General features: G+C 41.7%; 1 long non-coding RNA gene across 1 annotated transcript; it reads right to left on the reverse strand.

The window, feature by feature from the left end:
• Positions 1-26,818: 26,818 nt before the first annotated feature.
• LOC141998696 (uncharacterized) lies at positions 26,819-89,076 on the reverse strand. The gene is made up of 4 exons (XR_012641897.1): positions 88,516-89,076; positions 83,675-83,755; positions 74,348-74,397; positions 26,819-26,882 (listed from the first exon to the last, which is right to left on the reverse strand). It is a non-coding gene; the product is annotated as an uncharacterized LOC141998696 (long non-coding RNA).
• Positions 89,077-144,179: the final 55,103 nt, after the last annotated feature.

A 144,179-nucleotide genomic window follows, 5' to 3' on the forward strand; every position in this document is an offset into this window, starting at 1 on the left:
CTAGTCAACTCTTAACCCAAGGACTGGAATGCTGCTAGCTGTTAAGGTCCCTTGTTTGCTGACAAGGTATCCCTAGCTTCTGTTTGCGAGAAGCAGGGAATGGGCAACAGGGGATGGATCACTTGATGATTACCTGATCTATTCATTTCCTCTGAAGCACCTGGCATTGGTCACTGTCAGAAGACAGGATATTGGTCTAGATCAGTGGTTCTCAAAGCCGGTCCGCCGCTTGTTCAGGGAAAGCCCCTGGCGGGCCACACCAGTTTGTTTACCTGCTGTGTCCGCAGATTTGGCCGATTGCGGCTCCCACTGGCTGCGGTTCATCGCTCCAGGCCAATGGGGGCTGCAGGAAGTTGTTCCCCCTTTATTTAGTTTAACTTTAGAAAGTGTGGTTAATCCTTTCCTACTGGACTGGGGAAAAATGTTAAACTTTATTATGGGTTGAATTAAAACTGCTCAAGCTGATGTGTGAATTCACCCTTCTTTTAAAATAGTTAAAAGAAACCCCGAGGGAGTTACACTTAAACAAGACATAATAGCATCTTCCCAGAAACTAGCATCATGTGGACAGGGAGTTCCACTGAGGAGTACTGTCACCAGTTGTGGTGTGTTCTCTTGCACAGAAACCAGGGACAGACAAGAACTGAGATAGAGGCAGAAAGCCAGAAAACCGAGCAAGAAAGCATAGGCTTAATGAGACCCTGGAATATGCTAGAGAGAGAGTTTTGGGATCTGTTGGCTAAAGAAGCTTGGGGCTATAAGCTAAGAAACTTCTCCTTTTGTTCTTGGACCTTCCTGCTTTCAGGCAGCAGGAAAACGTACATTCCTTGTAAATAAACAAGATTGCATCAAAGAAAATACCAGACTGCATCAATTTCTACTTCCAGTTGGAATATCCTTGGGGCCCAAAATTTGATTAGCATTCAGGTCAAAAAGGAGCAACAATATTTTAAGCAAAACAAATGAAAAGTTATTAATTCCGCAGAAGAAAAATCAGATTTGATAAGTCTTCCAATAATACATATACACACAGACACACTATTTAGATAGTGCTGATTAATCACATGTGAGAACGTTTTCACATGTTACAGTATTGGAAAACAGAGCAAATGAAGAAAAATGGAACTGCAGATCAATATAAATGGTATGTGGTTAAATAGATTAGAAATGTAGTTAAAATATAGTTATAGAATAATGATGAAGAACAAAATAGTGCTTATTAAATGGAAAAGTGCTACAGGATATAGATAAGGATTTGGAAATTAAAATCATATTTCATAAACAAAGCAGAGCTTGGTCTTGTCAACACATGAATAGGATAGGAGAACTCAAGAAAACCACCACCACAACAGAAAAACTGACCCTACCTGCTGCAGGAAGAAGTTTGATTCAGTGATGCTCTGAGTTAGTACTGAAACAATGCTGCATCAAAGTTAGGGACAGTACTGCTGCAATGTCATCTTTCAAGGAGGGTATTGAAAATACTTGGTTTTTTCTCTCTCTCAGAATTTAGGTGGGTTAACTCTATTATGATGGCCAATTTAAAAATGGGTAATTACATTCAAGTCTACTTACAGTTGGTCTGAAATTGGCTATGGATAGGGCTATGATTATGTCACGGAGGTCACACAAGTCACGGAATCTGTGACTTCCAGAGACCTCCATGACATTTTCTGCCCCGGAGCTGGACTGCTGTCACAAGGCAGCCCTGCAGCTCTCAGCCGCTGCTGGTGGAGGCCCCCAACAGCTCCTAGCTGCTGGGCAGAAGGGGGACCCAGGAGCTCCCTGGAGTTCCCCCAGAGCTCCCACTCCCTACAGGTGGCAGGAGCCTCCCCGCAGCTGCTCAGCTACCGCGGCCGGTGGGGGAGGGTAAGGGGACACCCTCCCCATAGCAGCCCAGCCGTGGTGGGTGATGGGTACCAACCCCCCAAGTAGTCTAGCTGAGGGGGTCAGCCAGAGCCCCCCGCAGCTGCCCAGCCACCAGGGCAGGGATTGGACCCCGCAGCAGCCCAGCCGCTATAGGTGCTGGACCCTCCCCATTTTGTCAGGGATATTTTTAGTAAAAATCATAAACAGATCTCAGACTTCCGTGAAGGTTTGTTTATTGTCCATGACCTGTCTGTGATTTTTACTAAAAATACCTGTGACAAAAATCTAAGTCTTAGTTATGGGATTCACTCTCTATCTTGAAATAACACCGCAAAACTGAGTCTAAAAGTTATCACCTTCCACCCCAAAAGCAGCTTCACTGAGGTGAGGATACCCTCACATAAAATGATATATGCTTTTATTTCTGTATATTTATAATAGTTGTAGTGGGTGGTAGATTGGGACTCAGACAGCAAGCCTAGAGGGGGAGACTAACAGGGGCAGGGCAAGGCAGGTGGAGATTGGAATGAGAAGCCTGAGGCGAGGAGAGTAGGTAGGCAAGGAGAATGGAGATGGGACAAGGAGCCAGGGGTTGGGAGGAGACAGGACTAGGACGAGTTAGAGGGGATGGAGCAGAAGGTGTCAAGCTTAAGGGAAATGGGCAGAAGAATCTGTGCCTACCAGAGCGCACTCCCCTCTAGAGTCTGTGCAATGGAGCCCATGATTCCCGAGTGTCACCATTCCTTTGCTGTCAGTAACTATCTGTGAAATCCACTGGCAAAGTGTCTGTCTCATCTCCCTCTAGTGCTGGTCCACACAGAGAATGACCACTAACTACTGCAATCAGTTAGCTCAAGTGGCAGAGGTCCATGTCGTGGATGTAAATGTTGCAATCCTGCTGATGAACCAAACATCTGGGTGTCCATGTTACATGATGGAATTACTGATTTTTCAGTTTTAAAAACCTAGGAAATTACACATACAGACACAGTCTAAAAGAACATTCTTAAGGTTGAAACGTGAACTTCTCAAAAGTTAGGAAATGCAGTATTGGGGTTGCCTGTACAGCCTTACTTCAGCCCCCTATGAGTATGCATTATGAAACGGACTCACTGTGGGACCTTGCAGTCAAGTCATTTCCCCTTACTTCTCTGCCCTGGGGCAGGGGGGAGACAGGGAGCAGGTCCCTGCCACAAAGTTATAAGTGGGGGTGGTACACTGAAGTTTTGCCTAGGGTGGCAGATTGGCTTGAGCAGCCTCTGCTGGAGAAGGAAGACATAAGCACTCACATCCACCCTCTTCTTTTGGTTTCTGGCCCTGGTACCTAAACCACTTGGACTGCCTGCCCCATAATCTATACTGCCTTCTCTTTCCTTCCCAGGGCTTCTTCCTGTGTGCTCAGCCTAGCCTTTTCCGCGTTGGCTCTGGCTTTTAATTGACTATTATCTCCTAGCAAATTACAGGCTGCCTTTATATCCCCTAGTCACATGTTCCCCTTTGTCATGTGAACTCTGCACTCATTCCCTTCACCTGGGAAGGCAGCAAAACATGGCATAAGGGCAGATGTCCCCCAACCTCTAAAAGGACCAGCTCACCCTATGGCAGTCTGAAATTGGAAACATTAGGTCTAACATTCATTGTTTGCTATCAAAGATGCTCAGGACACAATGGAAAAGTAAATTCTTTTTACTGTATTTGTTATTCCAAAGGAAAGTGAATGATGGAAAATAAGTCCAGATTTCTCTCAACAGCAGCGGAAAAACGCCTAGGTTTTAAAGGCAGCAGGGAGCACTATGACAGTCTCATCTGACATCCTGCATAGTGCATAACACAGGCTATAGGGTTTCACTAAGTGGTTCCTCCATCAAGTCTATAAATTCTGAGTGAGCAGGAACACACATTTTGGAAAGACATCCACATGCATTATAGCCAGCTGGCTAACAGGAAACCCTTCCTCTCTGGTGTTGTGGAGTTCAGAGAAACAGGAGAAAAAGTTGCTGGGGGGGGTGGTTAATTTCAGTCACAGCCCAAGTGGACCAGAGAGGCCAGGCATACAAGAGATAGGGCACAGGACTGGCAATCAGAACACCTGCATTTTTCTATTCCTAGTTTTGCCATTGAGCCATGTTGTGACCATGAACAAGTCACTTCACCTCTCTTTGCCTTTGTCTCCCCATCTGTAAAATGGAGATAATAGGCCCAACCCTGAAGATCTCCATTTTACAGGGGAAAATGAGACACAGATTTTGTTACTGCCTACCCTGCAGATTTGTAGTGAGTTTCTAAGCAGGTGCCTCCATGCCCTCTCCACCCCACACAGGGTTCATACCCCCCAGGGCAGATACAGCTTCTTAAAATGTGTTTCATGTATTTTGACCCTATGCAATAGCATGCCTGGAAGCCTTTTCCTTTTCCATTTTGGAAGAAGGTATGTGGTGCCTGGGGACTGAAAAAAAGCTCTCCACAACTAACATTTTTTCAACATTTTAACCAGTTTGGAAGCTAATATGAAATCCCTGCTGATGATGATTGCAGATGACCCACAGATTGGTGGAGTGGTAAATAACAATGAGGACAAACCAGTCATGCCCCGTGATTTGGATCACTTGGGCTCATTCAAACATGCATTTTAATAAAGCCACATAAAGTCATACATCTAGAAAGAAAGAATGCAGGCCATGTCTTCAGGGTGTAGGAGTGGGAGGTGAGACTGCATTGGTGAGACTGATACTGAAATACTGTTACAGTTCTGGTGTCCCCATATTGAACAAATTAGAGAGGGTGCAGAAAAAACACATAAAAATAAATTGGGAACTGAAGAAAATTCTATGCAGTGAGAAATTTAAAAAACACAATCTGTTCACCTTGTGATCTTTTTATAAGTTTATTTGATTATGGTATATAAGTGGAGAGAAAATATTAGGGCTCTTTTTAATCTAGAGGGAAAAGGCATAACAAAAGCCAATGGCTGGAAGCTGAAACCAGACAGATTCAAATTAGAAATAAGGCACAGATTTTAACAGTGAGGATGATTAACCACTGGAACAATCTACAAAGGGAAGTGGTGGATTTTCCACATCTTGATGTCTTCAGATCAAGACTGGATGCCTTTCTGGAGGATATGCTTTAAGCAAACACAAATTACAGGGTTCAGAATAGGGGCAACGGGGTGAAATTACATGACCTATGATATAGAGGCAGTCAGACTAGATGATTTAATAGTGCTTCTGGCCTTACATTCTATGAATCTCAGAAAAACTCAGTGTGGCATGGAGAACAGACTCTGCTATTTTACTTTGTAGCCTGTTTGATCCCAAGAATCAACAGTGGCCAAGGGGTGGGGTGGGGTGGGGGGTGATACAGGGGAGCAATTTAAAATCCAAAAGGGCTGGCTGGGGCCAGCCATGAGCCCTGTAGGGGAGGGGTGGATCTGGCAGTCCCTTCACAGGGCCATTTGGCAGGATGTCAGCCTATTGGGAAAAGATGGTGGGGAGGCAAAGAGACTCTTACATCAGATATATAAGGCAGGGGTAACCTTGTAGACAGCTGTGGCTTTGCAGCAACAAATCTCCCTCTTGTGGCTCTCCTTGGAGCATTTGTGTTCACGCACCTGAGACTGAGCAAGGGGCCTCTTTGGAATGTTCTCCTTTCCTACTGCTGATTTTGGTTGATAACTGGTGTCCCTTGTGTACAAGCTAAGAGGCTTATTCAGGTTTGGAACCTGTTCAGTCTGATCCATCTATTGCCTGCTGAGCTCTAGACATAGGAAACACTCGGTTAAGATGACAGAAAAATTGTCTAGGACTCCGCCCCTTGGAATTATTGGGGCCATTTGGAATTTGTCCTTTTGTGATTCCCTTTCTCTCCCTCCCCTTCTTCATTTTTCTTTTCCCTCCTTCCCTGCCTTCATTAGGCAGCACTGCTCTTCAGCTCTCATTGTGGGAGGCCCTCACAAGGAGGTGCAGCTGGATCTACTGCTCTGACAGTGATCCCCTCCAGTGATAAGTGCCTCCTTTGAGCCATCAGATGGGAATGCTTGGCCTCTAGCCACTGAGGTTATCAACACTGATTGACCAGGCATGGCCTTATTATTGAGTTAACAAGAAGGATATCTGGGTCCTTTTAATTCTCTTTTAAGAAGAAGCAAATCATCCATAACAGATCATGTGATTAATCTGGCTCCATTAACTGTGTGTGAGCAGTTTAGGATTTGCTTGAATGTATTAATTCTTCCAAAATACTTACTGGTTAATTTCTATGACAAGTTCTTGGTCTACAGCTTATTTCAGAGCACTTCATTGCAAGCATTCAGTGTATGGAATATTAGCTGTGTTGGTTAGTTTAAAAGTCAGGACTCCTACAGCTAGTCTCTTTGACTCAATTTCTCCAAGAGTCTATGGATAGTCAACAGAAGATAAGGATGTTTGTGTTCTATTCCCAGCTCTGCCACTAACTGGCTGTGTGACCTTCAACAAGTCACTGCACCTTTCTCAGCCTTAGTTTCTCTATCTTTAAAATGGGGACAACAATCCACCACTACCTATCTCCCAGGGGAGCTGTCAGGCTCCATTCCAGGATGTCTGTGCAACCAATGGAACATGCCCTACTTATAAGAAGTGCAAAAGGCTATAGTAAAATGAACTCTCCTCAGACTAGAAAAGGTGGTCCGGTGGGAAGACACAAGATTTTTCACAACTGGTGAAGGGAATCAGAGCAGGAAGCTGAGACTCAGGACTCCTGAGTTCTATCCCTGCCTCTAAGGGAGAATTGTTTATTCATTGGATCAGGAGTCAGGATTATTGTCTTCTCTTCCTAGCTGTGCCATTGCCTTGCTGTGTGACCATGGGTAGGTCACTTCCCTTCTTGGAGCTTCCGTTTTCCCATCTGTCCAATGACAATAGACACTTTCTACTTCCTAGCAAGAATGAGACTTCATCAAATAATCAGCATTGGTCAGATAAGGGATGTTAAAGCCCAAGGAGCTCAGAAGCACAATGGAGGATTGCTGTGTGGGGCCAGAATCCATACTGATTTCCTTCTGACCATCATCCAAAGCCAATAATACATCTTTGGGTTTGGAATCCAGGGTTGGAAATTCCCAGCAAACCCGTATCCTGGTAGATCATTATCCTTCTCACACCCACGGCAGGAGTGATCTCTGTTTCCTGCTCCCTTGGTTAGCTGGTGCTGCTGAGATAGGGGTTGGATGGGCACAGATGGGAACAGGCCAAGTTGTTAAAACAATGGCAGAGAGAGACCCTTCACTCCAAGAAAGACTATGTTAAGCCTCCATGGGGAATTCTTGCTTTCCTCTCACATTCCATGTTTTGATGCCTACATGCTACCAAGGAGCCCAGCTGCCATCCATAGCAACTTTGCTGTTCCATACCCTGCTGCCTACCAGGCCCTCTGCAGAGAACCACCACAGGCATGGATTGAAGAGCCATCTGTCAGAGTGCCATGAACTCTTGCTCTCAGCAGAGGGATTTGAATAGGAGTGAGAGGAATGTATGTTTTGTGGTCTCACCGAGGCTCCCTGTAGAACTTTCTACCCATCCTGTGACAGGTGTAACCTCAGGTCCCATGACACAAACCCACGGCTCTCCCTCCCTTTTCAGGATCTGCAGAAAGCCATGGAAGAGAACCTGGAAATCATGTAGTAGAGCCTACTTACAGAAACCCCCACCACAGACAAACTCCAGCGCATCTTGGAGCATGTTGGGGGCGGGCTTCAAAGAAGGGACTGGAAGATCCACATGTCTATTGTATCCTCCTAGCTGGACCCTTCTGGACTACTTGTCCAGGGCAGTTGGTAGAATGCAATGTTGAGGCCTTTCTCCTTCAGGGGACAGAGGGAAGGTGCTGGCATTCTAAGCCAATACTCTGTGTGGTTCTGTTGACCCCCGGTACAGGTTGGAGGCCAACAGCTTCAAGCCCCAGAAGTTAGCCCTCAGAAGAGACACTGATTCCCTCCTACAGACTCCCTGAAATACAGGAGGCTTTTGGGGGAATCAGCCCTTCTCTCCTGTGGACACTGAGATGCTCCCTTGGCCATGCAGCCAGAGAGAATTAGGGCTCCAGCTCTAGCTCCTCTCCTCAACTGTCTCCTGCAGAGAGACTGGGAAAAGGGAACCTCCTGGTCCAGAAGAAATTGGGGGCTGAAGGTAGCATGCTGGGGATTTCCCTGTCCTCTTGTTTCTACTAGAGCTCATCTGACTTTCCACACGATGGCAATGTCATGGCATAGCTGGGTCTCTACATCACTGACCCCACAGAGGACATCAGCTATCAGGCCAGGGAAGGGATCTACCAGTTCCTGATGAACCAGAGGGGTAAGAAACCCAGGTAGGCATTGGGACCCCTGTAGAAACAAACCCTCTCCTCTGACACTTGACCCCAGCTAGGCAATGAGACTTTGGTGAAAACAAGCTTCTTCTTCTGAGATTGACCCCCCCCCCCAGATGGATGAAAAGTCCTTCTCCTCCAAATTAGGAACAGATGAGTGTGAAAGTGCTAATTACATTGACTTTTTTACTTCAGAACCCAGCTCTGTCCTCCCACTACGGGGGTGGAGGAGGATGCACAAATCTGCCAGCTGATGAGGGAAGGAGAAGAGCTCCTGGGAAACATGGAGGAGGCAGTAGTGTGGGCCACAGATAAAGTATTTGATGCTTGTAGGTGTTTGGTACCTCAGCCCAGAGCTGGCAGTTGTCTATGTAGGCATAGAGTCTGTGCCCAGTGGGAGTGAACGATACTCCATACTAGAGCCCATCATTAACAGGAAACTAATTCCAGAGAAGGAGCTCCCTAGGACCCACCTTCACGCCGCTCCTTCCCCTGAGACCCCACCCCCACACCGATTCCTCTGAGGCTCCACCCCCTCTGCCACCTCTTGCCCCCAAGCCTCCCCCCTCACTCCTCTTCATCCCTCTCCCTGTCGCTCACTCTTGTGGCCAGTAAAAAAGTGATGGGGCCATGGTCCCTCTTGGTCCCCCATCCCAGAGCCCAGAGGGCTCACATGATTCCTGCGCTAGATGGAAGGGCCCACCCCCCCACCTCTCAGATACTCTACTGTCTGGCGGGAGACCTGTTATTCTGTTGGGGCATGGATGTAGTGAGTACCCCACACACTGCGCAGTCACCAATGGGGATGGAAGGAAACAGGCACTAAAACCAGAAAGACAAATGTGTCTCTTTCCCAAGCCTGAACATCTTCAACACCAAAGAGCTCTGGTGCTGAGATGGGCAGCAGGGTCCTTGGATAGAGCAATGCAGACAGAGTGGTGAAGGTAAGGCCGCTCAGCTAGTGCATTACACCTGCTCAGGGTGTGCATCTCCCTTACAGTGGCTGTATCTTGAATACAAGCTAAGAGCCTGCTAATTATTTCCAGCTCAGAGTTCCCCCTTCAGTCCAATGGGAGAGGCTGGCACTGAAGGTCCTGGGTTGGAGCTTCACTAGTGGTCATAGTTTCTTTGTGTTAAATGAATTCATTGCTACATGGCATGAAGCGAATCCACCAGGTTAGTGAGTTAATAAAGGATTGTATATGTAGGGATCCAGCTCTAGTCACTTTTCTTCACTGACACCTGAGACTCTGGGATGGAAGCCACTGGTCAGCGAATCTGGTAGGACTTGCCCAGCAATTGCCTGATCATTTCCTTGTGCCTCTAGAAGCACAGAAAATATATGGGGTATTCCCAGTTCGGTCATGAGTCAGGAAGAAGACCCCCTTCCCCCCGCCTCCCCCCCCGCACCATCCTGGGCTGCATTACTGCACCACTCAAAAGGCTGTGAGACTGTCAGTGGGGTGGGGAATGGGACCTGAGTCACATTGGCATTGTTACTGTAGTTTAGTTGCACTGTGGAAAAAATCCATCTGCTATAGACTCCAGACCAGGTTACTAGAGAAATCACGAAAGGGAGAGGACTAGAACCATGCTTTGTCAGCTCCGAAAGTCTCATGCCACTAGCAATTAGACTCCATTAGACATACTGACTGCATGGGTGTGCTGGGGCTAGAGTACCCACCCGCCAATGAGCTGTTCGCAGTGAGCAGGAGGCACTCAGCGGAGGGGGACAGAGCAGAGGTGGGAAGAGGTGGAGTAAAGGCAGGGTGTGCTCCGGGGAGGGAAAAGGCAAAGCAAGGGTGGAGCCTCCAGGGAGGAGGGGTGGGTGGGGAGTGAAAAGAGACAGAGTGGGCGGGGCCTCAAGAGTTGGGGGTTTGGACCTCAGAGTGGATGGGGATGGAGCCTGTGCCAGGAGAGGTTGCTGAAGGGTCCCATATTGGCTCAGGGTGCTACACTGCAGAGCATACACACACACACACATACGTTTCCCAGCACGCCATGGGCAATGCAGTGAGTCCTGACTGAGAAAGAGCCATTACGTGCTTTTGACACCTCAGTGCCTTTGACCTAATAAAAAGGTGGCTTCCCTGTGCAAGGGGACTCAAAAGGCCCTCAAGGGGACTTAGTGGCCTTGGTGACAGTAGGCTTCTTGCTCTCTTGGGACACTAGAAGGCGATACTGTTCCAGGCCCAGCATTTGGCACTTGGCTCTGGGCAATCTGCCAAAGGCTCATGTTCTGTTGGGTTTAGGTCTTTGGAAGGCTCTCCTTGCAAAGGCAGAAAAGAGGTGCTGCTGTGGGTCAGCTACGCAAGGCTGCTCTTAAATTATTTCATTATGGGGAAAGCTGACCAGCTGACGCTGGACAAAATAAGCAGCTACACTAATCTCAGTAGATTGGAGTTGAGCCCCAGAGGCTGTCATCTCTAGGCCATGGAAAGTACCTACACCCCCCATTACCCTTCAATGACCTGGAGCAATACGCCTGGAGGTGAATGCAAGTCAGAGAAGGTGTCATTGTGAAGGGCAGTGAATTGCGCTACTTGAACAGATTGGAAGCAGCGTGTTTCCTGAGCAGTGCAAAACAGTTCAGTCTCGAGCAAGGCTATTTAATTATAAGCATTTCAGCACCAGTACAAACTACCATTGCTCATGCTAAGGCCAGGGAACTTGCCTAGTCATCTCTGTGGGCATTTTTTACCCCCGCCCCCAGGGTCTCTGCCCAGCTCCCCACCAGCTATAGTTGCCCCATCACTATTAGAAGCCAAAGAATGACTGGGCTCTAAAGTCTGACCAAGCAGTGCTGAGACGCATGGACCATGGGAGGCTTGCCCTCCTATTGCCCAGGCTGTACTAAAAAGGGCTGCTGATCTGCCCTATTTAGCAGGGCTGCCATGCCACAGCATCACCAGTGGTGGGTCAAGCAGGAAAGGTCCCAACCCCTTTCATCTCACGTCACTGTTGCCAAAAACAGCCCCAGCTAGAGCGCCCTCCCTGGGTCGGGGCAGGATGGGGGGCGGGGTGGATGAGAACTGCTTCCCCAAATGGGGTTTGAAGGCACAATAGCTGTGAGAAAAGTAAGGAGAATGGGAGCACACCCTATAATGGGGCCAGGGGCTCATGAGAGAGGAAATAGAGTCATCCTTGAAACCTGGGATGGGGCTGGGTGAAAAGTGTGCTGGTTCCAGGTGCCTCTCATTACTGGGGACAACAGAAGCTCTTATGCTTGTTCCCTTGGAGCCAGAGAACAGCAAGGTGATGTGCAAGCTCTTCACCCTCCACTACTTCAACCAGGTACCTGAGGCACTGCAGTGACTCTGCCTTAAATAAAGCTTTTAAAGGGTTACCTCCCCAAAGTCCAGGAGCACACTCCCCCTGCTACAGGTCCTGCTGTGTTTTGCTGTAAAGGTGAGGGGAGGCTGCTGGCACTGACAGAAGCCCTCTGCCTTCTGTGTGGGGTGGGGGCTTGCCCTCTGCCCAGAAATCCCCTCCAGCTGGGGCATGAGCCTCCTCCATCCTCTCCTTGGTTTGATCTTCTCTCCCCTTCCCCCTGCTCCTTGGTGGGGCTCTCTAGTGCTAAAGGGCCTGTATGTCAAGAACATAACCTGTCTCTCCCACTGGAGCATGTAAAGCGCTGCACTGAAGCGGGTAGAAATGACTAAGTAGAAATGAAGTAGAAATGACTATCTATGACACTTTCTGACCAGGGCTCCTGTCGGCAGCACCCCTCCACCAGCATCCTAAAGCACCAGCTCCAGAAGAAGGTAGGGTTCCCTCCTAACCCGTCTGTGGTCACACTCTTCCTCCTTGAAAAGGTAGACATTCTGGGCACAACAAGGCTGTTCTAATAGGTAGCCTAATAAACACACACAGAGGGAGAACTCTGGCCAGGTGTGGGGGCAAAGCCAAGGGTCATATTCCACAGCACATAGTGTGCAGCTGAACTTCACCAAGACCCTTGAGTCTTTTCTGCTGCTAGGCTGCTTCCAGGGAGGCAGGGCAGGCCCTTCCACAAACAGTTTTTCAGTCTGACAGACAAAAACAATTACTGTCTTTCCCCAGAAACCAGAGCAAAGGCCCCAACTCGCTCCTCAAACCTTCCCGTGGGCCAAAGATGGCATCCAAGGTTGAGGAGCCAGAGCAAGAACCCTTGCTCCATCATCCATGCACCTTTCTCACCCCCTGCTTTCCCTGAGGGGCCAGGGCCAGCGCCAGGCCAGATACCAGCACTGCCAAGTAACCAGAGGGCAGGTTAGGAAACAACAGTCTGTTGGAGCTGTAGGTCCAGTCCAGCCAAACAGGTTTGTTTTATTACAGCTGAGAACTTCCTTCAGAACATGGTTTATTGTTCAAAATGGCTACAGTCTGTTACAGCGTGTTAGAACGAGCCTACCGTGAAACCCTCCTCCATGCTTGCTTGTCTGTCAGACACTCCCATAGACATGTGGCACCCTGTCTCAACTTTGCAGGTGGGGAAGTTGCAACTCCCGTCCCGTTCCCCAACCTGTGGCTCAGTCCATCTATATAAAATGTGAGCCCCTCACAAGACTGGAAAGAAATTCCCCTCTCAGCATCTTGGGCAGGGACGGATCCACCCCATTTGACAGCTAGGGAGTAAGAAATGGAGAAGTCCCTGCCCCAGGTTCCATGGGGGAGAGTTGGGCGCTGAACATGGTCCCTCTCCACAGCGTCTAGCTTCACCTCCTGCCCTTTATTCTCTCTTCCACACCCCTCCTATCTTGGCCCTTCTTCTATGGGTTCTCTGCTCATGAAATGGACAGGAGCTTTCTTCCCCACTGTTTCTTCCAGCTTCTGGCATCTGTCTAAGCTTCTCCTGTGCATATGATCAGCAGCCGGACCTCCTCTGGAGAAAGTGGGGACAGGTGATCTTCTCCTGTCAAGCCAAGCAGTGTTGTGTCTCATCCCAGCCCTCCCCCCGTCCCCCCCAATTGGAGGTAAAAAACAGTCATTCAACCACCTTATCATCTGAGGCTTTATAGATGGAGATTGAGTCCCTGGCACATAGGCTGGCTGGCAGCTTCCCCCATGCCTGGATACCAGCTCTGGGACTGAGATCATCTAACTGAAGCATGTTGTCCTTGTTTTATTTCCAGAAAGAGAAACCCCTGAGAGATCCTAGGCCCTGGGCTCCTGACAGCATTTCATGAAGGATGCTCCAGCCCCTTGAGAGGTGGAAACAGCCCAGTCTTCTTACCCTTATCTGCTGTTCTGCTCTGCTTCCCACAGCAGGACAAGGAACCACAGGATCATGACTGGAGTTTGTACAGCCTCCCACACAACACCAGTCTGCCTCTAAATGATCAAGCTCCTGAATTTCAGAGCTGCCACAGCAGTCAAAACTTCACTTCAAGGCACTCAACATCTCTGGAAACTAGTAATGAGAAAGGACCGAAACACGATAAGTGCAGGGAATAGCTAAGCAGCCCTATTCTTTTGTGAATTGTGGAAAAACCATGGAAGAGCTGGGGGCATGGGAGAGGCGGCTGGGGGTTAGGATGGCACAGTGGGGAAGGGGAGGCTGAACTGGGAGAGAATTTGAAAGGGGGTCCAGATGGGTGCAGGGCAGGATTTTGCTGGTAGCGTGGTGGGTGCTGTGTAGCATACTCTGAGGAAAGTGTCTGTGGGACAGAGGGTCCTGAATCTCATACGCTTCTTGTGGGTCTCAGCTGCTGACTGAACAGCTGCCCGTGGACATCGTGCCCAGTTGTGTCTTCTCCAGCTCCATGGTTGCTGTGTGCAATGCCAGGTGCCAAAAATCTCCCAACTGACTCTCCTAACCTTGATAGTGCTCAGACCCAGACCTAGGAGTCACTAATCCTGCCTCTCCCTGCTTACCTCCCAAATGTGGTTGTTTCCCTTGGTGGAGGAGGGGGGCAGGAACATTCGCTCTCTGCAGACTGGGCTGGCGGTTTTTACTCTGGTAATGTTACAAATGGCTTAAGGAAAGGGGGGTCATCCAGAATGAGCAGCAGATCCAGTGGGGAGAGCAGGGGAACATGCGCTATGACAGCTTGTCATAAATATAAAGGGAAGGCTAACCACCTTTTAATCCCTCCTGACCAGAGGAAAAAAAACCTTTCACCTGTAAAGGGTTAAGAAGCTAGGATAACCTTGCTGGCACCTGACCAAAATAACCAATGAGGAGACAAGATACTTTCGAAGATGGAGGGGGGAAGAAACAAAGGTTCTCTTGGTCTGTGTGTTGTTTTTGCCAGGACCAGAGCAGGAATGCAGGTCGGAACTCCTGTAAAGGGCTAATAAGCCTTCTAGTTAGATATGCGTTAGATTCTGTTTTGTTTAAATGGCTGATAAAATAAGTTGTGCTGAATGGAATGTATATTCCTGTTTTTGTGTCTTTTTCTAACTTAAGGTTTTGCCTAGAGGGATTCTCTATGTTTTGAATCTGATTACCCTGTAAGGTATTTACCATCCTGATTTTACAGAAGTGATTCTTTTACTTTTTCTTCAATTAAAATTCTTCTTTTAAGAACCTGGTTGCTTTTTCCTTGTTCTTAAGATCCAAGGGTTTGGGTCTGTGTTCACCTATGCAAATTGGTGAGGATTTTTATCAAGCCTTCCCCAGGAAAGGGGGTGGAGGGTTTGGGAGGATTTGGGGGGGAAAGATGTTTCCAAGCAGGCTCTTTCCCTGTTATATATTTGTTAGACGCTTGGTGGTGGCAGCAATAAAGTCCAAGGGCAAAAGGTAAAATAGTTTGTACCTTGGGGAAGTTTTAACCTAAGCTGGTAAAAATAAGCTTAGGGGGTTTTTCATGCAGGTCCCCACATCTGTACCCTAGAGTTCAGAGTGGGGAAGGAACCTTGACACAGCTGTTACTAACTGGCTCTGTGAACTTAGCCAGGGCACTTTCCCACCTCACGTTCAGATACCCCAGCTCAAAAGTGAGGATAAAAGGTGTTTCATTTTTTGACTCTTTGCTCTTGCTTCCTAGGCACCTAAACTCCTAGGCCCCTCAAGGGTGTGTGTCTATTTCCTAAAATTTCATGCCCCATCTCTTGCTGGCAAACTGAAGCCTGCCCTAGATCCAGAGCTGTAATCTTGCCTCCAGACTGCCCTGTTCACCGTGGGCACAAGGAAGGACACCACTGTGACACACTGTACCTTAAAGCAGCACCTTGTACCCCCATATTCATCATTCATATAGAGTAGTGATATTTCACACACACAATGCCATGTAAGATGCCAGATGAAAGGTCATGGTCTGCTGCAACTCATCAGATGGGCATTAAACAAACATTGACTACCAGGGGAATTATAAACAAGAGATCTACAATTCAAAGGCAACAATTGCACAAGCACCACACAATAGGGATTGCTCAACAATGTGACTTTCCATGGACATGAATTGATAGTATAAAATAAGGGACAATGGTATCCTGAGAGCACTTCTCTCCTCCCCGCAAATATGTTGAAAACAACAAGAATGCTGGGAAGACAAAGACTTTGAACTGAGGAGTCTGATCCCAGGTTGAGAAGGAAATTCAGCCTGTGCCTTAAGAACTATAACCTACCTCAATGTCCAGTGAGAAAAGCATTTTTTTAGTCTTGCTTAGTCTAAAAGTTTAAGATTTAGAAAGCGTGTTTACTTTTCTTAAGGTAACTATCTCTAACCTTTATGCCTGTCATTTAAAATCTATCTTTCTGCAGTTAGTAACCTTACTTAATGTTTTATCCTTATGAGTGAGTTTATCGAAAGTGCTTGGGAAATCTGCTCAAGGACTGGTGCATGTCCACTTTCTTTTGACAAAGTAGCAAACTAATTAATAAGCTTGCACTGTTCAACAGAAGGTCTTGAGCAGTGTACGATGGTATATTTCTGGGGTGCATGGCGGAGGGCTTGAGAGATTTGTTGGTATTTCTCCATGTAAAGTTCATGAGTGGCTTGCAGAGTATTCATGCATCTTAGGTGGGTGTGCTTCTGCCTGTTGGTGGCTGAGTGATAGCAGAGCCTGGAGTGGTTTGCTGCTTGTCACTGGCAAAGCATTGTGAGAAACAGCCCAAGCTGGAGTGTTAAGGGGGCACAGCAGTCCCACAGTTCCAGGATGTACCCCAGGGATGCCGTCACAATCACCCACACCCAGGTAGATCATCATCCTTCTCTGCATCCCAAGGAACAGGAGTGGCCTCTGGTACCTGCTCCCTTTCTTGCGTTGTTCCTAACATTGTTAGCTTTTCTGACTGCTGCTGCACATTGAGCCGATGTTATCAGAGAACTGTCCACAGTAACTTCAAGACCTTTTTCTTGAGTGGTAACAACTAATTTAGACCCCATTATTTTGGATGTATAGTTGGGATTATGCTTTCCAATGTGCATTACTTTGCATATATCAACATTGAATTTCATCTGCCATTTTGTTGCCCAGTCACCCAGTTTTGTGACTTTTTGTAATTCTCTGTAACTCTTCACAGTTTGCTTTGGATGAACACCTGTCAAGAATGGTCTAGATAATACTTAGTCCTGCCATGAGTGCAGGGGACTATACTAGATGACCTCTCAAGGTACCTTCCAGTCCGATAATTCTCTGATTCTCTGACTTAACTCTGAGTAATTTTGTACCATCTGCAAACTTTGCCACCTCACTGTTTACTCCTTTTTCTAGATCATTTATGAACCTGTTGAACAACACTGATCCCAGTACAGCTCCCTGGGGGACACTGCTATTTACCTTTCTCCATTCTGAAAGCTAACCATTTAGTCCTACCTGTTGTTTTCTGTCTTTTAATCAGTTACTGATCCATGAGAGGACCTTCCCTCTTCCCCCATGACTGCTTACTGGTGAGGCATGATTTCTCTTCACAAAAGCTGTGTTGACTCTTCCCCAACATATGTTCATCTGTGTGTCTGGAAAATCTGTTTTTACTATAGCTTTCACCAATTTGCCTGGTACTGAAGTTAGCGTTCCTGGCCTGTAATTTTCAGAATCACCTTTTATTTTTAAAAAAATCTGCATTCCATCCTCTAGTCATCTCATACAGAAGCTAATTTAAGTGATAGGTTACATACCACAGTTAGTAGTTCTCCAATTTCACATTTGAGTTCCTTCATTTTGAGCTTGCTCTTCAAACCATGCCCTTAGCATTTTCCTGCAATGAATTCTTCTGGACAGGACTCCCTATAGAACCCCCTTACCCATCCCATGGCAGGTGTAGCACTGGGTTCCATGACATTTTCTCCATGTCTCTCCCTCCTCTAGCAGACTCTGCCCATGGCCTTGGCAGTATAAATGGACATAATCCTGATGAGTCTAATGATATTGATCCTCAACACAGATATGCTCCAGGAAGCGTTTTGTAGAGGTGACTATGATGGGGAGGGGTGGGTGAGTTGCATAGTAGAAAGTGGAATGTCCATGTTTCCATTGTGTCTTCTTCAGTGTTTTGTCCCATTTGAGGTTCTTACTTCTTTAATTGGGTCCTTATTTTAATAACATGCTCATTCAGTGAACTCAGCCTGGAAGAAATATATGACACATAGTGAAAATGCATAGACAGCTGTGCATTTACAATAAAACTGACAGTGGTTCTCAAACCTTCATATTAAGAACCACAGAGATCCTTCTATTGCCAGTCTGACAATCCCATCTCATTAGTCCCATGTGAAATTCTCCTAAGCAAAGTAGGGAAATATGGTGTAGATAGGGTGTAGAAATATGGTGTATACGGTGGGTTCATAACTGGTTGAAAGACCATACCCAAAGAGGTCGACATTATACCTCTTCAGTGTTTTGGCAATGAATGCTGTTCTTTGTTCCAGTCTTCGGTCATTGTCAAGAAGAGTTCTGACATTCCATAACCCAAACTTCAGGCTGTAAATTTTTGTTTTATTTCAACTGCTCAGTTGGACGACCAGCCAGGAGCAATAGCCTGATAGATATGGAAAGGTCAGACTCTGTTTAGGTTTCCCTGGATTGGGGAGAGCAGCACTATGCATAAAGGGCCTGCTCTGTCACCCCAGGAGGATTCAAGCTCCATATCTGCCCTGGCCTATGGAGAAAGATCATCACCCTAAGGCCTCCTGTGTGCAAGGTTGTGACTAAGGACTGCCAGCAGCATGCTCTGCCTGTCCCTGTCACCACTTCCCCATCGCCACAGGATTCTGGGTTAAATGTTAAAGGAGAGGCTGAACAATCTGCACTCTGAATGGATTTCAGGGAGAGAAGTTTGTGCACAGCCTTTCACACACCCTCGCCCAAGCAGCTTTTGCCACACTGGTGCAACAGAGGCTACAAGCACAGCAGCTGACATGGGTGCAGGATTTGTATTTGGAGTTCTCCTTCTCCTAGATGCACTGCAGACCTGAGCTAAAGAGCTTCAGCTGCCCCCTTTGCCTCCCTCCTTCCAGAATTTTTCTTCATCACAGTGAAAGGCTCCAGCAACCGGGAGCTGCCAAAGCCCTTCCCCTCTGCCAGAGTCTTTCACTGCGGTGTAACTACATACCACAGTGGGAGCACACCCTGTTTTTCATTGCAGTGTGTAGCTACATGTGCAATACACGTTGCTGCCAATAGTCTGTAGCATAGACATACCCTCTGTCAAACTTCAATTGTTTGGGTTCAAATTTTCCATCTTGGGGTCTTTGTTTCAGGCTGAATGTTTCTGGAAAATTACAACTAAATGGGTCTACAATTTCCAAGAAGCCAAGGTGAAAAATTCTGTGATTTTTCTTTGAAAAGCTCTAGCATGCCCCTTTGTGGAACAGGGGCTTGAAATTTGCCTGGGACTGGCCTTTGTGTCAGGGTTGTACCTTTCGCCATCATCATGCACAGTACCCAAATTTAGCTCAGTGATAAGCCTTTCAATAATGGCAGTTCACTCCTGCTCTGAAAATAAAGTTGATGACGGTAATTAGGTTGATATATGTCAACTTCTGTAAAACATTTGGGTTTGGGATTGAATGACATTTTAATTAAAAAAACTAGATTACAAAGTCAACATGGCAAACATTACTGCTTAATTGATGCGTCTCAAATAGCAAAGGAACAAGAAGAGAGCCCTATGTGACCTCACTAGACACACACCTGCTTGATGATGATTCCGTTTACAATTACATTTTCATCAATGACCTGGAAGAAAACAAAATATTTACTGATAAAGTTTCCAGAGGATATCAAGATTGAAGGAGTGGTAAAGAACAAAAAGGACAAGTTACTGAGTGATCTGGACTCCTTGGTAAGCTGGATGCAAGCAAAGAGTATACATTTTAATACAGCCAAAGCTAGGGAGACAGTGTGGTCTAGTAGACAGAGCACTAGACTGGGACTCAGGAGACTTGGATTCTATTCCAGATTCTGCCACTAGCCTGATGGGTTACTTAACCCCTGTGTCTCTCTGACCTCCTTTACAAAGTGTTTTGAGCTCTGCTGAAGAAAATCATATATCAGAGCTAGGTGGTGTTACTTACAGGATGGGGGCTCTATCCTAGAAAGCATTGACACTGAAAAGGATTTAGGGGTCATTGTGGAAAAACAATTCACCATGAGCTCCATGTGTAATAATGTGGCCAAAAGACTTAATGGGACCTTTGGATGTGTTAACAGAGAAATAGCGAGTAGGAGAAGGGAGGTTTTATTACTAGTCCAACAGCTATAGGAATATTGTGTCCAGTTCTGGTGTCCACAATTCAAGAAGGTTGCTGATAAGGTAGAGAAGGTTCAGAGAAGAGCCAGGAGATTGATTAAAGGATTAGAGGACGTGCCTTTGAGCTCCATGAGTCTGTTTAGCTTAACAAAGATGTTTAAGGGGTGATTTGATCAGTCTATCAACACCTACACGGGGAACAGAAATTTGCTAATAGAGGGCTCTTCACTCTAGATATAACAAGATCCAGTGGGTGGAAGTTGAAGTTAAGCAAATTCAGACTGGAAATAAGACATCCATACATTTTTAACAGTGATGGTAATTAAGCACTGGAACAATTTACAAAGGGTTGTGGTGGATTTTCCATCACTGCAAATTTGTAAATCAGCACAATGTTTTTCTACAAGTATGCTCTAGTTCAAACAGGAAATAATTCACGGAAATCCTATGGCCCGTGTCATACAGAAAGTCAGACTAGATGATCTCAGCGATCCCCACTGGATTTACAATATATGAATCAGCAGAGATTTCTTAGATTTTAGCATCTAAATTCCCTGAAGATTCCATCCATACTAGGTATACTATAGCCTGGCAGAGCAGAAATTACCCTGCAATTGTAACCCCATCATTCAGGAATGGTCAAGTGGTGGTCTGGTCCCAAGAAACAACTCAGAGCATCACCAGAGATAGATATGCTTACTTCCAGCAGTCCTCAAAGGCAATTCTGACTATTTATCACATGGAAAGCACATCCACATTTGTGACACATAGATACTCAAAGACATGCATGTAGTAATGTGTGTGTGTGTGCGCGTGTATATACACACAAAGAGTTTTAAGGCCAGGCTTGACAAAGCCCTGGCTGGGACGATTTAGTTGGTGTTGATCCTGCTTTGAGCAGAGGATTGGACTAGATGATCTCCTGAGGTCTCTTCCAACCCTAATCTTCTATGATTCTAAAGTAAAATGCAGCTTGTTTACTTTCTCTTCCTATTAGTTGTAAAGTCACCATTACAGAAATTATTAGCAGCAGACTTTTTTTGCCCCGTAGGATGGAATATGGTAGGTGGCCCACAATCACTCTTTAATGTTCAGTCCATTCTCTTTATGAGCTTGTATTCACAACATAATCCAGTTGTGAGGTGTAATAAAAAGAGATGTTAACCATACTTCTCATTTCTTTCACAGCATGTAAAATAACTATAACTTAATTAAGGTGACATCTTAGGCCATGAACTATACATATCTTTTTATATCTGACAATTCTACTATGAAATGTCCTCCTGACTATAACCATTTATCGGGTTTTAATATTGATCTCCCAAGCTGTAAATACATTTTTTTAAAACAAAACTGCTTGTATATAAATATAGTGCTTCCTTAAAGAGTGCCTGTGTGCTTCAAATAAATTGACTAGTGCTTGTGTTGTATAAACTGAGGCTGAACTGAGCCCAAGATGGGGCAAAGTGCAGATATTTTATTATTCCTGCAATATAACAGCAATATTATAATATGATAGCATATTTATTTCATATGCTTACATTTAAAGCTGCTACACTATGGCTGCCACAGGTAACTATGCTCTACTATGCATATATTATAAGGAGAGCTAACTGAAAAAAAAATCCACGGGAAATTTTCACTTAATTTTTTGTGGGAAATTTTTGTGCTTAAGTTTAAGCGTATGCTTAAGTGCATCCTATTCAGAAAAGCACGTGAGCGCATGCTTAAAAGTTAAGAATGTCCTTAAATTCTATTGACTTCAAAAAGGATAAGGACCAGCTCCAAATCCATTTAAAAATCAACGGCCTTCCTTCCTTTTATTTAATAGACTTTGGATCAAGCCTTATGTTCTTTGGTGATCAGGGACTAGCTGAGAACATCAAACCACTCTCCTTTATGACCTGACCCACAGATTAGCTCAGATATCCAGATATGAAATGCTAATTTATGAAAAATGCTGTCTCTATCCATAGCTGTACAGGACTAAGCAGAACTGGTGTGGTTGCACTGAACAATGAGGACAAGGTTTGCGTAGTCAGTTTCCCTACATGTTGCAGAGCCCAGCTCTAATGGGGCTTCCTGTACATCCATACACAACAGGGTTTAGGGGCTTGCAGTATTGCCAGGAGGTGGAATTAAAGTTGAGACTAGTGAAGCCATTGCTATGTTGATACACCAGCTTTTCTTCTCCACAAAATAGAGATTTAAGAACAATGTAAGATACTCTAGTGAGGGCAGCAGTAATGGCTGCAAAGCAGCATGCTTGCCTCTCTAGGTATGTCTACACTGCCATCAGAAGCGTGATTGCAGCTCATGCAGACATACCCCAGCTAACTTTAATCTAGCTAACCGGAGTACTGATAGTAGTCAAGCTAACTGCACAAGTAAAAGTCTGCCATGGAGCACGAGTACATATTTGGGTGGCAAACCCCACACTTCTTTGCTATTGGCACCCAAGCTAGTTAGCTTAAAGCAAGCTCACCTGTGCCTACGCATGCTGAAGTCACACTCCAATTGCAGTGTAGACACACCCTGCGTGGGGTAAGGGCTGTAATGGTTTCCCTATTGGTCATACTTTTGTTACTCACCCATTATGTCTAGTACTGAGGATGTGGGGGTATGCTTGTCCCCTCCATTGCTCATAGAGTCCCCTACACCAACTCCATCTGAGATTCAGCCTTGAATACATTAGTAAAGGGTGCTCACTCACCTTTGTTTTGTCACAAATCCCAATATCAGTCTCTTTGTCTCTCTATTAAGTCAATGTCACAGCAACAGCAAAACCAAGAAAATGAGGTGATACGCAAATGAAAGGCAATCAGATTGTAATGAAACTCTTCAGGCTAAATTTATTAGTACCTCATACATCAGTCAGTGGAAGTGCATAAAAGATGTGTAGCAAATTAATCCTGCATTTTTATAAAGCCTAACATTTACAGTACCTATAATATCCTTATGCATAAACTTTAATGTGAATTGCCAATGTTTGCAATTATCTGGAAAATAGCACACTCATGATTATTAAAGCAAATGCATAAACCCAGGATGACAGAAGACATAATTTTATTGCTATGAAGAGATAATGTAATGTGTGAAATCAGGATAACATGCTCAGAGGATGGTTTTCAAATCATTCCTACTAACACTGATAACCTGTTCTAGGGAACATCAACAGGAGAGTGTTTGACTTGTGAGCAATAACCCTTTCGGTATAGATTCCCTTTCCATGTGAAAAGTAACTATAGAATGTCTACCTACTGTCTTCTGCAGGGAGTTATAGAAAATGTTGACAACACAAAGGTTTTTTTATATATAAAGAGAGAAAAGGGAGAACTTATTCAAGTTCAATACAAAACTGGAGTCCATAGACAAAAGTTTCCGAACTTAGGTGCTTAAGTTAAGTCTTTAAATACATATTAAGGCACCTAAGCAGGTAGCATCAATTTTCAGCATACTCAGGACCTGCAACTCTCTCTGAAGTAAATGAAAGTCGGAAGTGTTCAGTACTCTTTAGGTGCCAAAATATAGATTTAGGGCCTTGATTTTTAGAAATGCTGAGCATTCTCAACTCTAACTGAAGTCAATGAACTCTGTGGGCAGTCAGTACCTCATTCACTACCTAACTTGGAACATCCAGTATGTAGATAATAGAATCATACACGTTAGATATGAAAGAGACCTCTCTGATCAACAGTTATCTCCTACCCAGGAAAGGATAAGGTTCAGGTGAAGGAGCCAGATTTGGAACCTTTGTTCATGTTGAGTAACATGTTACCCTACAAGTAATGCCACTGACATCAATAGGAGCTTTTGTGACCAAGATACTATTCAATATGATACAAAGATATCAGAATTTGGCCCATAGTAAATAATCATAAATACTATTTAGGAAGCAAATGGATTAGGTTGTGCAATTCTTACTCAAGCCAGTGAGCCATGACTCTTACAAGAAGTCCCACTAACATCAGTGACACTTGAACAAATGCTGAAGTAAGGATTATAAAATCTTACCCTATGTGATGTTAAATATATATATATATTTCATTAAAGCTAATGTTAAAATTATATAATACACAGGTTAAAGAAAGAGTTTCTGTACATCTGGGTATTATGCTTAAATTACCCCAAAAGTACAAAATTTGGTTTAAAAAAGTCATAAAAATACATATTGTTTGCAATATCACAAATTAAGGCTAATAAATTTAACAATACAGTTTAAATATTACCATCCAAATATTTGGACACAACAGTCATAAAAAGTTATACTAAAAGTAGCTTGTGAAAAGCAAATATAGGTTATCCCTCAGGAAATACAAGCCATCAGAGAAGATTTCAGTTACTTTCCCAACTTCACTTCTCAATGACACTCTAGCTCATTTCTCCTGGTATTGCTGATGTCTGGTGATATGTACTAAATAGATGTCCCTTGACCACCTGGTGGTGTCTGACACCATGAGTCGCCACATCAGTCGTGCATAGCAGTGACCAATTCCGCATTTCCACAACACTTGCTTGTTACTGAGATCCCACGTGCCCAGGGCTTCAACAATCAGCATGTTTGTTTGAACTTCATAACCCCTAGCTCTCAAGGCATCAGCCAGAGGGGAGTATTTCTCCATCTTTAGAGCTCGGACGTCACAGAATGTCAGGGTCCTATTCTTGAGAGAAACTGTGACATCCACCATGAGAATCCTCTTCTGCTCCTCATTAGCGATGAGGATGGCTGGTGGCAGTTGACTGTCCATTCCAGGGATAGACGAGTTGACGGCAACCTTCCCCATGGGTGGTAGGATGGCTTTGACTGGCAATCTTGGATGGCATTGTAGCGCAGCTGCCAGGCTCTGGATTGGGGCTTGCAGCTACACATGACAGGGGGCAATGCAATTGATCCAGGCCCTGTGGATGAATATTCAGTTGGCAAATTGGTTTAAACTGCCCCCACAGAGAAAGTGGTTCCTGCTGTCCCACTTTCACATTGCCTCGAAGGCCTTGCATGGGTCCATCTTCTCTCTCAGGCTTTCCATGTACTACCAGTGGATGGCATCCTTCAGGGTCCTCTCCCACATGGTTCTAGCTCTAGGAGTGATGATTGTGTGCTCCGTGTTCTTGACCTGTGGCACCAGGACTTCCTCACACCACATCCAATGACAGCCAATACCCTTCTCCAGCAGTCAGGTAGCACTGTGGACATGAGTCCAAAGCAAATCAAAGTCTCCCCTGTCTCTTCCAAATTTGCCCTCCAGTACATGGCAACATCTTTCCTGGAAGGGGTCATGGTGATTTGCTGCCTGATAACATCATGCACAGCACTCTCTGTGATGTTCCTCACCGTAGTGTCCAAGAACATCAGAAGGCAAAATGCGTAAGTGATTGCTGCAATATCACACAGATCACCTATTCAAGACACTTTGTGCCGCCCTGCTTGTGCGGAATGTACACCAGTTCATTATTGGCCCTCTGGGGAAGAAACAGCCACTTCTTCACCAACTGCCTTATGGTGTCCGCTTATTCAGAGGTAACTTCACCACGGCGGATCCCCTCAGGACAAATGAAATACAGGAAAGTGTTCAAGGAATCAATCTTCTGCCATGGGGTCAGCAGCAAGGATCCCATGGGGCCAGCAGCAATGGCCGCATCCCATTGGATCTCAGCAATGGTATCCTTGGGCGTCTGCTGGAGATGAAAACCTGATGGTGTGCCAAGATGTTGGTACGCTTGTCCATCTTCAAGAAAGATCATGGGTTCCTGCTGGATCTGAAATGGTGTCACCTGGACAGAGTCCCTTCTACAGCCATCAGTATGCAGGGATACACACTTCCTAGCACTGAAGTGGAGTCCCTTTCAGTTGGCAGCCTGGTTGGTGACATTGACCATTTGTTGTAGACTCTCAGGGTTATCTGTGATCAGGACCAATTTGTCTGCATAGGCCAACATGTTCACTCTGTTGTAGGATTGCCAAGCATTTGGTTTTCGACTGGAATGCCCAGTAAATGGTTTAAAATGGCTCCAGTCACCACTGTCAATGGGCCGTCAAAAGTCTGGTCAGTGGCGCAGCAGGGGACTGGGGCTTAGGCAGGCTCCCTGCCTGCCCTAGCTCCACACAGCTCCTGGAAGGAGCTGCCAGGTCCTTGCGCCCCCTAGGCATATGGGTAGCCAGGGAGGCTCTGCATGCTGCCCCCATCTCTAGTGCAGACTCTGCAACTCCCATTGGCTGTGACCTGTTACCAATGGGAGCTGCGACGGCAGCATGCCAAGCCTCCCTGGACACCCATGCACCTACAGGCTGCAGGGACCTGGCAGACTCTTCCTGGGAGCCGCAGTAAGCTCTGACAGGAACCCGCACTCCAACCCCCTGCTCAGCCCGGAGTCCCCTCCTGCATCCCAAACTCCTCATCCCTGGCCCCATCCTGGAGCCCTCACCCCCCCCCCCCGCCCATATCCTAACCATGTTATATTTATAAGAAGCACACAGGATCTTTATAGGGAAGAAAGCAGCACACCACAATTATTGAGAATACAACAGTTAGCATATGCTTTTCAATCACACACACACACACACCATGCACACGGTTCTGCCAGTTGATGATTATAGTTACCAGTCCAGAGTCTGAATCAATCTAGTGGCCAGCCAGATTGGTCACAGAGGGGAGCATGGCTCTGTCGGTCACGATCTGATGCTCCTGGAGTGTGGCAAGATGAACCCAAAGTCCCATGGCCAACCACCCTGTTCTTATAGACTTTTTTCTCTGTTGAAGTCTATGGATTTTGCTGTGTCAGTTTGTGACCGGTTACTGCTTAAGTGCTGTATCTTTTGTCCTTAACATTCCAAAAACACCTCTGAGAGGGTCATCCTGTCCTGCTTTTGATTTAATCAATTGTCTTTAGGGGTGCCAGCTTCTACCTCAGAGTCGTCAATCGCCCTTCCTCAATCATGGATGCGCGTTGATGGTTCTTTGGCATCAACAAATCTCGATAAGTGTCTTCGCTCCTCTTTTCTTGACCATCTGGTTAACAATGGCCTTCACACAAACAGTCTTTTTACAGAGACCTTTGAGAATACAAACAGAGTCAGTTTATTTTGAATCTCCTTAACACAGACACAATTCAAGATCCTGTCTTTTACTTACTAAACCTTAAAACAAAGAAATGTATATTTAACTAGCGTGCCTAATTTGTAATACATATAGGAAACCACAGTACACATTATAACTTATCCTAAAACAAAAGGGTGACCATAATCAGCCATAAGGATTGTTCTGGTCTGTCCCTGCCTTAATATCAGTGCAGACACTGGGAGTCTGTCAGATGCATTTCTACCAGTGTCCCAGAAGGTCATTCCTTTCTGCTATTCAAATGGGGTGGCTGGTAAAATGAAATCAAGACATACATTAATACCTCTATTCTTATAGTACAATTATAAAATCCTGTTCCTACAACCGCTTGCCCCAGCCCGAAGTCCCCCTCCTGCACCGCAAACCCCTCATCCCCAGTCCCATCCCAGAGCCCACACTCCCAGCCAGAGTCCGCACCCCCTCCCACACTCCAAACCCCTTGGCCCCAGCCTGGAGGCCTCTCCTGCACCCCAGAGCCTGCATACGCACCGGTGTCTTCAACCCCCCCCCCCCCCCCCCCCCGAACCGCAACCCTCTGCCTCAGCCTGGAGCCTTCTCCCACACCCGGAACCCCTCATTTCTGGCCCCACCTGGAGTCCGCACGCCCAGTCCAGAGCCCATCCCACCCCCCCTGCACTTCAACCCCTGCCCCAGCCAGTGAAAGTGAGTGAGGGTCGGGGAGAGTGAGCAAAACAGGGAGAAGGGACGGAGCCTCAGGGAACGGCAGGGAAGGGAGCGGGGCAGGAGTGTTCGGTTTCCTGCCATTAGAAAGTTGGTAACCCTACCTGTTGCCATACATGTCGAAACCACTCAGGCTGCTACACTCAGTCTTAACCACATATTTTGAGCCTTACTGAAAATAAGAAATTTCAATGGTCAAAACTAATTTGATTAGGCCAGGCAAGAGAATCTGGGATGAAATATTGCACTTTTAGAATATGTTCTTGGGCAGTTATTGTCTTTATTTGGTTCCCTTGCTGCATCATATGTAACCTCTCTGGAAATGGTGCTCCTGAAATACCACACTGAGTGTCTACACTGCTGGCCGGATCAACAGGCAGCGATCGATCCAGCGGGGGTAGATTTATCGTGGTTAGTATAGAAGCAATAAATCGACCACCAATCACTCTAGCATCAACTCTGGTACTCCAACTCAATAAGAAGCGCAAAGGGAATCGATGGGAGAGCGTCTCCCGTCGACACACTGCACTGTAGACACCCTGGTAAGTAGATCTAAGTATGTCGACTTCAGCTATGTTATTCACATAGCTGAAGTTACATAACTTAGATCGATTTCCCCCCACACACACACCTCCTACCGTGTAGGCCAGCCCTAAGAGGGTCTCACCCTGGATTACAGCAACAATGGTGGCAAAGGGTTAAATCTCTGTTTCCTAGATTACCTAGGGTCCAGGGTGGAGATAGAACTGGTGAGCAACACTACCAGAATTAGTCAGAAGCCAGAACTCAGAGACAAAGGGTTTGGTTTTACTTTCAGTTTTGGTTGTGTTGCAGCGTAGCAGGCAAAGAAATATCATAACCAGAGGGGACCTTTCTACCCTCCACATTCCTACCCAAGGGAAGACTGAGTCCTTTGGGGATTCCTGGGACTTTGAACAGCTTATCTCAGTAGAGGCAAGAAACCCAAGAGGCAGAGAGAGTCACAGTCAGGCTACCAAGAGCCAGCCTAACTGCACGCTGGAATCTAGAAATGAGAGCTGCAAGAACCATCTTACCATTCTTCCTGTGGATGTTTTGTAAGAACATCCCTGTAAATTTATTTTGATTTTTCGTTTTAAGTCAGCCACTGATGACAGTGTAGCACCATCCATCAAAGACTGAGCCTAAACTCACTATGTGCTTAGGCAGGTGCTGGGCAGGAACATAGTGTGATTATACTGACTGTACAGTTGGGAGGGGTAGAGTTAATGCACTGTTGTTTCATCTTTATTATCCTGATTCTTTTTTCCCTTGTTCCCTATCCTGAATTCCCCATATCCAATAAAGCCCCAGTTATTATTGTATTATTCCAGGAATTGGGATAGCTATTTTATTTTTGTGCTCTGACACTCCACTGTAACGGATTGTGTGTTAAATATTTTCCCAAGGAACAAGCCTTCTGTGTTCTCTGGTCTAGTAGGGGTTTCCCTTGGATGGAGGCATCAGGTGCCCTTTTAGGTGAACCCAGGACCCTGAAGAGAAAAAGGAGAAGGCTGCAGCCTGGCCTCAGGGCTAGGTTACAATATTTTCTTTTACTACCAGAAACCTATCTTATTTTAAACCAGTTTAAAATTGTTTATGCAACTTATACTTCCTCAAGTGGTGTGATCTTGTCAGATCTCTTAACTTGATCCAAGCTAGGTGGGTGCAAGGATGGGAGACCTCACTGCTGCCAGATGTGCCATCATTTGATTAAGACATAAAACTGAAATCTGGATTCGGGCTGTGCAAGAAGTTCACCTACAAATCTAAGCCAACTGGAAGTCAAGGCCATTTCAGGATTTAATGTAATCTATGAACAGCAGTCCAGGTCTACAAATAGTCACGGACTCTGATGCTCTGACACCGTGCTGGGACACCGATACCCCTCGTTATCCTCCAGAGGTTTCCCATTTTTATACACTGGAATTGCAGAGAGTAACATTTGGCCCACCAGCTATTTTAAACTATGATAACTGAAAAAAGGGGCTACATCATGGTAATTATTTATAACCCTGAGTAGGGGCAGTGTGGAGACCAGCAGGAGCTCTGGGACCAACTCAGTGTAGGCGAATGCAACTCAGTGTAGGAGAATGCAAAAGTTGCCTGAACTCACGGGTTGGTGTGAGGGGGGTAGGACAGTGGCTCCACTGCTTCCCCACCCCTTCAGGAACCTCAATTCACCTTGCACGTCCATCCACAGGGCATATGTGCAAAGACTCCTTCACCTATCTTCTCCCTTTGCATACCCATACAAGTCCAAGAAGAGCTTGTACCACTTTAAGAGCGATAGATCTATTTATAGATTTTAACACAAGGGACATCATTCCAGTGTTTTGGATGGCTGTTGCCTAGTAATGTGCTGCAGTGCCCAGAAATAATTTTGGTAGTACCAAACTTCCCTTGAACTGAATCATGAGTATTACACTTGTGTGTTCTGTTATTTTACATTTTCAATTAGAATGTTACTTGTAAAGTAACTGACCAGACCACGTCATCTTCACAATGTAAATTCTTATAAAAGTATCCACAACGTAAAACTGAAAGGAGGATTTTTGGACTTTAAAAATATTTTACAACATCCTTCATGTGCCTACACAAATATTCTACCCATTCTACTACAGATTATTTAATGTCTGCCACGCCATGAGTCAACAACCAGTTTGGCTGTATGTAAGCAGTGTCAGGGTGAGCTCCACCCTGACATCTGGTGGTGAGGTGTGGCAAGTTGTGGAAAAGAACTTCAGGGGCCGATCTCATTTGCATAGGCACACCCACCCCGCCTAGAATGAGGCCATAGCTGCCCAAATGGTCACTTTGGCTGCTGTGGGATCCCCAGTGTCTCTGTTATTGGGGCAGGAAGAATAAATTGTTATTACCCTGATTATGGGAACTGTGCTTGGAACTGTACTTGGCCTTTTGTTATGATGGAGGGACTCACCATCAACTAAGTGGCACTCGCTAGGCAAGGGTTCCAAAACTCTGTGAATGGAGAGAGGCTGGGGACAAGTATTAATACTTAGTGGCATGGGCCCCTTGGAAGGGCCTGACATGCTAATTGCACTTCCTCCTCTCTCCGCTGTGGAATATCAGAGCTAATTTTGATTTCATTAGGAGTCTAGTTACAGGCTGCTGAGCTCACTTTGGGCTAACAGTGCACCAGCACTGAGGCTCCCCTACTACAAGCTGAATTCACCAAAGAGCTGAAATCACTGAGCGTTGTGTTAAGTAGTGGGGGAGCCTGAAGATATATTGTGGAGCAGTTTGTGGGACGGCTGGAGTGCCTTGTGGACAGGCTGGTGGAGCAGTTCGTAGGACGGCGGGAGCTGTTGGTGGGACGCGGAGCAGTTCGTGGGACGACGGGAGCTGCTTGTGGGAGCGGAGCGGAGCGGAGCGAAGGCCTATGGAGCTGTGGGGCAGTCAGCTTCAGATCATGTAAGGTGCCTCTTACCCCCGTCCCGTCTCCACCCAGGTTGGGAGGTAAAGCTCCGCAGATAAACTTTTGAACTCTGGGGCTGCCCTGACCAGGGACAGAGACTTTTGGGTCACTGGACTTTTGGGACTTTGGGTGATTTGGGGTTGCTGGACTCAAGAACCAAAGGGAAAGGGGCATGTCCCAATTTGCTTGGGGTGGGGTTTTTTTGCTCATGGGTTGTGTTATGAATCCTGTTGGTGGTGTTTCCCCAACATAATGCCACATCATTTCTCTCTGTTATTAAAAGGCTTTTTGCTACACTCAGACTATGTGCTTGCGAGAGGGGAAGTATTGCCTCTTGGAGGCACCCAGCGGGGGTGGTATATATTTGTCCCAGGTCACTGGGTGGGGGCTCAAGCCAGTTTGCATTGTGTTATTGGAATGGATCCCCTAGATATTGAACCCAGCCCTTGTTGCTGCCAACTCTGACAGGCAGAAGGGTTACATGTATATACTGTAGTTATATTATCACATGTATCAATATTTGATAAATATGAACTCCAGTTTAATTTATGAGAGGATAGAAGAGTGCAAGACCTTGGTATAAATGATACATGAATGACCAAGGTCAAAAACCATAATAGACTTTTGTGTTTAGAGCTTAAATAATAACTCATAATCAGTACAGATAGGGGAGAAAATGGAGGTCAAATGCTGGTAGAAGGATTGAAACAATAAGTGAAGGTGTTGATTCAAACTGACAAAGAGTAAATATTATTTCAGTGAATGGTACATATTCCAGACTTTTAATTTTTTGTCAGATACAGTAAAAATCTCTCTCTCACACACACAGTTTGAGAGTGCATCCACTCACCATTGCAATGAGGCTTTCATCATCTTTAGCCTGAATTCTCTTCTACCCAAACAAAATAAAAGCTTAGTTATTTTCGAAATAATTAAAAATAGCTTCTGTCTACTGTGTGAACTTTGATTAATAAGTCTTTTGTTGAAAGGCATTTTTAGTAAGAGGGAACTCAAGGGAATCTTCTCCTGTGAACTTTGTTTAATGTTGTAAAATGGTATATATTTCAGAATTCAATTATGCACATGAAAGAAGAGAAGAGTCTCTTGCCAAAGAAAATGGCACTGAGTGCACTTGCTGGAATTCTTTATCATTTGTTTACTTAAAATACATGCTGAGGGTATTGAATGTGCAGCACATAAAAAGGTTTTCTAAGTGAGGAACTTGTGTTCATACCCATATGGATATTTGATGTGTGCGATCCATTGCACAGGGCAAGATCTCAGGAAATGGGGAGACCCTCAAACAAAGCAGCCATGCAACATACATGCACAAGAAAGGAAAACAAGGTGTTCATTCAGGGGAAAGAAAAAGTATCCTAAATCATGTAACACTGACAAAGTCCACTCTGGAGTCAGCAAGATTGCAAGAAAAAATCCAAAAATTAGATATTCTGTCCTGTAGCAATAGACATCAATTAACTCCAGAATAGCTGATCAGCAACATTAATAAGCTTCACCAAAAAGTGAAAGCTGGGCATGTGACTGAGCGAAGGAGGCTGAAGAACCCCCATGAGGCTGCGAGAGCCCTCCTGTTTGACAGGCTCTCCCCCTCACGTGTGACACTGCTGATCATTCCTGGTGACTGATATAGTTTCTTAGGGCCAGACTTTCAAAGATATTCTGGCAACTAATGATGCAAATGTGAAATTTTCAAAGATACCAATACACATTTGAAAATCCCACGTGACACTTGTTTGCATCTTTAGTTGCTAAATACATTTGAAAACCTGACCCTTAATTCTTCTATGCAAGGGTATCACAAGTCAGTACCAATTACCCCTTATTCTGTGTTTAATTGCTCTTTGATTTAAAAAAAAGGTATATTTGAAAACCTTCCCTCTACCCAAAGCAGAAACTAAAGTTTCTAAAGTATTGAGCCCAATTCTCTGTAGCCTTACACCTGTGCAAGAGTAAGCAAAGTGTGTGTGAAATGATACCAACTCAGCATGGCAGCATTTTATACACCCTTTGAACTGGTAAAAGACCCCCATCCTGCAACTAGTTTCATGTGGGTAGAAATCTGTATTTGCCTCAATCACCTCAAGGTTTATGGGGCATTTGCAGCTTTAGTAATCCTTTTGTGTGGCGCCAGTTGCAGGATTAATGCCTGAATATCTACAGAAGGCAAAAGGCAATGAAGAATCACGCCCATATTCTGCAGTATGTCCACCACACTGACCGTTTTAGTGCTGTAGTCTGTTCCCTCTTGCTTCCATTTTTTCCCCTTTCTCTGTCCCACCTTGGTCTCCTCTCTCCTGTTGTTTCTGTTCATACTGCTGTTCCCAACCCCTGGTCCTATCTTCCTGCCAACTTAGTTATCAGGTTATATTTCTTTAAGACATCTTTGCAGTCAGGAAGGCTTGAAATTAAAATTTAAACTAAATTCTGTAATACAATACAAATATATTTTTTAAAATCAATCAATTTCTTGGACACACAGGGTGGTAAAAATGCCTGAGGTTTGTTAATAATACAGATTCCACTGTTCCTATCACAAGTGGAGCTGCATCAGTGATTAATTATGGGTTAAAAGTTTGTTGGTGTAGATTCATCCACACAGACTATGCAAAATGAGAAACTAGAGACAAACACTTTGAAAAATGACTCCTATCCAAGTATGCAAATGAGAGCACTGGTCATGCAGATGAGAGAAAAGACTAATGTACAGTGATATCTTGGGGAGGGAATATACAGGGAAACCATTTTTTTTTTGTACCTACAGTCTAGAGGACAGAATGAGACCCCCGTCAACAAGTGACTATCTCAATACTTTGGTCATTTTCCCACAGGCTTATCAAGAATGATTTTTTAAATGCTGAACAGTATTTCGTGTTACCACATGTTAACCTGAAGACTGTTCATTTTTTCATTCTGTGGTCCACATTTCGTGTGCGTGTGTGTGTGTGTGTGTGAGAGCGAGAGCCTCTAATACCTCATTTCTCAGTCCTTAATATGTTTCTCCTGCAGATTGCCAGGAATGTCTCTGCAGACCATGAACCAAAGTTTGAATATGAACAACTTTTCACGTTATACCAATAAAAAGTACCTGTCCGAGATTCTAGCCACCCTGAACACAAATAAAAGTGTGATTCACCACTGGGTAGGGAGTCAGCTGCACAAAGCCTGTGAACCACATACATCTTATGTAAACCCTCAAAATAGACCTTAATTTCCGAAACTTAGTGAATAGCTCTTGTGCTAGCCCTCTGCATAGAGGTGAATTTCACCCATAACAAATTAAAAACAGCAGATTTTCTCTGTCCCAAAACATAAAGGGTGCAATCCACAAAGGTACTTAGGTGCCTCAGTACAATTTTTAGGCCTCACTGAGATCCACAAATTTCCTCCTCAGCTGGTGCCTAACCCTCTAGGCACCGTAACTTGCTCGGTGCCTACATTTTTGAAGTAAGAGTTTCCAAGGTGCTTAAGTTTGTGCCTCTGGGCACGTGCACTGCAGCCTACCTTTGGGCGTCCACACACCTATAGCCTGCCTACACCCCCGAGCAATTCAAAAACCAGGGGAAGATAGGCATTCACCCCCCTAAGTCATGTGTGGGGGCCTGATCTGGTGAATACCCTAACCACTAGACTACAGAGTCATTCTACCACTCACTGGCCCACCTTAATTATTCAAGTAAAGCGGAACACCTTCACTAGGAAAAATGGAGGGAACATCACATCAGAATATCTCATAGCTCAGTCACTAGGATACTCCCCTAAGAGGTGGCAGATTCCTGTTCAAATCCCTTTGCCCTCTGTGGAGGAGGGGGTAACTTGAACTAGGGTCTCTCACATACACTAGGCTAAAGATTATAAAGGAGTTAGTCCACCTCCCTGTTTTGTTTCAGGCCTTCACACAACGTAGCCACCTCCCTGCAGCCTGGACTTAGCGTGCTGGCTTTCTGGATCGCATTCTCTCTCTCCATACATCCAATAGGAGCCTAGGCACTTTCCCCAGGTTTTGTGAATCAGAATGATACTCCTATGAATTTTTGTGGGCCTAAACGTTAGGCTTTGCAAAGCCTAAGTCCCTTTGTGGCTCTGAGCCAAAATAAACGGAGAGGAAAAAACATAATTCCACATCTAACCTCCAACTTTTGCCCTTATCAAGGCCTCTTTCCCTCAAATCTTGGTTAAACAGCTGAGCCTTGGAGCATGCCCGGTCACCAGATTCCAGTACTAAATCAATCCTACTTAACTTCAGTGACTTCAAAAGTTTCCACTGCCCATCAGTGTGCTATATTCTAACCAGTCATAGATTCTCTCTGAAGAAAATAGAAGAATTAACTGACTGTGTATTATTTATTTATTTAGACTTCTTTTTTAAAAAAAATCACAAAGCACTCACCCCATGTTCTGGGCACTTTGGCATAATTTAAAGTTTGCAACAACATATATTAAAATTGGCATAATGGAATCTCCATTCTATTATAATAATAATGTCCATTGCAAACAACAACAAACCACAACAAGAGACATTTCAACTCTTAATCCACACCCTCCTCAAAAGACACACGGAAAAAATGAGACATGCATCTGGAAAGTTAATACTCCTGCCTTTGGGGTAAAAAGAGGGGATGTGAGTTCCAAAGCCTAGCAGCCTTCAGAGTGTGTCCTGTCAGCAGTCCCCCTTATTTAACACCAGCAGACTTTCTTCACTGATCTCAACCATGGCAGTAGGACATGGAGAGAGAGGTGATCGCTCGGGTAACCAGGTGCCAAATCACTTGGAAAGGTTAGAAACAAAACCCTGAATTCTATCTGGAAATTCGCAGGCAGCTTGTGAATTTCAAGGATTACTAGTATTATATATCCACCATGAGGCTGCGAGAGCCCTCCTGCTTGACAGGCTCTCCCCCTCACGTGTGACACTGCCACAACGTGACCATCACTGCTGCTGAAACTGAAGTTCTCTTGGTTTCAAAAATAGGTGAGGAGCTCTGGAATTGGGAACTGTTGACTTCTAGGACACATGGCACAGCCCATCTATTTTCAGAGACTAAGGAAGGAGCCAAGGAGGACAATGACGGCTGGTGAAGAAATTCGCAGCAGAGGTTGTTTTCCTAGAGAGAGAGATCAGATTAGTTATTTTTTCTAATATGAGGGAAATTAGGTTACTGGATTTATTTTTATGGATCATACTGTACTATGTTTCTTAAAGTTTCCCAAACACACATGACTGGAGCTCATTTATTTGAAGTTTTCATGTGCTTTTTGAATAAATCACATTAGTTCATTAATTTCAAGCTGCACCAACTTCAGCTCCCAGCTGTCTCAAGATGTAGAACTATGAAGAACATATTAAAATAGTTGCCTATCCTCGAGGAGGCAAACGCACAGATGAGTGTACCAAGGTCACATTCAACTTGCCAGGTGAGTAGATTAGAGTGCTCTCGGACGTATCTGCCACCTAGCCACAAACAGCAGCCTGCGGTTCAAAAAGATCCCTGTGTTGGAACCTGTATTATAAATGGTGGATATGATCCCTCAAGTCAAGGAATGTTGTTCTGCAGACTACATACATAGTAAAACAAAGTTCACTGGATGCAGCTCCAACCTGGGCACAACATCCTCTGAAATGACACTCCCCCAGGTGACTAAGGATTTTGGGCCTTACTAATCAGGGAATGTTGTGACGCTCACTTAGGCCTTGTCTATACTACTGGGGTAAGTCAACCTAAGTTATGCCACTCCAGCATTGTGAATAATGTAATTGGAGGCAATGTAGCTTAGGTCGAATTACTGCGGTGTCTACACTGTGCTGCATCGACCGCAGATGCTCTCTGGTCAACTTACCTTAATCTTCTCGGGGAGCTGGAGTACCGGAGTTGAATGGAGAGCACTCTGCTGTCAATTGGGCAGGTCATCACTAGACCTGCTAAATCGACACCTGCGTTGATTGCAGCAGCGTCGATCACCCCAATAGTGAAGAGCAGCCATTAGTGAATGGCTTTTTTTTTGGACCAGGAAACCAGAATCTCAGAGAGGGTTTTGCTTGTTTTCAATTAGATGAAAGGGTTAAATTATTTAATTATCCGTCTTTGGTGAATTTCTGTGCAAATATTTTCATCAGGCTAACCAGGCCTACACTACAATATGTTTTCCACAACTCTACAACTGCCTTAAAATGTACTGACTTGGGGCCTGATCCAAAGCCACAGAGGTCAGTCGGGGGGGGGGGGGGTCTTTTCATTTACTTAAGTTGGTTTTGGATCAGGCATTTACAGACCCTTATTCACACATGCAAAATGTTAGATTTGGATGCTAAGTTTTTCAATAGAAGTTTAGTTGGTGGACAGTAATTTTATATCTCATCACAAGTTGTATGCCTGTAATTTTATGCTAAAAATCTAGTTACACTGGAAAATCATTCAAGCTTCAATTCCATGGTTTATCAAGGTTTCAAAAGTCACCTGTTAAAACTGAAGGTGCAAACTCTTACTCATACAAGGAATCCCTGGTAATTACTTGTATAACAATTTGTATGATTTTTCCACAAAATAATAAGCACTGATCTTTATGGGATCAAGCCAATGCCCACTGAAGTCAAGGGCAGTCCGCTCATGGATACCAGATCAAGTTCTGAAAGTCCAGTCTTTCAGCTGCTGCTCCTTTTTGCAATCGATGCAGAAGATGTCGATTTAGCAGGTCACTACTGCCTGGGCTGCTTCAGGGGTTCCACTACCTGATCCAGCTGTAGTGATTTCCAGGTCGGGGCTTGAGCTGGCATTAGTTTTGTCTTTTTAGAAAGAACTCCTAGAAAATTGAAGCTGAACACACTGCAATTAAAAACTGGTGGCTGGCCCCTGTCAGCTGACTCAGGCTCGAGCTGTGGGACTATAAAATTGTGGTGTAGACATACAGGCTCTGGGACCCCATGGGCTCTGGGACATGATAGTTTTACAGCCCCTCAGCCTGAGCCCAGCGAGTGCAAGTCAGCTGACATTGGCCACTGACATAGTGCCATCCCTGTTGGATCATATTAAAGAAGTTCTGTATTAAAATCACAAATGAGTTTGATTCCCCATAGTTTAAATTCCAGGGTATTACTAATTAAGAGGTCTCTTGGGTTTTGGTACTGTTTCTCTCCCTCTATGTGTGAAACTTGCAAGCTGCTAATTGTGTTAGTACATTCTAAGACAGAATCTGTTCTCAAAGCAATTCACAGAGACTCAAAGCAATACTCTAACAACAGAAACAGCACCCAGAGACTCCCCGCCCTTTTGTTGTATTAACAATTGTGATTAAAATAGAGATAGAGGATGTATGTGGACGGATGCTTGGTGTGGATAAGAACTGAATGATCAGGGAGGTGCCAGCCTAAGAATCCAGTGTCCATCGGCTGAAGAAGGCGTCAAGTGGAAATAACCAGAGGACCCCGGAGGGCAGACTGGAATCCACCCAACAGCCTCAAGAATGGGAGAACCAAAGAACAAGATAACATCTAGCAGCACGGAGCCGTCAGGAATGTGCTATCTGCTGATTGATTCAGCAACAGCATGATGAAGCAATTCCCATAGACTGGCATAGGAAGAAATTCCTATAAAAATAGACTCTAAAAAAGTGAGAACTTTGGGGTCTGATTCTGCAAACCAACTTCCAGGAGCATCAGATGAGCATCTGACAAGGCCCTGCTCCCTCCTCATGTCCAGGCCACCTGGCCAGTGGCTTGGCATGAGCAACTCTAAGGCTGGTAACTATGATGACAACCTTGCAGAACCTCTGTGTGTGTGTGTGTGTGTGTGTGTGTGTGTGTGAATGTGTGAATAAATATGAGATTGAATGGAATGTTATAGCTATAACTAACTGCTTACTATGATAACAACCTTGCAGAACCTGTGTGTGTGTGTGTGTGTGTGTTTGTATGAATGAATGAGTGAATAAAGATGAGATTGAATGGAATGTTACAGCTGTAACTAACTGCTTACTATGATTCTTTCTGTATTCACAATAAATGTGGTATTTTGCCTTTTTCCCTTTAATAAGATCCTGCTGGTTTTTAATTTATTGGTACAACATTTTGGTGGAGAATTGCGAAAGGGGGAATATTGGTAAAAAACCTCAGTTATTGTAAATATTGGTGTGCACACCGCCAGCTCTAGTGAGCTAGGCATTTCTATTAGGTTAACCAGACCTGCTGGCCTCCGAGAAGGTAGCAGGGGACCTGCTGGCCTCCGAGAAGGTAGCAGGAAAAACAGATTAAACCAGACCTGCTGGCCTCCGAGAAGGTAGCAGGGGACCTGCTGGCCTCCGAGAAGGTAGCAGGAAAAACAGATTAAACCAGACCTGCTGGCCTCCGAGAAGGTAGCAGGGGACCTGCTGGCCTCCGAGAAGGTAGCAGGGAAGAACAGATTAAACTAGACCTGCTGGCCTCCGAGAAGGTAGCAGGGAAAACAGATTAAACCAGACCTGCTGGCCTCCGAGAAGGTAGCAGGGGACCTGCTGGCCTCCGAGAAGGTAGCAGGGAAGAACAGGTTAACCGGACCGGCTGGCCTCCGAGAAGGTAGCAGGGAGAAATAGGTTAACCAGACCTGCTGGCCTCCGGGAAGGTAGCAGGGGACCTGCTGGCCTCCGGGAAGGTAGCAGGGGAAAAACGCATAGATTAAGCTATGATTTCAGAATCTAGGCTGTGTCACTTGCTAAGTAATACCAGCAGTGACAAAGAGATTGAAATATCCATGTTAAGATGTTTAAAAGAAAACAGGGTAAGCCAGTACCAGAGGGAGGAATGGAGTCAGAAGGAACTCCAACCTCACCTTTTGTTAAAGAAATTACACCTTTTAAACAAAACCTTCAAAAATTTGGGCACAGTCCTTGGACTAAACAAGCCCTAGCTGATCTCTGCACTATTTCGGACCTAGAGGATAGATTGGCTCAGTATATCCTCATATACAAACCTTCTAGTGCTGCCAAAAGAGATGCAGCAGCAATTTGGTTGTTGTGGGAGGCATGTAAGGATTCTTCCCTCCGCTTGTCTTCATGTAAAGAGGAAAAGGCACAAACGGAAAAGGGAGCAGACAATTGGAAGGTGCTGGCTACAAATACCCAAAGCCAGCTGAAAATAGTGAAAGAGGCACTCCAGGAATACAAAAAGAGTGAAAAAGATAATTCTGCAGAGGCTGGAGGGAGGCAGGTAAAGGGGGAGAAGGTCCTATGTATGGCACCCCCAGGCATAATTACAAAGAGAAAGAGTAAAAAAAAAAAAGTTAACTCTGCAGAGGCTGGAGGGAATTAAGCAGCTAAACTTTGTGAAAATGTTAAAAAGGAAAAAAAAAAAAGTGTTAGAGAAAGAGCATTCTTGGTTTCTTTGCAGCCATTCTGAGGGAAAAATGGGCCCTTTTCCAGAGGAATGTCTGTAAATTAGCCAGGCAAAAGAAACTGATTAAAATCATTTGACTGGACAATTTAGTCAAATTTGCTAAAAGAACATAAGGGGGTTCTATTGGAACTTAACTGCCTCAAATGTATAAAGGGAATGTAAGATGTAAAAAAAACAGAGCAACGTGGAAGGGATGTTAAAGAAAAGAAAATGTGTATGTATCTATCTGTGTGTGTGTAAATATGTAAAGTTCTAAGGACCAGTTGGTTTTGTTTTTGTTTTAAATAATGCCACTAAAAATCCATTTGACTCTTTAATTCAAAGTTGCAAAACTGACAGACCTTTTTGCTAGACACAGGTAATTAGTGCTGTTTGGCTTTGGGATTTGGCATTCAACCCTTAAAAGGTAACTCAATGCTTTACAAAATTTAAAATGTTTTTAAGTTGTGGCTGCAGCAGGGCAGTCAAAATCTGGAGAATAGAAAAAAAAATTGAATTATTTTTGTTTGGTTGGTTGGTTTTTGTTTGTTTGTTTGATTTTGTAACAAAATAGCAGATGAGAGCTGTAGTAAAAAAAAAAAAAATAAATACGAAATTTAAAAAAGACAGTGGCCCTCTGAAGCAACAGCAGGGGTGAGGTGCACAAAACAAAAAGAAGCAATGTTAGAAACACTGAGTCTTAAAATGGCTCTGAGTAATCAGACTGTCACTTTGATAAAGGTACATGAAAACTCTGTAAGCAAAAAAAAGAAATAGTTACACCTTATGTAAAAATTGATATGGATAATGTTATAGAAGTTAAACTATGGAAGGAATGTGCATTTGCCCCAGAACATGTGCAGGGTATATTGTAGAAGGGGCAAAAGAAATGCAAACATACCATGCTACTTAATTAAAATGCTATTAGGGCTCCAAAGGGAGCCACAATAGGTTGGGTTTTCTTTTTCAGATTGCTGTGTGTTTTGGAAGCAGAAGTTAAAAGTAATCAAAACTCTGGTGAAAGTTGATGGTGTCCCTTTTAGTGAGCTGCTGATGGCTTTAAATCCAAAAGCAGGAAGCTTCTGTGAAAATGCAAATTACCTAAATGATAAAGGAAGGAAAGAATTAGCAGCACAAAGGAGCTGCAGATAAAGGACATACCTGGTCAGCAAACAAATTGTCTAAATAAAAGGCATGGGATAACAAGATAATTTTAATAAATTTAATGATAATAAGTATCCCTGTAACAATGTATAGTGTGTATGATTTTTGGAAAAACCCTTTAACGTCGTATGGTAATGATGCTTCTCAGTTATTACCTGTAAATAAAACTTAAAGCTTAACACAGCAGGAAAAACATTATTAACTTGGTCTGCAGTATAAGAAGGAAAACTCAGGGATTTAATGACTAAACAGTGGGATAATTTCCCCATAACCCTTAAAAGATAAAAGCCATTGAAACCTGGCCCACCTATAGAACAAAAACAGGAAAATGTGGGGGCAATTCCTCTGTTTTGCCTGCAATCAGCAAGGGTATTTGTAAAAGAAATATTTTAAGCAATAATCTGCCACCCCAAAAGGGGTAGAAACATGTTCTTTTTGTCTTTCAGAAAAATCAGGAAAAGCTGATGCCAGCTGAAAAGTAACCCAATACCATGAATCTACTGTCACAATAGAAATTGTGTTTTGTGTTCTATGTTTTGTCTTGTGTTTTGTCTTGTTGCTAGCACTGTTGTGTGTTAAAAAAAAAAAAAAAAAAGATACTGAAGACCTGCAGGAACTTAAAAATAAATTAAGCTCTCTGTCCCAGCTACAGGACAGCCTGATACAAAAACAAGTACATGCCAACGTAGACTTGGTCCAAATTGGTCTGGGTAACCTAAAAGGCCGATGGAATCTTTAGTAATGGCTTAATATACCACATGGCTTATGCATAAAAAAAAAAAAAATTAGAAATAGGAAACTACACAGCCATAGCTATGGATGGGATGCACTGAAATGCAGAAACTTGCACTAGCTACTTTAGAACACAAAATGTTCTGGGTCATATTGGGAAATATTAAGGTTTGATGCATTTGTTAAAAAAGAAAGAGATCATTGTTTGACACTTATCAATATGAATGGATTCAATATGTTTCCAGTATTGTAAAACCAGACTTGTTAATGGGAGAAATTGTTGTCAAAATTGCACACCAACAGTCCCTGGAGGCAAAGGTATTGAAGGTTAGCCCACTCCCCATATTACACATGGGATCCTTCTGGCTACCCTGGACCTCGAGCCAGTGGGCTGGGGAGGGAGGGAAGCTATTGGACACTAGAGGTTGTACCGAATGGACTCCTCAAAAGTGGGTGTGCCTCACCTTGCCTGTTGCCCCAGAACCTTGTAGTAAAGATACATCACTAGGATCGTGTATGTGGCATGAATTGGAATCACAAACTCAAATTGCCTCACAGTACCTTCTCTTGAATAGGCTACATAGAAAGTGACACTGACGATTATAAATCTTAGTGTCAAAAGGGGGATTATGTTGGATCATATTAAAGAAGTTCTGTATTAAAATCACAAATGAGTTTGATTCCCCATAGTTTAAATTCCAGGGTATTACTAATTAAGAGGTCTCTTGGGTTTTGGTACTGTTTCTCTCCCTCTATGTGTGAAACTTGCAAGCTGCTAATTGTGTTAGTACATTCTAAGACAGAATCTGTTCTCAAAGCAATTCACAGAGACTCAAAGCAATACTCTAACAACAGAAACAGCACCCAGAGACTCCCCGCCCTTTTGTTGTATTAACAATTGTGATTAAAATAGAGATAGAGGATGTATGTGGACGGATGCTTGGTGTGGATAAGAACTGAATGATCAGGGAGGTGCCAGCCTAAGAATCCAGTGTCCATCGGCTGAAGAAGGCGTCAAGTGGAAATAACCAGAGGACCCCGGAGGGCAGACTGGAATCCACCCAACAGCCTCAAGAATGGGAGAACCAAAGAACAAGATAACATCTAGCAGCACGGAGCCGTCAGGAATGTGCTATCTGCTGATTGATTCAGCAACAGCATGATGAAGCAATTCCCATAGACTGGCATAGGAAGAAATTCCTATAAAAATAGACTCTAAAAAAGTGAGAACTTTGGGGTCTGATTCTGCAAACCAACTTCCAGGAGCATCAGATGAGCATCTGACAAGGCCCTGCTCCCTCCTCATGTCCAGGCCACCTGGCCAGTGGCTTGGCATGAGCAACTCTAAGGCTGGTAACTATGATGACAACCTTGCAGAACCTCTGTGTGTGTGTGTGTGTGTGTGTGTGTGTGTGTGAATGTGTGAATAAATATGAGATTGAATGGAATGTTATAGCTATAACTAACTGCTTACTATGATAACAACCTTGCAGAACCTGTGTGTGTGTGTGTGTGTGTGTTTGTATGAATGAATGAGTGAATAAAGATGAGATTGAATGGAATGTTACAGCTGTAACTAACTGCTTACTATGATTCTTTCTGTATTCACAATAAATGTGGTATTTTGCCTTTTTCCCTTTAATAAGATCCTGCTGGTTTTTAATTTATTGGTACAACATCCCCACTGGTGCTTTTGCTGGTGAAACCTATGTCGGTTAGGGGTATGTTTCTTCAAACCCCTGACCGACAAAAGTTTTACCAACAAAAGTGCTAGTTGTAGATATAACCTTAGTTGGAGGTTAGTCTCAATCTCAGTCCTCCTTTGGCCATTGAGAGTTCCTGATGTATTCTTGGCCACTCCCCTCCCCCCCAGCTGGCCACTCACAGCTCACTGTCCTCAGGCAGAGAAGTCCAAGGATTTTAGGTGGTCAGTGCTACCAGGGCTCCTGGTTCCATTATCTGATTCAGCTGTATTTGCTGGGTAGGGAGATCCAAATTAGAGTCCCTTAGGTAGCCTGCTGATCTCTCTCTGTGGCTTAAGCCTAAGATGCCTGGCTCTGCTGCTGCTTTGCACCATCTGTCCCCTTGAAGCTGCCATCCACCCACATGCACTGTCCCTTGTTCAGCAGGCTCAACTCAGCTCTTACAGAAGGATCAATAGTACGTAGGACCCTTGGCCAAGTTCTTACCACCACAGTGACATTCCCAGTAAAAAACAGTCTAGTTCCTTTAGTTCCAGAGAGGCTCCTTAACCCAACTGTGTCTGCCAGCAATCTTGGTCAGGGTGACCTGGGGCATAGGTGATGTGAACATCTTTTCCTTGTATTTCCTAAGAAAGTCAGTTGCATTTTATTGTCCCCAAACGCCAAATTTAACTATATCTTAACCAAAATGCCTCAAGCCAGCACCTAAAACTGAAATGCATTCAGTCAGCTCCCCTTGCCCTCCTACAGATGCTGTCAGAGTGCTCCCTCACCAGTTCTTAAGCCACTCTGGGCCACTCTTCTCCCATTTCACCAACAGGTGGACAATAGAGAACTCTTTATTCTCTAAGGCTTCAGGACACAGGGCTTACACATCTGTAATGAAGTTAAAACTCCTTATCCTGTCCAGCTTATGGGCAGTGTAAATGTAGATTTGCTAAGAAAACATTTATTTTCTGTTAATTCCATTTTCTCTATGGGTTTTTTTTAATTAAAATCTTGTTTTGCTAAGATTAATGTGTATGGGTAATTTCATGCAGATGTTTCCAAAGAGAAGTGGACCCTGTAACATTTAAGGCCAGGTGCTGAAGGATAAAGAGTTGTTGACACACACTCCCTCACTTCAGTCTCAGTCAAAGGGCACAGGTGTCTGCTCCCAGTCCGGATTGTTGCCAGCAAGCTGCAGCAAGCAAACACAAGAGGAGAAACTACAGGACCAAGTAGGAGATAAGAGTTGGTGGGGTGTTGACGACACATACAATTACAAAGTTTTCCCTGAGATTTACTGTAGCTGGGAGACATTACTGGAAGTTGGGCAGCTAAACCCTATACAATGAAACAATGGATGGAAAACATCCTCCCCTGCCCCCCAAAACCAGAACTGATTACAGTCTTTCAGCTATATCTTATTGCTCCACATTTGTTCACATTGCAGAATATTGACATCGTAGTTCCCCTTGAATCACATGTTGTAGTGTGAAGCATCGTATAGGGTCAAAAAAAGTTAACATTGCCCAATTTGATATCAGGCTTCCTAACAGTGTTTAAATAAGCACGCTTCCCCCCTCCCACACACACAGCCAGCTGTCTTTATTTTCAGGGCTATCATTATCATGTAAGCACAGGTCAAAATTAAATTTTCATATGGATGTATGTTGTGCCCAGATGGTAGTAAATAGATTTAATGTTATTATAAAGTACTTAAAGTGCATATATAAATCTTTGAGTGCTCAAATTTATTTCAGGCTGGACTGCACAATCTTGCATCTACCTGTCTCCAATGTACCTAGTTTTTAATTATTTCTCCCTCTGACATAATGAATGCCACAAAAACCCCTGAAGCACCTAGTTTTCATCATAAATCACAATATCTTTTAAAAAGGGAAGTATAATTACAACAAAATAACCATTCAAAACTGACTACAATTTACTTCTTACCTGTGACAAATAGCAGAGAAAATAACTGCCTAAAGACAACGTACAACACTGATTTAGATAACTTGTCATGCACACATATTGTACTCAACTTAAACAATCTGCATTCCAAAAAAAGCTGTTCAGATTGCTGACAAATTTGTTCTGGCCTAAAACAGTGTTCGTTTATAACCTCCTTGTCCCTTCTTTAAAATCTGTGCGTCACATCTCCACCTCGTTTGCTTTTTGTTGATTTAAAGAAAGCTTTATACCATCAACCTACTTTTTTATTGTGCCACTTATTTTTCATCTGAGGTGTCTTCCTGGTTTTTTGCCTTTTTTTTTTTTAATGGCATTCAGTTTCGACAGAAATATAGAAAGGTGTCATGGTGAAATAAGCCACAATGTAGCAAACACTGTAGTGTTAGTTTACAGTCTGATTTTCCTTATGCTGTTCAACCTCACAGTACAGTTTTGATATCTGACCCTTTGTTGAAGGCTATTTGCAGTCAGATGAAACAAAGTTATACTCAGAGATGTGATGATAGCACGTAATTGCTGAAAGTCTGTCTCATGAATTATCATTAATTGTTTGTATTTCAGCAGCTTGTAGAGGCTCCAACCACAATCAGATTGTGCTAGGTTTTATACAGCAACATAGTGAGAGAGAGTTCCCACCCAGAAGAGCTTACCGTCTACAAACATGAGGTAGGATGGAGAACAGAGGCACAAAGACTTGCTCAAGATCTCACTGTAAGGGAGGGGCAAAGCTAAGAACTGAACTCATGTCTCCTGACTACCAGTGCAGAGCCCTATCCAATAGACAATGCCACTTCACATTTATATTTATTTCAGATTTTCATTTTACTACAAATTTTACTAAGAATACTGACATCTTCCAATGCAATGCAAAATTATGTCCCTAGAGTTATTTACAATCACAAAAGATAACATTAATACACTATTAAAGTTGTCAGATGAAGTATGGATGTACTCTGAAAACTGACTGTAAAAATAGCCTGTTCTCACTTTTTAGGTATGCCCCCTCTGTGCATACTAATAATGATCTCTGCTTAATATTCTGGAAAAAGAACCAAAGCCACTCCTTTACTCCTGGTACCAAAACATAGTCAAAACAGTTTGGGAAGTCAAGCTTGAATCTTTTCTTGGTCATGTATCAGCAACACCACCATTGTTCACCATGTTCAGAAGTCTGCCTTTATTCACAGTTGTGCTACTCTACTGGCAACAGTGGGTTACAGGTAAACATGAGGGTAAAGCAGATTTGTCTGCAGACTCTTTATTACTGATACATGCATGAACCAGAGAGAACCCAGATTGACTCTCACGTACCCAAGAAAAACTCTCTCTCTCTCTTTTTTTTTTTTTTTTTTGCTGGGGCGGGGGGCGGAGGGGGGTTGGTAACTGAACACATTTGAGTTGGGGGTCATTGAGACAATAAACATGGAACCCTAAAATACTATTTGTGTAGTCATTTATCATCACAGACCTAAACTTTAAGGTTTCTAAAGCAATGCTAACTTGGCAACCTTGCACCTGCTCTATATTTTGTGGTATACATTCGATAACAAAGCACTAGATTATTAAAGCTTTTTCTTATTATTTTAAGAGATATCACTGGAAATTACCATGTGGCTGAGTTGATGCTGAGCCAAAATCCTTCAAGTTTTGAATTTCCCATTCTTGTGTATTTGTTTCTCACCATTCAATGTTGAATTAAAACAACCTTTTAACATTTAGTTTTCCAAATGTTGTTAAAGGGTGGCTGGGGCATTTCATTAGATCTTAGGAGATCTGGGTTCTATTCTCAGCTCTCCCACTGACCTACTGTGTGACCTTAGACAAGTTGCTTCACCCCTGTGTGTTGCCATTTCCCCTCTCACCCTTTGTTCACTTTGATATTTAAGCCTCAGCCGGGGAATAATACAATGCATGACAGAACTGCTGCACCCACATGGAGCCCTATCAAAGTCAATGGGTCTCTACTGCACCTGCACCATCTGCCCAAACATTGTACATTGCAGGATGAAGGCTTTAAATTGTAAGCTCTTCCAGACGGTGTCATAGTGTTTATAAGGCCATTAGTAAAATGGGGGCCAATCTAACCTTGAGGCCTCTAGATGCTACTGTAATGCAATAATAAATAAATAATAATAATAATGGGAAAGAAAAGTCAAGGGAAAAACAGAGTCACCTGTAACTGAGACATGTTGGTCATTCTATGCCATCCCCTAATGTACTAACAAAGGGTACATTTCTCCTTTTATATTTTAAGGGGAAAAGGATTTGAGGCAAGTTATTCATAACCCAAATCTCTTTTTTTCTTCTTCTCCCCTACCACCATCCTCTCTTACTGCTCTTTCCTCTTCCAACTCCCTCCCCTTTCTTGAACATGAACCCTAATCACCTTCCACCCAATACCCTCACATATACAAATAGTCTGTCACTCCCAGCCTGCCTAACCTCTTTCCCCTCCTCTCACCACATTTCCACATAGACAATCCCATAATAGCCTGGAAGTGGTCAGACTCTCAGATTCAGATTTCACATTAGGACTAGCTGGTGTTTTAAGAGTTAAACATGTTCTTAACTCAGGCTTCCTTAACTGTGGTGTCAAGTAAAACCACTCACACTATAATATAAAATATAATTTAAAAAAATTATCTCTGGACTACATTGCTCCTTATGGTTTAATAAACTAGTAAATCACTATGCATTTACTTAGATTCTAGCCTTATTTCCTATTGTTAAAGAGCACAAAAGAACTGTAAGCTTAATTTTAATTAGCAAAAATATGATCTTTTCCAAAGTACCACATTATTCTGTTGGAGCATTCACATAATATTATGAAAGTTAATCTTTCCCCAGTGGTGGAGAGAAACACTTTGGAGCTGTTCTTCTAAAATAAGATCTGCTTAAAGTAAATTGTGATTACACAAAGCATATCTCTATGGAGCAAGATGAAATCAGACAAGCTAACATTCCTGAAGGGAAAGGAGATAGGCATCTGGTAGAGAAGTATCAGAATTGTCTGACTCAGCTTCTAAGGATTGGGGAGCATGGAAGTAGGGAAGTGCAGCTGTGGGCATGATTTGATAGCTGGAAAGAGAGGCCCCACTTTTTTTAATCCCCATGGGTTGGGCTGTTGGGAGGGGAAGGCTGGACAGCCATTATAGAGCATCAGGTTACTCATTTCTGGGTAAAGGCATTACAGTTTTGGAGCTTAGTGTCCCAAAGAAAGATCAGCAATCAGATCATATCATTAACCTATGGGATTCATTGGTACAAGAGGTCACCAATACAGACACCGGGGCTAGATTTTTAAAACACAGCTCGATGACCTTTAATAAACATTTTTGGGCACGTAGGCTAAGATAATAAGGTTAATCATATCTCATGTTTCCCCTGTCCTCAAACAACTATTTACCTAAAAGAAACTCCAGTGACACAAATGGGAAGTCCTTTAAAGCAACCATCAAATACTCACCAGTGTACTTTTTTCACATTTGTTGTCAGTTGAATTTTCTTTGGCCCTATACAATTCTGTAAAATAATTTTGTGATATTGGGGTATATGTGCAAAATCTAGCATGCGCTGTTATCAAACAAAAAATAATTCATTGCTTGTATATCCTTTCAGCCATGAATGCTTCCCTTTAAGTCAATCAGACTTTTGCTAATGGGCAAACCAGCAGTAGGACCCATTTTAAAGATGCATATTTTATTAAGAAACATCAAAATGAAGTGACCGCAACCACAGGACAGATTTCACTGAGAAAATGAGCATTTCCTAATAACATGTGGGTGCTGAGAACACAATATATGACCTTAGATATATTACTGCAGAACATGTCATTGATGAAGTATCATTCCAATAACATTTTGCAGCATGGCTTTTCATTAATCAGGATGTTTTGTTTCTTGTGTTTAATTGGAAAATTAACTTGTAATATTTGCTGTGAAGTCCCACAGCTAATAAATAAAGACCTCATATTTCTTCATTTTTAATATTATAAGAAAATATAAGTGCACCCCATGCCCTGCAGCCAAAATGCTAATACACAAAAGAACAAAAACTGATATATGGTGGTGCATCTAGTCCAGAATCCTGTCTCTGATAGTGGCCAGGACCAACTGTCACAGTTCAGGGTAACTGCACCTGTATTCCCCCTGTATGGTCCATTAAGGGCCCCCACTTAAAGATTTCCAGCTCCCAGTTGCTATCTCACTTGGTCAGGAGGGAAATGCTGATCTCTGCCCAGGGTATTACGGTTGCAGTGCACCCTTATTTACACTGTGATATTTCCAGCAAGCCAGACTGCCTAAACAAGCCAGTGCCTACTCTTTGCTTTCTCTCCAAAGACTATGAACAGTGGAATTGTTGACAATTACAAGTTGCCACACAGTTCTTTCTAAGCAAGCATATTTATTCTTAAGGTGAAAGCATTAGAGAGAAAACATATTTAAAAAACAATAAAAGAGCCTGCACATGTGCTAATAAGCTTACCAGAGACCAACCTAATGCCAATGCCAATCCCAGGCTCTGGTAGATGTCAATCCTTCAAAACCCACAGCTGGATTTTCCCTGTGGTTACAAGTTCATAACTGACTCAGATACAGAACCAGAACAGAGACTGGGCAGATCAAACATTTCTTTATACAGCTCAGGCCTTTGATCTTGGCCTTCTGTATCAGGTAATCAGCAGACAATCACCCTCTCCTCAGGGCATAGCTTCAAAAGGCTGGGTTTTTGCATAATGAAGTGGGTAATTTGCATTAACCTCTCCCTAGGGATTCCCCAGAAAATCCATTTAACACTTATTGTCCCAAAAGTCCATAGTTGTCTGCTACCTTTTCAATATAGTCTTTGAACTCCCAGGTCTTACATCTGTCGCTTCTCCCCCCTAGAGAGGTTACATGCAATCCCAGCTGACAATAATACATAAATTTAATACAATAAGGTCTTTCAAGATATTGCAGGAAATTTCCCTGTCACACCAGCTATGTCAGAGAACAGTGGAAGAAACCTTGTAAGTGAATATTCTGCTTTAGAGGAAGTTACTTCCTAATCCCTTTCAGTTGGTGGTTGGCTTATTCCCTGAAGCATGAAGTTTTATAGGTCCACTTTAAAACAAAAATTCTGTGTGATATAACTGTGGCTGTGCTCAAAACCATTTATGGCCACTAGCAAGTAGCAACTAAATGTTTCCTATTTAATCCAGTAATGATCAAAATTAAAGATGGGCCTGAAGCGTGGTCCGCACTTGCCCAAATTTTTGGCAGCGTTTAGAATCTGAACCCAGATCCAGATCTGACTTTTATGGCTGGTCCCATTCTTTATAATAGACTGACCCAAAGCCTTGGATCAGGCCTGGATGCTTTTGGGAGTATAGGGGAAGGCTGAAATCCAGAACTGGATCCAAATTTTGAGAATCAGTCCCAATAGGTTGAACCAAGTTGCTTAAGTCTTTTTAATGGAAAGTGTTTCAAACTGAACATTACACCAGTGATTTTAGCAACAGCAACAAAGGAAATATACACGCCTGGTTGAAAGTGTGCTGAATTTTACATGAGAGAGGCAGAAGAAAGGCTTAGATCAAGACCATCCAAACTTTGGCCTTTTGAAAACTTCAATGGCAACCTTGTAGTTGTACCTAATTAACATAAAAAGCAGATTGTAGCTGGCCTCACTAGGGAGGGACTGTGATCCAGTGGAGCTGGCAGGACACCCTTTGGCCTCCCCCAGTTTATAATATCAAATCCATTGAGCTGTCACAAAAGTCCGAGGAGCAATATAGAGATAGCTAGAAGGTAACGAAAATTAAAGAGAGAATAAATACACAGGCAATGAGCATCATCCTGTAAGTGAAGGGTTGACTGTACAGTCAATCAGAATCCTCAGACTCTCTCTCTCATCTGGTAACCTGGTTGTCTATTCACACTCCACCACAGCTTTATCTACCTATCTGATTCTCATGCTTATGACTATCTGCAGGGATCACCCTTTCTAAATTCTTGTCCTTGCTTTAGGAGATGACTAAATTTCCAAGCTTGTTCCACAGGATATGACTGCAGAATGCTTTGGGATACAGGTTATACCTGTAATGTTAAGTAATCCACTAAGAATTTTAGGCCATTTTCTCACCATTGTTCTTGCAACAGTGTAGTGTCGATCGTCCACAGGAGTTTTTTGCATTAGCATTCTCCCAGTGGAGCTGAGTGCTAGAACAATTAGAGAATTGCCTAAAATGCTCAGTGTAGATGCATCCCTGTTTTCTTCATCCACTTTCCATGATGTGAGAGAGACACTGCCGATGCACCAACACTGGGACACAGGCTATGACTACTTGATGTAATGCACAATATTCCCTCCAAAATATCCAGTTCGGCCTGTGGATAGGCAGAATTTAGGTGTCTTCACTAGTCATGAAACACAGCTTGCTCATTTACTACCTACATGGTGTGGATAAAGTGTGATGAAGGGCATGACTTCAAAAACTTCCCAGACAACTCCTTGTCCAAAGACTCAACTTTACTAGTCCACATGAAGAAAACCTACACTGCCAGGTGCAATAAAGCTATGTTCCCAAGCTCACATTCATTCCTTTCAGTTGAAACATCTTCCATTCCCTATCCACCAAATGAATCAGTTCTCCCTCTCCAGAAAGTACTTTCCACCACTTTTTTAAATAAATGGTTGCCCGGTCAGTTTCATCCCTCATCCCATCAATTCTGTACCACTAAATAAATCTATCAATGATATTCCTCTACAATAAAATAAATTCTACTATCCCAAACAAACCATTCTGGTCCCCAAATATATTAATCAATTCTGTCTCCACAATGATATCAATCTGACCTCCCCAGTCAATTCTGCCACTCATATCAACCATGATTTTCCCTACTCCTTTCCAAACAAAATCAATTCTGCCCCTAAGTTGTTTAGTTTTGCCTCCTCTAATCAATATTGCTCCACCCACACAACTCAATCATTCAATTCTGCACTTTCACCAGACCTCTTTCCAGGGCTCCTTTACTGCTGCCACCATGGTTCTGATCCATCAAGTCTTTGTTCATTTTGGTACCCCTTGCTCACATGACTAATGAAAATGTCGCATCTGAAACCAAAGCAAAATATGTCACAGAGGTCTCTGAAAGTCACAGAATACATGACCTCCATGACAAAATCTTATCCTTACTAATGATATGCAGGAAAACATAACCAGGATGCCAGAAAGCAGGTGGAATTGAATACACCAAAACCAAATAGTATTAAACTACATTGGCTCAAAGGGGATTGGATTAGTCAGACAGCCTTAGAAAATTGGACTAAAAAATGAAATAGAGTGGGAGAAGAAATACTGCATGAGGGAGCCTCTTTTTTTTTTTTACATTCATAGTACCCATACTCAAGAAATAAAAAAGTAGGAACTAAAAGGAGTGAATATTAGAGTAAAAGTTCATTAAATTAATGTGTGGGAAAGTTCCAACTTTGTATCAGACAAGATTATATCAGCTGGAAAACACAGAGATGGCTTCCAACAAGCAGTATCTCAAATAAGTAGATACTTTTCGGAATGCATGTTCATCTTGAAAACATTAATGCAAAAAGTAAGATTAAAGTAGTCACTTTGCATGCTTAGCAATTCCCAGAAAGCTTTTCACTTCAGCCTGTGTGAATGTGTATGCTGGGGCATACCTAAGGCTCTTGCTTTCAGGGATTCATTCTCATGGTAATTTCCAACTGAATCCCTCACTGGGCACATTTGCATGGTAAAAAGATGGGGAGGAGGGTGGGAGCACTCCCAAAGCCAGAGGAAAGTTATACTGCCAAAACAGTTAAGCCCCAGAATGTCTTTCCAAATAAAATGCTGTTGCTCTATTGGGTGCCACTTGAATGAGTCAACAATAAACTAAGGAACTGGTAACAGAAGTCCTTTTTAATATAGAAAAGCATCTTTCAGTTCCTCAAACAGCAATCTCCTTGGGAATAAACTGAAAGGTGAGACTGATGGAAGCCTTTGTCCAGTTTCAGCCCTGTGCTTTTTATATTTTTAGAGATGCATTCTACTTTAGCTGCATTGCAAGTTTTGTACTTATTGTCATTTCCTTCAGTTACATCGTGCAAAAGAGGCATTTATTTGAATTAACAGAGTGGTTCTTAACTTTTATGTTGTGACTAACCTCTGAACACAAAGGTCCGTTCATGGACCAATTTCACTCCCAGTCTCCCAAGCCTTATCCCATGCCTTTTCTTTGACAGTTATGCTGTTCAGTTACATAAAAAAAGCTCACATTAATACAATACAAGATTAAAATAAACTTCCATCAAATCAGTGGATGTGGTGGCGACTTGATTAATTTCACAGAGCTAAGGTGTTCATAAACCTAATACTAGTTTGTAATCTTCACAATTTATCTTCATCTGTAGGTTACTATGAGTAGTCTGGATATCATAATGAGGTAACAAGAAGTACATTTATTAAAAAGAAATTCCTGGAATATATTTATTTAATCATCAAATGTGCTAATTCTTGGCGACTTCAGGAAAGCCAATTACCCATCATAGGAGGAAGTATGTGTAATCAGGTTGTGCATGATGAATATTGCCAGACATGTTTTCCTCTCAGAGATGTAAATACATCCTGAGCTAAATCCTTCCTTTACTAACCCTAGTTGAATGAACAGAAGTAACAGAAGTGAATTGTGAATTTATTTAAAGTTACTTTGACACACCAATGGTATCAGGACATTACTTCAGTGACATTGTACAATTGCTAGAGAAGAGCTCACTCCCCTGACTTCACTCCTAACAGACACATGATCTATGAATGTTTTCTTTTTAGTGACATGAAAAGGAAAAGCATTCATACAATAAGAATTGTGAGCAGCTCAAACCATGAGAGAGCCCTTCCCTGTGTCTGCTGAACTTTCACTTCTCAAAAGAACAATTCTACTGTCTGCCAGGTAGCTTTTGCCCGAGTGTCTGACGAACCAAGAAACACATTCTTTGACATGTAAAAAAAATATTAATTCTGCCAGCATGCTCAGAGTATGCATGACAGATCACAGGATGCAATGCATACATTGTGCACCCAGAACCATTATTTTAAAATGAAATTATAGATTACTTTATGCAGATAGTTAAAGCATTTTATTAAACACACACAGGTCCATAACAGCGCTCTCTAAAAGTAGTCCGAGATCTTTGCAAATGCAGTGCTAATATTTCAGCTTTCCCAAGCCAGGCTGTGTTTTCGTCAGGATTCACCACTGAAGCAAGATTACCCTTGGACAGGAGATATTTAGGTGCTGCAAGAAATGGCAGTGGTGACTCAGTAGGTGGCAATCTTCCCATTGCCTCAATACTGAACACATGCCTCAGCCTAGTGTCTGCGGGGGCACTATACTGCTAGAGGTTTTGTCTTCTTGATTAGACATAAAAACCGAGGTCCAGACCACTGTAATTCATCATAGAGCTCATGACACTTTTTGCAAGAGTACTGGTGCTAACCCCAGTGCCCTTACATTCGACCTAATTTTTCTTTCAATTGCAATTGGATACATTATTATTATTCACTTTCTGCCTAGACGCTTTGTTACTATTTAAATTTTTCCATTTGCAGAACAGAAAAATCTGGCAAACAGCAGCCAGAATTAACATATTATGAATACAAAGAATGAGCCATACCTAGGCTTCCTACAAAAAAGAATAAAATCTGCTGCTAACAGATCTTCAGGATATCCATAACAATATTTGCAAAAAAACAAACATTTGCTATCAAAGCAGATTTTCAGTTTGAATACTCTCCCAACCAAGAAGTGCATAAGTGTGAGGGAGACAGCAGGGTGTTAAAATAGCTGAAATGTAAGAGTACCAGCACAGATAGAGAGAAAATAAAAACTTATTTTAACTAGTCAGCCAGTGCTAAGAAATTTCTAAAAAGCAGCAATGAATAATACTTTTCTTAGTTGTTGGTATCTGAAAGACACAATATTGCTACACATATGTATGTCAAACAGAATTTTGGGGAAACATTATGGAGATGTCAGTTTTTGGCTCCATGTTCAGGTTGAATTTTACACTTAAAACTGGAAATCAACCTTTTATGATGCATAAAAATATAGTGTTTCCTCCCCAAAATTATAGCACTTATTCACTAAGTACAGAATTAATTTTTTAGCTAAATCTCTTATTAGTTTAAGAATTAATCCTACAAAAAAAGTTTTGGGTGTAACCTACACACAGGATTTCAGTGAGTTTAAGTCAGAGGTGAGCAAACTACGGCCCACGGGCCACATCCAGCCCGTGGGACCGTTCTGCCGGTCCCTGAGCTCCTGGCCTGGGAGGCTAGTCCCCAGCCCCTCCGCCTCTGTTCCTCCTCCCCCACAGCCTTACCTCACCGCAATGCTCTGGGCGGCGAGGCTGCGAGCTCCTGGGGCAGCACAGCTGCAGAGCCCAGCTTGACCCAGTGCTCTGTGCTATGCGGTGCATGGCTGGCTCCAGCCGGGTGGTGCAGCTGTAGCGCCACCAGCCACGGGTGCTCCAGGCAGCGCGGTAAGGGGGCAGGGAGTGGGGGGGTTGGATGGAGAACAGGGGAGTTCGGGGGGTGGTCAGGAGCCAGGGGTGTGGATAGGGGTTGAGGCGGTCAGAGAGGGGGAACAGCGGGGTTGAATGGGGGCAGGGGTCCCAGGGGGGAAGTCAGGAAGGAGAGGAGGGGTTGGATGGGGCGGCAGGGGGCAGTCAGGGGACAGGGAGAAGGGGTGGTGGATGGGGCAGGAGTCCTGGGGGGGGCCGTCAGGGGGCAAGAAGCAGGGGGGTCAGATGGGAGGGGGGCCAGGCCACGCCTGGCTGTTTGGGGAGGCACAGCCTTCCCCTAACCAGCCCTCCATACAATTTCTGAAACCTGATGCGGCCCTCAGGCCAAAAAGTTTGCATGCCCCTGGTTTAAGTTATATGGGAAGTCTAAGCATCTTTGTTACCAAGATAAATTTCAAACAAAAAAGTCTCACACCAGGCGCTAAATTTCTTGAAGGGTGCCCTTTAAATAAGATCCACAAAAAACAGTTGTTCTTTTTTGCCAGAGTAATGTAAAGTGACTGGAATCTACACCCAAAGTTCTCTCTCCCTCCAGTTCTCCTCACATCTCCTCCACTACACACCCCAGTTTCGCCTTCCTCCTGCACCATCTCTGTTTCTCTGTGCAACAAGTCCATGCCAAATTCCCTCTCTTTCCTGCATCCCCTACATTCTCCTGCCTGCACATCCACACAGACACACACTCTATTTTCCCATTCCCTCCTGTTGAGTAGTGCAAAAGGTCACCTTTGGAAAAAATATTTAGGATTAATGACCATTTAAGCCACTGTTTGTCATAACTAAAGTTATCCTTCAGCATAGGTTGGTGTACAAACTCTTGTCCTTCAGAGAAACAAATAATTTCTTCTTTCAAAATGGCCACCACCTCCCATTATTCCCAATGAAAACGAAGCCAGGGAAGATGGCAGAGATGGATGCCCTTTTTTGTCCCCTCAAAATGACCAACTGAGGGCAGCCTGTAGTTTCTGTTCTATTAGGGAAAATGGGAGATGGCAACCATTTTAAAAGTGGATTCTCTGTAGAAATTTTTTCTTTTTCAGCAGGAGCTGAAGACTTTCTGCTATGAAGAATAACAAGGGGAAATATAATGTGTATTTAATAATCAGTTTAATCTAATCTGGGGCCACATGCACTAAAATGCATTAACAAACATATAGTTATTGACAGGTGTCACTGCAGGGTACAGTTAAAGTTTTTTGGGTATCGTAACTTTTGATAAAAATGTTCATTTTCTCCATTCCTCCCAAGGTGGAATCTGAGGTTGTCCTGCCCCAGACACATATGGAGCAGTGCTGTGTGCTATTAGGACCTTATACAAAACACACTGAAGCCAATGGGAGTCTTTTAATTAACTTCAATGAGCTTCAGATATAGCCCTTTTACATCTATATTCTACCCTACATTTCAGTGGTGAGTGAAGAGATTATAGACCTATTTCAGCATGTAAATAAGCATGCCCTGACTTTCAAAGGTGCTGAGTACCCATTGTTTTCATTTAGGTCAACAGGAGCTGCAGATGTTCAGCACAAGTGAAAATTAAACCACTTATTTAAGGGTAAGATTTTTAAAGATGCTTGAGTATCTAAACATCAATTTTAGCGCCTAACTTAAGGCACCCAGTTTTGTAACTGTTGGTCCCACTGTACAGCATATAGTTTTTTAAACACTAGGGAATCCTTTGAATGAAAGGCATGATACCATTGTAAGAAATTATTATCTTTCTTCCCCTAATGTCATACAATTAGTGGGAGAAAATACTAGAGTGAAAAATTCTGGCTGCCAAAAGTTTAATACTGATGAAGTAGATAAGCAAAATTACATCCTGCATACACCTATAAACAAACACTTTTAAAAAGAGAATATGGGGAAATTTACTCATGATGGATTCAATATTTTTAATTTTCCAAGGCAACATTTTCTGAATCTATACAGTGAATACATATTATAATTCTCACACATCCCAGTCAAGACTCAAGAGATGGAAAATAGATAAGAGGGTGCATAATTCCCCCTTTTTAATGTTAATTCTTTCCCCATATTAAAACTCACTACTTATTCTACCTTTAGTAAATTGGAAACCAATTAACATACAAATAAAAATTAAATGCCTGTACTGTAAACTGTTGACTCATGATCTTCACTAGCTACCTACCGGGTTTCTTGGTGATATTCAAGATGTTGGTCTTAGGCCAGGTCTATATTACAAAGGTAGGCTGACAAATGTTGCCTTGCATTGACCTATTTGTGTGTGTCTAGCGCAGATTTGTCATTTGTCTCTGACCTACGTAAGCACCCCATTAAGAATACAGCAAAACCACCCCCCGGAAAACATCGAGTTATGGTCGACCTAACAAGTCGATGCAGTGCAAGTGTAGAGACTTTGTTACCTATATTAACAGTAACAATCCTCCAGCTGCTGAACGTATGGTAGTACTCAAAGCACCCAGGACTTGTAAGTGTACTGCACCACAGAACCTATAGGTTCAAGAACACACCTAGTCATGTGTAAATGTATAGCAAGCACAACATAATTCATAGGTTCATTAAAAAAACATGCAGTGTTATATATATATATATATATATATATATAAATATACACCAGGCACTACACAATTCCTAACAGCCAATAATATTCAGGACCAGAGTGCAGTCAGTCAAACATAGTCCATTAATGTGGCTGACCATTAAAATACTCTTTCAAAGTCGCCTGCAACTGCATAGCTCCATGTTAGCCACCACATATGTTAGGTAAGCATATACCACATTATATGAATGCCTGGCAGATACAAGAACGGACCTGGCCTATGTTCATAACCGAGTTCCATTCACTCGTGCTAAGCGACATCCGAAAATACCCTGTAATAGTACCACTCAGCCTTTGGCATAAGCAGATGGGAAACATTTCAAAATCAAAAAATTTGTTCTGGGTCTTAGTACAGGCTACGGAGGTACCTTGACAGATCAGAATGTGGAATGCTAGAATCCAAAACAAAGGTAAGGAAAGGTACAGAACAACTGGGAAGGCCTTATGGGTTGGATTTTAGTGACATATAAAGAGTTTTGTAACTTAGAATTCATCCCATAAATACTCCTGGCTGAAATGTGCAACTTGGGAGCATACTTTCTATGTTAGGTGACTGTAGCAATGCTGTACAAGATGGCTTCCTGGAGACTGGTGACATATTGAAATCTTTCTTCTGTGCTATATTATCATCAGCTTTTAGCAATAAACTTGACTGATATTGGTTATTTTGTCTCTTGAATGTTTTGTAACAAACCAACATGTGGTCAAGCAACTGACCATACAACTTATCACCATCCTCATTGGGTCTTGTAATGGCCCTTGTGCTTGGCTGTTGAAAGTCAGCAAACAGCCCCTTCACCTTTAACCTGACAGCAACTTTTCCCCTCTTTGCCTCACACAACAGGCAGCTATAACCATTTGGATATCACTGAGATCCAAACCCCTTCAATCTACCAACTGCACCTTCAGTTGTCATTCTGCACCTGCTGAGCTGGTAGTTGAAACTTTCCTTTGGGCTGTTGAGGTGGCCGGTGTATGGCAGCATAAGCCAGGGGTATTCTGAGGCCCTCGGGATCACTATTGTCATTTAAATATCATCAATGACAATCCATTGGTTGGGAAAGAAAGTCCGTGTTTGCCGTTTTCTGAACAGTCTTGTGTTCATCAAAATGTAGGCATCATGCACATTCCTTCAGCAGCAACATTCATATTGGTGATCCACCAATGCTTGCATAGCCATAGAAAAGTAGCTCTTTCTGCTGATGTACTCTGGCAAGGTGGGCTGGTGCCAAAATAGGGATGTGTACGCCATCAATCACCCCACCAAAGTTCAGAAACCCCATTGCTGAAAACCTATCCACTATGTTCTGCATGCTGCCAAGAGCTACAGTCCTGCATGGCAGAACACGATTGTGACACTATCCCTCTAAGTAGCACCATGGAACCCCCATATTCACTACTGTCATGTAATTATAATATGTTTTGTACAAAGTATACCTTGTGAGGTATCATTTTAAGTCTCCATTTGATGAACATTAATATCTGTTGGATTGTATGTGAAGTTGTGAAATATTGCTATATGTGCTATTTGAAATATGTTGAGAGTTTGGGAAACGCTCACAGCCAGATTTTCAGGGAGGACAAAGGAGCACCCATCACTGGCCACCCAGGCATTGATGACCCATCAAGAAAAAACTCCACTATCCCAGAGGCTCCTTAGAGAGGGCATGTACAAAATGGAGTCTGCGTGGCCCATGGGGACCGACTGACCCCCACGTCACAGCAAGGATCTTTCTAGCAGACGGAAGAAGGTATAAAAAGAGAGACAGTGACATCATCACTTGTCTGGAAGACAAAGACAAAGTTTGGTCCCAGGTTGGAAGGCAGTCCCAGCTTGTGTATTGAGGAACCATACCTTCTTGTACCATCTGTTAGGGTGACACACTGCTTGATTCAAATCTTGCTTAGTCTGCTAAAGTTAGTATTTAGACTGTTTCTATTTTTAGTTTTTATATTTATATTTTTCTTAAGTAACCAACTTTGATGTCTATGTCTGCTACTTATAATCACTTTAAAAAGTCTATCTTTCTGTAGTTAATAAATCTGTTTTATATTTTACCCAAAACAGTGTGTTTTGGGCTGAAATGCTTCAGAAGTCTCAACTCAGATTACAAAGGCTGGTGCGTGTCTACTTTCCTATGAAGTAGCAGCAAACTAGGTAATGAGCTTACACTGGCCACGCTTCTGAGCAGTGTAAGATGGCACAGTTCTGGAGTGCAAGACTGGGGAGCAATGTTCCCTCCAGTTTTTGACAGGCCACGTGCACAAAAAATTTCTTCTGTGCAAATGTTTACGCTTCTTTGCAAATTTTTGTGCGTGCGGTGTTTCTCCATGTGCGTGGGGTTTAGGATCTGTGTGCGTGCGCACACACGCACAGCTTAGAGGGAACAGTGCTGGGGAGATGGGGGGAATTGGCTGTAACCTCTGTACTGATGGTTCAGGAGTAACTGGGTGATCATTCATGTAACTCAGTTGGGTGTGTCCCTGCCTGTGGATGTCTGTGTAAATGCTGTGACTGTCAGAGGCTTGTAGCTTGACATATGCATCATATTGTGAAATGCAGCCCAGGTGGTGGGTTTGGAGGGCTCAGTGGTCTAACAGTCCAGATTTCAACCTTGGGACTCCATCACAGTGATTAATGCCCCCATACAGTTGCATGACAATGGCTCCCATTGTGGTCTTTCCAACTCCAATATACTTTCCTACTGACCGGTAGCAAACTGGCATTGCAAGCTTCCAAAATATGATTGCCACTTGCTTCTCAACTGTCAGTGCTGCTCTCATTCTGGTTCCCTAATATTGAGCTAGAGTGAGCTCGGGACACAGATCGAGGAATGCGGCCTCTCATCGAAAATTTCTTCAGTCACCACTCATCATCCCACAGATGTAATGCCACCAGCCAGTGCTCATTTCTGGGGCCCAGAAGTGGCACTCCACCATCTGCAGCTGCTCCGTGAATGCCAGCAACCCCACTGAATTGTTTGTGCTATGCTTCTTAATCTGTACTCAAAGAATCTACCATGTCACCCACTGTTGGAGTTGTTTCAGCTGGTCTGCTAATGCCAGAGGATCATTCATCCTGTATTTGCAACGCTGATGATAATACTGCAGAGCTGTGCAGGCTCCATGTTTCTGTCAGAGATGGCAGATCGCAAAGAAACCCACATCAATTTGTGGGATTAAAAGAAAAAAGTGAAAATGATGGGATATAGATTGCATCATGGAATGGAGAAAGTTGTATACTAGGGACTTGACTCCTAGCTCGCAGAGGCCCCTGGGCATGTCATTTCTACCCCATAATACAGTGCAAAAAACTTCCCAGAAATCACTGCACCAAACAATGGCATGTGGTGCACTCGGATACCAGCCGGTGGTGCACCACACTTCGCATCAGCACAAGAACTCCTGGTGATCATGAGCAGAGCAGTCACAAGCAGCAAAAGATGCATACGCACAAGTGATGTAACAACTTCAGTGGCTCTATGCTGATGGAACTTATGTCAAAGTTTGTAGCATAGACATGGCCTCAAGCTACAAAGCACAATATGATTTGGGATATACCTACCAACCTGAGATATACCTATTTGAAGCTACGTCTACACAGCTGCAATTAAGTTGCTGTAACTTAGACACTTGCAACAGCAACGTGAGGGGGTTTTCTATCACTGTCGTAAATCTACCTCCTTGAAAGGCAGTAGCAAGGTAACAGAAGAATTTGTACACCAGGACTTAGGTCGGCTTAACTACATCTCTGAGTCGCGTGTATTTTTCACATCACTGAGAAACTTAGCTAGGTCACCCTAAATTTTAGGTGTAGACCAGGACTTACAGTAAGATAAATACTATAATGGGGAGTAAGTCTGAGGAAAAGCAGTTAGGCCCAGACTCACAAAGGTACTTAGGCACCTAATTCCTATTGAAATCATTGGGAGTTAGGTACCTAAATATCCCCAATGGCCATCTAGTTAGAATTTAAAGCCCCACATAGTTCAAGCTAGAGATTGGTGTGCATGGACAAGAGTCAGGTTAGGGTTAAAACTCAAGTTATATCTTGAGCTAACTAACTGTGCTGTGAAGACACACCTTAAGGGCCTGTCTACACTACGGGCACAACAGCAACATAGCTGCAGCGGCGCAGCTATGTCATTACAGCACCACAATGTAGATGTTTCCTGTGGAAGGATTTTTTTCCAGTCTATGTAAGGCTTAATCTACACTAGAAAATTAAATTAGCTTAACTACGTCCCTCAGGTCTGTGAAAAATTCACACCCTGGAGCAGCGTAGTTAAGCTAACCTAACCCCCAGTATAGACAGTGCTAGGTCGATGAATCTAGCTACTGCCTCATGGGGAGATGGATTAATTACACCAACAGGAAGTGCTACACCTGTCCTTTTTAAGTGTAGACAAGTGAACAGCATGTTAAGTGTAAACAAGTCCTAGATAATCAATCTCCATGAGCAGCAGTAGCTGGGGGCAGGTCTACACTTACAAAGGTGCAACGGCTGCGCCCCTGTAGTGCTTTAGTGAAGACGCTGCTTCTCCCAGCAGAGTTAATCCACCTCCACAAGAGGCGGTAGCTGTGTCGATGTCAGAAGCTCTCCCATCGACATAGCACTGCCTACACCAGAGGTTAGGTTAATATGACTGTGTCACTCACGGGTGTGTAAGTCTATAGTGTAGACCAGACCTAGGCAAACAGAAGAATTCTTCCCTCAACAGAGCCACCTATACACCAGGGTTTGGTCAGCTTAACGCCAGGCAGCCCTGAGCGATGTCACTAGGTCAATCTAAATTTTAAGTGTAGACCAGGACTAAGAGTCTTTTAACTAACAAGCTTCAAGTCTCCTCTAATAAGGTTTTGTCTACACTACACTAGATATTAATTTTAAGTTAACTGATTGCTAATTAGCTTGAGGTTAACACCTCAAGTTGTAAAGGCTAGTGTGGGGTGTGTACCAGGCTACAAACATTTGTACTGGACTCTAAATATTCAAACCTACATTAGGCCTAAATCCCATACCATTTGAAAATGTACTACTTTTTTATCTCTGCTTTAAAGCACAAACATTTGTAGTCTGGATCAAACAGGCATGAAGCGTCCACTAGCCATTACACATGAGTTAACTACCCCAAGTCAATTGGTGTTCAGTTAACTCAAGATAAAGTCTAGTACAGACATCCCCACAGTGGGACATTTTCAAATGATTTGTGATTGATTCGTAGAAAGTAATGACAGGTTTCAGAGTAACAGCCGTGTTAGTCTGTATTCGCAAAAAGAAAAGGAGTACTTGTGGCACCTTAGAGACTAACCAATTTATTTGAGCATAAGCTTTCGTGAGCTACAGCTCACTTCATCGGATGCATACTGTGGAAAGTACAGGAGATCTTTTTATACACACAAACCATGAAAAAATGGGTGTTTACCACTACAAAAGGTTTTCTCTCCCCCCACCTCACTCTTCTGCTGGTATAGCTTATCTAAAGTGATCACTCTCCTTACAATGTGTCTGATAATCAAGGTGGGCCATCTCCAGCACAAATCCAGGGTTTAACAAGAATGTCTGGGGGTGGGGGGTAGGAAAAAACAAGGGGAAATAGGTTACCTTGCATAATGACTTAGCCACTCACAGTCTCTATTCAAGCCTAAGTTAATAGTATCCAATTTGCAAATGAATTCCAATTCAATAGTTTCTCGCTGGAGTCTGGTTTTGAAGTTTTTCTGTTGTAATATCGCAACTTTCATGTCTGTAATCGCGTGGCCAGAGAGATTGAAGTGTTCTCCAACTGGTTTATGAATGTTATAATTCTTGACATCTGATTTGTGTCCATTTATTCTTTTACGTAGAGACTGTCCACTTTGACCAATGTACATGGCAGAGGGGCATTGCTGGCACATGATGGCATATATCACATTGGTGGATGTGCAGGTGAATGAGCCACTGATAGTGTGGCTGATGTTATTAGGCCCTGTGATGGTGTCCCCTGAATAGATATGTGGGCACAGTTGGCAACGGGCTTTGTTGCAAGGATAGATTCCTGGGTTAGTGGTTCTGTTGTGTGGTATGTGGTTGCTGGTGAGTATTTGCTTCAGGTTGGGGGGCTGTCTGTAGGCAAGGCCTGGCCTGTCTCCCAAGTTTTGTGAGAGTGTTGGGTCATCCTTCAATAGGTTGTAGATCCTTAATGATGCGTTGGAGGGGTTTTAGTTGGGGGCTGAAGGTGACGGCTAGTGGCATTCTGTTATTTTCTTTGTTAGTCCTGTCCTGTAGTAGGTGACTTCTGGGAACTCTTCTGGCTCTATCAATCTGTTTCTTCACTTCCGCAGGTGGGTATTGTAGTTGTAAGAATGTACTTTCCACAGTATGCATCTGATGAAGTGAGCTGTAGCTCACGAAAGCTTATGCTCAAATAAACTGGTTAGTCTCTAAGGTGCCACAAGTACTCTTTTTCTTTTTTCGTAGAAAGTAAATGCACATTTGCATCTTCTTTCCATGTATAAAAATCTAAAAGGGTATCACTTTTTTCCTGGGGTATAGATATTTAAACTGAAACAGGAGACCATTGCTGGAGAATTTTGTGGGGGGTAGATGATAGCAGGTTAGCAGGGATTATCTACACTACAATTTATATTATCCAGACATCATTTGGCACATTGTACAAGGGTAGATAGAGATTAATAGACTTCACTTTAATCAATAGACATCAGAACCTATTTGAGAACCTAGGTGTTTTTGAATCATTGAGATTCAAATAATTGATTGTTATAAACACAGCTTCTTTTTATAGATATAGATAAAACTATGAGGATTCGGTTGGTGTATCCAACCTGATTAATATCCTGCAAGTGTATTAGTACCTCAGAAAATAATGGCCCTCAGTCCTTCCCACTTTTGGTTTTTCTGTTTCTATGTATCATCAAGTGCATCCAGACATGAAAAGAAAATGAATTTTCTACAAGCTGGTAGCATTGTGAGTGGCTTTGATATAAGTGGGAAAAGGGTCAGTAACTTCTAAGCTCCAGCAGCCTGATAAGAATATTAAGTCTACCGTTTATCCTCAATGAGTGCTTGATTAGCCATACCGTGCTCTGCTGACAGAGTTCACTAAAAATACATTATGATAATCATACTAGAGTGCCAGCAAAACTGGAGAGACTTGAGTCTCAACATAAGGGATGAACCATTATGGTGTTCATCCAGCAAACACTAATAAAAGGTGCAACATTCTTGTTTTATATGAAATAATGCTATTCGAAATAGGTATCCAAGGCATTGCTTGGAACACACAGGAGATCAACAACCAAAGTGGGTCTGACACTCACAGCTGCTTCACATTACTTCACTAGTGTTTTGCTCTGCCCAATCTAGCATTGTGTGGGTTCCTTCCCACTGAGTAGCCGAATTATATGCTGAGATTTTCACTGAACCACTGTGGCATCTGTATTTCCTGGCAGGCTATCATTGCCCACCCCAGCTCTCTTCTAGTGCCTCAGCGCTCAGAGTTCACTGCTAATAGATACTTTCTCCCTATGTCAAGAGGCTTTACAGGCTGCTCTCTTTTTTAACTAGGGGGCTGAATAATTAATATCCCCAGAAATGCCCAAATTATATTTTAACAGTATCCAATAGAGTAGGGTGAGGAGGCAAAAACTCCACCCCAAAGCCAACTCAGAGAAACTATAGCATTGAGAAGAAACTGTAAACTCCATCCTCTTCTTCACAGTTCTCTCTTCTTCTGATTCAAACTGGCTGTAGCTATAAGAAATACCGGTCACAACTAGAAACCTAGCCAACATGCCTATAGACCAGTGGTTCCCAAACTTGGGGCACCGCTTGTTGAAGGAAAGCCCCGGCGGGCTGGGCCGGTTTGTTTACCTGCCGCATCCACAGGTTCAGCCGATCGCAGCTCCCACTGGCTGCAGTTCACCACTCCAGGTCAATGGGGCTGCAGGAAGGGTGGCCAGCACATCCCTTGGTCCGTACCGCTTCCTGCAGCCCCAATTGGCCTGGAGCGGTGATCGGCCGAACCCGCAGACCCGGCAGGTAAACAAACTGGCCCGGCCCGCCAGGGGTTTTCCCTGAACAAGCAGCGCCCCTAGTCTGGGAACCATTGCTATAGACCTTGCACTTGGATGTACTCGATAGCAGATTACTTGGTTGAAGTCTGTAGCATAGGAAAGTTACAGTACAGTACTTGGTTATACTTCAGAGCAAAGGCAAGCTGATCTAGAAGTTCCTTATAGCATCCCAAAGTCAGTGGGAGTTTTATATAAACAGAAATTACAGGATCTGACTTTGAAAAAAGGCATATTAAACTGGCCATCTCCCCCCACTTTTATTGACAAAGCTACATGAGACTAAGGCCTGGGCTACACTACACACTTAGTTATACCAAAGTATGTTGCTGTGAAAAATCCCACATGCTGAGCGTCATAGTTATACTGACCTCAATCGCTCTCACCCCCCATGCAGACAGTGCTATGTTAGCGACAGAAGCTACAACCTCTCACAGAAGTCGAGTTATTAAGTCTACAGGAGAGCTCTCTTCCGTGGGCTTAGAGTGTCTTCACTGGGGCAGCTGCACCTATGCAAGTCTGTAGTGTAGACCTGCCCTAAGATGCTACCTGAATACTCAGATACAAGATAGTTGTAATGGTGCAGCAGTGGAGTAATAACCTCACACAAAGTCCAAATAACTCAATATGGAATTCAGAGTTGACAGATGGGCAAAAAGATATTAGGATGTTCCACAGGCCACCATTTTCCGACACTTCCTTCAGCATTGAATTTCCTCTATGTTCGCCATTTGTTTCCCTTCTTTCCCAACTTTTCTTTCCATACCCCTTCTTTTTATCCTCCCAGCTTCTTCTCTTCCATCCTTCAATTCACACAATTTAATAGTTATTTTTCAGAAGTTGCATTTAATACCCATCCAGCTACTACTCTCACCTGCTCTCTAGAATGCATTCCCATTCTCCAGCCTGGATGAACATAGAGGACATTGCCGGGGGGGAAGGGTTGTGGTTTTTGGTTGCTTTTGAAATACAATCAAGTACAGTCTGTTGTACGCATTTTCCTCTCATCTGATACCTCTGTTTTATGCCTTCTTCTGTCCTTGCCCCCACTCCTTCTACTCCACTTTGTATGAATAATAAGACTCTGTTACTTCTGTTTCTTATGATGTTTATCCAGGATGTAATAGCTTGAACTTCAAGGTATTTTTATAGAATTCTTAGTATGCCTCCACCATCGCTATTACCCATGTAATGAAACAAACAACATAGCTGTGAAGATTAAAAACAACCTACCTAAAAGCAAATGGGAAGTGTATACATTTACCACTTATCACACATAGAAGCACACACTCCAAAATATGATCTAAAGCAGGAAGGGGGGAAAGTGTGTGTTTACACAAACAATTATATTATGTTCTCTATACACAGAGCAAGCGAGAGAGAGCTCAAACAAAAAGCCTGTAATAGCAATTATCCCCAAATCCTCTCTTCAAAGCAAAGAAAAAAAACCTCACTCCAGAACAAAATGTTCTCTATTCTGTATTTCACAAGAACACTTGTTTATGGCAGAAATGTATCTTATTTAATGTTCCCAGCATTTCACACTTTCATATCAAATCAGCAAAATTCAGAGCAATAATAGGAAATAGCAAGGTGAGACTGAAATGCAAGATTAAAAGTGAAACATTTGAAAAACAAGGAGACTTATTTAAGCGATGCAGGTGAAACAGCTATATTGAGTGTCTGGCTGCCAATCTTTTTGCTACCATAGTAGTGTGATAGAAACAAAAGGCAAAACTCTGTCTCCCTTTGCTAGGCTGGGCCAAAGAGCAGCAAAGACTGAGCCACAATTTCAGAATCATTCTGTGGGTACAGCAGAAAGGTTCAAGACAATGACAAAGCACAGTTTGAAAACCTTGAGCACCCGTGGGCAATAGCAGGATATGGATGAGATATCTGTAGGCTAACTATGTACCCAACTGGCAGATCATGCCCCCTTGGCACCTGGGAATGCCATCAGATGCAGCTTCAGAGCCATAAATGTCCCTGCCTTTGCCAACTCCTCTTGACTTTGCAGACCCTCCTTCTTACCCCCACCCCTTGCCCTCTATCTCCTTAATCTCATGCTCATCAGGCATTGGGGTCCCCCCTGCAGCGTTCCACTGTGGAGGATAAAGCACGCTAGGGACAGCATGCTGATATTCTAAAGGCTATACAGTACTATCCCCAATATGATGTAGGCACAAAAACGGCAACTTTAGCCCCTATGCAGCTTCAGCTCATCCCCATGGAGGAAATGATACTTCAGAAACTCCAAAGTATTAACTAAACAGAACCTTCCAGTTTTACTTTCTCTATTTTCCTTGTGGGAGGGGATAACAGGGCCCTTCGGGTAAGATTTTGAAGAGCATTCAATGTTGGCATAACACTGATCTCACTGAAGTCAATGGATATTTCATCACTGACTTCAGGGGCGACAGACTTAGGCCAATGCCAGGGAACTTTTACAATCCCATTCTTAAGTTTTAGCAGGGAATAGCTGTGGATGAGAACAACAAATACTAGTTTGTGCTATTGTGTTGTGTTCTCTGTTATGTATACATTGTATCCACATTTTAACCATCAAGTGTTTTGTGTTTCAGTTTTATCCAGACTCTTTAATGATGCCTACTATACCAACTAAAAATTCAAATAAAGACATAGTAAAATTTAAAGGCCAAACCCTACTTCTGTTATGTATGTGAGTAGCCCCACTGGCTGACTACATGTATGAGTAAAGAAAGCTAGATTTGTCCCTGCCAAACTCCATAAGAGAAAGTTACAATGATTAGACACATTAACAATATAATTCTAAAGGAATCATAGAATATCAGGGTTGGAAGGGACCTCAGGAGGCCATCTAGTCCAACCCCCTGCTCAAAGCAGGACCAATCCCCTATTTTTACCCCAGATTCCTAAATGGCCCCCTCAGGGATTGAACTCACAACCCTGGGTTTAGCAGGCCAATGCTCAAACCACTGAGCTATCCCTCCCCCCAACCCCTGAGTTATCCCTGCCCCCCAGAACTCATTGTACTTCCAGATGCAATAAACTGCTGAGCCTCTTGTGGAGAAAGATTTGCATTGTATCATTCTTGGTAGCCCAAACTATAACAAATTCAGTTTGCTGTTTACCATGACTACTTATAAGTCATGAATATGTGTACTTATACAGCAAAAAAATATATATTTACTGTTCAGCTCCAACAGTGTGTAATACATGAAGTACAATGTATTCCACAAATATAATAAATGAAGCCAGGAGGGAAGTAATCAAATTACGTTCTTCAATAAACTGTGTATTCATCCTACCACTTTGTAAGCACAAATAAATAGCAACATGCAACAAACAGAAGTGCCTCTTGTTTTCTTTCTCACTTTATTCTTTGCTAGCAGTATTTCCTCTTGCCACCATTTCCCCTTTACATTTTTCCATCATTCTGGTTATTTCCTGGGGGGGGAGGGTTCTAATGTTTTCTTCCATTATCTTCTGATCTTTTGTTTTATAAACTATTCTCCCAGCACCAAAGGTACTTCAATATAAATTTTCTTGAGCATAAGCTAAATTCCTCCCTGATATTTTCCTGATATATCCCCAATCAATTCCGATTAAATTACTTTGCGATAGAATATGGCCCTGCATTTTTATACTATGGGTATGGTTTTCCCATTGCACCTTGTGTTGTCATTAAACTTGAGCAAAGGGCTTGTAAACCATTAGAGTTATGATCTTAATATTCTGCACCCACTTTGAAAACAGGCAAGAGCTCAGTACAACTAGACTTCCATGGACTTCAATGGATGTCAAATTAGAGCCTACATTCCTATACAAGCTTAAAGGCATAAGTATATAAATACAGCTAAATTCTGCCTTCAGGTAAACATGTACAACTTCCATTAACTTTTGTGGGAGTTGGGAGCTCATATTTGAGGGCAGAATTTGGCTCATTTTATAGATTACTTTAAGTCACTCATTTGACTTTCTGAAATTTCTGTGCTGTGTTCTTGGCAACAATGTTAGCAGTCTCAGAAACAGCAGTTAGAACTTATTCATATCAATGATCTGGCCTGTTTCTTCTCATTTTGCAAGTTCCTTACACAAGATGTGTTTATAAGCATAAACTGTTCTATTACCTCTCTTCTAATTAACACCTTCCATTAACATGCAGGCAGAGTGCAAGGAACATTCCAAAAGAAACCACCGTTGAGAGTAACTGTGACAAAAATCAACAGAAACATGTCCTGAAAATTGCAATCTATGCATCTTGGATGATGTTAATAAAATGAGATGCATATATGGGAGATTGTGTAATTCTTGAATCTTTACAACCACATCAAAGTAGCTTTTCATTATTATTATAATCCAAACAAAGAAGCATTGCATTGCTCTATCAGTGTACAAATGCTTTACATATATTTATTTTTGGGATGCTTGGAAGGGGGCGGGTCTGTTGCACACACTGGTCCTCTGACCCTGATGCTACTGATTCTTTGTTTACCTTCCACTGCCTTTGTAATATTTTGCAGTCGTGGTAGAAAGAAACAACTAAAATACACAGACTGATGTAACCAGTGACAATGATCACACCTGTACCTGTGCACAAGAATGTTTAAGTATCTTCCACAACTAGCTCCTTGTTTGGTTCACTGCTTTTAATTGCTTCATCTGGGATTGCTGGTACCTCACTCCTTCTAGATCCAATTCCCCAATTAAAGCCATCAGAAAACTTTTCTGCTAGTATAGGAAAGCTGTATGGGTGTTAAGGAAATGAACCTTGACAATTACTTCTAGCCTTTTACTTTGCTATTCGTGGTTTATCCCGCAAAACCTAGTTTACAGTAAATTCCTCTAGGCATGCTATAGAAATAAACATGCCTCCAACCTTCAATTACTCTCAATAGAGTCTGGTCCCCCTTTCTCTAAGAACAGGTCCTGCCACACTTACTGAAACCTCAGGGCAGGAATAAAGTCAGTGGTGCTCCAATCAGGGAGAGTGAAATGGGGCTGTTTTGAAAAGATCTCTTTTATACATTTTCTAACACGCTCTTACCAGTCTTTCTATTCTATATGAAATACAAATTAATGTCAAATTAAAACAAACATGCCACTAGTTGGTTTTGCGTTTCTTTTCAACCTTGAAAGTCAGACTACATTGGTCAAAGGATTTACTAATAGCAATCAACAAGGTCTGAATTCACCCAGGAGTTGATTTATGGTTTTGAATAAAATCATGCATAAACTGTCAGCTTTTGCATATTTTCAACACAGAAAAGGGTGGGGGGGGGGAAAAAAATCAATCGTTCTAATTGACTTTCAGTTCCTGGAAACTCAATGGTGTCAATCCATAAGGAATCAGACTGAACAAAATGTTCTTCTGACCCGAGGGGCAGTGAACTCTGCACCAATGTTGTTAGTTTGAAAGTGTAATAGTTAACTCTAATTCACAGTTTGGGAAGGAGGGCTGTTGTTTTTAATTACACTTTCTTGAAAAAAGTAAATGATAAGCATCACAAGACGAGATTTTCTTGGATCTTTAAAGACATAGGAGTTTGTTTGTTTTGTAAATTCAAGTGGAGAACTAAAACTGTTTCCTGTGTAATTAATGAACATCCAAATTGTTTCTGAGCAAGCAGGCAGCAGTTAATTCAAATCGTGTTTATCCAGTGAATTTGATGATTTGCAGTGATAAGGATTTTAAATGTAGATATCAGCTCTGTTGGTGGAGATATTAGGATAAAGATTGGCTGAATCCTAGATGATGTCATTTACTTAGCTTATTTTTTTCAAGTTATATTTTGAAATTGTATAAAAAGGGTTAATTTGGCAAAATGCTTGATACATTGAGGTGTGAAAGATTCAGCCTCACAAAAATTTTAAACATGTTAAGGTCAGAGAACTGAGAGGGGCTTTCCTGCCTACATCAGAGGAAATTGTGTTTGCAGAGACAAAGGTGTCCTAATTTCTAAAAATATTATGACACTATTTTGAAATGTCAGAACACAGAAGGTATGTTCTCATGCCCTTACTCAGACTGAATAGCACTTTATTCCTCATGTATGACATTCCATTGAAGTCCATGAGACTACTCATTTTGTAAGGTAAATTCAAAATGAGTAAAGGTAGCAGAATCAGGTTCTTGGTGTGTACATTATTGGTGATCTATTTTTATTTTTTCAGACTATGTTGAATGTGTTCTCCAAAAGGCTTTGGGGTTGAGCTAGGATGGTATTGAGGATTTTGAAATGACTGGTATGCACCCTATAGCATTCTGGCACTCTCTGAAGCTATCATCTTGTTCTACAGAATCTCAGCATTCTCTTTTGTTTTTAAAGCCTCTCTCACAATTATAATTGTGAACAGAACCTCAAAAATGTGAGCAGGGTATACATGATCGAGAAATGAACTGCAGAGAGTCTGGAACTATAGAGCACAGAAGTGTGAACAGCCCCATTCATCTCACAGAAGTGTTAACTCTGATGCTCAGTGATGAACATTTAAACCTCAACATTACCACTCATGTCTCACGTTAAAGAAAAGGAAGGCCATAAACATTTACAATTTTACTGTGAGTTACATCTCTTTTTGGTGCCACAGGTGGGTGCTATTTGGGAGATACCAGCACTTCCCCTTCCCTGCGAAACACACACCAGTCAAGAAAGATACATCCCTAAGGGACTAGCTGAGCCTATGGGCATGTTCAGCCTCCAAGATAAAGGATCCCAATGGAGCCAAGTGGCATACACCATCATATTTTGAACGTTTTCACAACATACAGTGAATGGGATCTCAGGTTGACAATACCTTTGGGTGGAGCTTATTTTGTGGGCAGAGTTTGGATGACTACCACCACTTCTCTCCTCCACATTTGACCACTAACAATATTCTAGTAACTAGTGGGGACCCCTAAACAACAGATTACACTGTCTAGACCCTCAGTGCACATTGTAGAACTATAGGACTAAACATTTTGCTTACCCATAGTAAGATTGGTTGAGCTTCGGTTTTTCTCCAGCTGAAAAATTTCAGGCATTTTTCTGAAACATTCACATTTTCCACAATTTAACAAGTTACATGACTGATAATTACTTTCCAAGCCACTATCTTTGTCCAATCTGTGATCAGCTGTAGTCCCTTACCTAAAGGCACTTACTTCAAAACTTCTTGAAGAGCTTGCTGGGGTCTACAGCTGGAAAAAGAAAAAAATGGAAATAGTAAATCTATCCCCATTTTGTAGGATTGGAAATGGACCCATTTTCTTTTCTTTTTCCCCCCTTCACATTGTTCTGTCAAAATCATTATAGAAACTTTTCATTTATTGAAAACTTGGATTTTGGTAAAAAAGTTTGATGACCATTTTGATAACACTTGTAATCAAATTGTTAATTAAATTTTCACAAGAAATTACTTTTTAACAAACATCATCCATTTTGCCTGAATTTTTTTTGTTTGCTCTATTTAAAAACAAAACATTTTGTTTGAAAATTTTTGACCAGATCTATTTAAGTTCCCATATGAGATCAGATGGAATGACTACTAAAGTCAATAAAAAGAATCTCAAAGACTTCACTTGATTCTGAATCAGGGCCATACACCTCTCTCCTGAATGCTATAGTCCATATCCTCAAAGGTATTTAGGTACCTGAGTTCAATGGGAGTTAGACCTATACCTTTGAGGGTCTGGTTCTAAATTTCTAGGTCTAGTGGGAGGTAGGTGTAATTCTTAGCTGTATATCTGTTGGGAATTTCATGATGCAGTGCGTTACAAAATTTCACTCAGCCTCCATTGCTCTGTGTAATATAATTAGTTTTTAAATTATGATGGGCTAGATTCCCAATGGCTTTCTTTGTAAATTTATAAATTCAGGGATCCATTACATTTTAATATGCAGTTCTTGAAAAACTAGCACAAATTAGGAATAAGGCACATATTTCTACATTGGCTTTTAATCTTTTCAGATGGCTTGATGTTTACAAAGAAACAGGGTTCTATAGATATTGTAGATTGTGCTGCCAATAAGAAATAGCACAGGGCCATATGGTAACATCAGCTTTTAAGCAGAGTTCTCCACTGAAGTCAACTGTGAGCTGTGCACAGAAATCTGGCCCACAGTTTGTGTGCGCATGTGCAAGCTTAATTTGAACACAGAGTCTGCCACTCTTATGGTGGAATAGCACCTTGATCCATGGTTAATGATACTGAAGTCAATAAACTTTTGGCAGAGTAAGATTATGCAATATGAATAATATGGCTCTTTCTTTTTAGTGCAAAGCCATTGTAGAACTGTAGCAAAGAACTGACTTGGCTTTTTTTGGTTTCTGCTGTAGTTCTTATAACTACCTAAATATTATACAGCCAACATTGGTTAATGGGCCTTCAGGAATCACATGCAACTCATACACACACAAGTCCTCATTAGTTATTTGGTTTTTTTTCACACAATGACATAATTTCCCCTATTGCCTTCTTAAATCATTATATATACAATCAGGTGAGTCCAAATTACCATAAGCAACATCAACTATCTTTTAAGTCAGATATATACTGACTAATTCTACCCTATGTGTCTAAAAAAATGGAAACATACTTTAGCAATGGACATTTGGATAAAGACAAATAATTTTAGTTTCCCCACTTTCATGAAAATTACAGCTGTCTTAGAAAGCCAAGAAATTTCCAAAGAAAATATTGGTTTACCTCACATTCAATGGCTCTGTCACAGCCTTAATTACATTTACAAATAGATTAATTTGGTTTCCCTGGTTAATGGTTATTCTCATTATTTATTAGCATAATGCTGTAAAGTCACTGTTTATTCCTCGCATGATGTAAAATGCATCAATTTACTAAACAAAGTAGTAAAATAATCCTTCACCTCTCTGATAGCCTCAGTAATATTTTGACATCTTTAATACAGCTGGGCAAACAATGCAAAAAAAGAGTCAGGATATAATTTGCAAACAGATTTTTTCTGGCTATATTGATACCCTTTGTGCTTGCTTCTGGTGATTATTCTAGTGCATGAGTTTGCCAGCAAGACCATTCATAGCATCAGCAAATTTTAAGTGAATATTTATGAAAAGTGATTTTTCAGGTCCCAGTTCAGGAAAGTGCATACTTCCCTGCTATCCAGAATAGTGATCTTTCTTGAATCAGGTCCTATATTTGTAAATGTGAGGGCTTGTCTACATTTAAAACGCTGCAGTGCGACAGCTGCATCTGTGCCACTGTAGTGCTTCAGTAAAGTCACTACCTACACTGATGGGAGGGCCTCTCCCTTAGGCGCAGGTACTCCACCTTCCCGAAAGGAGATAGCTAAGTCAACGGAAATGTTTTCCTGTCAACCTAGCACCGTCTACACCGAGGGCTAGGTTAGTTTAACTGCGTTGCTCATCAGTGTGGATTTTTCACACCCCTGAATGATGTAGTTATACCGACCTATTTTCCTAGTACAGAGCAAGACTGAGTATTCATACCAGAAACCTGATTCTAAGACCTTGTCTACACAGAAAAGTTGTACAGCCTTGACTATGCCAGTATAGTTTAAGCAGCACAAATCTCTAGAGCAGACACAGTTATACCAGTATAGCTATTCCTGTACATGAAGGAAAATAAGTTATGCATGTACAAGACACCCTAGGGCCTTATAACAGTATCACTAGACTGGTGTTAAAAAAATTATAACAACCCTAGCCAACATAGTTACACTGGTATAACAAATGTGTTTAGATTAGACCTAAGATATACTCCTCCAATAAAGGAACAGAAACATATGAAGACAAACAGTATATCAATCAAAAATTAACCAATACAGCTTGTATGTTGAATATTCTGATCATGAATAGTCTACAGACCAACGATTACTTTGAATAACAAAGGCATCTTGATCTGATCATGGACTACATACAAACAAGAGATGCAAAATTAAATAAATTCTATGTTACAAATTAGTTCAAATCTAGCTGGTGGTATCATCCCAGCTGTGAACATATTTTCCCAGTTTTTCAACTGTTGCAGCAACTATTAGATACATATATGTATTTGTTCACTGAAGGGGGATTTTCATTAATTAGGGAAGGTTTAACCATAAGAGCTTTTTGTACGTTGACTATCAAAAACCCATTGTGTGGTATGGTGTGTCTGACTTCCACTCTCCTGCAGCAAACAGATTCACAAACAACTGTTCTCAGAAAGCTATTCTGTACTGGGAAGTCAGCTGAATATGTAAATTATAAACTTACTGAAATGATTCTTACATAATGAATTCCAATCACTCTGTTCTTTCCTGTTTGTTTTAACATTGGAGTGCCCTTTCTAAATCATATGTGGGAGATCTCTAGGTAGGTTAATGAGAGAACTTCAAGGAGAAGGGGACAATGAATTTCTTTATAGTACAACAGGCAATACCAAAACCTGGACCCAGATGCATCTGATTAGTCAAAATCTAGATCCAGTTCATGGACCTGAAATACATCTAACATTCCAAAGAGAAGAAACAACAAACTCTCCATATGTAACTAAAATATTTGGTTAACAGACAACTACTATCAAAAATTAAACCCACCACAGTGAGTTGCAAATCCAGCCTTCTCCGCCATTGCTGTGGAGGCTCCTCAGGCAGTGGAATCAGTTCAGTCCAGTTCAGTAAGAACTGGATCTGGTTTTGCATATCACATGAAAGGCACGAAGGTCAGCTCTGTGCAAGCTTCCCACCTGGCAGCATGCAGGGTCTGGATAAGGATTCCAGCTATGGGAGTCCTCCCCCAACCCCAGTGAGCATCTGCACTGTACCTGGCTGGTTATTGAGGGCAGGCACTGGGCAAAGGAAATGAGGAGATGATGGGCAGGGAAAAAAAGAAAGCACTAGTAAGCAAATATAATATACGAATTATTAACTCATACAGAACCCAACTAGCAGGTTTTTTTCCTATGTGGCCTGTGTCAAGAGAGCAGAGGTCACATCACTAAATCAGATGGAGTCCCATCTGTGGCAAATTTTGTATTGTTGTCTGCCTGTATGTATAGTGTTAAGTCAAAAGGAGCCTGTAAAGGGGTTGTTAAAGAATCCAGGCAAGGGTTCAATGAAAGCATCTCAGGTATCCAGTTTCAAAGGAGTTAAGATAAATCACTGGGTTATCAGTTCGAGGAAGAAATGACCTGTCTCCTTCCAGGCTAGGACGTTTTGCTCTTCTCAAGGCTAAGACTGGGCTCAAAGGTGACAAAATCTCAGAGACACTTTTCAGGAGAGGGTTGTGTTAGGTGGAAGAGCTGGTCCTGGGGGTGTGAGTTAAAAAGCCAACAGACGAGGTGGTTTGAGCCATCTCTACGCTACACTGACATAACCCCATGGAGTAGACTCAGCCTACAGTAGCAAAAGGGGTTTTCTCATCACTATAGGAGCATCACCTTCCCACACTAGGGAAATGAAACCATTCTTCTGCCAACATAGCTGCACCTGTTCCAGGGTTTAGATTATCATAGCTGCAATGCACAGGGGTGTGGATTTTTCATGTCAACCTATATTTTAAATGTAGATCAGGCCTTGCTGGGATACAGAGGGTTCAGGCTGCAAGCAGTGTGCCCCAACTCAGAGATGGAGAAAAAAGCCAAGCCTGTCTGAGCTGTGGATAAAGAGGTTGAGCTTAGGTAACAGTGTGAACTGGTTTCTTGTTTTAAATCCACTTCTTTAAATGCGGTGTGCTTTTTTACAAAATAAAACATGCTTTGTTCTGAAGAGGCTGTTTCTATCTCACTGCATATATGTTGTACCAGGTGCTGGTGCCAAGCCTATTGGGTCTGTTAAATACAACTGGCAATCAGGGAAATGTAACCTAGAGATCCAGTCAGACAGTGGTTGAATTGTGGGATCCTACCCCAAAGAAGAGTAGAGGTTTGGGCCTGCCACTTGAAAGGATTCCTGGAATCCTTAGGGTTGGTGTCCTGGAAAAGGATCTTAGCAGGGGCAACCTACCCAGGGATTGTCATGTCCTTTTTATGAGATATAAGCTGGCTACAGAGCTTCCTTCTGACCAACGTACACACCAGCTGTAGTCATCAAAAGATACTTTAATGTTCTGCCAGGTATGGCTGAGGTTGGTTTGAATAAGGCATGCTACACACAGCACCACCTAGTGAGTGAATATAATAAAGTTTAGCATTCCATTACAGGGACTGCCACACCATCTATACTCACTCCCTTGTCTTTCATCCAGTACAGAATCTGGCCCTATTTCTTTCTATGGAATCATCTCCATATATAAATAAATATAAATATATATATTTCCATATATCTAAAAATTGAATGAAGGTAAAACTGTGACTAAGAACACAGTAGACCCAGATCCTCAAATACTCAGTTTTCTGTTCACTCAGCTTTCCAGCTCTGTGCCACACGCTGCAGTCTCTGTGCCAGCAGAAGGCTATGAAATAGAACTATCGATACAGGTCTAACTTATGAATGCCTCTGCACTATTATGGGGGCAGGGGAAAACAAGAGGGGCAAGGATCATCTCTCTTTCACACACACAACAAGATATTTCGGCTGTATGTATCTCTGGAGAGCGAAGGGAATAGGTGCCAGCTAAGGACTGCCCAAAGGGGCATGTCCAGGAAGGGAAGAGTCATAAACACGGTTCTACTCCCCTTTGCACCAGACAGCGCTGGGATGAGAGCAACATGGGGGCATTTTCTGTACCTTTGCTACAGATGCAGCAAATATTGCTGCTCTCCATTTTATTCAGAAGCCATGAAGGCACTGTACTTCCAGGAAGCCTCAACTGAGCTGTTCTCTTCTTTTCCCTTCCACCGCCACTCTCTAAAGAGTACATACCTTCCTGAAAGAAGAATACATCAGCCATTAAAATGTTAAGCAGTCCTAGATATCTCTTTCTGACCATGCTAATAAAAGATTCTTGGGAGCCAGTCCCAGAGCAGCTTGCATGATGCAGGTACAGAGGGGGCGTGCACACACAGCAAGGAGACAGCACAGTCCATATCCAGCACAACTTTCTACATACATCTTCACCATTGCTTCACCCCAAGATTGCAATCTGGCATGTGATTTGTGTGGAGTGGGTGTGGCCACAGGAAAGCTGTCTTATATGGGTATGCAGTGTCCATTAAGTTGAAAGATAGTTACTCATGAACCCTTAGTCCTGGTCTATGCTAGAAAGTTAGTTTGACATAATTAGGTAGCTCAGGGGTGTGAAAAATCATTGAATTCTTTCAATAACCTAGTGCTGTCTACACAGGGAGTTAGGTCAAATTCTTCTGTCAGCCTAGCTGCTGCCTCTCAGGGAGATAGATTACCAATGCAGATGGGAGAACCCATCTGGGTAGCATCTACACTGAAGCTCTACAGCAACACAGCTGTGCCACTGTAGTATTTTAAGTGTAGAAAAGCCCTTAGAAATGGAACAGTGTGAGCTAAAGAAACAAGTGCCATCCTGGAAACCAGCAGCTCCACCTCACTACAATCCAGACTGCTCTACCATTGAGTTGCTGTGTGGCCTTTGGGGACATGGGAAAAACAGTTAACAACTCACAGGTATGTTGTGCTAATCAAGGGCATGATCATTAAGGTCTTTCTATTCATTTTAAGGGGGTTTCGATTGAGCCCCATTCCTTAACATTTGTTAAGTGCTTTTGGCTGCTTAAATAGGAGACAATAGAGACATATTACTTATTAGTATATGCACTGGTTGGTAGTGAGTAAAAAAAGGAGTAGAACTACCACTTGCTTATGTTGTATGTAGTGTTATGGCTGAGTTGATCCCAGGATATTAGAGAAACAAGAAGGGTGAGGTAATAGAAGTTGGTCCAAAAAGGATATTAGCTTGCTTGCTTATTTGTTTATCATTGTGTTGCTATACGCTTATGTCTCTTTATTTTAGCCAGTACAAGATCTGGATGTAATTTTGCTCTGTAATATATTAAAAACTTGCTTTTCAGTTAGATATCTATGTTCCTATCTCAGGCAGCCAACGGTTCTTTTCCTCTGACATTTTTTATACTAAGATCAGTGTTTAACAGTCAATGATCATCATTTTATTCTTTCAGTTCTATTAAGATTAAAAATGTTATCAAACAGCACACGCATACACTTCATAGCACTACTATTTTCAGACTAATTTACTTTTTTAATTAGAAAGCGCCACAGTTAATCACAGCAATGGGCTAATTTCTGGCCACAATATAATCCTTGGCACTAATTTTGATAAAGATTTCTAATTACATTGCCAATGTGGCAGCTTAAAAATCTCCGCAGTTATACATTTGTTTTCATATGAGTCAGGCATACTGTACACAGCAAAGAACATTTTTCCTGTAATATTTTTATACCACACAACTTTACTCAAGACACTGAATTTTATACATTAAGCTTAAAAATTATACCTCCACATTTAGGTGTACTAGATGGAGTACAGTATCTATTTAAATATCAGACCAAATGTGTCTGCTTTCTTGGGAACTGTGTACAGCGCTTCCAGAAAGATGGACTTTTTAAAGTAGTAATTTCCCCCCTCCTCCCTATGTCTAAATTTTATTGCAATTTCCAAAGCAGGAATAATGATTTACAGTATGTAATTTCAGACTGAACTCTGTATAACAATACCTAGCTTTTATGTACCATTTTTTTTAGCCAAAAGTGCTTTTACAAGGAGGTCAGTATCATGATCACCATTTAAAAGATGGGGAAACTGGTGCACAGAGGAAAATGACTTGCCCACAGTCTGTGCTAGGGTGAGGATTTGAACCCAGGGCTCAGTCATAGTCCAGTGCTCTCGACACTTGTCCATACTTCCTAAGGGCTTCTCTACATGGCAAGTTAATACATGGCAAGTTGGGGTGTGAATCTACAGTGTATTAACTAATTCTGTGAACTCTGCTACCATGCACTGGAAGTTCCACAGCACTTACTGCGCTTGTAGCAGTATCTACATGGGATGTTACTACAGTGGGCTTGCTATGCAACTTCACACCCTGGCTTGCAGTGCACTAATATCACATGGAGACAAGCCCTGAGTGTCTTTGGCCTTCTTTTGCTCATCTTGATCTGTAAATCCAAATTCAGCTGAGCATCTAAAATCGGTAAATTGCCTATGTATCCCAAAAGTCCTCCTTGGTATCTGGATATGCCAGGAACACAAGTGAAAATATCCAGTGTTCACACTAAAACATTAAAAACACTTGCCACTTTGTCTACAGATTTCAAAGTGCTTAACAGAGATGGGTATTAGCCCCATTTTACAGAGAGGGTAACTGAGGCACAGACAGGTTAACTGGACACACAGGGTATGATTCCCAGGTTAAGGAGCCATACCCATGCTAGCACTGATCGAGCTAGCATGTTAAAAATAGAATGTAGCTGCGGCAGCGAGAGCGGTGGAAGGAGCTTGTTACCTCAGATATGTGCCTAGCATCTTGGACAACTAGGTAGTCGGGGTGGCTATCCCCTCCTGCTGCTGACGCTACACTCAAGTTTTGGCATGCGGTCTTGCTCAGAGCTAGCACAGGTACACGTTATTGAGCAGGGAATTACATCCACAGCTCAAAATGTAGATGTACCTGTTGTGAGCTGGTGATGGTGTTTTGGTGCATGTCTCTAAGTTCATCCCTCTATGATATATAAGGGGTCTGTGTTTAGCCAGTATTATACCTTGGTTTTGATTTCAGTATCCTGGATGTGTTTGACAGCATTATGCTTTCAATATACAATCGCTGTTTTTCCAATAACATACAAGTGGACATGGATTTCAACATGTGATGCATGTGTTTCTAAAGGTAAGCATCTTCCCCACCAGCATGCAAGTTGAGAGCAGACCATGTATATCAAGTGTTAGTCTGGAGACCATTATAAGCCATTCATCCGTGGCCTACTTACATTGTAAGTAAGATAAACCTTTAACTGCAGTGGCACTATTGCCCAATGCAATATTTTACTATTTCAACAAAACTGGACGCAGAATCAACTGTAGTTGTACAAGGTACAAAATTTTCTCCCCATGAATAGCAACGGCAAATGAAAGCTCAGGATTGCCCTAAGGTGGGGTTCATGGCCACTTTTCACTTTGCACTCTGGAAAGACAAAATGAAGTTTACACAATGTACACAATTAAATAGAAAATATTTGAAAGCAGCATGAGTTGCAGATGAACTAAAACAGATATGGTGAATACATTATTGCCAGAGAAAATTTTCACATGTTCATGTTTCTAAGAGAATCCATCTCTCCACCTCTCTTATGTTGTATCTGAGAACTGTAGAGAAAGGACCAGCAGAAGCCTGCCTGAATTTTTTGAAATGGTACAAAATTACAAGTACAATATAGCTGTGTCAGGCACTCCTGAATTTATTTGTTCTCAATTTAGTGTGTGTCTAATAATAAACCTCTCACATCCATAGAACAATCATATGAAATAACTTTCCAAGGCAAGTAAATCATCATTTAAGGTTTGTCACTTACTTTACCTCTGAAGCCTCACAAACATTTTCCATTATTTTAAAATACTCCTTCACTTTCCTTCCAGATGCATGCACTTAAGAGCTGAAAGAATGAATTAATGTTAACATTCATGTGAAAATAGACAACATTATGGTCATGTTTAACTTCCTTTTCGATCCCTTCTTCTATCCCTGGCAGGTTTTAAAGCAATTTTATTGACAGATGCTTCTGAGGCATCAGAGTTGAAAAGTAAAATAAAAATACCCAACAACAACAACATGCTATGTTTCCTTATTAGATGCTATTTTCAGGTCTTCTAATAATTAGAATATAGAACACATCAAAATGTAATATTTATTTCTTTACTAATGGAATATTTCTTATTGGAATGACAGATTCCCATTTTACATTTCCTCAGGCTTTTCCCAGTGGAATTTCAAATCCTTATTTCTAGACATTCTAACTTTAATCATGTTCATTTCTATTCTGTGATCAGAATATAAATGGCTTCTCTTCAACCCAGGCATATAAAGAACTACATTTTTCCTCTGCCTCGCTAGTCAAGCTTCTCATTCTGCCAATCCACCCTCCTAGGATAACAATGGCTCAAGTTTGTTGTAGAGATGGGGCTGTGGAATGGTTTATACAGCGAACTGTTGTAAGTATTCCTGCAAGCATTCATGGACTTCCAAAATCTGAGGTATCAGACACCCCATGTAAAGCAGACAGAGATTTGTCCTTTCACTCTGTTACCTCATCACAATAAATCTTATACGGTTTCATCTTTTCCTTGGAGGCGTGGTTTACACTAGCTTTTCTGCATTTTCACTTGTGTTGAAATAGAATTTTAGAAGTACTTTTCTCCAGCTATTGGATGATCTCAATTATTTAAATGTCAGCTACAACACATCCCTCTTCTTTAAATGTTGTAAGTAGTTTAGCGTTCCCTAAAGATAACAGATTTGCAGTTCTGAATATAGAAATCCTCTGGCTGTGCACAGAAGAGCTACAACGTTTGGAGCAGAAACTTTCCTTCACTATCTTATCAAAGTACTTCAAACACTAACCTATAGGGGTCATATTTAAGGGTGATAACCAAGTTTCTATACCTACTCATTTTTGACCTCACTGTAGATGCTAACCATGATAGCCAGGTTGTGATGGATATATGCATGTGCCATCTAGAAACTAGAGTGACACCACCAATCCATCTCAGATTAGTGAGATAATAGTTATCAAATACTACTAACTGTAAGCAATGACCAGTTTGGGCCAGTGCTAGAGGTGAAAGCAAGGGTGCTGGAACAGTTTGTACAGTGGGGATGCTGAGAACCAAACTGTAAACCTGTGTATGATGGAAACTACTTCAAGCCGGGGGTGAGGCAGCACCCACAGCACCTATGGGTAAAAGTCTCCATTTCCTTTTATTCTCCTGTTTTTCTTTTCACATAGCTGGGAAGTCTGACTGACGCTGGCTTCAGTATAAGACATTTAGAGGCAGACTGAGCCCCTTAATCACAATGGTGAACAGATACTCCACGATTTCAAGTAGGAACACTGGTGGAAATAAATTGGTCACCTGTGTGAGTAAGGGATTCACATTCTAGTTGCTCAGGAAGTGACATACAGCACTGCTTCATTAATCTCATAAAACAAATGTACATTGCCTACACAGTCTGCTAGAGCTGTGAATTGCTCCATATTTGTAATATACATATATTTAGCATTCTGAAAAAAGGAAGAGCAGAGTATGCTAAATTCTGCTCTCATCTACATTGGTGTGTATCTAGATTAAGTGCATTCAGTTCTTTGTATTTCCTACAGATTTACACTGGTTTAGCAAAGCAGAATTACAGCAGCCCATAATATTGTGTGTTATGGGGTTGAAGGTTTCAGAGAACTGAGTCAATCAGTCCCAAATTCTGCCCTTCTTTTTAGAGTGCCAAATGCAAAACTGAAGCAATTCAACAAGGTATGAAAGTACAGTCGTATGTTGTAGACAAACTCAGTCTCTTTTGACATTATTGAAGCAATATGTCCCATCCCTAAAATACTCCATACTGCAGCGCGATGTGTAGTCAGACTCTCCTACACCAAGCAATGGGGAATTTTGAGAACTGATGAATACTATGTGCACGTTCAAAGTTATTTAGCAGAATTCTTCCCGTAATTGCAAATACTGGGAACGTTCAGTGTTCAATGGTCCTCAAAAACTCAGACTTCCAGTTGGTTGATGATGGGTTCTGTAACCGGTGTACAATGAGCCGTGTAATACTGCAGCACACATGAGCATCTCCTGGAATTCTCAACCTCCACCAGAAGGTTTGAGAGGGTTGGGGGGTTCATGACAATACCTAAACTTTTGGATCGATGCATTTCACTTTTGTTGCGTTGACACGTGGCACATGTCTACCAATCCTAGACACAGAAGGTGAATGGATGTTTTAAATGTAAATGGAGCGAAAACAAACAAACAAAAAAGAATTTGCAGAGATAACCATATTGAGGAATCGAATCTGGAATTAACCAATTATTTGGTGTCACCCTGGAAGAAACAGGTTAAGACCATCTGAAATGTCTTTCCCAGTTACAAAACTTCTGCCATCTAACCCATTTTCCTGAAATTCCCCTGAATTGTCTAACCAATCAGCAGTACGCTCAAAAAGTTAAGAAAAAGGAATGAGTCTTCAAGTTTTAACAGCGTACAACAGTGGATAACATGCTGTGGCAATTAACGCTTTTTTAACCAGAGTCTTCCTTTCTGCAGCTCTAAAGAGAGTTGCAGTCAGTATCTCTGCTGCCTCAAGAAATAGTGCATCTACACAGCAACTGGGTGGTGCTCCCCAGCACAGGCAGGCAGACACACAGGCTCTGCTCAAACTGGCATGGTTAAAATACCAGTGTGGCCGTGGTAGCACAGATGGGCCGCTTGACCTAAGCACCTGAGTACAAGCCTGCCCAATCTCCTGGGTATGTATTCCGATAGCTGGCCTGTGCTGCCATGGCCACGTTACTATTTTTAGTGCACTAGATCAAGCAGAGATAGTGCATGTCTGGTCCACCTACCCTGGGAAGCACCCTCCCAGCTGCTGTGTTGACAGATCCTTAGAGCGGTCTACAGCTGTGTCCTCCTAAACTGGGGGTATGTCTACACTTAAACACTACAGCAGCTCAACTGCACCACTGTAGTGCTTCAATGTAGACACTACCTACTCTGATGGCAGGTATTCATCTTTCAGCAGAGGTAATCCACCTCCCTGAGAATTCTTCCATTGACTTAGCACTGTCTATACAGGGATTCTGTTGGCATAAAGAAACTTTTCAAAACTGTGCTATACAATAAAAACACCTGCCTCTTACCTCATCCTACATGCTGGCTATGTAGTCTGCATTCTCCAACAGGAACTTCTGGTATTTGTGACACAGAACAGAGTTCAAGACATTCAGCACTGATTGTTTGGAGAACACATTTTTAGAAAAAAAGGCAGATAGCCTTTAAGAAGGTGATATAATCTCAATTATTTCAGTAATCTAAAACTGAACTATGAACTAACTGCAACAGTGTGTTTTTACCATCACCGAGCTGGAAAAGGATGTGACTACAACTGGGATAAACATCCCTCTTTAGCAAACCATCTAGGGGGAGGTTTTCAAAGGCACAAATGGCAGTTAGGTACCTCACTTCCACTGAGAACTTGTGAGGACAACCCAGCTGCACGCTCCCTACATCCAAATATAAAGATGTCAAACTCTGAAAGTAATTTCTAAGCCAAAATGACTGTCACCTTCCTTTGATGGTCAAAGACAACTTGTCAGTTTAAGGTGGAGCGTGGTACTTAGCACTTGGATAATGGCAAAAGATATTATACCTCCTCCCACCTGGTGGACTCTTGTATTACACCATGCATGGCAGTAATGAAGACAGATTCATGCTATTTATTTACTGACACTGACAAGAGTACCAGTATTTTATCACTAAGGTCTTGGTTTTCAGCCTCAGACAACCCCAAGACAAAGCACTGTAATAGTCAATTAAAAAAAGAGTTTAAACAACATTGGTAGACTGGTCGAAATCAACAAAAGCCAGGAAGTTTTAGTCGATGCTGACAATCCATCCTTAACTCATTCCTGAGTGGAAAAAATATAGTAGAGTGACAGTTTGTCTATACATAAGAGTTGTACCACTTTAACGACATAATTACAGTTAAAGCAATACAACCCCATCCAGTGTGGACACAGTTATAGTTGTATAAATGAGTTTATGCTGGTATTCCTCTTCCTTTAAGGGAAAAAAAAGCTATAACTATACTGGCACAGAATTTTTATAACAAAATAACTGTGCTCACACTAGCTTTTTACTGGTACAACTATATCAGTACAACAAAATCACCGTACCACTCAAAATAGCTAAACTGGTAAAATTTAAGTGTAAACCAGGCCTTAGTTACACTGATGTTGGGACAACCTTAGGCCCTGACCACTACACATATGAGTAAAGTTACCCACATGTTTTAGTGTTCACAGGATCAGAGCCTTAAATATGAAATTCCTGACCTATTTAACTAAGCTTTCACATTATTTGCCTTAACGTATGTTGTTATTCTTTATTAAAGATCAGTTAAGGGCAAGATCATCTTTCTTACTGCAAGGTCAGCCTTCTTTGCTGGGATAAACACTTGCAGTATTTAAGCTTTTAGAGCTGAGTAAGGCCTGTTTTAAATGCATATTATTTACCCATTAATAGAAGAGTCACTGCCAAGATGTTCAGAACCAAGTCTGAATTTGCTTTTAGCCTCCAACAATTCCGCCTCCACCCCGAGTGCTGATCCCACTGAAAATTTTGCAGTATCACCCTTACTAACCTTATACACTGGTCTTTGATGCTGCGCTGTAGCAAACGGCTTCTTGAAATTCAAGTAGATTATGTCTACTGCTTCACTCTGGTCAGCTGTCATTGTCATTTCCTTGAAGAAATTAATCAGATTTGTTCAGCATGACCTCTCCTTTAACTAGCTTAGCTACCTAAGTCTGTACTTGTTCAAGTGTTCTCCTATTTTGTTCCTATTCAGTTAGTCTGGAACCTCTCCGAGGTCTGAAGTTAAGCTTTGATCCCATCCTAAATATGACTATCACCTTAACTTCTCTCCATTCCCTGGTCTCTTGTTCCCATTACCTTCCCAGCAGGGAGTTAAAAATCTGCCAATAGTTCTTTTATTTCATCTTTTAGTATTAACTGAGGGATGAAGTCCCTTCTGCTTCGGCAATTCCTCAGTCATTCACCTATTTTTTGGATGTTCTGACCAGTTTCAGGTCTCTCCTCTCCCCCAATCCTTTGAATTTTCTGCATCAATGTTCACTAGCAATATGTAACCCTCAAATAGTCAGTGCTACCATTTCTATAAGTTACCTTTATTGTGGTTTTTGATCTCTCATTTCTCTTTTGCTTTATTTACGAAAACAATTTTTTTAAACAAAAAAAAAGCCTTTTTAATTCGGGAAATCCTTCTTTCATTTTAAAGGCTTGTCATCTAGTCCAGTGATTCTCAACCTAAGACTTCCAAAGGGGTCCACACCTCCATTTGAATTTTTTTAAGGGTCCACAAATGAAAAAGGGTTCAGAACCACTGGTCTAGTAACTTTCAGGCCATATTCTCAAAGTTATTTACTCCCACTGACCTCAATGAAAGTTAGGTAGTGTAACAAGGTGGGATTCCTTCACCCTGCACTCCTAGCAGCAAACCATCATTGCACACTCCCATAGCAAGTCGAACACCATGTGCTTTATTTACAGCATACTATACAAGTGCTTGTTCCCCCGGCACAAAGCTTTACTTTCTCCCCAGGTACCCGTTAGAGGAAGGAGAGATGTCTCCTCCTTGAGATCCTGAGCTTTACTCACTTGCTGGCTTGCCTCTCTAGCTTCCCCCATCTCTCTTTTAACTGTCCTCAGCTGACAAGCTGGAGCACCTCGTAATTGGTTAGTCACCTGCTGCTTAATCAAGTATCTCCTCAGTTTGGCCTACATGGGAATGTTTACAAACTGCACGAGGGGTGAGTCAGCCTTAAGCTACTCACACTCTCACAGGTGCCTAAATATCTCTGAAGATCAGGGCCTGAAAGTTCCTGTGCTAAGGTTGTATGTACTTGTTATACACAGAACCCGTAGTGATGCTTAGAGTGAAGGTTACCTAACACTTTCCATTATAACCCATTGCTTTTAATTCTTTATACTTTTCAAAAATTTTAGCAATTCTGGCCTACATTTTCCATGCTTGGTCTCTGCCTCAAGCTGAATGGATTTTGTTGGAAATTTTGAGCAAAAATGGTACAGGTATTTCCATGAATAAAATGAGTGGGAAAAAAAGAAGTATTTTTGCCACTGTTAACATTTTTCTAGTCTTTCTGTTTTTGTTGTTCTGCCCTAACACCTCCCTGGTTTTGAGTAGAAAGTTAAAATTTGGCAAGAGGATGGCCCAAAAATATTAGAGATATCTTTCACAATCCCACAGAAAATTCATCCAGATTTGGCTGAGTTATAAAATATAAATGATCACAATGTGTACCTGTAGTAGAACCAGTTATACACTTGATCATTTTCTGAATGTTCCAACTCTGGTGGCCCAAACTTCTAGACCCCATTCAGCCTCCTGCATCTTAAACACATACATAGTTAAAACTCCACCTAGGACACTGACAGAACTGATCCTCCCCTTGCTCCTCCTTTCCCCACCATGACAACATTCTGTGGCAAAATGAAGATGCCCTGAGCTGGAAGCCGGGAGGCCATAAACCCTAGTTTCATCTTTTCCTCTGACTAGTGTAATAATTCTGTGCAATTCAAATCTGTAATTAAGTCTGGCCATATCCCTATCCTAGGTGGAAGACAAGTATAATTCTCCCAGTTTTACATATAGAGCAACTGAAAATATCAGAGATTGTACAAGGTCACATATAGCAGAGCTGTGAGTAGAACATCCATTCATCCACCTGACCATGCTACCTCTCACAAAGAAGAGGCAAAGCCTTCATGTGATTTTTGTAGCAATATCATTGGCTCGTAGCACAACAGTCTTGGAAATATTTGTCAGACCAGTGTAGGGAGCCATGGAACAACTGCTTCCCAGGTCATGTTCCCTGGCAATCCTGTAGAAATATCATAGAAGCCAGTGGAAAGTAAGTCTGCTTGAACTTCCCGGCTGCACCTCTTTGGAAAGAGAACTTTCCCCAAAATGCTCCACAATCCTTTGCATGAGCTGCAGTAACAAAAAGCAGGCTATAGCAAATGGCATAAAAGGTTTGGGGAAAACAGCAAACCCTAAAGTGCTCACTGCAGACAATGAGACAGTTACAGATGCACACATTTCTTTGGTAGGGAATGCAGAGGCAGAAATTTCCCCTGAGAGGTGCTGAGCACCTGACTGAATACCTGAAATTCCATTTGATTTTAATGGGAGTTGCAGGTGATAACTGAGTGCTCAACACTTCACAGAATATGGCCTGTGGTTTCCTCGCTACTATTTACCTGTTTACCATGACACAGCTACTTTCCTCCTCATATTGGATGACCCCCTTCCAGCTAGACACTCTTTTGTCATATTCATCACTTGAGACTTTTACACTTGAACCTTTCTCCTTAAATGCTGTGCTGGCAACTAGCCCTGAAAGTGTACAAAAATGATGCCCAACAAAGTGGAATTCTAAACACCTGTAATCCTTTTCTGCAGCCCTCACTAGCAAAGCAGGATATTATGCATCAAGAGCCAAACCCTAGTCATGCAAGTAGTCGCACTGATGTTACTTGTAAAGCAAGCAGGCTTCCGCTTTGGTCTGGTATGTAAGATAACTCACTGTTCTCACTCAACTACAATACCTAGGTACAAGGGTTAAAGTGGCAGCCTTGGCTGTGAAGTTCTCTCCCTTTGTTAGGTTAAGACTCAGTTTAATTCTTATACTGTAGAATGCTTTTTGTGTGAATTCTATAATATATTGGGAGAACAGCTACAGAGAGATGGGGAAAAAGCTATAGAGGACATAATAGAGAGACAAGAATGTTAATTCTTACAGAGAGCCTTGGAAGCTTGAGTCAGTCTGTGCCACAGTGTTCAGGAGTTCAGCCATGCTCCATTCACTTGTGCAGCTAGTCTCACTGTTATGAAGCCTTGTGAAAGCAATTCATTCTTAGGAAGCTTTGCATACAGTTTCCCTCAGGAACAGAAATGAAACCTAGGAGATCTTAGGTAAGCAAAAGGAGCAGCAACAGAATCAAATGGGAAGGCATTCAAAAACGAGCTCTTTTGTGATTTTACCTTTACATTATCTTTGACAAGTTTAAGAGTCTGAGCTGTGTTTCAGATTAGTGGCCTAAGGCAGTGAAGCTGGGAGAGGAAATTTCACTGTGATCCAACACACACACACACACACATATATATATAAAAATTGAATTGACAAGGTTGTGTTGCTAATTTACACAGGAATTGCAGCAGCCCACATAGCCTGTTTTTTTATTTAAACAATTTTATATAATCCTCATTATTGCAGAATTTAACTAGACAGGTGTCTGATAAACAAGAGATATGCAATCTGATATGGAGAAGTGAAATCAAAACTCAATCTGATCAGAATTTCACTGGAGAGAGCTTCTGAAGAAAACCACCAGCATCAAAAAGTTGTGTGTGTATTTTTGACTAGTGGTGCTATTCACAAAATAGGTCAGAAATGACAACTATATTAATAATTATAATTTGATTATACTCTTTGGGACTCTAAGTTTGTCTGGGATTCTCTAGGTTTGTTTGTTGGTTGTTGATTTTAAACACCATCATTGAGAAATTAAAAGACAAAAAAAACAAACAATGTTTTGTGCTCCCTCTGCTGGCTTTGAAGCAGTACGTGACTCCAAAACATTATTCCCAAAGCTGTGCTGATTGACAAATCAGTGTCGCTGCATCATAAACAAAAATCTGGGTGTTAAAACCTGCTGTTGTATAAAAGTTGAAATTGTTGTTAAACAACCAAACCAAAAAATAGCTAATTTAAATTTATCTCCATTCAAAACCAGGACAAAATGATGTGTATCTAATAGAAAAGGACAAATCAGCTAATTTCATGCTTCTTTTGAATTTCAGGACACAATGCAGCAACTATCTACATATAGAACTTTGAGACAGGGCTGAGGGTACAGGGTTTAGAGTGGATTGGAATTGGGTCTTGCTTTGGGTCACTGGTTAAGTTAATTTACTTTATCATGTGTAGGTGTTAAATTGCTGGGAATGAGATTTTCAAAGGACATGTCTACGCTGCAGCTGGAGGTGCAATTTCCAACTTGGGAAGACATATACACACACTAGCTTTGGTTGAGCTAGTGTGCTAAAAATAACAGTGTAGCCATGGGGCATAGGCAGCAAAACAGGTTAGATACCCCAAGTACAATCCTGTTCAAGACCCTAGGTCCATACAAGGGCACCTAACCTACAGGCAGAGGTGAAAGTAAGCCGGTACGCCCCGGTACGGCATGCCAGTGCGCTGTACCGGGACCGGCTTTCCCAGACAGCAATTTAAAGCCCAGGGATAGCAGCGGCAGGGCTCTGGCGGGGATTTAAAGGGCCAAGGTGGTTGCGGCTGCCGGAGCCCCAAGCCCTTTAAATCTCTGCCTGAGCCCTGCTGATGAAGCCTTGGGGTAGCGGCGGCGGCGGGGCTCCAGTGGGGATTTATAGATTCATAGATACTAAGGTCAGAAGGGACCATTATGATCATTTAGTCTGACCTCCTGCACAATGCAGGCCACAGAATCTCACCCACCCACTCCTGCAAAAAACCTCACCTATGTCTGAGCTATTGAAGTCCTCAAATCGTGGTTTAAAGACTTCAAGGAGCAGAAAATCCTCCAGCAAGTGACCCGTGCCCCATGCTACAGAGGAAGGCGAAAAACCTCCAGGGCCTCTTCCAATCTGCCCTGGAGGAAAATTCCTTCCCGACCCCAAATATGGCGATCAGCTAAACCCTGAGCATATGGGCAAGATTCACCAGCCAGATACTACAGAAAATTCTTTCCTGGGTAACTCAGATCCCACCCCATCTAACATCCCATCACAGGCCATTAGGCCTATTTACCATGAATATTTAAAGATCAATTAATTGCCAAAATCATGTTATCCCATCATACCATCTCCTCCATAAACTTATCGAGTTTAATCTTAAAGCCAGATAGATCTTTTCCCCCACCGCTTCCCTTCAAAGCCTATTCCAAAACTTCACTCCTCTGATGGTTAGAAACCTTCGTCTAATTTCAAGTCTAAACTTCCCGATGGCCAGTTTATGTCCATTTGTTCTTGTGTCCACATTGGTACTGAGCTTAAATAATTCCTCTCCCTCTCTGGTATTTATCCCTCTGATATATTTATAGAGAGCAATCATATCTCCCCTCAACCTTCTTTTAGTTAGGCTAAACAAGCCAAGCTCCTCGAGTCTCCTTTCATAAGACAAGTTTTCCATTCCTCGGATCATCCTAGTAGCCCTTCTCTGTACCTGTTCCAGTTTGAATTCATCCTTCTTAAACATGGGAGACCAGAACTGCACACAGTATTGCAGGTGAGGTCTCACCAGTGCCTTGTATAACTTCTTATCTCTACTGGAAATACCTCGCCTGATGCATCCCAAGACCGCGTTAGCTTTTTTCACAGCCATATCACATTGGCGGCTCATACTCATCCTGTAGTCAAGCAATACTCCAAGGTCCTTCTCCTCCTCTGTTACTTCTAATTGATGCGTCCCCAGCTTATAACTAAAATGCTTGTTATTAATCCCTAAATGCATGACCTTACACTTCTCCCAATTAAATTTCATCCTGTTACTATTACTCCAGTTTACAAGGTCATCCAGATCTTCCTGTATGATATCCCGGTCCTTCTCTAAATTGGCAATACCTCCCAGCTTTGTATCATCCGCAAACTTTATTAGCACACTCCCACTTTTTGTGCTGAGGTCAGTAATAAAAAGATTAAATATGATTGGTTCCAAAACCGATCCTTGAGGAACTCCACTGGTAACCTCCCTCCAGCCTGACAGTTCACCTTCAGTAGGACCCGCTGTAGTCTCCCCTTAAACCAATTCCTTATCCACCTTTCAATGTTAATATTGATCCCCATCTTTTCCAACTTAACTAATAATTCCCCATGTGGCATGGTATCAAACTCCTTACTGAAATCTAGGTAAATTAGATCCACTGCGTTTCCTTTGTCTAAAAAATCTGTTACTTTCTCAAAAAAGGAGATCAGGTTGGTTTGGCAAGATCTACCTTTTGTAAAACCATGTTGTATTTTGTCCCATTTACCATTGACTTCAATGTCCTTAACTACTTTCTCCTTCAAATTTTTTTCCAAGACCTTGCATACTACAGATGTCAAACTAACAGGCCTGTAGTTACCCGGATCACTTTTTTTCCCTTTCTTAAAAATAGGAACTATGTTAGCAATTCTCCAATCATACGGTACAACTCCTGAGTTTACAGATTCATTAAAAATTCTTGCTAATGGGCTTGCAATTTCGGTTGCCAATCCCTTTAATATTCTTGGATGAAGATTGTCTGGGCCCCCCGATTTAGTCCCATTAAGCTGTTTGAGTTTCGCTTCTACCTCAGATATGGTAATATCTACCTCCATATCCAAATTCCCATTTGTCATGCTACCATTATCCCTAAGAACCTCTTTAGCCTTATTAAAGACTGAGGCAAAGTATTTGTTTAGATATTGGGCCATGCCTAGATTATCCTTGACCTCCACTCCATCCTCAGTGTTTAGAGGTCCAACTTCTTCTTTCTTTGTTTTCTTCTTATTTATATGGCTATGGAACCTTTTACTGTTGGTTTTAATTCCCTTTGCAAGGTCCAACTCTACTTGACTTTTAGCCTGTCTCACTTTATCCCTACATGTTCTGACCTCAATAAGGTAGCTTTCCTTGCTGATCCCTCCCATCTTCCACTCCGTGTATGCTTTCTGCTTTTTCTTAATCACCTCTCTGAGATGCTTGCTCATCCAGCTTGGTCTACAACTCCTGCCTATGACTTTTCCCCCCTTTCTTGGGATGCAGGCTTCCAATAGCTTCTGCAGCTTTGATTTAAAGTAATCCCAGGCCTCCTCTACCTTTAGATCCATAAGTTTTTCAGTCCAATCCACTTCCCTAACTCATTTCCTTAATTTTTGAAAGTCAGCCCTTTTGAAATCAAAAACCCTAGTTGCATATTTATTTTTGTTAATCTTTCCGTTCAGTTTGAACTGAATTAGCTCATGATCACTTGAATCAAGATTATCCCTTACAACCAATTCTTCTATGAGGTCCTCACTACTCACCAAAACCAAATCTAAAATGGCATCCCCTCTAGTCAGTTCAACAACTACTTGATGAAGGAATCCATCAGCTATCGCTTCTAGGAAAATCTGAGCCCTATTATTATTACTAGCACTTGTCCTCCAGTCTATATCTGGGAAGTTAAAGTCTCCCATGATCACGCAGTTTCCATTAGTATTTACTTTATTAAAAACATTAAAAAGGGCTCTATCCATATCCAAATTAGATCCCGGTGATCTATAGCACACCCCAAGCACTATCCCAGGGGAGGCTCTAATAGTTTTCTTCCCCAATGTAATTTTTCCCAGACAGACTCTGTCTTATCCATTCCATCGCTTCTTATTTCTTTACATTCTACCTCATCATTGATATACAATGCTACTCCACCACCTTTACCTTTATTTCGGTCTTTCCTAAACAGCACATACCCTTCAATATCTGTAGTCCAGTCATGACTACTATTCCACCATGTTTCTGTTGTCCCTATAATATCCGGTTTCACTTCCTGCACCAGTAGCTCTAGTTCCTCCTTTTTGTTACCTAGGCTCCTCGCAGTGGTGTACAAATATCTTAATTTTTGCTGTTTGGCCTCGCTCACATTCTGTACCCTATTAGGCACGGTCATTCTACTGCCAGTATAACCTATTAGACAGGTATCCACACTGCCCTTCCTCTTTATACACATTCTCCTACCCATGGCTGTGTCCTTTCTTACTTTGTTTTCTTGCCTCTCAACGCTAAAATCCGGCGTGGAGATTACCTGGACATCTCCCAACCATCTCCCCCAAATTCCTAGTTTAAAGCTCTCTTAATCAGTTGTGCCAGCCTCCATCCTAGAAGTCTATTTCTTTCCCTACTCAGATGAAGTCCATCCCAAGAGAACTGTCCTCTGTCCATGAATGCTTCCCAGTGGCCATAGATCCCAAAGCCCTCCTTATAGCACCACTGCCTAAGCCATCTGTTGATAGTCATAATCTTGTCACACGTTTGTTGCCGTTCTCTAGGAACAGACAGAATCCCACTAAAGATTACCTGAGCCTCGATTTCCTTAAGCGTCTTCCCCAGCCTAGCATAGTCTCCCTTAATACTTTCCAGCGAGAATCTAGCCGTATCTTTGTTCCCACATGAAGGATAATTAGGGGATTCTTTCCTGCTCCTTTTAGGGTCCTTTTCAACCTCAGGTCTACAGCCCGTATCTTAGCACCTGGAAGACAGCACACCCTTCTGTTCTCTGGATCAGCTCTGGTTACAGGCCTGTCTATTCTTCTCAGTAAAGAGTCCCCGATCACATCGACCTGCCTTTTCCTGGTGACAGTGCTATTCTCCAGTCTATCCCCTGTTCCCTCTGGCTGCAAGTTCTTTCCATTCCTATTCTCTCTTGTAATCTTCTTCAACCCATCCTGTATCCTCCTGGGGCTCATATTTGGTGTAGTCTCCATTAACTCTTCCCCTTTTCCTATAGGACTAGCCACTCTTCTCTTCTTCCTTGCCCTTCCACCTTCAGCAACTACCTGCTGAGCCCCTTCTTCATTTTCCAACTCTGCAAACCTGTTCTTGAGCTCTATTTCTCCTTCACTAGCCCATCTTTTCCTCTGCCTCGTTCTTTTAATCACATGCTTCCATTGACCACTTTCCCCACCCAGTCTCCCCTCAGACTTCCCCAGCCCTGCTTCCATCTGCAAGTCTGAGCTTTTCAGATGAGCTCATGTCTTTGCTCTATAATCTGCTCAAACCCCTTCCTAAACTCAACCAAACTTTCCACCTGCATCTCCAAACCTCGGATCTTTTCCTCCATCAGCTCTATCAGACGGCATTTCATGCAGACAAAACTCTTACCAGGTACCCCCTCCAGGATCATGTACATACCGCAGCTTCCACATCCAGTCATCTTCATTCTGTCTTTCACGACATGGGTCACTCCCACTGCTGCCTCTGTATCTGTCACAGCCTTCCCACCTAAACCCTGTTAATGTGGGAGACACAAACCACACCAAAACACCACCCCCCACAGCAAAACCAAACCCCAAACAAGCACCACAACACAAACTCCCCTTACAAACTCCCCTGTTTACAGCTCTGTTTGCTAGCTCCTGTACCGCTACAGCTGTCTGTGCCGCTGGCTGGCTGCCTTTATAGGACCCCTAGTCAGAGAAGCCCCGCCCCGGAGCTCCAGCCCCCGCTCCTGCCCCGGCAGTTTAAATCCCCGCTGGAGCCCTAATGCCGAAGCCCTAGAGTAGCGGCCGCGGGGCTCCGGAGGGGATTTAAAGGGCTGGGGCGGTAGCGGCTGCTGGAGCCCCGGGGCCCTTTAAATTCCCAAAGGAGCCCGGCCGCCGCTACCCCAGGGCTCAGGAGGGGATTTAAAGGACTCGGGGCTCCAGCAGCCACTACCACAGGGGAGCCCCAGGCCCTTTAAAGCTCTGCCAGAGCCCCGGGGTAGCAGTGGCAGCCGGGAGCCCCAGGGCTCCTCAGTGATTTAAAGGGCCTGGGGCTCCACTGCGGTAGAATTTAAGGCCATGCCTCTTCCGGTTGTGGCAACGCCCCCTGCACAGAACTCCGGCGTACCGGTAAGTCCTTTGACTTACTTTCATGTCTGCCTACAGGTACTTAAAGAAGTCAACAGGAGCTAGCTTAAGTGCCTTTGAAAATACCATCGAGGTGGTTAGTCCAACTAGAGTGTAAATTAAATTATTATGAAGATGCCTGGAGCATCTACATAGGCCTTCCTTTATTAAATCTTAACAAACAAGAACTGTACAAAGGACAGTAAAACTATACGTATTATTGTCCTTTCAAATATATGTGGTTTCTTGCTGTCAGTGTAGCTTGTGATTCATTAATGAAAAGAAACTTAAATGAGGAGGATATGTGTTGGCGTTCCATTTATCCTGTCTTACAAATGGACAGTGTTTGCTATCGCACACTGTATTCAGAGGTACACATCACAAATAAGACAAATGGCACTTTTGCTGGTAGTTGCAGAAGGGAGAGAAAGGAGGGGATCCGGACACTGAACAACACCACTTTGTCACCCCTGCAGATAATGGGCCACATTTTAAAAAAGCATTTCTTAAAATATTTTTGAGGAAGAAGTCTGAGAAAACATTGGGGGAGGGGATGCTAGATTTTACTCATCATGGATGAAAAGTTAAAGGGAACAGTCAGCCATCTTAAGAACCATTATTTCTTATACAAACAGCCGTTAAATGTTTGCAGTATGTTTAGGTCTGTTTCGAGTTTAAATTAAGAACTAGCATGTGCATTTTAAGTACAGATCATAGTAGGGAGATATGTAGAGTCCCCCTCCCCCTAGAATACCATCCCTCCGCAGTACCAGAAGACATTGTGCCTCCCAGAGAAACCTAGCTGTGTGCATGAAAATAAATTGCTACACTCCTTTAAAGGGTTGGGCTCATCCCCACCCCACCACATGGCCAGCCAAATACTGGCCAGACCATGGGGGAGTTAGAGATATGGCTTTTCTAACTCGCCATCCCTTTCTAGTGTGATGCTACTCCTGTCAGGAAAGCTCATCTGTATCATTCCCTGAGCACATTCATAATTCTGGCTATCCCTTATATGGGCAGCACAAGGGGATTCTTTTGTCCCTCCCCCCATGCATAGGTATATTACAGTTAGCAACAATCTAGTCCTAAATCAGTATTAACTGCACTGAAGTCAACTGAATTACAACAGTGCAATACCAGTATGATGGGTTGGAGAATCTGGTTTGTCGGTTTTAGCACCTTTCACAGGTTTGTGGGCTATTACGTTAGCATTTTTAGTCGTGCTATTTAAAGCAGTTTTGCAAGGGTACAAAATGCCTTATATCATTCATCAAGAACTCTATATAAAACATGCAGAGAAGATGTGAAAAACCTCCACTAGACATTTCATTATCTTTAAGAAACAGAACATGCTACCATAAAGAGGCATGACACATCACCATGGGAAGTTTCAAACAGCATATTTTATGGAAGGTGAATAGTTTGCATTACAGAAAAAACAAAGGTTTAATTTTATTCCAGTATTTCCTGCCATCCTACCAGCCGAAGGGTAGAGCCACCTCCACATGCAGTATTTGGGTAGCTTAGAATGTCATAGAAATTATCACTACAGCAATAACTGTCTAATGGTGAAGAGGAAACATTACAGGGAATCAAAACCAATCCTTTGGTTGCTGGAAATGATCATTAGCTTTCCCTCTATTTTGGGGCTTTTATTTTTTTCTTATGGAAATCCTCAAAACATAATTCATTCTATTTTTTAAAAAAATCTGAATAGGAATAACATGAAAATTGAATTACATAAACCATTCACTTGTCTCAATTTTATTAGAGAAAATTGAGACTTGGGGAAACATTTTGATCATGAGCGTATGAAAATTAAATCCCCAACTCCATTTATTTTTAGTGGAACCTGTGTGCCTAATTCCTCTGGAAGGGTCACATTGATAATGTAATCCTTCAAATTGGTGTGCTATTTCCCACTGTGGTAATAGCTAGATTATCTCAGAGTTAGACCTAAGCCTACAAGTTTGGATATATATTGATACATCTCAGAAATGGAAAGATCAGATCTAGCATTTCAGTTTGGGTCCATCCTTAGAACATACCAAATAGCTCTGGATTCTCAATTAAGGCTAGAGCAAAAGGGCCCAGTATGTGCGCTATGCTTTTTTATGAACAGAAGATGTACTATTTGATACAATTTATAGAAAATACCCTCCTCATCTCTGAGATTCATCTGCTTTTCGCACAGCAAAATACGGCACAAAGTAGCGTCCCAGGCTTCTGGGGCACAACTTGAATTAATGCACTCAGAACCAAATTCTTTTCCCAGCGTCCAGCCTGACTGCTGAGTAGATGCACAGCTGAGGAGAAAGGAATCTTCCCACCCAACTTGTGGAGCAGCTGTGGATCCATTCTGCAGAAGTTACTTAAGCCAATGCCTAAGTATTCACTCAAAGGGTGCAGGATATGTTCTGCTGTTCTCTGCAGAGTACCTTCCAACTGTCTTTTCCCTAGTCTGCCCCCATATGATGCCTCCTAGGAAGCACGTACACCTTATTCTTCCTCTCCATTTCAAACTGTTCAGGAAGGACAGAAAAGGTGGGGGAGTTGCACAGTATGTAAGAGAGCAGTATGACTGCTCAGAGCTCCGGTATGAAACTGCAGAAAAACCTGAGAGTCTCTGGATTAAGTTTAGAAGTGTGAGCAACAAGGGTGATGTCATGGTGGGAGTCTGCTATAGACCACCGGACCAGGGGGATGAGGTGGACAAGGCTTTCTTCCAGCAACTAACAGAAGTTACTAGATCACAGGCCCTGGTTCTCATGGGAGACTTCAATCACTCTGATATCTGCTGGGAGAGCAATACAGCGGTGCACAGACAATCCAGGAAGTTTTTGGAAAGTGTAGGGGACAATTTCCTGGTGCAAGAGCTGGAGGAACCAACTAGGGGCAGAGCTCTTCTTGACCTGCTGCTCACAAACCGGGAAGAATTAGTAGGGGAAGCAAAAGTGGATCATCAGGAGGCAGTGACCATGAGATGGTTGAGTTCAGGATCCTGACACAAGGAAGAAAGGAGAGCAGCAGAATATGGACCCTGGACTTCAGAAAAGCAGACTTTGACTCCCTCAGGGAACTGATGGGCAGGATCCCCTGGGAGAATAACATGAGGGAGAAAGGAATCCAGGAGAGCTGGCTGTATTTTAAAGAATCCTCATTGAGGTTACAGGGACAAACCATCCCGATGTGTAGAAAGAATAGTAAGTTAACTGAGCAATTCCACCCTTTAAAAATGGATTTGGATGCACTCCTAGTGGCATCTACACTGAATGTTACCATTTTTTCAGATTACCTATATATTGAGAATATGATCTTAGACCTGAGATCTGTTCTTAGGTACACACACATGCACAGGCCATGGTTAATCTTACAGATCACACAGAGGTATATGTTGGCATATAAAAATAGGATTGAACTAGAAGATTTTGTAGCCCTCAGAGCAATTCTCCTTCATTTGGAAACATCTGAATCATGGGAAGAACTGAGCCTTTCAAGATATAGTCACATTCTGAGGAACTTCCCTTTGAAAAAATATTTCCCTTGTCACGACCAAGATGATTTATACAACTGCAGACCTCATGTTCTCCCACTGCTGTTTTTATAAACCTGATATCTGAATTTCAGAGGAAGTGGCCAACACGGTTTTTTGTTTGGTTGGGTTTATATAGAGTAATTCAGGTGAGGAAGGGCTAGAATTGAAGTATCCAGAGAATACTGGTAACTGTACCCTGTGGGTTGTAAAATAATAATAATAAAAATATTGAAAATTGTACAGCCCAGAAAAACTGGTGGGTGGGACCAAATGATAACAATTAGAAAATTGTTTATAATACACCACTTCCTTTGTGCCTCCCTCTGAAGGATATCGAAGTGCTTTACACGTATTAATAAATTAGTGTGCTGAATACACTTCTTCTAAGGCACTTGGATCATCCTTTTTGTTTTGCAGAACATCTTTATACACTCCAGATTGGTCTCTGCTCTTATTTACCACAGCAGAAGCCAAACCACCCCATAGCCAAATTTTGATCTTGCTTACATTGGTGCAAAGCTGGAATAACCCCATTAGCATAGAGTCACTTCAGACTTTATGCTCTCTAACATAGTAAAAGCAGAGTTTGGCCAAATTGTCTGACCATTCTTTGGTGAACCTGCATAACTCCACTCTCTCTCCATTTGTTTGGGAGGCAGTTGCATGTCTCTTCCTCTCATTACATAATGCTGGTAATAAACAAAACTCTCTTTCTCTTCAAGTCAGTACTCAGTAACAACTTATGGTTGGAGAACCATTTTTCTAAGGGTTTGGGAAACACTGTTCAAAGAATATTAGAAGACATCTTTTTTTATAGCTTGACCCTTTTCCCCAGCCCTGTTGAAATATACAGTCCCACTTCCAGCCAGACACAATTTGACCCATAACATGAAGTCCTGTGAATCAGGACATTTAATAAATCATAAGTGACTATTTGGCTATATCTGCCTCATTTTCAAGCACCATGAATTTCTCCTAACTGGACATAAATTGTCATGTTAAAAAGATTGCTCTCTCCTTTGGTACTTTATTACAGCAGATCATGAGACCCCCTCGTAACCAGATTTTTCCTGGGGAAAAAAAACAGTTTATTGCGTTATGTTTGCTATTCATTGTAGTGCACTTATACCATGTCATTTAAACTGTACTCACTCTGAGGAATTAAGCCAGGATATTGGTGTTTCAATCCTGATAATTAATTTCATTGCCAGATGTTAAAAGGATATAGGAAATGAACAATTGAAAGAAGACTGAAGCTCTGTGTATCTGGTTTACTTTACCGTTGTTAAGATCTTCCTTATCCACATATCAGACGCTTGTAAAACACATTGTCTAAGCTTCTGAGAAATAACTTTCAATGTACCTAAGTATTTTTCTAAGATTCCAGTTATTTCTGGGCAGTTGACAGCTCTAGTTTTTTTGCAGTTAAGGAACAAACAAAGCAGCCTCAAGCAACATCATTTTTTTAGACAAATTACCTTTCTAGAACTCCAAAGAAGTAATCTCAATCAGACACAGGATGATCTATTTTCCTCTCATCCAAGTGCGCCACTTCCATTACAGCAAATCAAGAGAATACACCTCCTGGTATTTAGATCAAAAGCACCTCAAAGCTGGCCCTGTATAGAATAGAGGGATGTTTTACATAGGTGATAATACAACACATGAAAAGAAAGAGTGGTTATGTACATTTTACTGAAAGGAAATAACCATGTATTAGCTTAGGGTGCAGATTTTAACCAGTTTTACGCTGGTGTAACTCCAGTCCACTGAATTCAATGCAGTTACTCCTCCTGACTTACACCAGCATGAGCTTGGAATCAGGACTTAGGTCTATAATGTCAGCATTAGAATACACAGAGCGATTACAGTTGTGGCACTAGATTTCATTGTGGAGAGTTTATCAATTAAATGGAAAAGTCATCCAACTAATTGGGAGCATCAAATTAAGGGGTATCAGACATTCACCAAATATAGCTTTGTATATACAAGTTTGATTTAAAGCCTCCTAATCTATTTATATCTGCAGAATTCCAACACCTGTAAAATATGAATACCCTAGCTCAGCAATACAATAGACATAAGTATTTGTAATAATGTGGTTTTGTATTGAAAACACCAGTTATTTCATCTCACAAGCCCCAGATTTTCCTCATGTTTGTCCATACAGCTTCTTCACAATCCCTTGTAAGGGTGAGGTAATCAGAACCTCAACTGCATATCACACCAAATTGTATTGCAACACACCGCAAAAAAAAAAAAAAATTGAGTAAACCTAACATTTACCTTGAGAAAACATTCCCTGGAAAATAAGACTATCACTTTCTGCATTTCCCAGTTTTCCCACCTTGGTCCTGATGTTCTATCACAACAGCTAGCTGAAAGAAATCTATTTCCTTTCTTTTCATTTATGAAACGAACAAAGCATATTCAGTTCCCATAGACTGACACTTATTCTCAATGCCCTAGAGTAACTGCCCTCTCCATGCACAGTTTGTCTTGGTCCAGAGCCAGAGAAAACACTTACCATTTAAGTTCATTTCTCAAAATATTTTCACATTCTTTTCCAGGATATTAAAAGAACCCAAAACAAAACACTGAGTAGTGTTCTATTAATACTATAGGTTCCTTGTTCCTGGTAGGATTGGAAGATGTCTGTGAATAAATCAAAATATAGGCTATTTTACCTAGCCTTATGACTTGAATAAATTATTTTGTTCTATACAACTGTACATGAAGTGCATGGTGCATTACTTTTAGGTAACATCAGCACTCACAACCCTCTTTATCCCCGTGTTCTATTACATCATTTGAGAAGGCATAATATAGGGTATGTCTACATTGGAGCTGGAGGTATAATTTCTGATTGAGCTTGTGCGGTTAAAAAAAAAAGTAAATAAAATAGAAGTGTATCTGTGGTGGCACAAACAGCCAGATGGGTTAGCCGCCCCAAATACAATCCCATCCAAAATCCAAGGCATGTACTTGGGGCAGCTAGGCTGTCCTGCTGTACATGCCCCACAGCTACACGTCTATTTTTAGCTCACTAGCTTGTTCAAACATAGAATGGGTATTTCTACCCAAACTGGAAATTACACCTCTTGCTCCAATGTAGACATATCTTTAGGGTCTGATCTAAAGATTAGCGTAACCATCCTTTAAATTCCCTTTAGCCTCATACCTATTGATACAACCTAATTTATGTTGGTTGTATCTTTCAGGTTTGGTTATATCTGTTACAAAATGATACCCCACACTGGTAATATTGTTGCCTCTTGGCCCGAGTGGTTAACCATTATTCAGGGCCTTGCCAGGGTGTTTCCAGTAGATGCGAAAAATTGATTATATAAGTCAGGTGTTTCTTTGGTGCTTCAATGTTTATTTAAAAAAAAAAAAAAAAACCTTCTTTTCCTGAACTTAGCAGAAACAAAACAACAGTAGGTAGTTTCTCTGCTCACAATTTCCAGTCTGCCTTTCCAGAGAGTCCAAGGAGCTGTGTCTCTACTCCCTTTCAGGAGCATCCCCATGAATGATTCTCTCATTGTCTGCTGTTTCTCTCTCAGGTTTCTGGATGCTTTCTGCTTCTGACACACTGACACACAGCAGCAACCAATCAGTGTTCCAGCCCCTATATTTGCAATCAGTCCCCACAGAAACTCCCGTGGCTCACATGACTTAGCGTCTCCTCAGGATTTGCCATACTGGCCAGTGCCTTGGGAGGTGCCTTCTATTGTTTCAGCTATCACTACATAAAGGGACATTTAATTGCTTTTTCACTTAGCCTGAAATGAAGGATGCTTGGTACACCCCCAACTTTATCTGTGATTGATGACAGCCATTAACACCATCCAGCATAACAATATCATGTTTGTGCAATATAGAAATCATTCATTATATTGCTTTAGCCTTTTTTCCCCAGTAATCTGTATTCACCTTGGCTGGCCATGCTAACTACGTATGGTTTAGAGTAAAATTATCTGCTACTTATAGTCACTAAATTTTACAAATGTAACCCATCTCAACAAAACAGCACTTTTCTCCCACCTGAACATAAAATATTCAGCAAGTATTTATTAAATGAGTTATCTAAATATGAATAGCTGGGATTATCTTGTCACCACTTCATAGAAGGTAGGAGAAAAAAATAAAGACACTAAGAAGAAAGAGAAATTAAACACTTCCTAACTCTATAGAGTGTTCTCTAATTACTCTCTCAGGCCAATAAGTGGTACATAAAATTGCCAGTAGGTTGTAAAAGTACTCATCAATGACACAAATGAGAAACCAAATTCTGTTCTCTATTACACTGATGTAAACCTGTAGTAATTCTGTTGCCTTCATTAGAGAGTTATTCTGGGGAGGCTGTCTACTCATCATACAGTCTCAAAAATGAGCAATAGTGCACTTTTCAATTCCTTTCCATAGCTTTGCTTTGGGGATCTACCACTGAAGTGAAAAAATGTATAAGAATCTATAGGTTCACAAATTTCTTCATTTTCTCAATTTCTAAATTGTCAAATATTTTCATCTAATACTAAGTGCTGTTACTACTGTTTTTATATCAATAATTGTGCCTTCTTGTAATTATATTGTCTTTTAATCATCAAGAAAATAGTACCTTGAGTAATCAAAATAAAAACTTTATATGTTTTGTTTGCTATTGAAAGAAATAGAGAATTATTTCATTTTTTCATTTGGATCAATCAGTATTCTATAGCTCTGAAAAGGCCCATCGTCGGCATAATTTCCACTGCTTTTTTATTCTTCATTATGTATAACTATTAAGGAAAATGCAGGACACACATTGTATCAAAGAATGCAGTGTGGAAAGTAAACTGTTCTGTTGTATGTCGGTTGTGAGGATGATTGGATATTCTTCAGTGTCAACTAATACTGTTGTCAACTAAGTTAGCAAGTTTTTAATGTAGCGCCTTACAAATAGAAAGATGGGGAGAGTTTCGAGTGTGCCCAAGGGATTTAGGAGAATAAATCAGTGGGATTTGTGCTCTTAATCTCTTAAGTAATTTTGAAAATCTCCCTCAAATTTTACAGGATGCAAAAATTAAGAGTTAATTTTGGTGAAGTGTCCTAGTTTATAGTCTAGTCTGCCATAGAAAAGGTATGCTGATATAGCTATACCTACAAACCATCTGATATAGTGACAGCTTCTATGGAGAAAAATGAGCTTTTGACAGTATAGCTGATCCTAGTTCCTTGAACAAAAAAAGCTATACTAATAAATATCCTTTTCCCCCACTATAACTGTCCACTAGGGCTTCTGCCAGTATAACAGTGTAATTAAAAAAATTATACCCCTAACATTACTATACCAGCAAAACTTTCTACACATAGGCCTGATAAAAGATTGGTATTGAGAGCTCATTTTTAGTGGACCTTGCAGCAGCTTTTCAAAATTGAGAGTCATTACAGAGTGGCTTTTGTATGTTATGGATATTAAATACAGCAGAAATCCTGAAGGATATATCCTATCTCTCGTTATTAACGTACATATAAGGTTTCTTGCTGAGATGAGTTCTAAACATGGGGTAAAGTCCAGCTGCTGGGAAGATTTCCTCAGTGAGACAATATTCATTCCTCTTTAGCATCCTGCTCATTGAGAAACAGTGACTCAGGTTCAGAGCCCTGATGTGATACATGATCATACCCTTGCCAAGGCAAGCCACATGTTGCGACATGCTATATTTTTTTCTTGTTGTGTAACGTGCAGACTGCACCTTTTATTTATGCCATTATTGCATCATAACAACAATACGTGTGCTGCTGACCGTGAGGTAAAATTATTGTTAATCCTCCATTTGTTAATGCGTAAATATCCTGACATTCCTTTCATGGAGGTGGTTGTCTAAACAGCTAGGTTAGTCATAGGAGCAGAAACCAGCATTGCTATATTTGTGACACATGTACAGATAAGATAGGAAATTACTTGTAACCTTCAGTTGTGACTGTAACACTGCACAGATAAGGATTCACAAGGTAATTCCATCTAGTCCTCATCAACACAAAACATGATAGGTAAACATCAGGGACTGAAGATGGGCTGTGTAAATGGGGAAAACTTCAGAGTGCTGCTGAGGGTGCAGACTAAGAATGTACCCATAAACCAAGAGAAGTTGAGTTTGGTACTTTTGTCAAGGTTTTCCCCTCTCCTCTTCCCCTTCTGAATGGCTGATGCCAGAGCTGCAAATTAGAAATTTAAAAATCACTAAGTACACTTCACTTTTTCCTCAGCTCACTGTACTAACCCAAATAAGATGTTCCAGAGCTATATATTTTCCCCTCACAATTTGCATGTTTCAGCTTTATGACCCCTCCTAGTGAAGGATGCTTCAATCTGACACTTGCAAAAAGTTCCATTTACAATAGAAAACCATCCACTTGCTCTCTGGATACTTTTGTACTACCTGCTACATTTCTGGGCTTTTAATTTATTGTAACACACTTCACCAGACTACTTTCACATGAAAACATGCTTTTTGCCACAACATCTTTTAAATTAAAGGTAGCTGTGATTTAGAGTCAAAATAGTCCTTCCTTCCTTGTGTGGTTTGTATACATGTACAATCTATAATAAATTTGCTAATTTGGTTTAATCCAAACTCTACAAACTCAGCTAGAATGCTTTGATTTCCAAACTTGAAAAACCTCTTCAGATCTGTTCCCCTGCTGTCATAGTTTCCTTTGGTTACCTCCTGAAGAAAGCCTCTCTGAGATTTGAAACATTTTACAGTGTGCTTTGCAATGCCTAATTCTTCATTTTATTAATACCAATAATATAATTCATTTGAGTGCTCTGCAGTATTTTGATAAGATTCCATGGGGGTTTATCCTTTTCCAGCTCTACTAAAATGTTCAGAGAATGAAACACTGGGGGCTGAAATAGATGGCCTGCTGACCATTTGTACCCAAAAAGATTAGACTGTATGGATCAAGACTGTTCTACAGACATGTTTTCTGAAAGAAAGATCCCTACAGTGCTCCCTCATTAACTTCTAAACACTTCAGATTGAGCAACTGGGCAGGGGATTCAGTTCCTTGATATGACCGAAAAATACTTAAGACATAATATAACACACAGCCACAGGTATTACAAGGGGCAGAGGCTGTTGATTGATGTTCACACTGTTAATTAAACTAGTTTTAACAGATTTATTTGAAGACATTTCTAACTTTCTAGGTGAGTAAAACAGGAAATTAGAAATAAAAGTGACATGAAGGAAAACTATTCAGACTCAGTCTCCTTTGATTTTACCAAAAGGAGGCACAGAACCACTGTAATAAGCACCGAACAAAGAGACCAAAAGGATTATTTTAAATGCATGCTGAAAATAAAACTGAGCTATGACATTTCAGCCTCCAGGAATTTGCTGTCAAGGAAAAGTTATAATTAGTGAGGTTTGGCATATGTGCGGTATTAATGACAATTGTTAGACTGGAGGATATACAGTCATGTTAGAAGGGGCTTAAAAAGGCATCCCCAAGAACAAAAAACACTTTCTGGAGTTTCTCAAATAAATTTTTTTGGCTTTTCAAAATTCCAAAGTGCATTTTTTGATTATCATAGTTTTGTGACAAGCTCTGGAACTGGTCGAAAAATCTGAAATATTTTGACAAAAAGTTTTATATAATCAAAAATTGACTTTGATGAAACAATTAATCAGAAACTTGAGATTCAAAAAATGTCAACCATCTCTAATTATGCAGCATTTGAGGATGATGAATTAGCACTCTGCCTTGGACTCCCTCCGGATTATTAGGAGTTGGAGGCCATGCTTCATGTCCTCACAAAGGCAATTTTCCCTGGTTTTCAATGAGAACCTCCTTCATTTGACTTTATGGGAGAAATCCTGGCCATAGTGATATCAAGAGCAAAGTTTCCAGTGATTTCAGAGGGGCCAGGCTTTCACCAGACTTTATATTATAAGAGGTAATGATCTTCATATGGGGAATAAATAGGCAAACTTACAGATGTCAATACAAACTTTAAAAGGATAAACTCAATTAGGAGAGCTCAGTAATTTCCTATATTTTATTTATTTATACTGAATGTAGTTGGTACCTATTATATAGGTGAACTAGTTATTTCACCTAAGGGGAAAAATATAAATCATACTTGTAAAATGCTATTTTTCTGGCTTACTTCACTAGTGTTATGTTTAGATGTGTTGCCTACCCCCTTGAGTGAGGAGCATTTATCGTAACTTGAAGACATGAGGGTTTGCTTCTTGTGGAATAATACTAATACGACTACTGAGCAGGAGCCATCTATACTTCAGAAGAATATAGAGGTAAAAATCAAATTTTGTTTGACACCTTGATTGTTCCTGGAGGCTACAAATCTGATGGCATTTGATTGGAACCACATCAACAGAAATTGTTGAGGGTTGTGCTTGGGAGAACAGGTGGAATATGGCAATTTCAAGCGTTTCTAGGACATGGCAGGGAATAAATACACTTTGCAAACCTTGACAGGTGCTTCAAAGAGATAACTGTAATTACTTCAGTCTCAAGCACTCTTCACATATGAAAGAAAAGGTGGTCATTCATTGGCATCGTGACAAATTGTCAGCTCTTTTGCACTAGTTTCAGGGAGTCCAGTGTTCAGGAACTGCCTAGGCTTTTTACTCATTGTGCCAATGGAGAGACTTCATGTGAGAATCAAAGTTTAGAAGGATGGTGCATGTCTTGTTAAGAGCTGACTGCTTACACAGGAACTGATCCCTCAGGACAATAAAGCATCTTCAGCTCCCACTGCAGTTAATAGGTGCTGAGGCTGTTTAGCCTAACAATGAAGCAGCTCAGGAGCCATATCACGTGAATGCACTCTTATAGATATAAAAATTACAGCTTCAAAGATTCATACAGCCAGCTAAAGGTCATGGTGCACCAGGGTCAATTGAAGGGTACCAGGAAGAGGCTCAGATCCTGCATTGCAGGGAGCTGTGCTCAGTGCAATTTAGGATACAGGCCTAAGCTATCTTTGCAACCCCATATCCTAGGGCTGTTGTGCATGCCAGTCAGCAATCTGAATTTGAGTATCCTGAAGACACTCCTTTATGCCAGCTGCTTATGGCCCCAGGGGGTCATTTGGCAACTGGGATCACTGGGATGTAGGGATACCATGGCTATGCACCCTTTTCCTCCTTTCCCTGCATTAGAATATAGAGGTAGTAGCAATATTACAATCACTGTAGCAGCTCTATGTCACCCATGAAACCTTGTAAGCAGGAGGAATCTGAAATTATCTAGTTAAGCCTGATTTAGGGCTGGACTTTTTTGGAGGAGCCGGGGAGAGTGGCTGAAAGCAGCTGGGCTACACTAGGGTCATGAGGGGAGGAGAGAAGAGGAATGTTTATCTCAAAACAAGGAAATTCCATGTACAGCAATTCTGTCTAAGGCTCTCCTCCCACACATAGTGAATAATCTTAAAGAAATAAAGGGAAATAAACCATACCATGATTTACTATAACTAAGCTGAATTGCTTCTTTGAGTACTTCACCTTGTTAATTATCACTATCTTTGAAACAGTCCAGACTGACTTCTTATGTCCAGGTATATTAACATGTTAATATAGTAATAGTATAGACAGAAGTAACCCTTTCATGCCTGTGTCCTCCAAAAATTTTAGCATATCAGGTTTTTCTAAGAAAAAAAAAATCACAAATGAAAGCTCCTGCTTTTCAAAAAAAAAAATTCACTAAGACCATCTTGTTTCATAGTGTAACAAGCTAACAACCATGAACTTCTTGTTGTTAAGCAAATAAACAAATCTGAATTTGATGTTCTGATGCCAACTTTCCTTGCCATCATTTTATGCTAGTATACCTCCGCTGATTTCATTGAATGATTCTTGTCTTACACCAACATGAGAACAGAATCAGACCCTAACTCTCATTTCAATGTTTGTTTAAGCGTTTTTTCTTAATTTAAAAGTGACTATTAAAATGGCCTTGCATCGCTTTGTATCTATTTTTCCTATCTCTCTCTCTCAATTACTTCCGTATAAAGTTTGTAAGGCAAAATAATGCCATTCCCCCCTCACGTTCTCGCACTACCGGCTTGACATGGGATCTGAGAGTTAATCTGTATTCTATCAGTATGGTCTGTATAACCACAGATAATGGAACTCAGCTGACAATCTGACTGCCAATGCACAAAGCAGAACAGAGTCCATCCGGCAGTAGTAAAAATCTACTATTTTTTGTCAAAAATGTGGGTAGGACTTGAGAAAACAGGAAGAATCAGGTGTTGAGAAGAATGAGAAAGTGAATAAATCATAATGCAAACCCAAACATTCATTGCGAGTCCAAACGCCCCAAAATTTATTTTTAAAATGTGGGATTTGGGGCCTTCTGATATTTTGAGACTTTAGAGGGAAGCTACCCACCCCCACTTTATATATGTGATCATTTCAAGTGCAAAATTAAACCATACTCAAAAATGCAAGACTCCCAGCTGACTTGGAGGGGATGCTGCTAAACTCTCCTAACCTCTGGTATGTGGGGACTGCAATTTAATCCCTCTCTATCTACCTCCTGCATTGCTGACCTGTTTTCTTCTCTCACAGTCTCCTTACTTCCATCACCCAATCTCTTTCCCTATTCATACTTTCCTTCATGCTCCCCCATAGCTATCTGTCCACCTATATTTTTTCCTCTCATAGTGTAACAAGCAAACAACCATGAACTTCTTGTTGTAAAGCAAATAAACAAATCTGAATGTGATGTTCTGATGCCAACTTTCCTTGCCATCATTTTACGCTAGTATACCTCCTCCTGATCCCCATATAGTCCTGTCTCCCTCTGGCAAACCATACCATTCCTTTGTCCCCCCTTTAGCCTACTTTATCTCCCAACAGTCCCCTGCAACTCCCCTTATTCTCCCTGCTGCTTCTCATGTTTCTTGTCCTTAATCTTACTGCAGCACTACATCTCCTCCCTGTGCTCCATATTCCCCTGTACACCCTTTAATCTCCCTGTTCCTGCCCACATCCTTCTAATTCCTCAAGGTTTCCTGTCCAGTTTCCTCAAACAGAGTTCAAGAGTTCTTTTCTGAGAGTGGTCGCTTTCAGTCATGTTGAAAAAAATAGGAGACGGTGATCACCTTCGCAAGGGGCAGACTCACTTTCACAGGCAAAGGAGCAAGAAAATAGTGGCCATCTTGACAGAGGACAGATTTAGACCTCCACAAGTAATGGGAGATGGTCACTATTCTGACTAAGGGCAAATTAACAAGTCTGATAGAACAGATCATGAGAAACACACAAACAAACCAACCCTATATCAACATAGCAAGACTCATAATAGAGCTATGAGAATTGGCAATTCTGATAGTAAGAAACTTAGGAAAAAAGAAGATAAATTTTAACTATTTGTTATTTAATTTTCTCTACTGTATTATTCACCAAAGTTATTCAGATATTTAGTCTACAGATTGTTTGAGACAGCCAGTTGTAAGCATTCAGTACTCAAAATTTTAGAAACATTTGTTAGTCTTGAATGAATGTAAGTCAGATGGGACTTTTTCTGTTCTCTTATTAGATAAACATAACACTAAGAGGTAGAGTTTGCAAATACTCATCATTATTCGTTCATACTTCGGTAATGAATTTATGGAAATAGAGAATATTTTCAGAAAGCAATGAACTCATTCACTAGAATATACATGACCGATGACATTTTCTCCTGCAAGAGGAAGCATGGTTTTGTGTTAAAACATTGGGCTGGGAAGCAGGGGATCTGGGTTCAGTTCCCAGCTCTAGAATAAATATTGTGTGATCTTAGGCAAGTTGCTTAATTTCTCCATGCCTCAATTTTCCATCTGTAAAGTAGTGAACATCCATTTGTTTGTCTTTTCTATTTAGATTGTAAAATCTTTGGAGCAAGGACTACATTCATGTTTTTGTACAGTGCTTAGCACCATGGGATGCTGATCTTTGTTTGAACCTGCAGGAAATACAGTAGCACAAACAATAATAGTGCAGTGGGATCACATGAGGCTTTATACACCAAGATGTTTAGGATGGTGAAGCAGTTCACATATGCAGGAGAGCAAAAGAATGCATCTATGCCTACATTTGTGGAATTCAAGGATTTGTGTCTTCACAACCTCCTTGTGTATCCATTCAGGTGCCATGGCTCAGTGAGTTGGCTCATTTGCCTAGGATGGCAACTATTTATTCTGCCCTTTCTGAGCAAGCCATATTAAACATCCAAGATATGCACATAGTATGTCTAAGGGTAGAAGACAACCCACAGTTCATGTAGCCATGCAGGTGATTATTTACAATAATTTTGAAAAGCCTAGCATGGCTTGAACTTAAACTAGTTTATTTCCTATGCTTTCTAGGACAAAGGATGGCTAGCAAGCCAGGAAGAGTTGATGAAATTTCTTGTCTCCAATCTTGTCAGATAAATCAAATAAATTACACGACCAAAAGGTTACACAAATTATTTAAACATCTGAGTGAAGTCTTCTGGGACCAATAAACATTTCTCAGAGATGAAACATAACAATAACTGTTTTATTTGTGGAGGTTATTCTGAGGTTCTGTTGGATTCTTTATGTATAAAACCAAAAATAAGTGATTCCTGCACGATAAGTATTTTTTTCTTTAGTTATAATATTTCACTAAAAACTAATGGCATTACAGCTGCAAACAATATAGTGGCCTGCATATAGTGAAGCGTAGAGTGTTTACAGGAGCACAAAGATAAACATCTCTGGTTATATTTGCTAAAGTATTGACATGCTTGCATGAAAAAAGATATACACCATTAAGTATAAAACAGATTATAAGCTCCTTGGGGCAGAGTGTCTTTTTGTTGTGTATTTGTACAGTGTCATGCACCACAGGGTTGTCACCTCTAAGAACTACCGCAATACAAATAGTATATAGAATCTGGCTCATAGAATATTGCTGAAAAATAGGGGCCTGATTCTGCAACTTTTACTCATGAAAGCATCGCCATGACTCTCAATTTGTGAAGGTTGCACAATCGAACCCTTGAAAGAGGAAATACGAAAAAATAAATGAACAAAGAACAGAGCCATGTAAAGTTCTATAGTATCAGCTATTCTGTTAGACATTTTCCCATGGTCTTGGATATAAATTGGAGAAAAAATAGTATTGTGCTACTCTGTCACAAAATTATAGATTTAAAGCCACTAAAGTTCAAGATCTAGTAAATGGAACTATTTTTTCTTGTCATCCCTCAGGACCACAATGTTATTACATAAAGGAAACAGAGGAATAAGATGTATTGGCTCTACAGCTAATCCTCAAAAACTATTTATGTATTTTATAAAAACCAAATCATCCATCTTTTAAATGCATTGTTAAATGTAGTCTCTAAAAATATATTTGCAATATTCCTGTTTTGTATAGCTCAGCAATATCTAACTTTCCTTTTCCCTCAAACTGTATATCACCTTTATTTTTCTTTCATTTTGTTGCTTTTTGGTTACCTTCTTGCTTAAAATACCTCAATACAATATCAAAATATTATAGATATAATTATTTTTATTTCTATAAATAAAAATTAAGTAAAGGGCTTTTAAGATGAGGCAAGGAAAGAAATCTTTTGAGGAGATGGAAAACTTTCTCAGAGGGTTAAATGTAACAAGTAACTACACTCCTGCTAAATCATTTACAGAGCAACATAAATATGGTGTATAGTCTAAAGGCATTTTAGTAGCAGCATATGTACAGTATAGTCCAAAGGCATTCACTTTTATATTCTTTTCTGATCACAATGATGCCTCACTTCAGTCCCCAGCAAAATTGTGGAGCAAGTCCTCAAGGAATCCATTTTGAAGCACTTCAAGGAGAGGAAGATGATCAGGAACAGTCAACATGGATTCACCAACGGCAAGTCATGCCTGAACAACCTGATTGTCTTCTATAATGAGATAGCTGGCTCTGTGGATATGGGGAAAGTAGTGGATGTGATATATCTTGATTTTAGCAAAGCTTCTGATATGGTAACCCACAGTATTCTTGCCAGCAAGTTAAAGAAGTATGGATTGAATGAATGGTCTCTAAGGTGGATAGAAAGCTGGCTAGATTGTCAGGCTCAATGGGTGGTGATCAATGGCTCGATGTCTATTTGGCAGCCAGTATCAAGCGGCGTGCCCCAAAGGTCAGTCCTCGGGCCGGTTTTGTTCAACATCTTTATTAATGATCTGGATGATGGGATGAACTGCACCCTCAGCAAGTTCTCAGATGACACTAAACTGGGCGGAGAGGTAGATACGCTGGAGGGTAGGGATAGAGTCCAGAGTGACCTAGACGAATTGGAGGATTGGGCCAAAAGAAATCTGATGAGGTTCAACAAGGACAAGTGCAGAGTCCTGCACTTAGGAAGGAAGAATCTCATGCACCACTACAGGCTGGGGACCGACCGGCTAAGCAGCAGTTCTGCAGAAAGGAACCTGGGGATTATAGTGGAAGAGAAGCTGGATACGAATCAGCAGTGTGTCCTTGTTGCCAAGAAGGCCAATGGCATATTGGGCTGCATTGGTAGGAACGTTGCCAGCAGATCGAGGGAAGTTATTATTCCCCTCTATGTGGCACTGGTGAGGCCACACCTGGAGTACTGTGTCCAGTTTTAGTCCCCCCACTACAGAAGGGATGTGGACAAATTGGAAAGAGTCCAGCGGAGGGCAACAAAAATTATTAGGGGGTTGGGGGACATGACTTACGAGGAGAGGGTGAGGGAACTGGGGTTATTTAGTCTGCAGAAGAGAAGAGTGAGGGGGGATTTGATAGCAGCCTTCAACTACCTGAAGGGGGGTTCCAAAGAGGATGGAGCTAGGCTGTTCTCAGTGGTGGCAGATGACAGAACAAGAAGCAATGTTCTCAAGTTGCAGTGGGGGAGGTCGAGGTTGGATATTAGGAAACATATTTCACTAGGAGGTGGTTACCTAGGGAGGTGGTGGAATCTCCATCCTTAGAGATTTTTAAGGCCCGGCTTGACAAAGCCTTGGCTGGGATGATTTCATTGGTGTTGGTCCTGCTTTGAGCAGGGGATTGGACTAGATGACCTCCTGAAGTCCCTTCCAACCCTAATATTCTATGATTCTACACTAGGATTTAAAGGTGTGATGTTAGTCCCCACCACCACCCTTAGCTAACATGTGCTAGCTAATATGTTTTAAAAGTTGAGCATTGACAAGGCACACTGCCTTTAAAATGTGTTAAGGTTGTCTACCTCAGATTTTTAAAATGTTAGCAATGTTAGCTACTGCATACTAACATCACACTTTAAATATTATTCCAGACGAAGCCATCTTCTAACGAGGTCACTATCCAATTACTAGAATAGGACACACAACAGAGAAAGAGTAAGGACAAAGCCTAATGTTTCATTTAAATGTGTTTTAGTGGTCCAAACACAAGCCAAAGTGCCTAGGAATTCTAATTAGAGATGGTCCAAAAAAAATGTTACTCAAAATTTGTTAATTGAACCAAAAAAAAAAAAAAACCCTAAAAGATTTTTTTTTTAAAATAAATAAAATCATTTTGCTGGAAAAATCCCCCCCCACACACACACACACTTCCACTGAATTTTACTGGAACAAGGGAGTAGCTGGGAAGTTAAAAAGTGAGATAAAATGCTTTTCTCCACTGAAAGAAAAATGTCATTGAAAAATGACGAATTCCATGGAAAATTTTGAACAAAATAAAAAATGTGCATTTCTTTCATAAAAAATGAAGTGAAATATAATTTACCTTTTCAACCAGCTTCCATGCTAATGTTGCCTTAGACACTGACCCCTTCTATGGCTTTGGATAAGTCACAACCTCTTTGCCTCATTTTCTCCACCTTTAAATTGTGATAATGCTTACCCACCAGATATTGGTGTTGCTGGATCAATTGTTTGTGAAGAACTTGGAAGATGAAAAGCACTGTGAAACTGCTAACTAATATTTAGTTATGGACCTAAACTATCGAGTTTGTATCTGGATCCAAAGTTCTAGGAGGTTTGGGTCTGCTGTTACAGTTTGAGACCTATCATTAATGGTTATTAATTATTGTTCTTATTAGACATGATTTTGCTAGAGATGGCTAGAGGATTAACACCCATTGATCACATATTAATAGCAAAATAAGGCTACAGAAACAGTCACTCTTTAAAGAGTTGATAAATAGGCAAATACTGACTCTGTGTGTCTCTAGACCCAATTAGCTCACTTCCAGTTGCCTGCAATATCAGGGTAATTGATTTTGTGCTCCTCTGGTTACATCTCCACTCTGCCTTACAAAGTAGAGCCTCTTAGGGCCTGATCCTACAACCTTTATTCACACATGTAATCCTTATTCATGAGAGTAATCCCATTGATTCAAATGGGATTATCCACATGGGTACAGGTTGAAGGGTTGGGCCTTCAGCCCCTAACAGGATCAACTTGTCATGTATTAGTTTATACAAATATTTGCAATACATCTTGTGTTTATTTATTAAGGTGACTATTTGAGGCAAAGCATCTACTATAGTCATGTTCACTGACTGTAAATTATTTTCTTGTTTGTAACATGAATTTTGCTCTCATGATAAATGCTAGATTGACAGAACTGAGCCCTCATTTTAGATCACTTAACTCAATGGATGTTGTGCCACTGAATTCAATGGCACCCAAAGACTTATAAATAGGACAGAGGGCCTGATTCTCATCTACAGTAAGACCCCTTTATGCAGCCCTGGCTCCGTCTTCACTGGAAAAAAAAATGCATGGTATAGCCATGTCAATGTAAAATCTTAGCATAGACAAAGTTCAGGTAGCTTTTACACCTCAATATAGGTAGTCAAGGTCACCCTTATTAACCTCCCTTTGGGTTTACCATGACTACCTACAGGTGAGGTAAAAACTAGACTGTCTTATCTCCACCAGGATTTTACACTGAGGTAGGTATCTCTCACTCTTTTTGCAGTGGAGATATAGCCTCTGGCAATGGAACGGGGCTTTAAAGCAAGCATAAACGTAATCTGCTCATACATTAAAATCCTTTTATATGTAAAGGGGCCTTAGTGTAAATGAGAACTAGGCCCTCTTTTCTCTACTTCTCCACAACACAGGTACAAAGTAATCAGAGATGAAAGCTTTCCGCATGTACCTGCCCATTTTCCTCCACCTTGACTCAGGGGGGGTGAGTTGTTCAAACTCCATGTCCATTCAGTCCTTGGCCTGTCTGACAAGACTGCCAACCAGAGCTCTAGTTGTAACAACGAGTTATGTTTGTAATATGAACACCTATTCTTTAGGAATAATACTGAGATGAGTTGCTCAGTTCACAGCAGGCCACTGAACAATCAGATGCCAATTTTTGCTTACTACCAACCTGGGCTGTTTTAAAATTGGTGATGACTATGATCAAAAGGACCCATAACCAATTGCCTGTCCCATAAGCCCTCTGAGCCTTGGGGACATTTATTAATAGAACGGCATCATATAAATGGATAGGAAGCCCTGAATCCCAAAGTCCCACCTACAGTACAAGCATATGAATGTACAGCTTTTTAAAAAAAAACTAATTTGTTTTTTAATTGACTTGCACATGAATATTTTACTCAGTCCAGAAAGAACAGCTCTTTATCAGTCGTGATGAAAGGGTATTAGTGAATATCCAAAATGTGTACATTAAGGAGAGGAGAGGGACAAAAAATAAACTATTCAGCAGCTTTACTGAACAGTGTTTTGCTGGAGCAGGGAAGAGCCTTATACAAAAAAAAAAAAAACCCTGAGTGCACTACAAATATGTTTCTCACCCATGCCATGGGTAACACAATAGCCTATAAAGGATTAACTGGGAGACCACCAAGATGGCCAAGGAACATTTGTGAAGAGTAGCTTTCTCCTGCCTGCCAAAATTCTTAAGCGCCCCATATCTTCTGGGGGTTAAACATACCCCCATTGCCTGAGTAATGTACATGGAAAATGGCCAAGTGGAAGCCAGGTAAGCTGCTTCTTTTTGACACACTAGTTACAAATAATGGCTTTATAGCTTTGTAGGTATAACTGTTAATTTACCTAGATTTAGGGCCTGATCCTGGTCTGACTTCAATGGGAGCTAGATTGAGCTCTTACTTTGTGTACAACGGAAAGCTTTACACCATATCCTGTCAAATAAGGGATGATTAGCGCTCCACGTGGATTGTGCTAAAGTGTTCCAACACAGAGGTGATTAAAAGGAAGTGATGGTGATGAATATCCAGTTGACTTAAAAACCAGGATAAATTAGAAATATGAAAGGATTAAAAAATCAATACATATAAGTGTTGCTCACAAACAATGTCAAAATTATTAGCTCTTCATTGGAATCAACCACACTAATGATTCAGCAATAAAAAATGTATTCTCCTGTTTCTGTTATGAAAATTGTGAATTTTAAAAATCAGAAGACAATGGTGTTTCATTCACACTGCTTAGTAGATTACAGTCAAGCTCTGTAACAAGCTTGATCTAAATAATTCAGCAAGATCCCTTGATTCCTAAAGCACTTGGCTGTTAAATTCTACAAAAACTGGGAAATTATGCAGCAGCTCCAGATAGAGGTTTTTTTTTACTGAAAGAGGGGGTAAATGTTGCAATCAGTATAATGTTCAGTCCAAAATTTAATTCAATGTTTTTACGCTGCCCCCAAATTTGCAGTTCACTCTTTACCTCACATTTTGCATTGGCAGCACATAATTTAATTGGGAGAAATTGCCAGGAAATAGATCTGATTACAGTCGGAAAGAAGTGAGTTAACCATGCTGATATTTAAGCTGTAGTTGCATTTCAGTGTCTACACCCCAATGAAATGCATGGGAGTGATGTGTGTTTTTCTCAGAGCTCTACTTCTAGGCTACTTACTGCAGATATCCCCCACAGTTTTACACTATGTTCACATTTGGAAGGTTATCTTTGCAACCAATTGGCTAATATCTGAAAGTTTAAAAAGAAACTGGTGCTTACATTCTGTTGCAAGATTATGAAGCTGAGGTGAATTCTGCACACTCCGTGATAAGAGAGCTGTGCAGTACATGGCGCATTTGTGTGCATTTAAATCACCAAAAAAGTTTTCTTCTAGTTCTATTACTTCACGTATCGTTTTTGGATTTGATCAGGTTTACTGTAAATATTAAAGCATCATTTGAAAAAATCTGGCTCCTTGGAACTTCTTGGCTCCAGCTTCTGTTGCTTCATGATTGTACATGGTTATTTTGGAGGTCTACGAGTTACATTTCCCCTGAGCACTATGAAGGTTCCATGTACAGGGCCGTTCTTAGGCAGACACAACATATGCCGCCGCGTGGGGCACCACCGGGACCAGGGACTGCCTTTATGGGGTGGGCGGCTGGGATGAGTGCCCAGGGTGGCCCTCCAAAGAGAGCGCCGTGTGCTGGCCTGCCCTGATGCTCCATGTGTGCTGCAGTCAAGTGGCCACGGTGCTGGTTCCTCTCCGGCCCAGCCCCTCCCACCGGCTGCTCTCGGCCAGGGGGTCCAGGGCCCCTTCTCCCTGCCTCCCCCCCACCCCGCCCACTTGCTGCTCTCAGCCAGACAGCCGCCAGCTGAGGGCTCCTGCCAGTGATGGGGGCGGAGAGGAGCTCTCAGCCTCTGTGGCTCCTCTCCAGCCCCACCTCTCCCCCCGCCCCCCCCCCAGAGGCTCGTACCACTTGGTGGTGCGAGGAGGGGAACAGGGAGCTCGGCGGCAGCAGGCCCGGGGGGTTTCTGGTTGCTGCACCACAGACAGCTGGGCTCCCCCGTGGCACAGACCCCACCTCCTCCCTGCACTCTCGGGCCACTGGTGGACCTGGGAGAGCGCTGGTGGGAGGCTGCTGCGCATACAGCTCCCCACCACAGCCCCGTGTGCCCGCCCCAGCCCCACCATTATTCACATTTGGAGGCCGGGGAGCATGGGGTTCCCAGACCATGCTGGGCAGGAGGCGGCACCGGCACCCAGTGGACGGACACCCCAACCAGTGGGTGCTCCTTGTTTCCGGTAAGCCCCCTTGGCCTGGGCCCCACAGAGCAACTGGAGACCCAGTTCCCCCTGAATTATCCCCTCCCCCCAGCACTCCTGGGGGAGACCCAGTTCCCTCTGCCCCATCCCCCCCAACCCGGTATCCTTTGCTGCCTCATCGCCCCCACGGGCTGCGAGCCCAGGCTGCCACAGAACAAAGCTCCATACAAAGCTCGGGGTAGGTCAGCCATGGGCTGGGGGGACATCGTCCATCAGCATTATAGAGTGCTTAATTTGTTTAAACTGGTTTCAATAAAATGCATGAGGCAAGTTTTCCAATACTGTAAGCTTATGTTTGTGTTGCTAAGAGCAAGTTGGGCGTAGAGGCACCAGTTTAATAATACAGTGTAGGGCCCCATAAATCCTAAAGACCTCTCTGTCCATGTGAAAAGTAAAGCCTCCACTTCACACACAAGGATAGAAGGTAGGCCAGATTCAGCCTGGGGTTTACTTCAGAGACCACCGAGTAGCAGAACATTTACCAGCACAAATCAAATCAGGAAGTACTTGTTGAAGGAGGTGGGTTGTGATGCCCCTTTAAGGGCTGAATTTCCCAAACAGAGAGTCTGGGCAGGGTGCTGTGACACTGTTGTCATCATCTACAGTCAAGTGGAACCAGACACAGAATAAAGCAGAGCTCTTACAAGCACCTTAATCACGAAGTAATCACTGAACACCATACAATACTAGGAGTAAAAAGGAATGAAGAAAATACCAAGTGGAAGAATGGGGCAGTTAAGAGCCCCACCAGACTGGGAAATCTCTGGAAAACAACTGGGGAAGATTTAAACAGTGCTTCACTCTATGTCTGCCAGCGAAAAGGAAGACAGTCAGCAGGTAGCCTTATTTCTGACCATAACTGGTTCAGACGCACTTGATAGGTTTGATAGTTTTCAGTTAATTCAGGCAGAGGAGGCTATGAAAAACTGTATTAAAGAGATTTAAGGAGTGCTGCACTTCACATAAAAATTAAATATGAGAGACATGTTTTTAAACAGAATGCAGAAGGTGAAACCATAGAAGAGTTTGTGAATGATCTCAAGCAAAAGAGCCCACGGTACAGGAAATACTGGTTCCTGGAACAAAGTAAGCATAGATTTGTTTATGTTACCTGGGGGAAAAAATGCACTTTTTCTAGACTATTTTTTCTCATTTTCCTGAGTTAGTTAGTCTTATTAGAGGACACTAAAGCTAAACTGGTGATTATGCATCTCAAATCTATTTTTGCTAGATATGCTATAACTTACATAGTAATGTCTGACAATGGGCTACTGTATAGTGGGCATGAGTTTAAGCAGTTTATAGTGAAGTATGGTTTTATATGTGAAACTGCTAGTCCCCGTTATCTCCAAACCAATGGATTGGTGGAAAATGGTGTCAAAATAACAAAGCACCTACTGAAAAGGGCTACAGATTCAGACTCTGATCCATATTTATCACCGTTGTGTTATACAATGTGCTAGTGAAGCATGTGTCATCACCTGCTGACATTCTGTTCAACAGAAAACTGAAAACAAGAATGTTTTCACTGGAAGAAACTGGATTTCAGAGTCACTGAGGACTCGAATGTATATTGGGGTCCCAGGAGCTGCCACCACTTCATGAAAATGACACTGTGTATATCTACAATGGGAAATCTGGACACAGACAACAGAGATGTCACAAGAGGTAGCCAGCCCCCTGACCGTATGCGGTTGTCACCCCAGACAAATATATACTATAGAGGAACAGGTGACACCGTCACGTACCCAAGCATACCATGGAGCAGACATAAAAAAAAAAAATCATAGAATTGTAGGGCTGGAAGGGACCTGGAAAGGTCATCTTGTCCAGCTCCCCGTGCTGAGGAAGGACCACATATACATAGACCATCCCTGACAGCTGTTTGTCTAACTTCCAGTGATAGGGATTCCACAGCCTTTCTTGGCCTATTAATTATCCTTATAGTTAGAAAGTTTTCCCTAATATCTAACCTAAGTATCCCTTGCTGCAGATTAAGCCAACTACTACCTTCTCCTACCTTTTGTGGTCATGGAGAATTGATCATAGTCCTCTTTATAACAGCCCTTAACATATTTGGAGACGTTAAACCTTTTAAGTCTTTTCTCATAGGTCAGGTTTTCTAAGCTTTTTATCACTTTTGTAGCTCTCTTCTGGATGCTCTCCAGTTTGTCCACATCTTTCTTAAAGTGTGGTACCCAGAACTGGACAGAGTACTCCAGCTGAGGCCTCCCCAGTGCAGAGTAGGGGGTACAATTACCTCCCATGTATTACATGTGACATTCCAGTTGTTAACCTCCAGAATGATTTTAGTATTTTTTGCAACAGCAATGCATTGTTGGCTCATATGCAAGTTGTGATCCACTTTAGTCCCTAGATCCCTATCAATAGTACTACTACCTAGCCAGTTAGTCCCCATTTTGTAGTTGTGCATTTGATTTTCCTTTCTAAGTGCAGTACTTTCCACTTGTCTTTAGGGATTTTTTTTCTTGTTGATTTCAGATCACTTCTCCAATTTGTCAAGGTTGTTTTGAATTCTAATCATGTCTTCCAAATTGCAACTTTTCCCAGCTTGGTGTCATCCACAAATTTTATAAGCATACACTCCACTCCACTGACCAATATTTTCATAAATTACTTGACTAGTACAAGACCCAGGACTGACCTCTGCAGGACTCCACTAGATACGTCCTTCCAATCTGACAGTGAATCATTGATAACTACTCTTTGGGTATGGTCTTTCAACCACTTATGAACCCACCTTATAGTAATTTCATCTAGATCATATTCCCTAGTTTGCTTATGAGGATGTCACATGGGACTAATGAGATGGGATTGTCAGACTGGCAAGGAAGATGATCATTAGAAGGATCTCTGTAGTTCATAACATGTGAAGGTTTGAGTTTTATTGTAAATGCACAGCTGTTTAGGCATTTTCACTATATGGTATATGTTTCTTCCAGGCTGAGTTCACTGAATAGGCATGTTATTAAAATAAGGAACCAATTAAAAAGTAGTAAGAACCTCAAATGGGACAAAATACTGAAGAAAAATCACTGACACTGAAAACTTCTCTATTATAAGAGGTTAGGTATTTTGAACTCTGTTTGCCAAACCCAGCCCTGAAGACAATTTTCCAGTCATGAGCTAGAATACAAGCAAGCTGAATAATTCCTCAAAGAGCCCCTAGAGGAAGAGAAGACATTCCCTGAATATATAATATAGATCCATGTGGGGACAAGACTAAAGAGCTAATTTATTTGGGTTGTTCTCCAGTTTCAATGTTTTGAATCCCAGAGCTGCATAAAATGAAGTTAGTTTAAAACAATATTGTCAATGTTGCTCACAATTGTGGCGCGTCAAGCTGATTTTCTGATGAAACAGCCAGCCAAGTGGAGCACCTAAGTCTACACACATATTCACTGCCAACTGCAAACTCTAATTTATTTAGCATAGGCAATTTTTAGTTATTGATGTAGCCTACCTACATGTTTTTGCATGGGAGGGGAGTACATGGGCTGATGGAAATACAACTATTGCCATGAAAATTCACATTGATAGGTTACAAATGTTTTTAAAAAAATCTTCACTAATTGGGAACAAAGTAAGAGCATACGAAGGTTCTCTAGGAACAAAAGAGGAAAACCCTATGAGAAGTCTGTTTTAAATATCAATGCAATACAAAGGACTGAAGCACAGGGATAAAAAATTACATCGAGTGCCAAACACAGAAATGCTTACTATTCTACTTAGATTCTAAATGCTACACCTCATCACTATGATGTCTGAGTGCCAACTGACCACAACTGGGTTTTTCAAAATACTGTAGTCTACCGGCATTTGGGCACTTAACACCCTTCAGCCCCTTTGAAAATCCCAGCCTACAATGGAAGTTTTGTCTGCGTAATAACACAGAAAATCTGGCATAAGGATAGGACTTCTGCATTTGAACCACACTGATTTAAACAGTCACAGAAGAGGCCACATTAGATTCCTTTTAAAAGTCAGCATGAGGCTCCTTTACAGAAAACAAAAGCATGTACATGGAGGAGAACTGAGTCTACAAAAAGTAGAATCCATATGGTGTATGGGAATCTTTAAAAAAAAAAAAAAATTGCTCCCCAGATTGAAATACGGATTTTTTTTTTTAAAGTCATATTGCAGATGGTAAGGCTCAGGCTAAAGAAAATCCATTTATACCTGGAGCACAGCATATGTCCCAGATACATACTATAAATAATAGGAATTGGGTAGTCTTACGGGATATATCTGCATACAAAAAAAGCAGTGATAGAAATAAATAGCCAATATGCATGTAGAGGGAGAGGGGGTTTGCTTTTCAGTTGCCTGCATCCATCTAGTGGCAGCACATTTTTCAGCTTATTGTATGTGCTAAAATCCAGTGTTTGATTCAAAATAAAGCTAATTTGCATTGGCATTGTGACTTAACTCACTGGTGTATTATTACTGTGTAAGCAGGTGTACCAGCAACTGCAAATAAGTACTTGCTGATGGAATCCCAGCAGGGTTTCTGATGAGTTTTCATTTTGTTGAACCTTACCCAGGAAATTACTGTGTAAAAAGCTTCGCTATTAGTTCTTTGCCTGAAACGTCGTTTAGCTACACCTGGCCAGATTCATGGCAATTCTATTAGCTATACATATAGGACATGCCAAAAATCCCATCAGCCTTTTTAAATTATCACTTCAAATCCTTCAGAACAACAGTGAAAAGAAATCCAACCAGATTAGTATCCACAAGGAGATTTATGGTCAAAACACTGCACACACTCTAAACTATATAAGGGAAATATCACATATATACTTTAAGATGGAATCTAAACTACATAATGTAAAATACATTAAATAAAGCATTGTAGATCATAACATGCTATATAAAGTAAAAATATTCTCTCTCTTGATTTGAGTTGCTAGTCTAAGTTTGGGATTCTGTGGGTTGTTTTCACTACAAGGAGCCAAGTATTCCTTTGTACGTAAACAACATTGTATCAAAGTCCTGCTTCTCTGAACATCAGAGGAGTCAAAGAATCAGAGACATTGTTCTTGCTCACAGGTCCAAGCTTCCTTCAAAAAGTAGACCTTACCCAAAGCCCCTCTCAAAGCTTCTCCCAACAGACTTCAAGGCTGTGTCTGTCTCTCTCTGTGCTGCTTCAGACAGACAGACAGATACACACACAAACATACACACACACACAATATGCCAAAAATAATATCAAGCAAAATCCCTTCACCTAAACCCTAAATTTCTAAGCTGACTTCCTTTGTTTTGGACAGCAACCTATGCTTAACTAGCCTACAGTTATCTTAATGAATGGCAGTGCTTAAGCCTATAACAATATTGTAAGATAGTTATGGTAAAACAATTGCGTATGCCATTAAGACTGGTTTTGATTTTAATTGTTTGTTTAAATTAAATGTTTAAAGCATCTTCAATATGTTGCAGTTTGGGAGTTAAATGTTCTGAACTGATATGAAGGATACGTTAAAGAACTGTTGAAATAGGTGGTTCATGGCCTATATTCCAGTGTCTCTATTCAATCCATAAACGTAGATGAGAATGTCTTTCTTAACCTCTCCAAGGGGAGGGAGATAATTGATTTTGGTAAAAGGCACATGAATAGCTTTCCATTCAAATACGGTAGGCAGATTCCTCTGAGATAGCTGTAACAACCATGTCCAGGATGCGTAGCTAGTAATATATACCAATAACCTGAATACACAGGTCATCTTCAAGCATTATAAAGTGAGACTATTTCAAATGACATTAAAAAAAAATCAAGATAAATGCAGCATTCGTGTATGTTAAAAGTAGGTGCTTGCCACAGAAACCCAATTTAAAAACAAACACTATTTTCTATTTCCTAGGGATTATCACAAATGTTTGTGGATTCTCCTAACTATATTTTATCTACATCAGGGAAAAGCTGATACAAATACTCAAAAGCAATGTGAGGAGTCAGGGATCTACAGAAGTACCATTGGTTTGTCTTTAGTGAATATATTGCTTTGCTGTATCCAAGCTATGTTCCTAATATAGGGAGGAAAGAAGATACATGTTAGCAACAAACTATCAAAACCTGTTTTTTAATCTAGCACCAAACACTACTATACTGAGCACTGCAATTTCACTTGTGAGCTAACTTACAGATTTGTTTTCCTGGTTTGGCTCTGAACGGGCCTAATATGCACGTGCATGATTTACTCACTTGTGGTGCAAAACTAACGTGTATAGTAACTCTGTCTCATTACTGAAAAATGGAAATGTAGGTATAATACCTGCTAGTCACATGGCTGTTATAAAGTGACAGCTGCCACCAGCTGCAAGGGTCTGCATCTTAATATTGTTGAAATGATTTATGTAGGGCACCACATCAGACTACATTCAGCTATATCAAGATAACACACAAAAAATGCAAACCATGTGCAGAGACGTTTAGAGAGAACAGATTTTCGCTGCAGTAAAAAACATTTCAGAATCATCCACAAGTATTACAAGATGAGATTTTTATACCAACACATGTCTAAATTTAAAAGGTCATGAACAGACCTTCCATGTTGTAAACTCATTGCCTTTAGGTGAGAATAATCATGAAAAGACACCAAAATCGCTATGGGCTAGATTTTGCAACCTGTACAGATTTTGAATAGTATTTTACTCCACTTGCTGCCCCTTCCAAAGGGACTACTCAAACAATATGATATATTTCAGCAAGAGTACGAGTGACAGAATCTGTAAACAGAGCAACATAGTAGCACATAATATCATAGCTATCAAAATATTTCTAAAGGAATTAATTCCAGTGCAGTGAATTTACCAGATAGGAGAATGTTATTGGGTATCCAGAGGCAGTTATGGCGGTGGGAGAGTGTAGAGTATAAATCACTTAAATATCTGTATTACAAAACTACCCTGCTCTGAGTAGTATCCACTATTTGAAACACTGTCCTGAATATTTGCAGGGGGCTCATTTATTGTATGGCATACATCCACCACTATGTACATATTAGAAACCTAAGAGTACTATATCTTCCTCTCTCACCCATATACATACTCTGATTTTGAAGCATTGTTAGAGACAAAGAAGGAAACATTAAGCTATGTATGTAATTCTATCCATGATTTTTTTTAAAAAATATAGGAATATATTAAAGCTAGCAGCCTTTTGTAAATTTTACATTATTTAGAGAAGCCAATCACATCTAACTGTTTTATGAAAGGGATTTGGATGATACTTCCACCTAGTTTCCTGCCAGTATCACAGAACAGCCCTAATTCTCTAATCTTCAAACTAAAACTTTTTCTGCTCTTTTCCATTTATCACAAATAGAAAGGTAAAGTACCATTCAGATTTAGAATATTGTTTTATTTTTTCTTTACAGTATGTAAACCTCTTAAATTGACACCTTTCATTCAGAGTTTATTTCTCTTATTTAAGAGTCGTCTGTGGTAATTATTTGTCTCTTGTGAGAGCATTATCCCAGAGTTACTGTAGGCATTATAACAAAGAATAGATAGCTACTGCCATGCTTTGCCAATGCCAAACAATCTTTGTCATTGTTCTTCCTGCATGGGTTATTTCTTTTTTGTGTTTGGTTATGTGTTTAAAATATGACCACATTAGTTCATCTGCAATGTCTAAACCCTTTGCAGTTTTTCCACGTTTGTGGAAAGCCAAAATATGCAAATCCTGTGCTAGATGACTAAGACAAATCAAGTTGGTTTCTACAGTGCAGCTTTCCACAATTCTAAATATTCCTGTCATGTTGCATTTTACATAACATTGCCATTATATATGGAATAAATTTAGACATTTCTGAGGTGAACATAATGGACATGATGATGAGGAATGAGAAACTGTTAGGAACACTTGCTGCCTAGGAGAGCTACCCTTCCCGAGACTGGACATATAAATAATCAATTAATAATTCAGTCAGTCTACCATGCAGATCCTAGTAAGGCAGTTAAAACTTTTTTGTCCAGATAATCATCATGTCTTCTGGGGGTTCTCCTGATAAAAATATAGCTATCGTGAAAAGCATTGACATGTCTTTTCTTAAATAGAGCTATTTTGCTTGCACAACTGCCTGTTCTTATCACAACTGACTTTAAAAAAAATCTAATATATTTCTAAATGAAAAATCATCTTTGTGCTCAGTCACATTCCATGCACTACAATCCTCACCCTCTGTGAGTTATGATTAGATAAGACTATTCTAACCATTTCCCTGGGCAAAAGAGCATGCAGGACAATGCACATAAGTCCTTCCCTTGTGGCCCTGAAGGGACTGGAATTAGATGGTGGACCAAAGAACAGTGATTTTTTGGCTGTGCTCACTGATTTTCAAAGCATTCCCATAGGTTGAGAGCAGAACTCTGAGTTTCCTTTTGAATTCAACCAAAAGTCCAGCTTGAAAAACTCAATATGAAATGCAACTTGAAGTCATTGATACGACAACATCTGCTCTACAAGCTTCTCCAACCAACTCTGAGAGAAGACCTGCACAACCCCCTCCCACCCCAATAACAGACTTTAGACTACCCTTAGAATATGACTGAGAAGGCTTTGCAGGTACAGTCCCTGTGCACTTACTGCAAGTTATTAAATTAATCCTATTTATATTCATGATATATTTCTTGGATGACAACATTTAGCTCTTCTTTATGAAAGACACAAGCGATATATTTTCACTAAAGACCAACATCCTTCATATTTCATTGTTAATACTTAAAAGGAAAAATATGAATGGAGACACTGGAAATCTAACTCTTTGGCTTTATCTTTTTCAAAAAGGAAGAAAAAAAAGAACTTTGAAATAAAAATAAGAGAAAAGAAACTTCTTACGTTGGCAAACTCCTTCTATAGAATAAAAAAGAGATACGCCAGAAAAAATATTGTCCTAGCAACCAGTTAAGAATAAATTCAAGCAGGGAAAGTTATCTGATTAATCTTTTTTATTATTAAGAACCATAGTACATACTGTATCAAGTTCAGTTACAGTAACTCTTTAAGAAGGGTAGTATACTAAAACTCAATTGATTAAGATACATATTTTATTCACAGGGTTGACATGACATGACTCCTTCACTGTCATGTTGTCTGACTTCCAGGACCAAACAAAACCTAGTCTGTTTTCTGCTTAAACAATCTGAATTGTAACAAACAATCATCTTTGACAGCAGATTGCTCATACAGTCAGAAAGAAAGTTTCATATCACCTCTAAAGTTAGGACCAGAGCCTACTCCCATTGAAGACAATGGCAAAACTCCACAAATCTAAACCAGGGTAAGAGGCCACAGAATGTGTAATCTCTCTCACTCTCCCAATGTATTGGGATCCCAGTGGGGAACAGGTTTTGCTGCGCTGTCTTAACCTGAGTTCTACAAGGGTTCACTGAGTAAATTTTGCATTGATAGCATTAATTTACCCAATATGGACCACAGCGGAGATAAGGGCTGCTGGTGTTGAGGATGGAACAATCAGGAGTTAAGAGACAATGCAGAAGCATAGGCACTTCCACATGGATAGCTCTCATCTATGCAGATCCCACATAATCTGTGTTTTTACAGGTCTGATTTCCAGCCACTACTGTGACCCTATATGGAAGAATTCCAAGAAACCTTCACAAGTAGAGCCAATTTGAAACTGTCTCCTCCCTACCCACAACAGTCAAAATTCAAATGTTATGTTGATGTTTCTAGGGAAGATGTCAACTTTTCATTGAAAAAACAAAAATCCCAAGCATTTTCAGCCAAAAACTGTGTGTGTGTGTATGGAGGGGGGGGGTTGTTAAAGAAAATTTATATTTTCTACAGAAAGCAGACGCTATCCACAGAACATTTTGTTCAATCTGAAACCCTATTTTCTGTCAAAAACATTTCAACAAACCCTATTCTCCTGGACTTCTGGCCCTCTCTGCAGAGCTTAGGGACAAATTGCCCCATAATAATAGATCTACAAAAATTTTGGTGTTTGGTAAGGTTTGCTAGAATAACTTTTTAAATATATGAAGTAAACAGACTGTATGAACTAAATAAAAATATGGGGCCTCTATTATTTAGTTGAACCATATAATTTATTTTCTGTGAAACCAAAGGCTTTCAGTTATTTCAGACTGATCTAGATTAAAAATACTGTGCTAACTGTGAAAAGCTGTATATTTCTGAATTCTAAAGTTTTGCCCTCAGGGCCTCCCTTCTTCAGCTGTAAGAAATCAAAACACAGTAACTTCTCATGGCAGGAAAGACAGTTATTAGCTTTGAAATCCACTCACTGAGTTCCTTCAACACTACAGTAATTGATCCAAGACTTAAGGCCTAATTCTCTCCCCTTATCCAAAGCAAAGCCAACAGTTTACTTAGACAATCTGTGCAATAGGATGGGGAGGGAATACTACCGCACAAACCCAGAGCCAAGGAGCAGAGCAGTCATTCAGCTACTTTCCATCCAACTTTGCTTCATAGTAGCAACTGAGTCCAATTACGCCTCCGTATATATTGGGTTTTGGCAATCAGATCCACATAATTTACAGACACACTGGCCTTATGCTAGTGATCACCCCTCCCACCCACCCACCTAGCTGATATAATGTAGAGCTGTACAGAGAGTCTGGCTTGATGCGTAGAGCCCCCTTGATGCATAGAGCTTTTGCAGTTTGAGACTAAATTATTACATTACTGTAGCACAGTGGTTTTCAAACTGGAGTACACATACCCCTATGGTAAATGAGCTCTCGTCCACGGGCACGCAAGAAAAATCCTGTAATGATGGACAATGCATTTTATTTAGTAAGACTTGGCAATCTAATCATAGGTATATTATGGCCCTATCTCAGATGGGAGTACGAGGTAGACTATATTATTTGGAAAGGGATATGCAGCCTAAGAAGTTTGAAAACCAGTGGTGTAACACAGCAGGTGATACTCTGGGATCAGGGCCCTACTGTTCTAGACACACATATTTAATAAAGACAGTCTCTGTCTGAAGACGCTTACAGTCTCACCTATCCACACAGCAGGACCTCGCCGGCGCCACTGCTTTGTGATGGACCAAGAGACACAACATAGACTTGAGATATTTAGTCTGATCTGAGTCACAATCAGTTTTTTCCATATGGATGGAAATATGTTTATGTTCTGAATTTTCACCACCCCAAAAAAACAGCCTAGTGAAAATAATTATATTTATATGAATATATGCATCAGAAGTTTGATGAATTGTTTATATAGCTGCAGTGACATTCAAATGCCTCCTTGCTGTAGTGACAACATGAGATGGAAGCTGTGGATAATAATACATTCACCCTCTTTTTACTGATAGGTTGTTTCCCACCTCCCATTCTTGATTGGCAGTGGTGGGAGGAGCAGAGGGGAAGAGTTATTTTGTGAAGTCTGATGACACCTTTAGGGCCAGATGCTGATACCCTTACATTGAACAGCACCTTAGTCCACAAGAAGTTCTAGCACAAGTTGCTCCTCAGTGTAAATAAGGACATCAGAATCTGGCCCTCAGATCTTACCTGTCAGGTGACCCTAGATAATTCTTAGAATACCTTGCAGAGCCTCCGTCTCCAGGGATTCCTCCCAATTTGTTTGCATTCCTAGCAATTCCTCACTACAAATACGCTCTAATTCCATAACCTGTCTCTCCTGAGACTGTCAAAAAAAGATTGTATTTAGTGTCATTGTAGTGGTAGTTATTGTGCGCTGGACTCTTCTCCATTAGCAACTGGATTAAGACTATCAATTTATTTCTTTGAAAAGCTGTCACATGGTAAATCCTGTTAGTCACTAATGAACTGGGGTGGATTAGAATCAGTGACTTGGAGATAAGAGCTCCTACAACCCTTCAACAAACCGCTGAGCCAACCAGTGACAGACGTCTCACAAACACTTATAAAATGTATTACCAACGTGCTGACAGAATGCTCTCTAGAATCCCAGTTCAACAAAATATTAAGCATATGTTTACAGCTGTTCTTATTCAGCAAAGTGGTCAAGTCCCACTGGAGATAATCACATACCTAAGCATTTTGCTGAATCGGGGCCTACAGCCATGGTTCTCATAATACTTAACGCACCCCAGTTATAACACTAAAGTACTTGGTACAGCCATCCTTTGCCATTAATAATCATTGTCATCATAATAGATTCTTGTGCTGAGAAACCAGCCTAGGCACCCCCTGCTTCCAGCTCACATGCCGCACTTTGTGAACCACTGCTTTAAAGCAATCCTTTTCTCTAGTCTAAACCCAAGTTAGAGGGTATTGTTACTGAGCACAAATGGTGGGTCTGGAAAAAAATACTGTGCATGTAGGAACTAAATCAACATTTTATTTAAATTAGGGGTAGAGCTTCTGACCCCCACTCCACCATTCTAGCCTTTTTACTCACATAAAAGGGAGAGAATGGCATAAAAGAGCTCTAGAAGCCACAGCTACTGCTGGGAGAGGATTCTCCTGGGACAGGAATTGAGGAAGACAGCCTGGATCCCTTCACAAGCCCTGGCATAGGGGCCGAGCCAGGAGTAGGCAACCCAGGAATCTACTACACTTTATATAGACCCTAGGATTATCTAAAATATGCACCAGGAGGCATGAAATATCCTAGTATAAGGAGGGTACAGACATCCCTTAGTGCCATTATTGCCCCCACTAGGGCAGACTGGGGGTTCTGTGGCAGCAGCAAGGACTCTCATCCATGAAGTCTCACCCATGAAGTGATCACTGAATTACCCATATCACTTGAAGGGTCGCTCAAGAAGTTACCCTGAATTCTAAGACCCAAAGCAGTATGTCCCTCATGTGACAGGGACATAGAGGTAAAGATTTATGGCTCATTATTTAAACTGATACACTAGTCTGCTAAAAAGTGGACATGTCTCTGTGATATTTTAAGTTCCTGACCTACATTTTCCCTATTTATATTCACTTTTTCATGGCTAGTGAAATACCTAATTCATGACTGAAATGTGCAGCTACCGGATATTTGTTTATTTTGTTTTGGTATCTGCTTGAAATTTTATATCTGCAACATTCTGGTGAAAAGGTCATGCTATGCTACTGTTACCATGCGTTGAACTTAATAAAGTGTGCTGAAAGAATAGGTTCTCTCAAGTATTGTTGATTTGTATTGTTCCTGGGTTTTACATTGTCTCAGTGACAGAGAAAGAGTGTTTTTTTATTTGTTCCTTATACAAACAGATTTCCAATAGATTTATGTTGTACTTATATGAAACCAAGGACAGGTGAATATGTGAAAATGATTCAGTACAAGAACACTGAAGAAAAATGATACTGTACAAGTGTCAACATGACAGGATGCAATTTTAGAGAGCTTTAAGCAGTAAGATAAAAAGATATTATTCAGAAGACCTTCCCTGTTGATAGAGTTATGTATTAAGCATATAGGCACCTGCACGTACGTAGACACACATACACACACAGAATATGTACCATGGAAACCTATGGAAAGCTGTTTCTGGTAAACAATCTGATTTTTTACATCACGTTTGGAGTTGATTTTCCATTAAATTGTGTATCCATGTTTCAAACTTACTTCAAACAACATGGTACCAATAGAAATACACAATAAGTTTTGAAACATTCCTTCAGAAATTTCCTCTCAAAATCTGCAAAAATATTTTTAAAACAATCTTACTAAATGAGAGACACTTTTTAATCTACTGTAGATCTTAAGTACACTTACAAATGACAATGCATTGTTGTACAGTGAAAGTTTTAAACAACTACCCATGGAACCAAGGGAAAAAGCTGTTGCCTAGAAAAGACTGTCTGATTAAATGTCCAACAAAGTTGTACTGGAAAGTGCATGGGGTCACTTTCAACTGGTTACTAAAGACAGGGAGCTGCCTATTTAAGATGTTTCAATGAAGCCTGCTATAAAGTGTATTTCAGACCTACATATTCATACATCCAAATAAATTAAATATTCATCCAATGTCTTGATGGAGATCATTGGCTAGAGGAAAACAAACAAACAAACCAAACAAACAAACATAAATAAATAAAACCAGGATCCCGATGGATGCCATCTGTTGGCAAAATAAGCCTATTTTTAATGGAACAAAGCTGATTAAGTTACCCAATTTCAAGAAAAATGTGATTCCATGAGTAATGAGTTAGTTGAGTGCTTGTACATCTTTCACCTAGAGTGCAGATATTTCATGTAGACTCCCCACTCATTGATATGAATGGCAATTACTATGCACAGAACAAGTATATAATATGCAGTAGAATAGAGCTGCATTACAGATCAGAGATGTTACTTTGTCCTACCATAGATTTCAACATAACCTAACTGGAAATGGTCAGATTATTCATTGCTAACTATTTATTTGGATTTAGCTTTTTTTCGAGACATGAAGTTTCCTGAAAAGATAGTGAGTTAAAAATATTTGTTATTCATTTGAAACATACTGGATCAAATATAGTTGTTTCCCAGTTTCCATAACTGAGGGAAATAAAATTTGAAACAAAACATGTGAACACCTTCATTGTCAATGGAAAACTGTATATAAGGGCCTTCTGTAAATTTTCAGCTTTGAAATCATGTATATAGAGCATCCTGTAAACCAAAATCAGCTCTGAAAAAGTCCATACTGCTTCAAAGCACATAGTTAACCAGTCATTATGGTACACATTCATAAGAAAGTGAGTAGCATATCAATAACCAACTGCAAAAAGCATTAAATAAACCAGTCTCACTATAGCAGGGGTGGGCAAACTCTTTGGCCTGAGGGCCACATTGGGGTATGGAAACTGTATGGTGGGCCATGAATGCTCACGAAATTGGGGGTAGTGGTGTGGGAGGGGGTGAGGGCTCCGGCTGGGGGTGCAGGCTCTGGGGTAGGGCCAGAAATGAGAAGTTCAGGGTGTAGGAGGGGGCTCCGGGTTGGTGTGTGGTGGTTGGGGGGGCGCCTCTGGCGTGTGGCTGGGGATGAGGGGTTTGGGTTGCTGGAGGGGTGTCTAGGCTGGGACCAAAGAGTTCGGAGGGCAGGAGGGGGATCAGGGCTGGGGCAGGGGATTGGGATACAGGGAAGGGGTATGAGGGCTCCGGCTGGGGGTGGGTCCGGGGATGAGGGGTTTGGAGTACAGGGAGGTGTTCTGGGCTGGGACCAATGGGTTCAGAGAGCAGGAGGAGGATCAGGGATGGGGCAGGCTGTTGGGGCCCGGGGGGGGATGAGGGCTCTGGGGTGGAGCTGGGGATGAAGGGCTTGGGGTACAAGAGGGGACTCTGGGCTGGGATTGAGGGGTTCGGAGGGCAGGAGGGGGATCTGGGCTGTGGCAGGGATTGGGGTGCGGGGCATGTTCAGGGGTGCCGGCTCTGGGTGGCGCTTACCGCAAGCAGATCCTGGAAGCATGTCCCCCCCGCTACAGCTCCAAGGCACGGCCAGGCGGCTCTGCACGCTGCCCTGCCTGCGTGCACCACCCCTGCAGCTTCCATTAGCCAGGAACCATGGCCAAATGGAGCTGCGAAGGTGGTGCCTGGGGACAGGGCAGAGCGCAGAGCCACCTGGCCATGTCTCCATGTAGTACATAGGAACTGGAGGGGCGTCATCCTGGCTGTTTACAAGCCCCAGATCCCACTCCCTGGCTGAGCACCAGAGCAGGGAAAACCCCCGACCCTGGTTCTCGGTGGGAGCTGAGGTCCCGACTTAATGGTCTGATGGGCGCAATGTGGCCCGCAGTTTGCCTACCCCTACACTATAGAAACACACATATGAGCATACAATAAACCACTGGTTTACTCAAACAGAAAGAAAGAGCTAGTTCTCGAATTACAGCAGCTAAGCAGTTTGGAAACCAGCACGTTTCTCATTTTCAAGCTGCTCTTCCCCATAGGTCATTCTCCAGACTGAGCATGAGTGGATGAAAAATAGAACTTCAGTTGCAACAATATTTCAGTTTTTGGATGTTCCCAGGCACTCTTAATCAACACTAATCACATGAGGCACTTGTGGTAGGATTTACAGGACTTAGTCCAAAATTTAGATTATCAAAATCCCACTCAGCTGCCATCAATCCCAAGAAATGTCTGGGCCAGTATTTTTCCAGGGACATGAATTGAGAGCATAAAATAAGGGACACGAGATTACCTCTCTCCTCCTCCACCTGCTCTGAAGGCAACAAGAATGCTGAGAAGACAAAGAGTTTGAACTGGGGAGATTGGTCCAAAGCTGAGTAGGGTATTCCGTCTGTGTATTAAGAATTGTAACCTACTGCAACATCCAGTGAGGTGAGACAAATCTTAATGAGTAGGATAAAGTTTAGGATTTAGAATGCGTGTTTACCTTTTATTTCTTAGGTAACAGTATCTGATCTTTATGCCTACCACTTATAAATCACTTAAAATCTATCTTTCTGTAGTTAAACTTATTTTAATGTTTTATTTTTACCAGTGAGCTTGTCTAAAGAGTTTGGGCAATCTGCTCAGATTACAAAGACTCTTTTGACGAAGCGGTGAACTTATTAATGATCTTGCATTGTTCTAGAGGGTCTTGAGCAGTGTATGATGGTACATTGCTGGGGTGCAAGGCTGGGGGGATTTGCTGGTGTTTCCTTGTGTAGAGTGAACTGGTCTCTGGTGTTTTCACTACTGCGTCATGTAACCCTGCTCAGAGAAGCCATAAACATGATGGTTAAAAAAAGTGAGTACGTTAGATGGTCTTCATCAGCAACCCTCCTATTAGTAGGGTCACCGGAGCTGTACTAGTGCTACAGTAATAGCAAGAGATTTTCTGAAACAAGTCACTGTAGACAAGCCTAATAGTGAGGGAAATTAAGAAAATTAGGGTCCTGGCACCATGCATGGTGATGTTTAAAGGCCCTACTCAGACAAGGGTCCAAACCACACTATATGCAAGTATGTTTAAATATGTGGTTTCTAACGTAATTCTAGCATGGTTTCTCTGACCCATGTTGACTGCCAGACAAACCTTGGTATAGACTTCCTGCCTCCCTGAGTAGTCTACAGCACTGGTGCACATCTTTAACATATCACTCTCAAAATAAAACAACAATACTGTTCACATAGTGTGATTCCACCCCACCTATTTATTTCTGAAAGGCTTGTCCAATAGGAAAAGAAGCTATAGCCCATCCACTAATCATCGTGTTTAACAATGGTCATAGCAAATATGGTTCTGATTCCAGTATGGTTATGGCCTTAAATACCTCTATATTGAGGTTAGTAGAAGATGATGATTTTCTTCTGTTCAAATATTTTGAAGGTTCTAATCAAAATGGCACTGGCACTGATTTCATCCCATTCATTACACAGCACTGAAAGTCAGGTCACTCTTTTTAGTATAGTAAAAAAGAAAGAAGAACAGAAAACCTGTTTTGTTTGAAGGGTTTTGGTTGCTTGAAAGTACTAAAGTATCTGAGCACTTAAGCAAACCAGACAACACTTTTCATTGTTCATTATGTCTACTTTGCATTACTGTGACAGCACAGTCATATATCTTTAAGTCTGCACATAAGAAAAAAGTATATGAATTGTTTTCGCTTGAACATTCTTCAGTGTTTATGTTGTAACACAGATTTGCCAAGATGTCACTGCTGGGGAACAGCTGCAGTACCTCTGAGAGTTAAGTGGACCAATAATATGGAGCCCGCGTGCTGACATAGAATGTGTATGCTAGCACTGAGAATACTGCCACCAGTTTCATTTACCAGACACGAACCTGACAGCAAAAATCACATATTTTCCCCTCCTTAGTAAGGGAGGAGATGGCAATGCAGCCGATGCTTAGGCATCACAGATTTGATAAAACACTCCTGTTTTAAAACTTAATTTTCCTTCTGGTTTTACACTGACCTCTCTGTTTTACAATAATTTTGGTACTATACTCCTTTCTTCTTTTCAAGCCATTGGGATTTTACCATGAAGACTGTGAGGGCTTTTAAAAACACTAAAAAAAAAAAAAAATCACACCACCACCTCCTGCCCTCTCAGAAAAAAAACAAAACAAAACACAAACCACCAGAGGAGAGTCATCCAAATGAGAAAACACATCGAGAAAGGGCAATGAATCTCTTCATGGAACACTGGACTAGATATTTTGGCCTCTCATAATTGGCAAGAGGTTCAGCTTGTCAAAATGCCCTCACTGCTCTGGAGCTATGCAGATTTATATCTCCCAAGTTCCTAGCACAATATAGCTGCAGTGGCAGCCATTTTCCTCCCTTGATGGCCATATTCATAGCTTGCCAGGAACTTCTGGAGCAGATCTAATCTGCATAAAATGATCAATATAAAGTGGGGATTTAATGTGTGCTCATATGTATTTTTCTATGATGAAAGTGGATGACTTCATTTTATTTTCCAAAGACCACAAATCTACATTATTCTATGAAGTCATACAAGTGTTGTTCAGTGTTAAAAAGAAAAGAATGGTCAGAAATAGATACAATCTATCTGAAAATATGGTTTCCATTTTGGAAAAGTCCTATAGAATTTAAGAAAGGAGAAACCAACTGTGTCCTGTAGAAATTATACTGAAAAAAAATCAACATGATATGGTAGCTTTTCTATAGTTTATTTGGGTTTTTTAAAACCATCCAGCAGAATGCAGTACCATGGATCTAATTCACCATTAAATTCTCAAGGGCATTCCAAAACAGAAAGCTACAGAAGAGTTGTGCATATGTTAAAGGTCAAGTTCAGAAAATATCAGAACTGCGCCTCTGAGACTTCATCACCAAGTATTACAACTGGAACTTCCTTATTGTTCTGAGACATTTGGGTACATTCCATTATTAATAGTTTCATTTGCCTTTCCATTTCTGGTTTCTGACCTTAGAAAGATCATCGTTGACGTTAGGTAACAAAATAGTAGTTTCAACTTTTTTAAAACATCAGCATGTATAACTGACAAAATTGCAGCAATAATTTCCTATCAAATTGATTTTACTACACTGATGAAATAAAAAAATATGTTTTTGCATAATAGCCTTGTCTTTTTAAAAATTCTTCATCAGAAAAAATATTTATATGTAGAGATTTATATCATTTGCCAAAATACTTTATTCTCTGGATATTTTTATGCAAGAGAGAGAGTGTGCAAGAACTGCAGAATGAAGTCAGTTTAGCCATGCTCCTTGCAGTGAAACATATGTTTCAGGACTTCAGGAAAGCAGACTTCGACTCCCTCAGGGAGCGGATGGGTAGGATCCCCTGGGGGACTAACATGAAGGGGAAAGGAGTCCAGGAGAGCTGGCTGTATTTCAAGGAATCCCTGTTGAGGTTACAGGGACAAACTATCCCGATGAGTCGAAAGAATAGTAAATATGGCAGGCGACCAGCTTGGCTTAACGGTGAAATCCTAGCGGATCTTAAACATAAAAAAGAAGCTTACAAGAAGTGGAAGGTTGGACATATGACCAGGGAAGAGTATAAAAATATTGCTCGGGCATGTAGGAATGAAATCAGGAGGGCCAAATCGCACCGGGAACTGCAGCTAGCAAGAGATGTCAAGAGTAACAAGAAGGGTTTCTTCAGGTATGTTGGCAAAAAGAAGAAAGCCAAGGAAAGTGTGGGCCCCTTACTGAATGAGGGAGGTAACCTAGTGACAGAGGATGTGGAAAAAGCTAATGTACTCAATGCTTTTTTTGCCTCTGTCTTCACTAACAAGGACAGCTCCCAGACTGCTGCGCTGGGCATCACAACATGGGGAGTAGATGGCCAGCCCTCTGTGGAGAAAGAGGTGGTTAGGGACTATTTAGAAAAGCTGGACGTGCACAAGTCCATGGGGCCGGACGAGTTGCATCCGAGAGTGCTAAAGGAATTGGCCGATGTGATTGCAGAGCCATTGGCCATTATCTTTGAAAACTCGTGGCGAACGGGGGAAGTCCAGGATGACTGGAAAAAGGCTAATGTAGTGCCAATCTTTAAAAAAGGGAAGGAGGAGGATCCTGGGAACTACAGGCCAGTCAGCCTCACCTCAGTCCCCGGAAAAATCATGGAGCAGGTCCTCAAGGAATCAATCCTGAAGCACTTACACGAGAGGAAAGTGATCAGGAACAGTCAGCATGGATTCACCAAGGGTAGGTCATGCCTGACTAATCTGATAGCCTTCTATGATGAGATTACTGATTCTGTGGATGAAGGGAAAGCAGTGGATGTATTGTTTCTTGACTTTAGCAAAGCTTTTGACACGGTCTCCCACAGTATTCTTGTCAGCAAGTTAAAGAAGTATGGGCTGGATGAATGCACTATAAGGTGGGTAGAAAGTTGGCTAGATTGTCGGGCTCAACGGGTAGTGATCAATGGCTCCATGTCTAGTTGGCAGCCGGTGTCAAGTGGAGTGCCCCAGGGGTCGGTCCTGGGGCCGGTTTTGTTCAATATCTTCATAAATGATCTGGAAGATGGTGTGGATTGCACTCTCAGCAAATTTGCGGATGATACTAAACTGGGAGGAGTGGTAGATATGCTGGAGGGCAGGGATAGGATACAGAGGGACCTAGACAAATTGGAGGATTGGGCCAAAAGAAACCTGATGCGGTTCAATAAGGATAAGTGCAGGGTCCTGCACTTAGGACGGAAGAACCCAATGCACAGCTACAGACTAGGGACCGAATGGCTAGGCAGCAGTTCTGCGGAAAAGGACCTAGGGGTTACAGTGGACGAGAAGCTGGATATGAGTCAGCAGTGTGCCCTTGTTGCCAAGAAGGCCAATGGCATTTTGGGATGTATAAGTAGGGGCGTAGCGAGCAGATCGAGGTCCCTCCTGAGGTCCCTTCCAACCCTGATATTCTATGATTCTATGAAAATATTCATGTCACAAGTCAACTCTTGATCTTTCCCCACACGTAACATTCCTTCAGTACTGTTGCAGGGTTGCTTAGAAGTCTTTCAGCTTTTCCCCAGGCCACATAGTTCAGTCAACTTTTCCCCACCAGGATCTGATTTGGTCTTCCTGCTGTTGATGGAGTGCTTCCTCCCACTCTCTCTGAAACCCCTGGACATGAACCCCCAAAATGAAAGCTAGTTATTCAGTCCCCATCCAAAGCCTTTGATGCTATCTTTACCCATGGCCTCTTCTTTTGCCTGCTTTGCTTCTCTCCAGAATCATAAGAACATAAGATCTTAAGAACAACCATACTGGGTCAGACCAAAGGTTCATCTGGCCCATTTGCTGTCTTCCAACAGTGGCCAATGCCAGGTACCCCAGAGAGAATGAACAGAACAGGTAATCATCAAGTGATCCATCCCCTGTCGCCCATTACCAGCTTCTGGCAAACAGAGTCTAGGATCACCATCCCTGCCCATCCTGGCTCCATTGATGGACCTATCCTCCATGAATTTATCGAGTTCTTTTTTGAACCTTGTTATAGTCTTGGCCTTCACAACATCCTCTAGCAAGGAGTTCCACAAGTTGACTGTGTGTTGCATGACAAAATACTTCCTTTTATTTTTTTAAAAACCTGCTGCCTATTATTAGGAGATCCCTAGTTCATGTGTTATGAGGAGTAAATAACACTTCATTTACTTTCTCCACAGTCATGATTTTATAGATCTCTATTGTATACCCTTAGTTGTCTCTTTTCCAAGCTGAAAAGTCCCAGTCTTATTAATTTCTCCCCATATGGAAGCTGTTCCATAACCCTAATAATTTTTGTTGCCCTTTTCTGAACCTTTTCCAATTCCAGTACATCTTTTTTGAGATGGGGGGACTGCATCTGGATGGAGTATTCAAGATGTGGGTGTACCATGGATTTATATAGAAGCAATATGATATTTTTATTATCTCTCCCTTTCTTAATGATTCCCAATATTCTGTTTGCTTTTTTTTGACTGCCACTGTACATTGAATGGATGTTTTCAGAGAACTATACACAATAACTCCAAGATCTCTTTCTTGAGTGGTAACAACTTGAGTGGTAAAGTCCTTCTACATCATAGAATAATAGTTTTAGAAGGGACCAGAAAGGTCAACTAGTCTAACCCCCTGCCAAGACGCAGGATTTGTTGTGTCTAAACCATCCAAGATAAATGGCTGTCGAGCCTCCTTTTGAA

This window comes from Natator depressus, chromosome 1 (genome assembly GCF_965152275.1).
Source record: "Natator depressus isolate rNatDep1 chromosome 1, rNatDep2.hap1, whole genome shotgun sequence".
Lineage (NCBI taxonomy): Eukaryota > Metazoa > Chordata > Testudines > Cheloniidae > Natator > Natator depressus.